Raw genomic sequence first — 144,179 nt, 5'->3', positions numbered from 1 at the left:
TTCCGTGTGGATGGGTTTATTGTATTTTCTGTGTAGACCGCATCATTTGCCTAATTTATTATGTACTAGATGTTTGTTCTTATTTATGATGTTTCCCCCCTACAATAATGCGCCAATGAGGGCTCTGTAGGTACTGTGTATAAATAAAAAAATAAAAAAATAATATCGTTAGCAAACAAGACGCTAGGTTTCCTCAAGCGCCATCTTCACCATGCTCCAAAACATGTCAAGTTGTTAGCTTACAAATCATTCGTCAGGTCCAAACTAGAATTTGCATCGCCCATTTGGAATCCTCATCAAGCTTACCTCATCAATGCCCTCGAATCTGTTCAAAATCGCGCTGCTCGCTTCATTCATTCATCGTACTCTTATGACATCAGCGTTTCCTCCTTAAAAACAGCATCCGGATCATCACCCTTATCGCTCCGCCGTCGCATTGCCAGCCTGTCTTTATTTCACAAATTCTTCCACAGCCCTATGCACGTCGCACCTTATATTCTTCCCCCAACACGCATATCTCATCGCACCAGCCATCACCTACAAGTTGCCCGTCCACGCTCACGCACCGTCACTTTTTCTAATTCCTTCTTTCCTCGTGCAGCCGCAGACTGGAACGGCCTTCCAAACAACGTTGCCATCATCACTTGCCCAAGTCTTTTCGTTGAAAATGTAAAAACTTTCCTGTTATTGTGAATCTGTGCTTTTAATTGTTGCCACCCCTTATGTAACACCCCTCTTTTGGGGCCTTTAAGGTAATAAAATGAAATGAAATGAAATCTTCTACATCCAATGTGATCAGTATGTCCCACAGATCCTCTTTAATAACGTTGTCGTAGGCTCCCCTAATATCCAGAAATGCTAGCCATAGTGGCCTGTGTTACTTTTCAGCAATCTATATGCACTGCGTCAATGAAAACAGATTGTCCTCCAACCTCCTTTGTTTCCGGAACCCATGTTGTAGCTCCCCTAGCACCCCCTCGTTCTCCACCAAAGCCTGCAGTCTCTCCTTTATAATCTGCATCACCACCCTGTAAACCGCAGATGTCACTGTTATGGAACGGTTGTTACTTACGTCAGCTTTGCCCCCTTTCCCTTATATATCATGTTCATTCTACTTAATCGCCATTCATCGGAGCCTTTGCCATCCACTATAATTTTGTTCACTACCTGTATTAATGTTTGCTTGGATTTTGGTCCTAGCTTCTTTATTAACATAATCGGAATAACATCTGGTCCTGTCGACGTGCCACTAGGAAGCTTCTTCTCTGCCCTTTCCCACTCTATTTGTATTTGCTCAAGTGAAGCAATTGCAGTAACAGGTCTATCCGCCTTCAATAAATTAAGTGCAACATTTCATTCTTTAAATTTTTCTGTCATCCTTGTTCCTATGTGTTTCATTGCTTCATATCCTTCTAGTCGAATGTCCTGATCTGCAACAATAAACTTTTGCTTTAACCTAGTCTTATTACTAATTGTATTTAGATGTTTCCAGAATTGCTGTGCTGCTTTCCGATACTTTTTATTTACTTTTGACATCCATTGGGCACCCTTTCTTCTAATTTTCTCATTAATCAAATAGGATGCTGCTCTTCTACACTTGATGAAGGTATCTCATTTTCTGTCTACTTCAGCTTCTGGTTCCCCGTCTTTTTGGAATATCTGTGTTCCCTGGACACTTCCTGACGTTTCTCTATCGCCCTCTTGACCTCGTCATCCCACCAACTCTTGGGTTTGCGTCTTTTCGCTTTTGGCTTGACTCGCACCTTAGCTAGCTCTAGCTGAAGTAATTGAGTTAATTCGGTATAAGTCCATTATGTTTCATTATCCTCAAAAAATACTTTCTCAATTTGTTATGCTGCTGCTTCCAATTGATTTTCTGAGTAAAAATTCCCCACTGATTTTTCACCTCGCTTCAGTCCCACATTGGTTTCTCTTCTGAAACTCAACTTGATACGTTTGTGGTCACTACCTACACTTCTGGAACCATGTTCATCTATGCTCATTACCCCTAATCTATTATACATCCTATGTGACATTAGTGCATAATCTATCGTCGAGTGCAGACTCCCTGCCACCCATGTTAAGAGCCCTTCACTCTTCTCGGTACTGTTGCATACAACTAAATCACGCCTGTCACACATATCCAGCAGCATGCTTCCTGTCGAATCTGTGTACCCATCCAGGTCTTCTATGTGTGCATTCATGTCGCCTAATATAATTATCTCGCCCTGTCCTCCTACCTCATCAATGTCGCTTGCCATACATTCTACCATTTTCCTGTTTTCCTCTTTGGCATTAGCTGCTGTCTTCAGGTATACAAAGCCAAGGAGTGTTTGCTCCCCTGCCACTTTTCATTTTAGCCATAAATGTTCCTTGCGTCTCATTTTAACCCTTTGAGAATTCATACTTTTATGAATGAATGCCCCAATTTCATCCCCCATTTCTGCTGCCCTCTGTTCTATTTCAATATTCCCATACGTAGTGTGGGTTACAGGGTGGTTGCTTCATGTCTCTAAGTTGTGTCTCCACTAAATCATATACCATTCATTCCTTTTGCCTTAACTGTTTTTCTATTTCCTCCCATTTCAGCCTATTCCTGCCACCTTGCATGTTAATGTAACCTATATCTGAATTAACTGGGCCCTTGCGCTTGTTTGCATTTCTTCTCCTATGGTTCCATCGTCTCTTTGACCTTGGTTCTTCCTTGTCTACACTGGTTCCCTCAGAGCTCTGGGTGCCCCCGAGCAGTCTCTCTGGCACCCTCCCTTGTTAGTTACAGTAACTAATCGGAGAATGCGCCCCTCCCTTGAGGCGATGCTGTCGCTGCAGGGTGCATCGCGGGAAAACCTACAAAGGGGACTGCAGGGCAGGTCTCCACAAACACTATGGTTGGGAAGAAGGGACCTTGGAAAACATGTGTGTAAATTTTTTCTTGATTCTGTCCACAAAAAAGAGCAGCAATCGCTTCTCAAATACCCGCCGTCGACACGCCCTCGTCGCTTCCGGAAGCGCCATGTGGGGGGGGGGGGGGGGGGGGGGCAGCAAAAAGGGAGAATTGGCGGAAGTGACGCTATTCATGGGGAGTCGGCGGCCGTCCTATTTTGCTTGCTGCGGTGAACAACGCTGTCTACTGCCAGTGCCGTTTGTTTTGTCTAGTTCGAGCGTTCTCTGTAATGCTTGAAGCCTGTATATAAACCAGTTTTGGCATGGTACTGCTTTCGAACAGCGCTCAGCACACAGCTTGGTAGAATCCGTCGCTTGTTCACCTCCAGCCTCTTCCACGTTTACCAGGCCAACTGGCAGTACATACACAGCATACCGAAACTGCCTGCACAAAATATGTTTATTGGATCAATATTTCTTTTCGTTATATTACTTTCTTACGTATTTGTAAACTTTTTGCCTTTTCCAGCTGGTTCACATCCATGCTGAGCTAAAGCCACTTCCAGCACTGCCTTACTGAGGCCCACAGTCCTCAACTCTTCTGAGCTCGTTACGCAGTGTGCGCCTTCTTGCTTTTTCCTGATTTCTTCCACCTCCTGGCACCACATGCAATCCTCTTAATCTTTCGTTAGCGCGTAGCACATGCAGCTGCACATAAGTCAACAAAAAACTGATTATATCAACCTAGTGTACTTGAGCAATGCAAACATTTGCATTCACGAACGCCTGGTCATGGTTGACGATCGTCAATGGCGTCAAAATTCATGCAAATTTGTCCTTGAGTCAAAACGGCAAAGTCGCCAAGCCGCGGTGCGCATATATCTGCCACAAGTAATTCTGCTGGTTATCTCGGTACGCAACAGCAGCAACTATTTATATTTACCAGCGCACTAATTTTGATGAACAGCACTGCGAGCTCCGAAACGCAGCCATGATTATTGTTCAAAAGCGTGTTCAGCATGCAAAAAAAAAACACACACGGAAGTGGGGGGGGGGGGGGGGGTAAGTGCAGAAGTTTCGTGGTTGAACCGTAGCCCGAACATGCGACAAAAGGAATAGAGCACACGATACCTTCCTCCGCCGTCTGATCTCTTCGCGCTGCAGTACAGCAGTGAACCCACTCCACCTCATCCAGTCTGGCATTCTTTTGTCGTTCTAAAAGACCTTCAGGTGCCATTAGGCACGCCATTATAAATGAACAAACATATGCTTTACCTCACGCGACTTGTGTAACCATGCCGGTGATTTGAATTCGATCATGTTTACAGGCGTTACAAAAAGTTGGTTGTCCGGCTTTTATGCAGCAGCGAGTACACAACAACGTTTTGACGCGATTTCCTTTGTTTTTATTGCCACTTGTACATGCACCTACGCAAAAGATATGCACGCGCATGCATCTACGCAAAACATACGTATCAGTCGAGATTTCCAGCACGTGAAAATGCCGCGCCTTGACTTTCGCTGCCGGCGCACTCCGCGGCGTCGTCGGCTCCGTCGTTTCTCAAGCTGCTGATCGATGGCTGGAACATATATGGTGAGAGTCCAAACTGTACAACACTGCTTGATTTATCCATAGTTTCCAAAACGCACTTCTTAAGCCAGCCGAAGCAACGCGCTACGCAGCAACGCCGTCGGCGCTGGACGGAGATTCCCGTAGATGACGTCACAATGAACCCGGCCAATCGCGGGCAACAGCTGCGTTCGCTCGGCGCCCTGAAACCTGTTTCACATGCAAGCGAAAATGCTAGCGAATCCTGCCGCCGCGGCGAAAAAACCTGTTTCGAGTCGTCGCTGCAATGAGCGGCGAGGTTCCAAGTTGGAAATTTTCACTGCGAAGCGCCGCTCAATCGCTCAGTCGCTTGCATGTGAACCAGCCTTGAGGCGATGGGGCACGTTTCCTGCTAAAAAATAGCATTTTGCGTTTATTTGCACCCTTTTTGAATGAGATATTATTTTTCAGCGGAATAAAATTGCGAAATGCCGCAGGAAACTGATTTTTTTTTTCGAAAAGTGCTTCAACTTCCCTTTAAGTGGCTATTTTGACAGGGACGTGTCACCAGAAGTTTTTCGGCAGGATTACGTTTGAACGAAACGAAATATAATGGTGTCTTCGACTGGTCGCCCCCGCGATCTGGTTAGTGTCCGGCAGAGTGCGGAGCCACTCTTGCTCTGAGCGCATAGCGAGACTAGTCAAGCCGAATAGCCAGCGAGTTTTCAAAGCGGAAGCGCAGGAGGCAGAAGGAGAACGTAACTTCCGGAACCATGACGCGGCATCGCTGCTGATACGTCAGCAGTAGCCGCACGTAAGGTACCTTGATTACCTTTAGCCGCACGTGGCCGCACACAGTTTGCATCGCGGTCACCGCTTAGCCTGTATCGACCGCTACCCCGGCTTTCCGTTTCACGGGACGCTCATTTTTCGAACATCGCCTTGTGGATAGCACTGTCGTCCCCGTCTGAGCTGCTGCTGGAATCGCTGTTGTCATGCGACAGCAACACAGACCGCGTTCCTAGCGTATATGCTTATCCGGCGTTTCTTTAACATTTTGCCTCACACAGCGCGGCACCCGCAAAACACCACGCAGCAAGCGTGGCTGCGTCAAAAGCCTACACTTGCTTCTGTCTACGCGCAGGAGACGCCGAGGCCTCGCACCGCTTTCGCAAAATGGCGGAAGTGGCTCTGTCACGTGGACTCATCTCGGAGCCGCTCCTACTTTTTCTCGAGCATTCCGCAGGACTGCCGAGAAAATCTAATCATTCCCCCACTCCCCCGTAACATGCATCCCATATTCCACACTGAGAGGAGGGAGAAGATACCAGAAGCATTAATCAGACGCTTCGATCCGATGGACAGCAAGTCAGTTGCGTACGCGGACGCGGCAAGTGGCAAGTCGGGTGCGGCGGTCGCCTCAGTGGTCAACGGCCGCGGTGTCCCCGTATCGGCAGCCACCATTCGAAGCCGCAACACGGAAGCAGCTGAAGAATTTGCGATAGCGCTCGCTTGCGTTGGAAAGGAAGCCAATTTTATAATTAGCGATAGCAAAACGGCCATCTATAATATTGGAAAGGGTAGGATCTCGCTGAAAGAGTCAGGGATTCTGGCCAGTAGACGGCTAAACAGAAAAATTGGCCTAATTTGGGCTCCCGCGCACGCGTCCATTCCTGGCAACGGCGCGGCCCACGAGTTCTCTGCTTCCGGGTAACTGTGGAGTCGCCCGACTGCCGGCCGGAACATGGACGAGCGTCTGCAAAATTACACGGAGATTGTCGAAAATTATAGGTTACAGAGGCGACTGGTGCCACAACCGGATAAAAATCTAAAAACAATAGGGAGGCAATCACATGGCGGCGCCTCCAAGCTGGGAACTTCGTAAACCCGGTCTGGGCATATCATCATTCAGGAAGATGAGAAACAAAGCGATAAGTGCAAGCACTGTGGGGCGAGAGGGACCCTAGACCACATAATTTGGGAATGCGCTGGCTCCCCAGGGGCTAAAGCCAATATAAAGTGTAGAGAAACCTGGGAAGCCCAGCTGCAGAGCGATTAAGTCCCTGCCCCACAGCAACAAGCCATCCGCCTGGAGGAAGAAGCCGCGAGGAGTCAAGATCTTTTTGCCTGCTTCTAAACGCGAAGGTCCCGGCCCCCGTCACCCAGGCCTGCGTGCCGGGGACGGGGAGTAGGGGGCTTCCATATCTATAGTCGGATACAACTTCAATCTGCTGTGAAGCTCCGCCAAAATTCAGGACCTGCGCACAGAATTCCTCCACGACAAAAATCTAGTCCGTTGTTAAAACTTCTCTTGTCACTGTTGCAAATGGGTTTCAAGCCCCAAGGGTAGCGTTGGCCTGGCGGCCTGGGGCACAACTGGAAACATCCGAAGGTCCTGGCAAAGGATGAGTCGACTGGCAACAGAACAACTTGTTTATTCTGGCATCTCAAAAGAGCAGCCGGTCAGGGCGACCACGTTACTCGAAGGAAGAAAATCGAAGTCTCTCTTTGGCGTCCGGGGCAGCTGCTTTTATACCCACGGAGTCGAGGGCAAGAAGGAACGCCTCGGGATGAGTCGCACTAGACGGCGACGCGCGGACATGTTGAGACGTGAAGTGACGCGTCCGCCGGGCCGGCGCCGGTCAGACCTCCTCGCCTCCCAGTTGGGGAGCTCCTCTCCCCGGCTGCCGCGCTTTGACAAGCGTGGGCACCAACATGCACATACACACACACGCACACACGACGACACGTGGCATTGAAACCTGCCTGGACGCGCTTGGCGGGAGGCGTTACGGCAGCACTGAACGGGCCCAAAATGACCGCCACTTTGAGCGAAGCCCCGGCGTCCGTTGCATCCGCGCCGGCTATACCGCGCGTCGTAGGCGAAACGTAACATCACCTAAACAAGAAGCTAATAACGAGAAAAAATTTATGAGCTCTAGAATTTCGATACCTGGCTTGTTTAATAAAGTGAAACATTAAAAAGCTTATTTCGTTTACTTTTGTGACTGACTAGCGGAGTGCTACAGTACGCCGCGGACCGTGGCCCAGTGTTAACAACTGCTGTTTTTTTAAGTTGTATCCTTGGAAAATAAAGTTGCTATCACCATCATCATCATTATCATCATCATCATCATCATCACCTGTGATGGAACTCGCGTTGCGCACTAGGAGCAGATGTCCAAGACGGGCTAAATCGCTCCGGCTAGCGTAATGTAGCTTTCGCTACAAAAGCGAGAACCGCAGGTCAAGCAAGACGGCTGGAAACCAACACATAGATCCAAAGTATGCGAGCTAAGGCATACGAAACGCTTTTATTCCAGAACAGTTCTTATTGGGAGCGGAGATATAATGCACTATTTTAACTTTGCATCCTCATTATTACTCAAATTTTAGCAGCCGTCAAAGGCGACTTCTCGCACTTGGTTTCATGGCGAACGAAAAGCTGTCTGAGTAGCAGTCTTTGGCAAATATGCAGATGCAGCTCGGAATAAGTAATTGGGATTGTTGGATACGGGGATCTTGGTATTCGAATTAACAAACTGCACTCGATTATGCCACTCCCGTTGTATGAATGTAACGGCTGTTCACAAGGCGGCGAGCTCCTCGGCAGATTAGCTGCTAAAGATGATACACTTTAGCGTAATTAACGCAGATTCACTGTTTAAACAATCTCCGGCACCACCCTGTCTTGGCAAGGCACTAAATTTGTGGAATTCCATGCGGTAGCGGCAGTTTTGTCTTCGAAACGGGCCGCCCCCCCATTGCGCTCAATGCAGCCGAACGGGACAGTGGGACCCAACATGTCCCCGTCGAGAGCGGTGTCCTCACCCTGAAAGCGGCGCTGGCCATCGAGGCACCCTAGCTCGTCATCACGGTGTGCTCGTTATCGAAACGTCCTTGAAACTTTGTGCTAGATGGGGCTCCTTTCGTTATGTGACTCCAGGTGCATGGGCGTTGCCACGAAATCCAGCATGAGTTCGCAATGTTCGCACCGAAATGTCTTTTCGGGCGTGAAAAAGACATTCTAGGCAAAATCCATCATGGTTTCTGGTGCAGGTGGTTGTTTTGTTCGGCGGAGTATATGACAGTACGATTTTTTTTTAGGGGAGGGGGGGGGGGTGATTGGAGCCCCATACGCCACCCCTTGGCTACGCCCCTGCCCCTTCCCCAGTGCGGAGTAGCAGGCCAGGGACACCTTACTGCTACTTAATGCCGGCCGACCTCTCCGCATATCCTTTCATTAAATTACTTTCTCGCTCTCTCACTGCCACACGCGCTCGAGTTATGTTCACATCAAGTCGCTTGCACAATTCTCCTCGTTGAGCATCAGCCCTTATTTCTGATCTTTATTAATATCGAATCAGTGGACCGCAAGCAGCGTAAAATTTCCTTCCTCCATGAGTACACCGCACGAAAACCGGCCTGCATGGCCTCCGAGATAACAGTCGTCACCTTAACCATAGAGCTACTACTACCAACACTACAGCGAAAGCGTCGGAAGCACTCCCATGTAAACCCTCTCCACTTGTTTTATAACCGTGGACGACAGCCATCTTGTTACTCAGCTCATGGTTCCCTGCATGGTCCAGGTGACATAGACCAGGTTTAACGGCAGTTTGCAGCGTACTAACCTGGCAACCTCACAACTTCCCCCAGCATAGCCGCACGCGTCGTAGTGCGAGTCAAAAAGTTGTACGAGTAATGGTGCTGCGGCTTGCTTAAGTGCTGTGTTGAACTCCTTTCTAGCTCATGCGCAAAATGTTCGCGATGGTGCGCGCACGAAGATACTTCCAGGTGGTGGCGAATCTTGTGCCGCTCATTACGTAATAATAATAATAATTGGTTTTTGGGGAAAGGAAATGGCGCAGTATCTGTCTCATATATATCGTTGGACACCTGAACCGCGCCGTAAGGGAAGGGATAAAGGAGGGAGTGAAAGAAGAAAGGAAGAAAGGGGCGCCGTAGTGGAGGGCTCCGGAATAATTTCGACCACCTGGGGATCTTTAACGTGCACTGACATCGCACAGCACACGGGCGCCTTAGCGTTTTTCCTCCATAAAAACGCCGCCGCCGCGGTCGGGTTCGAACCCGGGAACTCCGGATCAGTAGTCGAGCGCCCTAACCACTGAGTATGAGTTGTGTTTGTGTGAGCCGAGATCAACGAGGATTGTTGGCGAGGTTCAGCAAGGTTTTTTTTTATGTACGGGGTATTATAAAACATGCATGCCTCATGCCTTTTGGCGTAACCTGGAGTCTCTTTAGTAAAGTGTGCACTGTCGCCACCTCCTGTCTTCTCCGGCGGTCATATCTCGTTGGTGTTCCATACAGGAGACGAGGCAGAAGGGAGACGACACTCGCGTAGAGTGCAGCGCATGCCTTCTGTACCGCTGCCTGTTAAGATGCGAATTCTGTTTGAATACAAAGCAAGATATGTAACAGACTCCGTTCCGAAAGGTTTAATCTGCTTGCAACAGAGCACCAAAGCGTACATACGTGGAAGAACTTTGTGCAAGAGACATGTGGGATAAGTCGCACTCGGAGAGTACTAACAGAGTATTGTGCAAGGTGACGATAATAAAGAGAAACGTTGGAATGCGGTTTGCTTGCGTATAGCTTTGGAAATATTAAACATTCAGGCCATATTCTGTAAAACAAAAAATTGACAATCAGTGTATCGGCACAATTACAAGCATGTGAGATTATTATACAACCTGCCACTGCGAAGTTACAGCTGGTTTCATAGTTTACAGTAATTTAACTTGAGCAGTTATGTTTGTGAATGCCTGCTTTTTATTTTTGCCATAAATTCACTGATGTTACTGTTGTACACACTAGACAAGTATCAAAGCTTGTAAATAATGTCTCAGTTATGCACAATGTAGCATTCAATACTTTGCACATCTTTTCACACACTCAAAGAATACACATGAAAAAAAAGAAACAGTACCAAGACCTCTGCTCTCATTTGTTGAACACCTAATAGGGCAGCCTTGATGCAGTACTAAGAGGAACTTGGAAAAAAAAACACATGTACAACGTAGTAACAGTGCAGTGATTTTGCATGAACAATGTTCGAATAAATGTTCGATGTAACTCTTCATCATAATTGTTATCTATAGCAGGACTGTGCATTTGGTGCAGATCCCTTCAGAAATAGCATCCCTCATAGCCTGTGCCACTCTGGGACGTTAAACTCCACAAAACCAAAAAAAAAATAGAAACTTCAGAAATGCACATGAGCGTCTGTGTAAAAGCTGAAATCTGCAACTGCTTTGCATTTAGATTTCCTTAACGCGAATAAATGTTTGAGTACTTGCTGAACACTTCAGTGATCTTAGCTTCGGAAACATTTTCTGCGCTGAACATTGCACTGGTGAAGAGTTGTTGCATTACACATATAAGGTGTGTTTTAAGGAACTTCAACAAAAGGATTCTTATTTCTTCTACTACAATCAACAGACATATTTACCTTGCGTGTCATGCATCAATGCCATTTATCTGACATAAGGCACGACACGAGATCTTTGCAAGGTAATGGAACGCAGTCCAGAATTTTGCACTGCGATACTATTTTATAAACATGCACATTGGCCAGGTTCATTCCTACAATGCACTGGTGAAGCTACCCCACTACTGTTACTGTATCAACAGTTGTTGAACGCAAACTTTTGATAATGTAAAATCAGGAGTATTTAAGAGAATATTGACACAGGTGATAGAAGAGGAGGACGAAGGGAACTCAGGCGATAGAAGCAGAGGACGAAGAAAATCTTCTTCCTGCTCGTGCTCGCTCTACCGGCTGTGTAGCTCCTTGGTCCCCGAGTGCTTTTGGTGTACTATTCGTTACAAATCTGGTGGAGGCAGTGCTGGGTACACTTCCAGACACGCGCAGCCCACCTGTGATCACGGATCTCACCCCGGTCCACCAGCGCCGCGGCCGCCGCCTGCGAGGAGAGTCCCCAGAGTTCGGACCCCTTCCGGCAGCCACCAGGACGACACAGCCTCGGACGTCGGAGGAGCCAGCTGCCATGTCAACTGAGAGTAGGCTCCCAGCTCACATCCTGTGCCAGCAGCCACGAACATCCCCGTCTTTTCATGGCGACGTGTTCGAGGACGCCGAGGACTGGCTCGAGACATTCGAGCGTGTCGCCCGTTACAACGGGTGGAGCGATGAGCGGAAGCTCCACAACGTGTATTTCGCTCTCGAAGAGTCGGCGCGGACATGGTTCGAAAACCATGAGGCTTCGTTTCCATCCTGGGAGGCCTTCTGCCGCAACCTGCTCGCCACTTTTCCAAACGCCGACCGCCGGGAGCGAGCTGAAGCTGCGCTACACTTGCGCAACCAGCGCCCGAACGAGAGTGTCCGCATGTTCTTTGAGGACATGACCCGCCTTTTCAAGCGCGCGGACCCCTCTATGTCGGAAGACAAGAAGCTTCGCCATTTAATGCGTGGTGTCAAGCAGGAGCTATTCGCGGGACTCGTGCGCAGCCCACCGCGCACTGTGGCCGAGTTTCTCAGCGAGGCGGCCACCATGGAGAAGACTCTACAGCAACGAGCCCGCCAATACAATCGTGACGTCAACGCCTTCGGGCCAGACACCTGTTCTATGCATCTCGGAAGCGCCCCGGACGACTTACGCGAACTCATCCGTTCCGTCATCCGGGAGGAACTCCAAGCCCTTCGGACGCCTTCTAACATGCCATCCTTCGCGTCGCTGACTGACGTCGTCCGCGACGAGGTGCGCCTCGCAGCCCAACAACAAGCATCTGAGGTACCCCTCCAGCTTGACGCAAGACCCACGTACGCGTCTGTACTCCGTCAAGCTCCGACGTCGGGCTACACCATCAATGCCGCGGCTCCATCAGTGCGGCCACCGGGTCCCCCTCGTGACCCCGCTCTGCCAGCCTACGAGCGGACGCGTAAGAGTCAAGTGTGGCGGGCCCCAGACCGTCGGCCCCTCTGTTATCATTGTGGCGAGGCGGGTCACCTCTATAGGGCGTGCCCGTACCGCCGCGTGGGCCTGCGGGGTTTCGCCCCGGACGACCCCTGCCCTCGCAATGGCGAAAGGCCACTTGAGATAGCCTCTCACCTATTGGAGCGGCAGAATCTCGTCACATCCGGTCGCCGCGGGTCTCGATCACCGTCCCCAATGCGCTACCGTTCTTCAAGTCCCCGCGGAGCGCAAAGCTATTCCGGACGCCGTTCGCCCAGCCCACGCCGGGAAAACTAATGCCGGCGGCCTCCGGAGGCAAGGCCGCTGCTGTAGGGAAATGTGAAGATCCTCCGCCACCATCACGCCGATACGCCATTTCGCCGGGGGCAGGTAGCGACAGCATCCGACACGCTACCTCCAATTTGTACGTAACAATTGATGGAGTCGACGTCTCCGCCTTACTCGACACCGGTGCCGATTACTCCGTAATGAGCCGTGCCCTCGCCCAAGAATTAAAGAAAGTTTTGATGCGATGGTCTGGGCCGAGCATTCGTACTGCTGGGAGTCACCTGATTACCCCTGCTGGCAAGTGTACTGCAAGGGTCGGCATCCGTGGTTTTCTGTACGTCTGTGAATTCGTGGTACTGTCCGAGTGTTCGAGGGACTTGATCCTGGGCCTCGACTTTCTGCAGACGAACGGCGCTGTCATTGATCTGAACGAAGCCCGGATCACGTTCTCGACGAAACAGGCCGTGGCGCATACCGACAGAGATCCGGGAATCAACGCTCTGCGTATAGTCGACGATGACGTGATGGTGCCACCACGGTCTAGCGTCCTGGTTCTCGTGAGACATGACTTGTTCCACGATTACGAGGGTATCGCGGATAGCCACCTCCCGCTGCTGCTCGCGAAGGGAATAGCCGTCGCTCGAGGCCTCGTCCAGTTGCATAACGGTTGTACTAGTGTCCTACTCACGAACTTCGCCAACGAGGTTCAGCACCTCGCCAGGGACACGGCTGTTGCCTTACTTCACGAAGTTACTGTGTTGCCTCATTTATGCGCCGTCGGGGCCAGCCCTCAAAACGAGGCCGCATCATGCCACGCCCTGCAGACCGTGAAAATCAACCCGGACTTGGCACCTGAGCAGAAGAATCTTCTGTCTGCTCTTCTAGCAGATTTTGCAGATTGCTTCGCCACCAGCTCCAGGGTCGGTCGTACACCTGTCGCCAAGCATCGCATCATCACAGACGAGGCCACGCCGCCTGTATGCCAGCGCCCATACCGTGTTTCTCCTAAGGAACGCGAAGCCATTAAAACGCAAGTCGATGAAATGCTTGCAGACGATGTTATTCAGCCGTCAACAAGCCCATGGGCGTCGCCCGTGGTCCTCGTCAAAAAGAAAGACGGCACCTTGAGATTCTGTGTTGATTACCGGAAACTAAACAACGTGACCAAAAAGGACGTTTATCCGCTTCCCAGGATTGACGATGCCCTCGACCGATTACGTGACGCCAGGTTCTTCTCCTCATTAGATCTCAAAAGCGGATACTGGCAGATAGAGGTGGACCAGAGAGACCGAGAGAAGACGGCTTTCGTGACTCCAGACGGTTTATACGAGTTCAAGGTGCTCCCGTTTGGTCTTTGCTCGGCGCCGGCCACGTTCCAGCATATGATGGACACCGTTTTATCCGGTCTGAAGTGGCAGTCTTGCTTGGTGTACTTGGACGACGTCGTCATTTTCTCGCCTACCTTCGATCAACACTTGGACCGGCTGCGCATCGTGCTTCGAGCCCTGAAATGCGCGCAACTAACGATCAAGCCCGAGAAATGTCATTTTGGTTTCAAGGAACTTCGCTTCCTTGGCCATGTTGTCAGCGCACAAGGCGTTCTCCCGGACCCTGACAAGACTGCTGCCGTCTCCAGTTTTCCGCGCCCAACCGACAAGAAGGCACTTCGACGTTTTCTGGGCCTCTGTTCTTACTACCGACGCTTTGTGCCCGATTTCTCCAGAATAGCTGACCCGTTGACAGCACTGACTATAGAGACGAAATACCCTTTCTGTGGGGAAGCGACCAAGAAGAAGCTTTTCAGGAGCTCCGCAACCGCCTACACAGCCCCCCGATACTCGCCGATTTCGATGAAGACGCCGCCACCGACATACACACCGATGCCAGCAATGTTGGCCTTGGGGCGGTACTTATCCAGTGGCAGGACGGCGTGGAACGCGTTGTCGCTTACGCGAGCCGAACACTTTCGCGATCGGAGGCGAACTATTCGACGACAGAGAAAGAATGCCTTGCGGTGATCTGGGCCATCAGCAAGTTTCGTCCATACCTGTACGGACGACCCTTCCGTGTTGTCAGCGACCATCACTCGTTATGCTGGCTGGCAAGCCTTAAAGATCCGTCCGGCCGGTTGGCTAGGTGGAGCCTCCGTTTGCAAGAGTACGACGTGACTGTCGTTTACAAGTCGGGCCGGCAGCACCAAGATGCGGATTGCTTATCACGCGCGCCCGTGGACCACGCTCCGCAAGAAATCACCGAAGATCTTCCTTTCATTTGTGCTCTTAGCCCATCCCATGTGGCTCAGCTTCAACGAACGGACCCGGAGCTAGCGCCGCTCATCGAGCACCTGGAAGGTCACAGTGGTCGGGTTCCGCTTGTTTTTCGTCGTGGCCTGCAATCCTTCACCATGCGAAATGGCGTTCTCTACAAGCGCAACTTTGGAAAGTCCACCGAAACATTTTTACTCGTGGTGCCCACCCAGTTACGACCTGACATCTTGAGCGCTTGTCACGACGAGCCGTCCGCCGGCCACTTGGGAGTCAGTCGCACACTATCAAGGATTCGGGAGAAGTACTATTGGCCCAAATTACTTCCATCAGTGCAGACCTACGTGCGAACCTGCCGCGACTGCCAACGCCGGAAGTCTCCACCCATGAAACCAGCCGGATTTCTTCAGCCAATAGCGCCACCGAAGATCCCTTTTCAACAAGTTGGAATGGATCTCCTTGGCCCCTTCACGAAGTCATCCACTGGAAAACGGTGGATCGCTGTTGCGACGGACTACTTGACACGTTATGCTGAGACCACGTCGCTTGCGAGCGGAACTGCTGCCGAAGTAGCCGAGTTTTTTGTCCACAGCATCGTTCTGCGTCATGGCGCCCCTGTGGTCATTATTACTGACCGTGGGGCAGCTTTCACAGCCCGCCTAACCCAGGCTGTGCTGAAACTGACGCACACCAGCCATAGACGTGCGACGGCGTACCACCCGCAGACCAATGGCTTGGTGGAACGGCTCAACAGAACTCTGGCCGACATGCTTTCCATGTACGTGGATATAGAGCATAAAACCTGGGACCAAATTCTGCCATACGCTACATTCGCTTACAATACGGCACTGCAGGAGACAACGCGGCTCACTCCCTTCCAGCTTGTCTTCGGCCGTCGAGTTACTACTACGCTGGATGCTATGCTGCCTGTTGACCCCCACTGCGAGAGTGACCCTGACCTCGACATCGCCACTTTTGTGCAGCGTGCCGAAGAAGCGCGGCAACTGGCAAGGCAGCGCATACACCGTCAACGGCAACTAGACGCTGGCCGCTACAACCAGGGACGGCGCTTCGTTGCCTACGAGCCAGGCGACTATGTGTGGATTTGGACGCCCGTTCGTCACCGCGGGCTGTCTGAAAAATTACTCCGTCGATACTTCGGCCCATACCGTGTCCTCCGCCGCATTAGCGACGTCACCTACGAAGTTCTACCCGCCACCCAAGCCAGCTCATCCCACAGACGCAAGCTTACCGACGTTGTGCACGTCGTTCGTATGAAGCCGTACCACGACCGACCACCCGATTGAACTTGAGGCTGACCGCTGTGCCCTGTTCTATGTTGTGATCCTCGTGCCTCACCCTAGCACGCTCACTTTCTGCTCGTCACCCTAGCGCACGATGGCCGCATCGGGGCGATGCTGCAGCGGAGGGAGCAATGACACAGGTGATAGAAGAGGAGGACGAAGGGAACTCACGCGATAGAAGCAGAGGACGAAGAAAATCTTCTTCCTGCTCGTGCTCGCTCTACCGGCTGTGTAGCTCCTTGGTCCCCGAGTGGTTTTGGTGTACTATTCGTTACAATATGTAATACGGCTAGTTGGAACAGCTGGTACTCTGTATTTTGTAATAAATTTTCGGCGTGTGTAGTAAGACCCCAATGTATCAAAATTATTGAAGAATCCTCTTCTGCAGCGTGCTCTCTGTTGCATGACTTGGCATGGCATGGCTGCATACGATGGTGTTTGAGCGGTATACCGTAAACTGAATATCCTCAATTTTATAATTCTTGCTTTTATTTACGGATTATTTGTGTACAGCAAATAAAAGTAACAAATTAGTACATTTATGATTTGCAAACAGCCGCACGCATCTCAAAACTATTTGAAGCGGCGATTAACAACGCAGAGAGATTAGTAGCGGCAACTATGGAAGAAACGAACTTCCGGCTCGAGAAGCGAAGCAACTTCCTTTTCTTTCCTGACGCCATCGCGGCAGAAGTGCATCGTTCTCCCTCGGGAGCTAAGGCTAATCGAGCAGCGTGCACTAGAAATATTTGCCATCAATTCCATTTAACAAGTTCACGAAGTCATCATGCCTTCCAACGACGAGCTGGCTTGCGTTTATGGCGCTCTCATCCTCCAGGACGACGAGATTGCAGTCACCGTACGTAGTTGTGTGCTGCGGCCGCACCACGTGATTTTTTCCATGTTTTCAGCAGCTGTCCTATTTTGATTCATTTATTTAATCCAGGCTGAGAAGATCAGCACCATCCTGAAGGCTGCCGGCGTCGAGGTCGAGCCGTACTGGCCAGGTGAGCCAGCGTGCTGTTGGCGACATTCGCCGTGTTGAATAGTGCGTGCATCGTGAACGTAAAATTCGGCCAATTGCTGTTACCATTTCTGAGGGGTGTTGCCGCTGAATACGGCTGGAATAATGGCCCAGGGTAGCCTTTATGATCTAGATGAGGAAGTAGCGGCTTGCGTAGGTTTCATCTCGCTGGTGCAAGCTCCGTTTCTATGCTCAGCTAAGTCAGATTCGGACGCACAAGCTTAGCAGTGTTCCGTGTCTTTTCTCTATCGGGTACATTCTGCTTGCTTCGCTCGCTCTATTTAAAAGATGCCATACTGTTTAACCCGAGAGTGGGTTAAAACTCGTCTCCAGTCTCTCGGTTCGTTACCAGCGGCTTGTTTGCTGTCTAACGGCGAGCTAGTTGCGTTCTCTGTTCGCCGAGGAGGAGCTGTTGCAAGGGGAGCACGTTGTGTGCATGCGAGGCACGTGTTCGAGAAGGCTGGCTGACCAGAGCGAACGCCATAGGAATTTTCCGATTACAGCCGCTGAAGTCTGCTGGTTCGATTGGGCTTTGATAATTTCTCCGTAACGGTGTTGCGCTACAGCAGGTGATGCCGCGAATTTAAACGGTTCGATGATCTAGCTCCTCTAGCCATTGTGTCGTGCAAGAAATGTGCCTGTGCACGCATGCCACTTCCGTGCCCCATGTCTTCCAAGTTAGCCACGCCAGAGCGCCCCCTCTCGTGGGCCTAGCTGGTGCCAGCGGGAGACTACATTAACTGGTTGCTAGGAAGCAGGCGGCGGTCATATTGCTCGCCTGTGCCGAAAAGCACCCAACAACCATATGTGGCATACAGCGGGCTGTAATAGTCTGCAGCGCACTCTGATGTCTGCACCTTGTTTAGATCATGCCAAGAGAACTCTTGAGGCAGTAATTTGCAATGCCCACGGCCTAAAGGTGGCGCAACAAAATCGAAAATGGCTGCCCGGAAGAGGTTAATCTTGTTTGGTCTGTGTGTGCCGTAGCAAATTTTGGTGTTGTACGTGCGCTGAGCTTATTAAGTAGCAACATGTCACTGTCGTTCACTGACTTGCTCCTCTTAGAAAATATGATGGAGCACATTGTATCAGGCCAGGCATCAGAACATTTGCTGCGTCACTAAAGCTTTCATTGCGCTGGATTGTTTATTTGCAGACTTGACAGCTACGCATAAACCTATTTGCGCTTGTGCAGTTGTGGAAATAAGCATGTCTGCCAAGTTCGCAGTGTACGGGATGTGGCACGTGACGATAGGATTCAAAATGTGCTTCTCACGGGTGTGTGCAGATGTTTTCTGAACTTGTAAACTGCTAAAAAGCTTATCTCTTGGTGGTCTAAACATGTAGCTCTGAAGTAAATGGTGCATTCTACCCTTCCCGGGGCAGCCTGCGCAATGCCTCTATCGGTACAGTCCACAACTCCAGGCGGAAGGAAACTTCAGCTTCTCCGCTTCCATGTTTTGAGAACTGCTGTGAGAACCTACACATTTAGTGCGGGTTGCATTCTGGTTTATTCTTTCATCTGGCACAATAGCACTAGTTGAATGAATCAACCGAAATACAACGGACATAAAAATGAGCTTGGTTGTGCAAGGGTCAGCTGAATTAGAAAGTAGATTTTGAGCAGTGTGATGCTGGCACCATTTAGCAACTAAACGGGTTTACTTGCATAATGCCTTATCCCCAGTGCATGCAAGAATTGCCGAGTTTGAGGTAGATATCACACCACACTAGGTCGTAATAATTATGACTTGTAATACAGCCACCATGTCAGTCATTGCCTTTGGTACCACCAAGCTTCAAAGTAAGTGTTGCAAAGAAGCGTCGTTCATTTATGAATCACCCGGCTTTTGTAATTCTAGGGCTATTGCTTTTTGTGAGATGGACAGTTTCCGGCGGAAACATCTTGCAGCAAAATGCATCGCGTTTTTTCTAAGCAGTCCAAGCAGTGGAGTTTTATTTCATTAGCTGTGGTACTCAAGAAAAAATCTCTAGTGGTGAAATGTGCACAGCAAACTTTCACTGGTGGTGACGCATGTATACCAAGCTACTGCTTCATCGCCCACTCTTACTTCTGCTGAGTATCTGTCAGCTAATAAAGGGAGAATTTGGTTGTAGACGGCTTAATTGGCACACTGGGGCACCAACACATTCATCTTCATCTCTTTAGGAAGAAAGAAGGGCGAGCATATTCTCGTCCTTTGCCAAGTGAGAAGCGCACTTATGCTGCCGTCCGGTTGCCCGCAGTACCCTCTTTCTGGCGCTTCTTGCTCTCGCTGCCAGGTGGCAATATGGTCTACGGACATTGCGAATTGTGTAGCTGTTAGGTAGAGCAAAATAGCACAGCAGTGGAAGTCTGCATGTAGACTCGGTGGCTGTTTGGTTAGTTGGTGAAATGTCTGTTAACTGGTGCTTCCTGGCTGTGTTCTGATATCTCTAGGGACAAAGGGATAGATTGCGGAGGGTAAGGGGCAGACACAGTGTTGCAGAACCTTAGTAAGTTGGCTACAGCCAAAGCCTCTGTCCATGTGCAGGCCTCTTTGCCAAGGCACTGGAAGGGCTGGACCTGAAGAGTCTCATCTCCAACGTCGGCTCAGGAGTTGGTGCAGGACCAGCTGCTGCAGCTGCTCCGGCAGCAGCTGCGGCTGGAGCCCCAGCTGCTGGAGGCGGCAAGCCAGGTGAGTGCCGTGGGCCAGGGGAAGTGTTGCATCATTATGTTTAGAAGCGTAGATGAGATTGCAGCTAGTCTGCTGGCCAAGTCATCAGGTTACTGTGCATCCGTGAGTTTTTCCCACATCTTATTTTGCACCAGTCATGTTGGCCTGAAATGTACTTTTCAGGAGGGTCACGTATGCACAACCAAATAAACACGTCAATCGCATTCTGTGAACCAAAAGACGAGAATTTTGGCTTGCAAAATTAGTCTCGAATTAAACCTGCACTCAGCTTGACGGTCGTGCACAAATGTAAAACCCGGTTGTCAATTCAGATAGCTGGTCAGTCTAAGTGAACCCGTGCAGAGAGACAGCATACTGACCCGTATTTAAAATGAAACTGTGTGAAATAGACCAGCAGACATACCGCATGAAATCGGGGCAGTCTTACAAGGGAACCAAGAGATTATGCTGCTCATCAAGCTGGCACCAATGGAAGCTGGCGTATCCAATCCGCCCACAGCAGGATTGTGATGGACACTCAGTGGTGCCCACTTATGGAGTGACGTTTCTGTTGCATGGTAGACATCCTGTGCTGTCAAGCCCAAATCACAGCGTCGTGTGAATACATCTAAATCAGTGTCTGGGATTGGTGTTTATCGCCTGCAACTTTTTGTAGCGAGAGCTACATTACTGTAGCCACTTCACCTCTTCAGCATGGTCGCACCTCGGCCGTGGTCGCACCGCCCCGCGTGCCATCTGGCACGACGTCACTCTGCCGTTGTGCTCGTCGTGGAGCAGACTCCGCTCGCCTCGCCAGTTGTGCGCAGTAGAGGGAGAGGGGCGGTCGGAGTGTGTGTATACATACGGCTCGGCGTAGCGGCAGGCGAGCCGCAGCGTTTGTTCGACGTTGCGTCGGCATCTGGTCTACTGGCATCGTCGCTTTGAGCCCGCAGGAGAGGGCAACCAAACACATGAGTGCATACGAACTGGTGTCTCCAGACGGGTGGGGAGACATCATCGGTAAAGCCCCTCAATTATCCCTCGTTCGTAGCTAATCGTCCCATTCAGCAGCGACGGGAACCTTATGCAGGGGCAAGGGGGACAATAGCAAGGGGCTCTGCTGCTTTTGCAGAAACGGGCCGCAGCTTTTGGCCCCACCAATCCCCACCTACGGACGCTGAGATCTGCGTCTCCCTGCGTCGCCTCGCTCCAAGCGCCGAATTTTCGCCTCTGGCGACGACAGAGAAACGCTGCCTTGTGCTTCGGCCGTTGTGGAGAACGATGAGTCGATTAGGTTGAAAGAAGCCACACTTAGGCGTCGGAATGAAACAAGGAGGAGACCGGAGAAGAGCGTGTCAAATGTCTCGAACGTCGTAATGACAACACGGCTAGATGAGCTCGCTTACTTAGGCCACAACAGGGAATACCCGACAGTAGAAGACGACATGCCGAGTTTGGCGTCTCTGAAGGAAGCCAGACTTAGCGTTGGAACGAAACGAGCATAGACGGATATTAGCCAAGTAAATCATCAGTAGCATTACATCGCTTAGCCACAGCGAAGCCTAAGTGTAGTTATGGCCTGTAGCTCTCGCTACCTACTAGGTTTAACCAGAGCTAAACCACAGCCAATTTTTTTACTACTATTGTGTTTGTGTAGTGCAAGCTCAATAGGCTGGTTGAAAAAGAGCTTTGTACTGGAAGCTGCAAGTTGCTGAGGCACCAGCTACTGCTAAATTCTGATACAGTTGAGCCTGGATATTCCGAATTAATTCACGAATCGAACACTTGGAAATCCTATGGAAAAGTATAGGAAGGTCGCACTATATACCGAACTCCAGTTTCACCGGTGGTTTATCAACCTGTGCACCATGCCCCCGCAAGTGGCACTTCTAAAGGCGCTCTGATCACACACACAGAGACTGGTCACCTGTGCAGCCTTGGTTACTTGAAGCAGCACTGGGGCTGTGAAACCATTGCTGTCATGCGAAGAAGCCAACCTACCTAACTAAAGCTTTTCGGTTGCTCTCGTGTGTCATGCATCGCTGCAGGAGGGGTTGAGCAAGGAACTGTGCCCTAATTTTAAAACCATTTATCTATTTTTATTGTACTGGCAACAGGATTATACATTTTATGATAGGAAATGAGTAGTTCTAATGAACCAGTCGCTGCAGTTTCACTGCTAAGCATGTTATACATAGCGAGCGATGGGCAGCCAGCACGCCATGGGTGGTCCTCTATAATTTGTGCAGTGGCATTGCACTACAGCAGGTAATGCTGCAAATTTCACAGGCTCGGTGATCTGCCTCCACCAGCCATTGTGTGCAAGAGCGGTGCCTGTGCACGCATGCCACTTCTGGCTGTGCCCCATGTCTTCCAAGTTAGCCACGCCAGAGCGCCCCCTCTCGTGGGCCTAGCTGGTGCCAGCGGGAGACTACATTAACTGGTTGCTAGGAAGCAGGTGGTGCTCGTATTGCTCAAGCCTGTGCCGAAAAGCACCCTACAGCCATATGTGGCATACGACGGGCTGTAATGGAGTCTGCAGCGCACTCTGTTGTATGCACCTTGTTCAGATCACTCTTCAGTGCAGCTGCTCTCTTGTTATTGCGATATCGTTGTTTTTTTTTTAGTTCCTTCATGGGTAGGGTTGCTCCTTTGCAGTGTTGTATGCAAGGTGAAGCTGAAATTTTCTCGTTTGCTATGCGTATGCAGTAGACCCCCCTTGTTGGCACATTTGTGCGTCTCTGTGGTACAGAGCTGTTTGTGTGTTTGCATGGGTCTTGTGATGTGCTGACCATTGCTGCTGCGGTTTTCCTCTGCAGAGGCCAAGAAGGAAGAGAAGAAGGAGGAGTCGGAAGAGGAGGATGACGACATGGGCTTCGGTGAGTGCTGAGGACAAGGGCACAGACTGCAGCCTTGACCATTGCTTACTTTCTGGTTAATCTGGCGCAATGCCAAAGAACTGCTTCGTGCAGACAATGCCTGCATGTGTGTGTACACTGACATGTAACGGGCATAAGGAAGGCAAATGCAGTAGAGTGTCAATGATACGTTCCCATTTGATGCGAATCGGCAAAATTTCCTGTCCACAGTGCTTTGTGCACAATGGAGAATTTCCGATGTTCTGCATCCACCAAGTTATACCTGAAAATCAAAACCAGAATTTTTATTCGTTATATTGATGTTAATCTCTTGAAATTGACTTCGTTGCCTTGGACAAGCTGTGGTAGCATTCATGTGCTTTTGAGGAAGCAGGTGTTGGTTATAAAATGATACTGCTCTGATTTTATTCCCGAGCACGTTGCTGCAAGCGCTCCACAACCGAAAGTGCACTCGGCCGCCATTGAAAAGCTTGCGAAATCGCACTAGAGTTGCACACTGGTTCCACACTGCTCCATTGACTCGATAGACTTGACATAATGGCCATTGGAGCTGCCCTTGTAGCAGCACTCAGTTGACCTTGGATTCGATAGACTTGGTTCGAAGGCCTTGATGACTGTGTCACCCCCACACTAAGGTCTTGCAAACAGCTGGCATTTGACCAGGGTGTGTTAACAGGAAGAGATTTTTGTGTGTGTGGGTTTACAGGTTTTTAGGGTTCAGTTGTTACCGTGCATTTACCTTTTCTTCCTCAAGGAGCAGTTTTCACATTCTTCGTTTTTTTAACTATGGTTGTGTCTCTCACATGATGGTGCTTATGCATGCATGCATGTCACTTCCGGCCGTTCCCCATGTCTCCCAAGTTTCGCCACGCCAGAGCGCCCCTTCCCGGGGCCTAGCTGGTGCCATCGGGAGACTACAGTAACAGGATGCTAGGAAGCGGGCAGTGCTCGTATTGCTCGCCTGTGCTGAAAAGCACCCAACAACCATATGTGGCATCTCACGATGGGCTGTAATGGAGTCCGCAGCGCACTCTGTTGTTCAGATCATAATGAGTGTTCCTTTATGGGTGATCATTCCCATCAAGTTGAGCAGCTCTTTAATGTTTGGTTTTGCACAAATCACTTGTCTATTTTTTATTCCCCAAAAAGGTCCTTATGCAGGACATACATGATTTACACTTGATAGATGCTTTGCAAGTTTTAGTTAGCCTGTGCTTACTATCTGGCCCTCTGGGAAGCACAGTTGTTGGTGTGCCCACCTTTTGGACAAGCTTGTCTCCCTAGTTCCGCCATGCTAGAGTGCCCCCTCCTTGGGACCAGCTGTTGCCAGCAGGAGACTGCAGTAAACTGGTTGCAAGGAAGCAGGCAGTGCTCGTGCTTTGGTCATCTGTGCCAACCACTCTTGTCGCCAGCTGTTTGCAAATAAGGTCTTGGTGTGGGGGTTACAAAACCAGAGTTTGACTTGGAGAATTGTTTGGCAAAAGCTTGTGAGGCCAGTGCAAGGCATTTTTCAGTTACTATGCAAGTCTACTTTCGACTAGCCTTTTTAAGTTAAATCATCTCAAACCTGTACAGGATGATGCCATGGATTGTGCAGTGCATCAAAGAATAGTCTCCCTCAGCTTGGGTAATTTTTATGTGCAGCACTGCATTTGTGACGCCACAGAAATCATCCACACGTGGATGGTCTGCTTCCCGTGCATTTAACCAGCAATTTTTAAGCCTGCATTCAGTCATTTATGACATTCACTGAGCACATTCGTCATTTCCAATTCCTCAGTTGCATTTTGAGCCATACAGTGTTGCAAAAAGCAACTGCAAATGATTGATGGACGCGGGCGGTACCATAATCAATGACTGATTCTTCATCATCATCAGCCTGACTAGTTCCATTGCAGGGAAAAGGTCCTCTTCCATATCTCCAATCTCGTCTTGTGCTAGCTGCAGCCACCCTATCCCAACAAATGACTTCAATTTTGCCACACACCTAACTTTTTCTTAACGACCATCGGTTAACTTACCTTCGTATTACGTGCCCTGCCAAAGCCCATTTCTTCGATTTCGACTAGGATGCTGACTGACTACAGGCCTAAAATTGCTGGTTCAGTGTCACTCCACCAGAAATGTTGTTCATGAAGCTCTGCCCACAGCCAGCCGCTCAGTCTAGTTTTGGATTAGCTTTGTCGTTTTTCTGCTTGGTACAGTCCAGCATGGGATCCTGCAGCATTACTTTGCAATCCTCACTTCGTTTCGTACATCATGTGCAACGTTGTCAAAAGCTAGCACTCGTGTGCTGCAGCCACTGCGGTGGCTTAGTGGTTATGGTGCTCGGCTGCCGACCCGAAAGATTCGCTTTCTTGCGCCCTAGACCACTCGGCCACAAAACAAATGTGGAATAGCATGCTGCCCTTTATTTTTTTTTCATGCGGACTAGTTCCATGCCTTTCACCGCATTGCACCTGGTGTAACCATGTGCACGAGGTGCCAGACAGAGCATTGACCCTGCTTCTCTTTGTGCAGGTCTCTTCGATTGAGGACCCCATGGAGCCATCTCGATGCCTGTGAATAAAAGCTGCGCAACTTTTAGCAGTGCTTGTGGTGACTCCTTTTGTTGGCACTGCAGCCTGTTTCCACAGCTGGTGTCATGGGGAGGGTGTTTCTTGAGGCTTGAAGCACAATGAATTGTGACAACGGATGCCGTACAAGCACTCCCCAGCAAAGAAAAGTGGTGCTGGAGGCAGCGTAATATACAAATGAACCTTCGCTAATTTTTGGTTACTACTAGAGGCTCTGTGCAGCACATTATATTTAATCTTGCTACCCTAACTCACTCTGGTGTGAAGTTTCTGACTGATGGGTATGAGCTTGCTTCAAAATGCAGCTGCTGCAGGCATGTAGACATTTTTTTCTAGAGGGGCCCAAGGTAACTTCTAGCTGGTGGGGGACCTCCTATGATCATGCCAGTATGGCTGCCAAATTTTTTTTTCCTTTAATAAATTGTTCAGTAGGGGCAGACCAATTAATGAATCATGATCCAGGCATGCACAAGCCCAACTGCAAACAAGAAAAAGACGAATAGTACTAGTTGGTGATCCATTCTTTTGTTGACAGCACTTAAAAAAACACGGGCAGAAGGCTGTGCTGAACGTTGTCTTCTGGCCACCTCCCAGTCTTCAAATGCAGCAGTTGCTGCCACCATAAAGATTTCCTGTGTCCTTTTTCAGGAGATCTCCATACACGTCTACTGTAAGCCAATATGAAGACTCCAGCCATGCCATGCTGGAACAGTGCATTGCAGAAGCACTTCTACCCACCCCGAGCAAGAATCTCGTGCTCGGAGCTTACCAGAGTTCCTCTAGTTCAGAGGAGCGCTGCACAAGGTGCAGCCAATGGGAGGAAGCTTGTGTAAGTTCGGAGGAGCATTGTGCCAGCTGTAGCCAATGGATGGCAGGCCGCGAGAGGTTGCTCGAAAAGAGCAACATGGATTTATAGTTGCTACCGGTGGCTGTGATGGAAACAACCTCCTGCCAGTGCAGTGGCACATTGCTGAATTACTGCACTGGAAGTGGTATGGAGACTCTACGATCTATTTAAATGTGAAGTAGAGAATGACCAATTCTGCATATATGGGCTTTAACCCACTAAAGCTGTCGCGCATCGTATTCTTGAGGAGCTGCAAGAATGAACACCTGCTCTGGTATGTATACTTTGTTTCATTACATTAAACCCCTACCATATTTGGTTGACCTGTCCAACGCCAACTTTTCCCTGTTCCCAAAGTTGAAGCATTGGTGTACAAGCAATGTTTGTTCATTCATTCAAGTTGCCCCTAAAGGCCTTCGCTGGGAGTGTAATACGGGGGGGGGGGGGGGGGGGGGGCAGTTTTAATGTGTTGCATTTTAAGGATACATGAAATGGTAATAATTAAAACACGTAATGCGAAGGGGAAAACAAAAAATTGACACATTTCTGTCGCAGTGAATGCGTTCTTGGAATTTTTGTCTCTGTGGTGCTGTCCAATGAGGAACGAACGAGTTCTCACAAGACAATGCCACTGTATGATCGGAAGAAATTGTGTTGTGGAAAGGTGACAAACAGTCTCGAAGGGATGGAAAAGCGTTATACGAGCAAGTTTACGGCAATGTAGTGAGTATTGCACTTCTGCACGTATCTTGAATGCCGAGACGCTTGTGAAAGGTGAGTAGCCTGAAAATGTGAAACGAACCACACAGCTCTGCAAGGACGTAAGCTTGATCAGGGTCCCAGATGGACGCGGCATATTCAATTTTAGCGACGTATTAAGGTGGCAACTTTCTTGACTGGATAGGGGTGTGTTTGAGGAGACCAAGTGAACAGTTGGCAGACGCTAGGGTGAGATCAATATGGTAATGCCATGTTAAGTCAAAGTGAAGGTGCACCCCCTAGGTAACTTATAGGTTGTCATTTCTACACTATCGTCATTAAGAATGTAAGTGGTTGGAATATGTCCTGACCGAGGAGTGAAAGACATGTTTCGTTTTAGAAACGCTTAAGGTCATTAGCCAGGATGAGCACCATGAGCTGACTGTCCCGGTGAGATTGTAAGGACTGGCAGTCGGGCAAATTAAGCAATTGTCAGCAAAGAGTTGAACTTCTAAATGTTAAACAGGCAGATAGATTGTTAATATAGATAAGAAAAAGCAACGGACTTAGTACGCTCTCTTGGATTACATCAGATGCGACATGAGCAGAAGTCAGAATTATTGACTGAGGAGAACAGAGTTATAGACTAGAGAAAGTCCTTAATTCACAAGAGCACATTGGGGTGTATGTTAAGATGTGCAAGTTTCAGTAGAAGTCTGTGGCAAGGAACCCGGTCAAAATAGTTCGAGAAGTCAAGAAATACTGGATCAGCCTGAAAGCCCGCGTCGAGAGATGAATTCAAGTCATCAGTAAAGTCAGCGAGTCGAGCGATATGAAAAACCTTTGTAGAAGCCGTGCTGGTATTTGAAAATAATTCGATCTTTGAGGTAGTTAATGATTTGGCTGTGAATGATATGCTCCAGGGTTTGCAAAAAGTGCTGATTAATGAAATTCGGCAATAGCTATGTAGGGAGAAATGCTCACCTTTGAAAATTGGGTAAATTAATTTTTCTCTTAATCTCCTGCAAAACGCACCCCATGCGACTTCAAATTGTGGCATTGGCTGTGCAAACCTTTCTTCCTGTGCATAGGCACCCATGTACACACCAATTTCGGAAAGCTCTTTTTTCCCTCTCGAAGAAATTCAGCTGGAAATTCACCTTTTCATGAGTGCACAGGGAACGCATTGCGTAGACTTGCCTTGGGTGGCTGCGCTACCAAAAAGGTGCCAGTTGAATGTCATCTGTGCCGTTGCAGAATGATCTGTGCAGCATTGTCCTCCACTGCCTGTCTTTATCTGCCATATTTCTCCATATGTGGGGCTTCAACACAACAGGGGCCCCACCCCGAAGGTTAGTCTCGGCAACGGGTACAGAGACGTCTACATCCTACCAACGCCAAAAAACATGAGTCCAATTCACCACAAGGAAAGAAGGCAAAACAGAGCCAAGGGCATAGCAAAAGATATGGACTCGAAACCACCGGAAACAGTAGCATACACGGACGCAGCCACCGGAAAATCTGGGGCCACGGTTGCCGCGGTGGTAGACGGGGCAGGCATCCCCTTAACTACAGCGTCGGTTAAAGCGAGAAACGCTGACATCGCAGAGGAAGTTGCTATTGCACTCGCGTGTGTTGGGATGCAAGCCAGCACCATAATTGGTGACAACAAGACTGCCATCTGGAACCTCGCCAAGGGAAGGGTGGCAGCAGAAACGAAGAAATTTCTCGATTCTAGGGAGATTTCCCGCAAGATCAAAGTTATTTGGACCGCTGCCCACGAATAAGCACCAGGGAATGAAGCCGCACACACGCTCACTCAAGACGTCTACTACCAGGCGGGTGCAGAGCGGCTCGACGACCCGGTACCCGAGGAGCGGCTGAACACCTTCAGAGATATTTGAGACTACTACAAACTCGGTAGACAATCCTATGCCACACCGCACAAACAAATTGACAACGAACAAGCCAGGAGCCTGAGAAAACTCCAGGCGGGCAACCATCGAAACCCACATTGGCTATACCTCCTTAGCACAGATGGCAGAGACCACGACAGATGTAAGCAATGCGCCCAGAGAGGGACACTAAACCACATAATCTGGCAATGCCCCTACTCACCTGGGGCTGCCATAAACATTGATAATGAGGAAGCTTGGGAGTCTCTCCCTCGAAACTCGAAGACCAACTCGAAGCCATCCACCTGGCGACCGAGGCCTCGAAGAACCAAGCGGTTCGCCACACAGGCCTCTAGACGCGGAGCCCCCTACTCCCTCCCGGGTCTGCATACCTGAGTTGGAAAGGTAGGGGTGCTCGTATATGGTTAACATTTTCTCTCTCTCTCTCTCTCTCCATATTGTTTAAACATTGAACTCAATCTTGGCTGTCTTGGGCCCACATGAGGCAAGCACTTGCAATCACTCCTAGAGAACGCCTTGCCCCTTCATCCACTGCACGGTACACGATTTTGCACGTGTGTTCAAACCGGGTGTTCCTGTGCACAAGCTGCAGGAACACTAGCTGGAGCAAGTGGGACGTTGATAGGACATTCACCGTCACATTTCATGCTCGCCCAGAAACTTAAGGTGACTTGCATGTGTACAGAGCACAAAAAACGGTGGCGGACGTTGCCTGCTCTGTGCACAGTCTTGCGCGCCAGACGCACCAAAGCCGAAGCTTGATAAAACATGGTCATGGACACTTGCATATGAAATGACTGCTCACGAGTGTACCTGACAGCTCTGATCCATTATACTATATTCTAATGGCGGCTTGAATTATCCCTCCTGAACCCTTTCGTTCTGCTGTGGCGGGATTTTCTACGAAATTGTGTCAAACAGAGCGACCACAATAAACCTGCTACAAAAGGGAGTTTGATGGCTTGTGCCTTGGTGAGCATGCCATTACTGAAACCAGTGTTACCCAAAATCAACATGATTCCACAAAAAAAAAACCATGGTGCCATACCACTATTCCTTTCGTTTAATGCCTTATAAAACATTGCCTTAGCTTACCAGTAGTAAGTGCACATAGTACAACAAATGGTTGCGGCACCACAAAGTAAAATTATAATAAGCAATATTCGTAGCTGTACCACTGCATCAGTGGTTCTGCACTTCTAGTCGATTGTCCTTTTTGTCTGTCTTCATCAGTTAAAGGGACCCTGAAATGATATTGACAGTCATATTCTAGTGTAACAGGTCTGTAGAGGTGGTCCTTGTAGGTATATCCGAGTCAAATTTAACTCTGCATGAATCTTATTTCTTAATTTTTAAAAATCGTTGCTCATGGTAGCCTGCTACCAATTAGGGCTACACCTCGCCGCGCATCCCCTACCCCGATGACGTTACTGTGCACTGTGGGAGAGCCTTCTCGTTGGGCATGCCCAGGAAACAAGGGCAGGATGGGGCTAGGGGTGCAGTCCCAACCTGTTTTTTTTTTTTCTGGCGCGATGGCGTGTATGAGTTGAGCAGGGCGATGAGAAGCATCATTTTTAATCGCCAATACCTTTGGTGCTAATGAAGCTAGCTTAAAAAATTTTGTGGTGCGGTGATGGAATACTGATCATTTGCGTGCTCTTCGTGGCCTCAGTATATAGCATTTCATGGTCCCTTTAAGCGCACTTTTCTCAGATGAACATGAACCATCAAGCCCTTGAAAAGGTCATGTGGTTCTCCTACGGCCTCTTTCTTCCTTCCTTCTTTCATTCCCTTACCTGAGACAGTTACTGCGCCACATACGTTCCTCAAAAATCATTTTTCAATTTTCTGCATATGCTGGCTGGTCTAGGCCCAAAGAATACTGTACTGTAACAACACAGAAAGGGACGAGGATAAACATGCCAAACAAGTAACAAGGTCGACGCTGTTGTCTATGGGCCCCATTTGTCCCTGCACCATGACACCAGTCCTCCCTTTTGAGTGCTTTGGCATCCATGACCTTCTTGCACCGTTGGCATCTTTCAAGCATATTCTTTTGCTTGAAAAGAATGCACACAGCTGATGCTGCTCCAAAGTGCTCCAAAATTGGTTTTTGGGTGCTCTTAACATCCCATCAGGGTTCTTCAAAGTGCTGAAAGCTTAATTTCTGGCGGCTCTTACCGCTTGAATATGCGAATTCTAATGCTCAGAAATACAATAACCAATAGCATTGCAACCCCACAAACTTGAATGTCCATAGCGCTATCAAAGGTGTGAAAGACTAACGAGTGTTTTTCAAATTTATTCTCCTGCTTGATTTTCAGAAGGAAAACTGCACACTGCTAATCATTCAGCAGAGGTCTGTCTGGTTGGAAAAGCGAATTTAAGTCGGAAAAGAACGCCAACCAAATTAAGATAACATGACATTTTGGTACCTGCATTTCAGAGCCCACGTTTCGGAAACCAAGCTCCAACTCGCCCATAATCACACCCGATGAGGAATTGAATAAGTTCCAAAAAGTTGTGTTACCGTAATTTGGTTGGCATTCTTTTCTGAAAAGCTCCCATGCTAGCACTTTGGGAAAATTTCCATGCCTGTGAAAATAAACAGCACGTGCATGTCTTTTTGTCGGGCACAGCAAATGCTTTAATGCCTAGTTGTCGGCAGCCTTTGGCTGAAACAGCACGCCATGTGCATTCACCACTGCACATGGCAGTGTGAAGATGAAATGCCAAGCACACTGGCACATCTGGGTGGCAGTGCGCCACTGATCCTTTCTGCCACAGCAGGAGGGCCCATGGCCTCGTCAGTAGGGAGGGCACCACACCGGTCGTTAGGCTCCCATAAGAGGCTCACTGGGTTGTAAAAGTTCTGCACTTGGCAATAAGCGGGGCACTTCTTTCACATGTTGCCTTTCATCTGCCACCGCTCTTTGGCTTCAAACCTGCATGGAAGAAGTGGCGCCCAGTCTCACAAAAACATTACAGAAATCTGGCACACCGGCAGTGTACACTGGGAAAGAACAACTTACAAAAGGTATTGGTACAAAGGAAACAGTCACGGCCTTCTGCTATCGAGCTCAAGGTCACGAGTTTGACCCCGGCAGCATTGGCCAAGTTTTTACGGAGGTGAAACGAAAAAGTACTTGTGTACCGAAGTTTCGGTAGTTGAAATCAATCCTGAGAGAGTGCTCCAAAGGCCACATTCGAACTGTGGCACGTATTCATTAATAATCGGCAGGTTAGAGGCCAGCACGTCACAGGCACTCTGACAGAGATGACCCCCTGTTTCAAGATCTGCTGAGACAACCATGTAAAGTTAACGCTGAAATTGTCAGGTATGAGGTGCTGTGCAAGACACACGAGTTAAGCCTTTTCACCTCAGTAATTTACACTAGGCAAACCACTCTTTGGCAGTAACTCATATACTTAATTGTGCACCGAACGCATTTTTTGTAAGGAAAAAAATTGCACCAATCTGGGAGGTGCGTTTAGTATTATGCAGAGGGAAATATGCACTCCAACCGATTCAAACTTGACTAAATTTTGATGACCGATGTAGGAGCTGCATTTATTATGCAAATTTGTTTGTTACACAAGTAAATTTAATAGTTATTGACAGCATGCTGCTGGTAACCAGCTGCTTTCGTACGGAACTTAATATAGCTGTAACTCACTCCTATTCATGCCTGGTGACTTGAAGACAATGCGAGAGGTAGAAATGGAAGGATCGAATTAATGAGGCTCACAGTAAGGTTACTTCCTGAATATAAATTGCAGCAGTTACTTTTTTATAGAAACTATTATGCTATTGCAGCGTTGATATTTCTTTTTCAGAGCGCGCTTTATTCATGCACTGGTTTGCCATTGCATAAACTGCAAACAGATCTGAAAAGTGCCTTCTTGATGCAAAATACCGGTGCAGACTCTGTCATAACATGGCGAACATGACTGGTTGTCTTCTTCACCAAGACAGGAAACAACCCCTCGTACATTCAAAAGCAACTTGTCTTAGCTAGCTGAGAGAAAAGTTCACACAAATGGCAAAACCAATGCCTGCAGAAACGTGATAGGATAAGTGTCCCCCCTCTTATTGCACGGTACTTGCTGTAATGTTGATTCCAATGCGTTGAGAACCCCACCTCCTAAGGTGCGCTAAATTTCAAATAAGGGAAGTAACTAAGACTGTTTTTGATAGGGGTGTGGAATCGAATATGTTTGACATTGATATTCGAGAATTTCCGAATATTCGAAAATTGCCGAATACTCATCAGCGATCGTATACAGTGCAGACTTACATAAATTCGACCGTGAAAAAACCACAATATCTGGGCAAATTAGCCGATGATCGAGTTAAAAATTCCAGGAAAACAATACAGTGGCCCTATTCCCTTTCCTTCTACGTCATTCATCACGCGGACCGATCGCATTCCGACGCCGATAGGCTTGACCCCCGTCAGAAATTCCGCAAGTGGGCTTTTCCACGTATCACACGTGCTGCAAACAAGACGGCCGACAGCCCGCTTCGAACAATCGCATTGCGAAATCGCGCTTTTTTTAATCCTTCCGTAATACGTTACACATTTAATGCCCACATCCGAAAAATGCGTCCTGTCGCCTTCATAACTCTCCGAGCGTTACTTCCGCCATCCCGTTTTGTAAACTACGCTATGCGGGAAAGCCTACTTGCGGAATGTCACGGGAGCCTCCTGAAGGGGCGCGTCGAGTAGTCACAATAGGGCAAGCGATCCTGTTAAAATCCCGCCTATTGCATGGTGCATTGTAACCTGCACACCTCTTTAGCGAGCGTAACGGCAGGCGTGACAACGATTGGAAGGCCCGTGTCGCTAGGTCAAAAAATAGCCTGGCCGCGTAGTTTCGGTTTCTGAGCTTCGCCGCTGCCCCGCGGCAACTGCAACTGTCGGCCCGCGCGTTCGCCGGTCGTCCAATCCCAGCTCCGCGCGGCTTTCGGACGCCGACTGGCGCGTCGCAGGTTATTTATTTTTTCCTTTTTGGAAACAGTCTCGCGGTTCCGACGCCAGTGTGTGTTCCTCGGCCCCTTGATTGCATTTGTGTTCTCCAAAACGGGCGGCTCGTCACGGGCAAACCGGTGTTAGCGCGATCGAGCCGCCTCATAAGGCCTTACTGCATCTTCGCATTTTCGGCAGGATTTTTTCTTTTTTTCGGAAACCGAGGCATTCGGATGAACCGGGCATTTCTTACGGTCCCTTGAACTCCGAATGAATAAGGTTTTACTAGTCATCATGATTTTTTCCTTGCCAGTCTCGTCATTTTATGGATTTTGCTTTGCATGACCTCATTATAGTTTGGATACTGTTATGCTGTCAAATCAAGTAGTATACATTTCTGTGCACATCATGTTTCTTCATATGATACTGAGGTATAGAAGAACTTTTTGTTGGGCTAGATGGTACATACTGTAACAAAAGAACTGTAGCGCGACCAAGACGAACACAAGAATAGAGGCACACAGGACTAGCGCTAAACTTCATCTAACTTTATTCACTGGCAGCGCAGCAAATATAAGGAAAAAACTCCGATCACGTGCAGACACCAGATCACATACACCACTATCAACAGAACCGTTCAAGATATGCCATCTCCGATTTGTATAAATTCACAGACGTATCGCTAACACAATATACGCCTCTCTTCCTTATATGAAATGCCTCCAGTAGTTCCCTTGCCCTAGTATCTTTGCTTTTGCCCAAAATCTTTATCTCATGAAACCGTGGTTGACAGTCAGAACACTCAGTGCAGTGCTGAGGAAGATGCGCACCACTTAGGTCTTTCAGTGAGCGCGCGTGCTCACCTGCCCTTTCATTTATGCACCGCCCTGTTTGGCCCACATAGACCTTCCCGCATGACAGCGGTATCTGATATACCACCCCGATGTAAGTTCATGCACATCTCACGTAAACGTTCGATTCTTCATTTTTCGTACTCCCTGAACTCCATAGCGCTGTCTCAAACAAATTCATACCGGTACCTCGGCATCGAGATAACAACCAACCTAACCTGGGCTAATCACATCACGAAACTATGTGCTAGTGCCTCCAGATCACTCGGATTCATCAGGCGATCACTTTCCATGTCCACAGCAGCCACCAGACAACTAGCATATGAAACGTACATTCGAACTAAACTAGAATACGCCTCAACAATATGGAATCCTCACCAAGCCTACTTGATAGATTCACTCGAAGCCATCCAGAATCGGGCAGCACGCTTCATCACCTCACAGTATAAATCTCAGCTCAGCATCACAGCGTTGAAATCATCTCTCGGCATCAAGTCATTAGCCTTTCGCAGGAAAACTTCAATTCTTTGCCTTTTTCACAAACTGTATTTTAATTTTCCAGCACTTCGAGAAAACCTTCTACGAGCTCCGGTACGATCATCTCGTCGTTTATTTAACTCCTTAAGCATACAGCGTTTGCACGGCTCCACCAATTATTTCAATAAACCTTTCCTTCCCAGTGCTATAGAAAGCTGGAATAACCTCCCCGAACACATTATCATTGAGACTAATCCTTCCAGATTCAGACAGCTCCTAATCGACCATCTCAACGACAAATAATTTTTTCCTGCACCCTATGCCAGCTTCCAAGCCCTGCTAACTGACCATCCTGTGCTACTTCCAATGTTGCAATTTGTTTTTGTTTATATTTCTGCTACACTCTGTCATGACGTGATGATTTGAATTTGTTACTTCTGTCTTTTTTCGTCTTGTTCTACTTTTTTATATTTTCTATATTTTTCTGTATTTTTATATTCCTTCTATATTTATATTCATTCTATTTATATTCATGTATGACGGCTGAACACCCCCGTACCACCCCCCCCTTATGTAATGTCCCTGACGGGACCCTTAAGGGTTAATAAATGATGATGATGATGATGCAGCAATCCTTAAACTTCTTTGCATGCCTGACGCGGCAACCACTCTTGTCTTTGCTCGCAATTCGCGCGCAGAGCTGTGCCATCTTGCGTGGGGCCGAGAAGGCAACGGACACGCCATGTTTGTTAGCCACTTTTTTCAAGTGGTGGGCTACCTTGTGCACATAGGGCACAACCTCCGGTTTGACAGCCGTTTCTCTGCTGACACATGGCTGCTGCAACTTGATGGTTTCATGAGATAAAGATTTTGGGCAAAAGCAAAGATACTAGGGCAAGGGAACTACTGGAGGCATTTCATATAAGGAAGAGAGGCGTATATTGTGTTAGCGATACGTCTGTGAATCTATACAAATCGGAAATGGCATATCTTGAACGGTTCTGTTGATAGTGGTGTGTGTGATCTGGTGTCTGCACGTGATCGGAGTTTTTTCCTTATATTTGCTGCGCTACCAGTGAATAAAGTTAGATGAAGTTTAGCGCTAGTCCTGTGTGCCTCTATTCTTGTGTTCGTCTTGGTCGCGCTACAGTTCTTTCGTTACGATACTGAGGTAGTCTAGTTTTGTTCACTCTAGTTGCAAAGACCATACACTATTTTGAAAGAAATAAGGGCAACAACATTTGCTTATTTATCATTTTCTGAAATTTTTTTTGCATTGAACAGATGTTCGATATTTGATTCGATATTAGAAGCCATTTTTTCTGCATATTCGCATTCGAAAAATTCAATATTCGCACACCCCTAGTTTTTGGTGATGCTTCACTTGTTTTGCCCGAACGATTCAGATCTCTGCATGTCATCTTTTGGCAACACCAAATATAGTGGAATAGCGATGGTACAAGAATAATGAACATCTGCCCACTACAAGTGTGGTATAGGTATCGCAAATTATTCTAATACAGTATTTGCAGCTTCTGTTATATACAGCAATAACTGCACTTTAACGAGTAAATGCATGACACTGATCACCATGATCTAGGCTGTGCGTTTGTTTTGTTCTGTGCTGATCTGTGCATCAGAGATCAAGTGCTAAAGCAGTGGAGACCCCACTGAAGCCTATCCACAAGTTCTGTTTATGCCCCTAAATGTGACTGAGGTATTAATAAACAGTTCATATGATTAGCATATAACTTAACAGGGGCCAATTCCTGATTACAATTTACACTGAAACCATTTTTGTAATACAACTGCACTGTTTTCTCTATAGTCCTGTCTCAGTGTTTTCATGCGCTGCGGTGAATTCAAGCCTGTGGAACCGACTGTAGTTGGACACAACTCACGAACACGACGACAAATAACCCTCCGAGGAGGCCCTCCAGCCAATAGCGTCAAACGATTACCATGATGTCATGGTTAATCCCATTTCACAAAGGCACCTTTCATTAGTCTGCGACTGCACACTAGGCGAATAATCACGGCGTTATGAGAACCACTCACACTGGCTAAAGGGCTTCCTTTGGTGGGAAATTGGCCGCTCTATTCTTGAGCTGTAACCGACTATAACCCATACATTCACTTTGAGAAAGTAACATTCCATTATCTTCATTGTCGCCATAACTGTAACCACAATACTTCTCTAGTCCATCTACCTTAAACCTGAAATGCCCAGGCATTGAAAACATCGGAGTAAAATAATGAACTTCCAGCATTTGTCACTAATAGTCCTTTTATCGCAGAAATATGACGAAAGCTGTGAGATTTATAAGTAAAAAAATTATTATAGCACGAGTTAGCTAATTTATATAATTTGTGGATTTCTAAGGATGATAAAATTTCCCACAAATACATAGGCAGGTACATTAAATCAAGAGCAAATTTTAAATTTACTGTCACCTGCCAATGCAGCATCACAGCAACAGAAATTTTAGGCATGTTTGGCTATTACGGTTACCTTCTCAATGAGTTTGCCATTACAAAAGCTTCCCGTGTCTCTGGCAACTGACGGTTTGACCCTCCTTTGATAACTACGTTGGGAAAGGCCACTGCTGCAATTAAGTTAGCAATTTTCATAGTTTTGCGGGCAGAAATAAAAAATATTCACATTCTTACATGTTGTGTCACAGATGATAATTAGCTATAAGCATTACAGTTGCTTACATCCTTTTTATCAGTAATGCAGTGACTGGTTATAACTGAAACTGGTGCACACATTTAGCACATTTTCTTAGCAGCTGTAGCGAGAAGTGTGCTCACCCCCAGGGGAGCTTGGTCTGCCTCTTGACATAGTCCCTCCTCCGCTTGGCCTGCAGTTCCTCGGCGCAGCGCTTGGCAGCAAACGCATCCGCAATCTTCACTGCAAACTGATGAGGGGGGTACACACAGTTTAGGAACGAGCATGTAAGTCACACCACAGCACTTCCCCAGCACCAACGTGGCAAATGTTTAAAAAACTTGGGGGCCTCTTTAACCACATTCTTAAAGAAAATGCAATAGCATTTAGGTTGCCTGCTGTGCTGTCTACAATGAATGTCTAATGTTCTTTCTGTAATTTTCCTGCCAAAACTCCGGTTGGAACCGGTTCCATTAACCTTATATGATGCATGAGTCATCACCATCTAGAATGTTCCGAGTACCTGGTGGGCAGGTTCTGATGACGTCACAAAATGATGTGACCTCTCTCAACATGGCAGTGATTCATAAAATTACACATCATCACGAAGACGCACATGCCAAGCAGCATTTGACCCGCTCAAACCCCCAAGACAGCTCATGCTTTGGCAGGTTCTCTATACGTACGACTAAGGCCAGCAGTCTGCAAATTCAGTGATTAATTTCTCTAGCAAAAATCAAAGCTTGCATTAAACACTGCCTACTAACCTGATAATGAAGTGCCCTGCTTAGGCTCAAAATGCATCAGGCACCTTAGCACACAATATCAGTGACATTTTTCTGCCACAAATGCCAGCAACACTTTTCTCATAGGCATAGTACCTGACATGTCACATTTTTAAGGGAATTTTCTTATTTTTCTACGGTTCAATACAATTCCTAGCAGCCAGTAAAAACTTGCATCATCTCATTGTTTCAGTAATGTGCTATGCTTCACTTGTGATGCTTCTAAGCAAAACCAACACACAATGTATTTCCAACAATAAACACAGCAAAGATCAGTTGGCAGAACACGAGGAATGCTGTGGCATGTTCACTGCACAATGTAAAGATGCCCTGCTTGCTTACCACTTGCTACACTCTGGTCTCAACCCATATATGCCAATTGTGCAAAAGCTTGCGCCCACTAGGAAAGGTTGAAGAGGCTCTGTATTATTCCTGTGCAAAGGTTGAGTTTCATGCTTTCAGTTTAGTGCATTGTGAGTGTTTTTGCAAACTGTCACAAGAAAACCACCGCACGTGATGAGAAATGTGATGTTAAAGTCGCGTATCTGCCTAGTGTCCTACACTGTAGGACAGCTCAAAACTTGGTGCTCAAAAAATATTTCCAACAACAAACTACTGATTATGGATTCTGAAATGAAAAGAGCATTATATAAAAAATATTTAAATTTTTTTCACACAACTGAATTTTCGGCACATAGGCGTTAATTCTGTATTCCACTGTGATGCAAAGCAACCAGCCTACATGACCATCTGATTTCAATAGTGCATTGCTTCTGACACCAGTTGACAATCTGCACCAAAAGCATGCTCCTTACACATGTGGCCATGCCAGCTCCTTTTTGCGCTGCACTTTCAGCACAACGCAACCGCACTGCTGCCTGTTTAGTTGGCACAACCTACAATGCTGGCTTTGTGCCTATTGTTGCTCACCTGTCTGTTGGCCAAGTGGTCACTCAGCATCTCCGCCTTCTCAAAGTCCCCCTCAGCGATGGCAGCATCGACCAAGGACTCGAGCTCCGTCTGCAATGACCACACTGTTCAAAGCAACACAATCGTGGGCAAAAAAACATCCAAAGTGTGCACCTCGTTGAGATAATATCCCTTGACCCCATATTCATGCACATCTCCCATTATTTATTTATTTATTTAGACCTCAAATGCCCCTTGGACAGGGGTTTTACATGAGGGGTGGGCGGCTTCACAAAAGAAAATTTTCAATGGCTGTCCTGAAATTTGTCACACCGGACCGGCGAACCTCTTCTCTTCAGGCAGATCATTCCAGTCTTTCGCTGTTTGTGGAAAAAACAAGTGAAGGTGCGGTGATGTGCGAGCGTGCGGCGGGTATACAGACTTGGAATGATCGGTCCGGGATGAATGGTGGTGAGGGGGAGATATAACGCCGTTATCAATTGGAAAATGATAGAACTTGTGGTAGAGAATGAGCCTGGCTAGTTTACGTCGAGTTTCTAGATTGAAAAAATTTGCATTAAATTTTAGAGCTGTGACAGTAGTATAGGAAGAATAGTCATGAAAAATAAATCGAGCTGCATGGTTTTGGATAGATTCAATGGAGTTAGAAAGATTAATCTCAAGAGGGTCCCAAACTGAGCATGCATATTCTAACTTGGGCCTTATAAGCAAGGGTTTTTATGGAATGGGAGGAGAATTTAAAATTTCGCCTGAGAAAGCCGAGAATGCGGTTAGCCTCGTTAGATATTTTCGCTATGTGAGAGGACCATGAAAGATTCTGTGTTAAAATAAGTCCTAGATATTTATAAGATGTCACAGAGAATATTGCTGCGCTACCAAAAAAATACATGGGCACTATGTGAGAATGGCGGTAGTGCAAAGTAATTAATGACGTTTTGCTGACATTTAAAGACATTAACCAAGTTTTACACCATTTTTCTACAGTTTGTAAGTCGCATTGAAGAATGAGAGCATCTGAACAATCGTTAATTGGTCGGTATATAACACAATCATCAGCAAACAAACGGACGTTAAAAGATATATCATTAGGGAGGTCATTGATGTATATTAAGAAAAGCAGTGGGCCCAGAACAGAACCCTGAAGCACACCAGAAATCACAGGAGACAGCGGAGAGGAATTTTGCAAAAACGAACTGATGGCGGCTGATCAAAAACCTACGTAACTAGTTATAGACTAAGGGATGAAGATTTAGGCGTGAAAGTTTCAAGAAAAGTCGATTATGAGGAACCATGTCAAAAGCTTTCTCAAAGTCTAAAAACAGTGAATCTACAGGTATGTTAAGGTCTAGGTGGGAGTTGATGTCGTTTGAGAAAAGTGCAAGTTGTGTATCGCAAGATAAATTCTTAAGGAATCCATGCTGACTAGAATGAAAAAGTTGTTACAAATAAGAAAATGCATGATTTGGCTAAAAATGATATGCTCCATCAACTTAGAAGAAACGCTAGTAATGGAAATTGGCCGGTAGCCAAGACATGATGATGACAATCCTTTTTTCGGAACTGGAATAACCTTACCTGTTTTCCAATTCAGCGGCACCTTTTCAGACGAAAGTGACAGTTGAAAAATGTATGACAGGATGACACTGGTAATTCTTTTGGTGCTTTTGAGTACTTTGGCGTTGATGTCGTCAATTCCAGCAGATGAGGCTCATTTCAGTGATTCGATTAATTTGCAAATGCCGCAAGGTTCAAAAGTGATGTCTGGCACGTTGGGATGTCGAAGGTTAGGAAAGCAAGGAAGATTGCCTTCGGGTTCTTTGGTGAAAACTGAACAAAACGCACAGTTTAGAGTGGTTGCAACTTCAGTATCAGGAATAGGAATGTCGTTTTGGTCAAGTATTGTTATGGATTTCTTCGGGCATGGATTTATAACCTTCCAGAATTGACGGGGGTTAGTACGCAACATATCAGGAAGTGAGGTAGAAAAGAAAGATCACTTAGTTTTTGCAGCTAGAGACTGAAACATTATATCAGTGCCACGGTACTTTTCCCATGTGCGTGAAGTGTTACTTTGTTTGGCGATGCGGTAGAGTTGTTTCTTTTTATTGTTGAGGCGCTTTAAGGTGTTATTGAACCAGGGGGAAGACGGCTGTTCAGTTACAGTAATTGTGGGAATATGGGCTTTGATTAATTCCTGCATTTGTTATTTAAAAATTAGCCAGTTATCTTCAACTTAACAACAGGAGAATGTATCAAGAAAAGAGAAACTAAACTGAGTTAACTTTTCATTGAAAGCGATGTAATCACTGACTCTGTCGTAGAGGGTTATTTCCTTCTTTACTTTTTCCGGGTATGCTATACGAGATTGATAAGTAGCATGAATTATGGAATGATCGCCGAGCTCGGGCAAAAAAAGTTAGCGCAGAAAGGTTATCAGGATGTGTGGTGAACAAAAGATCGAGCAGACTGGAAGACTGAATATTATGCCTTGTTGGGGTGGAGATAAGCTGTGGCAAGCCAAACGTAAGGCACGTGTTAAGAAATTCACTTTCGGTGTTGTTCGTCGACATTGTTAGTGCTATGTCCAACCACGCTACTGCTGCAAAGTTGAAATCCCCGAACAAAAGGATTGGTGTGCTAGGAAAGAGATGTGTCAGAGTGCAAGGTGCCTCGTGGAAATATGCGACAAAGCTTTAATCGGCGTCTGGGGGTCGGTAGCATGCTCCTAGTATTAAATGTGGTTGGGAAATTTTAGTGCAAACGAACAGTATTTCCAACAGAGAGGAGATATCAGTTTTAAAGCAGTGTAGACTACGGTTAGTTGCTGTTAACACCTCCCCACTGCGCCTCTCATCGCAATCGCAGCGGAAGATATCAAAGTTAGGTAAAGCAATCTGAAGTTCAGGATTGGTGATGGAAGAATTTAGCCAGGTTTCAGTAAGAATTGTATCGTTGCGTGCGGCAGACGAGACACGACCAGAGGCTCCGAGCAAAGGGAGCAGAAGAACCGCCCCTTTATTGAACGGCCATGTATATATACACAGAAGTGGGGGAGGAGGGTGTGTTCCCTCACCAACATGTTACGAGCATGACTGTTATCGCGTACGTCACACGGGTCGCAGATACGAGGCCCGTGCTGCACCAGATATGATACAAGAATGACAACGTTGCTAGCTGTAGTGGAAACAAGGTTAGCAACTGTGTCAAGCTTTGGGAGAATGCTTCTAATGTTAGTATATAAAACGGAAAAAGGACATTTTGGTGGTTGCTCTTCAGACCTAACTCCTAGCTATGAAGGACGTTCAACTACTTTCTCTGTTGAGTGATCATAAACATAGGTAATGTGTTCCATAGTCAACCTGTCATGTTGAAGTTTACAATATTTACCTTTCGATTTTGCAAATTCAACAAGCTTTTTGCAGGCGAGCCGAGTGTTCGGTGAATAATCCGATGACACATTGAAATTGGTATTTTTATTTCCGTGGGCCTAATTTGTCGCTATGCTGTCTGCGAGTGAAACCACTCTCCATGGAAACTGCCACCCCACATTTCATGTTCTCTGGCAGCCAGCCTCACAAGCTTGACCCACTAGCTTGAAGGCAGAAGTGAATGTCATCATTCTTCAGTGCTGCAGTCCTCATAGATGACGTGAGCTTCCAAGAAGTTCTTGCTAGGGCAGCCCGCAGATGACAGCCTACATTCTTCCATTCTTACTGCCATACATCGTGAGTTTAAAGGTGCACTAAAGAGGAATCTGAACTCATTTTTTTACTGCGGGAACTCTACGTACACGTCCCGATCATTGTTAGAAACTTCGAATTATTGCCCTATACGGCCGATTTCCCTCATTCAAACCACGTTAAACGTCCCTGCTCCTGTCTTTTTTTGAACTCCAAGCTGAAGGTAGGAGGAGTCAACAAACGCGGGGAGTGCCTATCAGCCAGTCCCGTGACAGCTTGCCACTCTGCCATCAGCGTAGTGATACGTAAATCAAAGAGTCCACGCGTATTGTTATCTCTGTGGGCCTAATTTGCGGCTATGTTGTCTGCGAGTGAAACTATTTATTCACAGAAACCTAAAAAACAACATAAAAGTGAGAGCAAAGCCACCACGGGACTGGCTGAAAGGCACTCCACGCGTTGGTTGACTACTCCTACCTTCAGCACCGAGTTCAAAAAAACGCGGAAGCCAGGTAATCCTATCTAAATTACAGAAATCGGCCACATAGGACAACAATTCCAAGTATCTAACAATGCTCAGAACGTGTACATCGAGTTCCCACAGTAAAGACAAAGTTCAGATTCCTCTATAGTGCACCTTCAAGAGGCACGAGGCTTTCAGGAATAATTTTTTTGTTTCTTGATGCATCTACATAAATTTTTTTAAAGATATCAAAATAATTTTGCAACTATACTAACAAAATTTCATTGTTGTAGCATCTCCACAAATTATTTCCTAATATATATTTTCCTCTCAATCTTGTGAAAAATTGTAGAGCTCCACAAAAATGTGGCAAAAGGTTGGCTCAACATTCATTGTGTTCCTACTAGCGCGACAGGTCAAGACATTCTTAGAATTTTTTTTTACAAAATTTTTGCAATGTAGTGTCCATTGACACATCTACAGTGAGAAGAAAATTTCATACAATAAATTGAATTTAAAATTCATAAAGTTGAAAAACAAAAAAACACCTCAACCTGCACTGCGGTCCTAGGAGTGCAACAAAACAAACGAGGTCAAAATACATAAAACAGTTGGAAGAAATAAGCTCCACAAGGTGAGCATCTAGGCAGAAAACAGTAACAAAGGCATTAAAACGAATGCTTGGGCAAGTTTGTGTGCATTTTCCTGAAGAATAGCGTCTGTACGTCTTCCTTCAGTCCTCAGCCAAGTTCTTGCTGTTGTTCAGGAAAATGTAACAAAGAAAAATACCCATTGTTCAAGCGTCTCTCCGCAATGCAGAGCCACCACGGTTCACAAAAGAGCATTTTTACAGTACTTCACAGTCTATTTCAGCGAGAAAAATTCGGACAGCATCAAAAGTGAGGCATACAAGTGTATATTAAAGAAGAAATATACCAGCCAAAAAGACGAACACACAAGGAGAGAACAACACCGGACAACGGCTGGACTGACGTACGCGTTGGCACAATTACTCAGAGGTTGACATAAAAGGAAAGAGCACACGGTAGAAGAAAAGTACTGAAGCAGGGCTGAATGGTAGGCCTGTTGGTGTGGAATGTTAAAGATGAAATATGTTTGCATGTTTGTGTATTTCTTTTTATGCCAACCTCTGAGTAATCATGCCAACGCGTGCGTCAGTCCAGTCACAATCTAGTCACACTTTATTATAAAAGGTCTAGTGTTGTTAACAGTTTACTACCACACAATAATCTCACATTAAAATGGAACGTGTGACTGATTTCGGCAACGCCTTCGACAGTGAAGAGCACGGGAAAGCAGACCAGGCAAATGCCACCTCATATTGGAGGCCGCGGGTCGTACGCAAGGCGCGCCGCTCCAAACCGTTGGTCAGTCGAGCGCTAGGTATTCGGAGGATCTTGATCTCAACTTAGAATCACATGACATTTGCCAGTAAACAGATCTAGCAATCTGCTTTACTTTTGCGGTTATTTCGTGCCCGTCGTCAGGCGCACGTCCTATCATCCATTTGAAGGATTTGCCAGGACTGCACGAATTCATCATAAAAGTGTATGTCGCAGCATAAAAAAAGGATGCATAATCGAGGCTCTACTTTAGTAAAAAATTTAACGGAAAAATGCCAGCCCCGTGTAAGGGCTGCACCCTGTCAAAACCGCGGAAAAAAGCGCACTTACATGAGTATACGCGGTATAAAGAGAAATGTAGTGGATGCTGCGAGAACTATATACATCATGTGTAAAAAAAGAGAAAGGCAACCGGCAGTTTTGAGTATAAGCAATGAAAGTTGGTGTACCTTTGGTCCACAGCTGCCATGGGGCACAGGACCGGAAAGGTGGTCATTGACCGTCAGGAAAGGGCGCACTCGCTCCCACTTCTGCTGGTCCTCTTTGGGGGGTTTCTCTCTACAAGCAGTAGTGGAAGTTCAAAGAAGCATGGTAAGTGCTCACAAGCCTCCAGGGAATACACAATGCTTGGAAATTACACAGCATAAATGGAGAATTTCATCAGCGATTTATGGTATATTTCCAAAAATCCACAGTCTGTGCAACACTGGAAAAAGTGCATAACTTGTGGCAGGCTCCATATCTGAATGCCAGGACCACTGAGTGGGCCGGGTTCGAACCCCCAGACTAGGACCAATTTTTCCTTAACTATGAAGTTCCTGTGGAAGCTGTATAGCTTGCAGGTGTATTGTTGCACTTGGGTGGATGCCAGTGAGCAATTACTCCTTTATTACCGCTATAAAAACACCACCGCACAGTTAAGTGATTGTTCCCGTCAGACATGAAGTGGTTTGCAAGTCTATGGAAAACACCACACCTTATCAACGGTCTGGCACAGGGCCTTTGTAATTTTAGTAGATGTTACGGTAAGTTGTATTACGTTATGTAGGGTTTAACGTCCCAAACCACAAATGGGCTACGATGGATGCCGTAGTAGGGCTCTTGATGAATTCAGATCACCTAGGGTTCTTTTATGTGTGCTGACAGCACAGTACAAGGACCCTTTCGCAACTCATCTCCATCAAAATGCAGCCGCTGCGGTCAGGATTCAATTCTGCAACCTTGCGCAATTTTAGTTGATTCCGAAGCATATCATTTGACCTAACCAAGAATCTAGTATGCAAGAGTGGGAGCACAGAAAAGCAAATGCTCGGCATCACAAGTGGTAAAGCACAAAAGGGACGGGGAAGAATTAAGCGCAGAAGTGAGCACAGCCCAAGCAGAAGAAAGGAGGAAGAACATGTGACATGGCCTCTGTGGGGACTCGTCCCTTTTGGTTTGCTTCCCTGCAATGCATCGTCCCTAACAGGTGCCTTAACTAAGAAGGGAGGGTACTAGCGTCGCAACGACACGAGTGCCATGGACGGCACAATTGCTGCGCGCGCGTGGGAGAGCTCTCTCTTCGGTTCGGGAACTCAAAGCGCGCTGACGTGCCAGAGCGGTGCGAACGCTCTCCACCAGCAAGGTGAGGCTTAGTGGGGATATTTTCCCTCTGGCTCGTACCGTCTGGCCTAGGAGCTTCTCCCCGCCTTAAAATGGATGAACGTTTGCTCGTAACCTTGCTGGTGAGTCAGACGACCTCGATTCCTTAACGTATTTTGTTGCTAGCTGGCGTTGTTGTAGCAATACATGCCTTGTTTGTGTCAGCCAATTAAAGTGTCGTTCCTTTGTTCCCCCTCAGAGCAAGGCTTGCTGTGGTCGGCGTGCGCTCGGTAGCACATGCGATCACAGGGTAGGGTCCGAGCAGTTTTGAACTGTGTGAGCCGAGGTGAAGCGGGGAGAACATATTCATCCCCCCTATTTACAACCACACACCTTCATCAAGCAAAGACCTGCACACGCTAAGGGCATAGAAAGCACAGATACTGAGCACGGCCTTGGTATCTGGAGTCAAGAATAAAGGGAACTACTCATAGTACACTGCGGTCTCCGCCCACAGTTCCTGCCATCACTTCCACCCCCATCTTGTTTTATGCAGAATAACTCAAGAATACCTTAAAAGAAAAACGCAAAGATAAAGCTCAACCACAAGAGCAGAACAAACAAAATACAAGTGCCATCTTGCGACTCTTCTGTTCTTGCGGTCTCTCTTTTTTAAACATTTCTCGCAAGGTGCACCCAAACAATCTACCCCAAGTCACTGTGTTGACTCAATACCTCAATATGTTGCCACCTGCATGGCCTCATTTCGAGTCACACCACCTACATAACATCTGACAAGCATCACTGACCCATGCGTTTAAAATTAGCAAGGTGGAGCTTTGGGCTTGCTGGTATTGCATTTTCATCATTTTTATCATCATCATCATCAGCCTGACTACGCCCACTGCAGGGCAAAGGCCTCTTTCATGTCTCTCCAATTAACCCTGTCCTTTGCCAGCTGCGTCCACCGTATGCCCGCAAACTTCTTAACCTCATCCGTTCATCTAACCTTCTCCCGTCCCCTGCTACGCTTCCCTTCTCTTGGAATCCACTCAGTTACCCTTAAGAAGATAACGGAGTGCATTTTACCAAAAACAAAAAAGACAACGCCGAAAGGATGGGATTAACAAAGACAAGACAGAACGTTCGCTAACTGACAACAGATGGTTTTATTCCAAAACCACACTCGAAGAAAAGCAATGAGCAATAATGCGCATGCCCAGCCACACAGCAAAACAGGTACATGTAGAGATTGTGGTTACGAAGGCCTGACCATGGAAACACCATGACCAACAAAAAATACGCAGGCACTCAGACGGACGTAAAGATAAAACCCTTGAGTGCCTTACCCCTAGCACAAAGAAAGACAAACAAATTTTATCTAGGATTAAGCAACTGGAGTTCTTTTTTCAGCAGAGCAAGTGACGTATCACTAACGCAGGTGTCCCTTCCAAACTTGTGAATAAGTGGCGCCTCAAGAATTTCTCTTGCCAACTCGTCTTTTGATCGGCCAACAACTTTGGTATTCCACAATAGATTTTGGAATAAAACAAGCTATCTGTTGTGAGTAAATGCTCATCCTGTGTTGTCTTTCTTCGTCCCATCCTTCTGTGCTATGTCTTTCTGTAAAATGCATTTAACAGTCAAGACCTTTGACCCAAACAGACACATGCACATTTTTCAACCACTCCATTCAAGCCGATAGCAAAGAGCACGAACTCCAGAGTGCCACATTTTTAATGGAAAAGTAATCCAGGACTACACTTTAAGACGAGGAGAGAGGAAGAACTTGGCAGGATGGGCGCTGCACTCAAACAACTTTTACTGAAGCAGACACGTTACATTTATAAAGAATGAAGATGCTGAGCGCATGTGCATTCATGACTGCAGGGAAAAAAAAAAAATGCCAGCAGGTTACCGACAGCCGACTGCATTTAATAGATATTCAACAATCTGAATTCACTGGCTCACAGGTGCTGACACACGTGTCGCCTCTTTCTTAGATAAAAAAAAATGCTTATGACAATTCGCGAGCTAATCTCTCCTTCGACTTATAATTTTGATTCCCTCAAGTCGTGGCTCAGTTATGATCGTTTTCATCTTTGCAAGAGCGGCAATGGGCAGGTAGATTCTGCAATGATTCAGAAACGTTATCTAAAGATCGCTCAAGTTCCCTGGCATGTTCGTTGACATGCGGCGAGTTAGTCCGACATATGCTTTGCTACACGAAAGGGGGATCTCATGCACCACACCCGTGGCATACCGCACCTACAGCTTCGTGTGCTTCCTTCCACAGCCGAAACTTGCAGGGCCGCGACTGCTGACCTTGGGGCGTATCATGGCCAATTTATCTGGCATGTTTTGTTAATCCAGAGCAATTCATCAATAATTTCTTGAACTGCAAGCTTGACCCTCAGTTGAATATTTGCTGCAGGTTCAATAATAAACAAGTGTTAACTGATGATACCTGTGTCCCCCTATGTCCCTAGTGCAACGGATTCAGCAATAAACACAAGAATGACTCAGACAACAAACCTGAAAACAGAAAGCTGCCCAACATCAACTCAGGCCATCTGCATTTAAATGCACCTTACAGATGCCACAAAGGAGCTGCTGGTTGGAAAAAAAGACTGCCGTCATGTGATGGCACAAGAAATGACAAAACTTGAGGGGACACTTCAGCTCTGTCTTAAGGGTGGTACACAGTAGCATTAATGGCTGCCTCAAGCGGCCAGCAGTTCTCTTTGCATATCACTCCGCCTAGGTTCTTCTTACATGGCCATATATGCGAAATTGGCCATTCTTGACCTCACATTCATAGATCCCTGGGTGTCCTCATACCACTCCTGGCGCAGTGGTGCAGCAGTTAAGCGACGCACCACTGCCCGGGCAGGCAGCTGTTACAAACACAGCAACCGAAGAGGCTTGTGAGATCCAGGTTGCTCTTCCCGAGCAACCTCTCACAAACAATCATTAACTGTACTGCCACGTGCCAATGTGGGCCGGTTGTGATGACATCACAGGGTCACGTGACCTTAACGTAAGAGCGTTAAGGCTTCCGTTTTGCAGAAAATCCGGCACCGGCGTTGTGATCGAAAAAGCAGGTGGCTGTCTTACCATTGCGGTCTTGTGACCTTGTGATGTCATCACAATATGCACACAGCAGCAGGTGCCAATCTGCCCACCGTGTTGTTGAGTAACATGCCAGAAAGAAACCAAAAATAAAAAAAATAAAGTATAGAACAACCAATACTGCATATATAGGCGTGTAAGCAGAACCTAGGCAAAAGAAAAAGAGTGCTTGCACAAGAGGTATCTTAGCATTGTACTCTTAAGGATAGGTTAAGCGTTGTTCAAGTTTTTTTTTTTTTTCTGACTCACATTCGCACTTGCACTACACCCACGTCACAAATCTGGCTGCTGTCATCCATCTCGCACAATAGCGCAAGTGCCTCATGACTCTTTTGACAACTGCTGCAGGTCAGGTTTACCATTCCCGTAAATATATTAGTGTAAGGGCCACACTTTTTTTCCATGATTTTGACGGGTTGCAGCTCTTACACGAGTTAGGCCTGTAGAAACGTTGCATTGTTGCTGTGACTGTTCTCGATAATATTGTAAACACTGCTAAATGACCACACATACTTTATTCAAGGAGATTCCTCATCGCTTTCGCTCTGGCAGCTACTTGAAGAGCTTGTCTCATGGACGCCTTCCCAGAGGTAGCCGTCTGGTATGATATTCCAGTCACCTTGAAGCTTTTCACAACAGTGTCGCATTGCACTGAACGTCATGTCCTTAAAATCCACAAAGAAATTTGCTGCAGTGAAGCTCTCTTCTACCGTAGAGTAGGAGCCTCCTCGTGAACGTCCCCTGCCATCCACTCGGAGTAACAGTGCGGGAATTCAGCTTTAAATGGCCAATTGACAGAAACATCCAGCAGCTGCAGGATGCTTGTCATTCCTCCAGGAATGACAGCTAAATTTGTTCCGAGTTTTGGCGAGCCGGGCCTTGACATGGTCTGTGAGACGGGCTCGAAAACTGTCGAGGACGAGCAAAGCCCTCTGTTGCGGCAGGCCGCCCGGTCGCTTCGCCCACACCATTTTTACCTAGTCCAAAATGAGTTCATCACACATCCAACCTTTTTCATGGAAAAGAACGATAATGCCATCTGGAAATTTTTCTTTTGGCAGCGTCTTCCTCGTGAAAACTACATATGATGGCAGTTTTCTGCCATCTGAAGTGATGCACAGCACCACCATGCACCGTTGCCATTCTGCACCAAATGTACGCACGGAGATGCTATTTGCACCTTTAAAATCAATTGTTACGCGACAACGTATAGAACTCGTTCAGTCAAAAAGCCGCTGGTATAGTAGTAGCCGGCATCGTGTGTCGGAAATAATCGGCGGCTGCGTAAAAAAAAGTATCATTGTAATTTGTTTTTCTAGTGATTCACTCCTGATTGGTGTGTGATAGCCAATGACGAGTTAATGAAATCACTGGAATTAATTTTTTAATTAAAGAAATTAGAAATGGAAAAATTGGAAAAAGGGGGTTCAAAGGTGTAAAAATGCTCAGAATGAAAAGCCAATGCTTGATGATGCTAATTAAGAAAATTTAGAGCATGTAATTGATCAATTAATTAACTGGAGTAATTGAGAAAATGAAAACTGCATTCGAAGGTGTAAAACTGCTCAGAATGGAAAGCTTAACCCACTACGCTCTCGCGTCATGCTCTTAAGGCAGAGCTTAAGTGTCCTCTCCAATTTTTTTTTCTGGTGTATCGATCCAGAAAGGCGTCTGATCTGCGTTCCCTATCTGAGACAGGTCATAGCCGTGCTCCCTTCGAAGGCTGTTAACGAAACAGTGGAGCTTACACAGTTCGTCCTGATACTCATAGTGCATGTTAAAGAACCCCAGATGGTCAAGATTTCCAGAGCCTTTTACTACGGCATCCCTCATAGCCTGAGTCGCTTTGGGACGTTAAACCCCGACAAACCAAACCACCATTGGGCAGCTTTTGGTACAATGTCGTTCTGCCCTGAATAGAGAGCGCGTTCCGGTACATAAAGCATTGAAGCCATCCCCTACTTGCTTTAAAATTTGCAAGCAGAATACCGAGGTGGCAAGCGATGGCAACGGCTTTCAAGCGGATCATATCCGTCAACACTGCGTGGCCGTTTTTTTCTTTTCGTTGTGACATACTCCAAAAGTTCCTTTTCAAGCTCCGGAAACTTGTACTGCTTCCTGCGGAATGCTTTCCGGTTGTCGTTCATACCAGCGAGCTGTTCTTTCTGGTTGCACCACCGACGCACACACTTCATGCTGACGTTAAGCTTGCGTCCAGCCACCCGCTTGCTGTGTTCTTCGGTGCAAGCGAGGACTCTCAGCTTGAAGGTCGCGGTGTACAAAATCAAATCTCTGCCTATCGTCACCAAGTGGTAAACATAGATTGCAATCCAGTGAACAACTCTGCACATAGCAACCGCAACCGCACCAACACACTGCCTAAGACCGCAGCACCACATAAAGCAAAAATGGTCCCTGGAGCGCAACGGTTGCAAAAACAAGAACGCGTCCCCACATGATCTCAAAGCACTGATGATGATAGGGGGTTGAAAGCAGCTAGAGCAATCTAGTTGCCACTTGTGAAACTTAACTTTTGCTGGTGCACGAATTTTCGCATTTGGCTAGGAAAATATTTTTTTTTTCAAACTTTCGGCTCCAAAGTTGGGGGTGCGGCCCTTACATAAGTATATACAGTAGGCCCAACTCACTTTGTGCTGCCCTCCTCAGCTGCTGAGCCTGAAGCTTGCTGCCGCCGCTTCAAGCGCGCCCTGTAGCGCTGCTCGTTACGGCGTCTCGCACCTGCTTTCCTCTTGCACAGACTCCCCGCTTCCAGGCTAGCCACAGCCAGCCTCTGCATCAGGTCAACAGGAGTGTTGTAGTCACATACTTGCAGTCTTCCCCAAGTCAGCACGGTAAAACACCATGTACACAGTCGGGCCCACTTACGATAAACCACTGAGCTTGAAAAGTCGCACTTAACAAATGTGCAGTGGTTTAGTTAGTTCAGACTTTTACCAACATTTTCAACATTTGTTGCATGCTGGTTCAACTGCTTTCTTAAAAAAGAACATTTGCTAGTTTAAAAAACATGCTCATGAACATACTCGCAAGTCACGCAACAATGCTAGTGAAAAACACTAGAAAAAGTCCTGCAAGCAGCTATCACTATAAACAACTTTTAAGTCATCAATGGGCAACTGCAGATAACATCTGGGTGTCTACCTAACTCAGTTGCCTCGACAGCTATATGCCATTACAGTAAAAACAACCACTTATAACGCACTCTTTATTCTAAAGCTGAGCATGTGACGTTGACTGAATGAAGCAAATCCTGGCAGAACAAGGCAGTTTGCTAGATTCTGTCATTACATGACAGGCATGATAGCGTGACAGACAAAAAATGAACCAAACCAGACAAACCAAAATGAGTGAACAAACAAACAAAAGTTACGTAATGACACAAAGAAGAACCTGGGTGATCGATGTCATGTTCAGGAAATTTTTTTTTAGATTATATGACACTCAACGCCACACCATGCAACTTTGTACTGCTAGTACCATTCGTATAGCTGTCATGTCCCTTAGCTGTCATGTCCATGCATCCTGCCGAGCTACTTAAGCAATCGTTTCTGAGTTACAAGTGTGTCAGTGATGTCTGTCACTGCTGGTATCGAGGAATACTGAGGAAAGCCATCTTCTATCAACCAAACAAATGTGCAAATATTACTTAAAGAAAACAATCTTATTTACGATAATTGAAATCAAGGAAAGCAAACATTTTCCAGGGCAAGTTTGCTACAGGCCTCTAACTGTATAAACGATAAACTGCAGCCTTTAGCCAATATATGAAAAAGGCTGAGCAAAGTTGAGGAAATAGCAGGTAGATTAGTTATACAGGAGCTCTCATAAGAGATTTTGATGACATAAAATATGATCCTTGTCAGAACAGCTCTCTGACAGACAAAAGAAGATAGCTTTAAACTAAAGAAATATTTTAAAGGTAGCCAATAATAACATGGTGTCTTTGATAGAGTACAAAAAGAGGCAATTAATATTTCTAGAAGGATGAATAGGCTGCAAACAAACATTGGGTTAACGGGCACATATACTGTGCTAATGAGAGTTATCCTAAGCAAGAAAAGGGTGACAGCCGAGAAAGTTTTTTTTTTTTTATCAAACCGCAACTGAAGGCACTGATTATAAAAAAGAACAAGGACATGAAGGATTGAAGGAGCAAAACTACTCTGCTCTTATACTAGCCTTGGGTAACTCAACTCCACTTTTTTTTTTCAAGCTTTAAGGTCATTATGCGAGTGCTGAAAGTGCACGAAATAAATGAGATGCCCTAGAATGTTTCATTCTACAGTACAAACACAACACTGAGGTTGTGACTAAGATGTGGCTACATCATCATCATCAGCCTGGCTATGCCCATGGCAGGGCAAAGGCCTCTCCCATGTCTCTCCAATTAATCCTGTCCTTTGCCAGCTATGGCCATCGTGTCCCCACAAACTTACTAATCTCATCCGCCCACCTAACTTTCTGCCGCCCCCTGCCACGCTTGCCTTCTCTTGGAATCCACTCCGTTACCCTTAAGGGCCAGTGGTTATCTTGCCTTCACATTAAATGCCCTGCCCAGGCCCATTTCTTCCCCTAGATTTCGACTAGGATGTCATTAACCAGCGTTTGTTCCCTCACCCACTCTGCCCTCTTCCGGTCTCTAAACGTTACACCTGTCATTTTCTTTACATAGCTCACTGCATTGTCCTTAACTTAAGCTTAACAATTTTAGCTAGCCTCAATGTTTCCGCCCCATAGGTGAGTACTGATACAGCAGTTGTATACTTTTCTCTTGAGGGATATTGGTAAACTGCCATTCATGATCTGGAAGAATCTGCCATATGCACTCCACCCAAGTGTTATTCTTCTTTTGGCCTTTTGTTAGAAATGAACACACTGAAAGACAGTATATGGTACGTGGGTTTTAATGTCCCAGGGAGGCATGGGCTATGAGAGACACTGTGGTGGATGGCTTTGGATTAATTTCAACCACCTGGGGCTCTTCACTGCGCACTGACATCGCCAATACGTGGGCACATTGCGATTCCCCTCCACTGAAATGCAGCCGCCAGGGCCAGGCTCGAACCCACGTCCCCACGCTCAGCAACCGAACACCCCAACCACTGTGCCACCGTGGCAGGAACAAACTGGAGAGGTGGCACTGGAGTTAGATTTTTGATTAAGAACGACTTTACAGGGAACACACAGCTTGGATTAAAGGTACTTTATACTTTTCTTTCACCAGCAGTCACCATATACTTCAAGAGCTAGCTAATCAAAAGTAGTAACAGACAACATACCAATGAACTAAAACCATGGCCTCGGCAAGAACCCATAGTATTAGTGCCGAGTACCTTGAAACCATTTTTAAATGTCTTTGAAATCGAAGGTATGCTGTTTAGTGATGAAAATAATTCCCATGACCTTCAGTACACTGGCAAAAATTTTTGAGGGTGTCTCCCAGTAAACTTTCCAGCTGTAATGCGCAGCCAACAATGCAGTTGTTGTGTATCACCTGGAGCAAATTCATTCAATGACTAATTGCCATTTTTTATTTCAGAGAAAATCATTTTGAAAGCTTCTAAAACTGTTTTTTTGCTGTTATTTTCAGATGCATTAAAAAATTTGCACCTAAATGTTATGAACTATAAGATTTCAATAGCTGGATCTTCCTTGTGCTGCCACTGCACATTTTATTATTTATTTTTTCAATTCCACTGAAGCGCATCCTTTAACATGTTTTACTTCAGCCCATCACTGTGGCTGTGCATTTTCGTTCACCTAGTGAATCTGTATGTCGCATGGTGCTTTTTGTTTCTCTTTCTAGGCCTCATTATTTGCATGCAATCATGTTTATTCTTTAGAACTTTGGAAACCTGCACACATCTCGTCCTTTTTCAAGCAATGAGCCCCACCTGCTTGGTCTAGTAGCAAGCCGCAGTACTGACTACAAATAACTAGGATATTAAAACTTTCAACAGCTTAACAGCTGGCACAATCAGTGATGCATTGCGCAAGGCTTATTCATTATCTCGTGAACAGTGACAGACCGTGACAGTGCATCTAGACAAAAAGCTGCGAGAGCTTGGACAAAACCATTTTAGCTCTGCCCTTAGCCATTTCATATGTTCAACAAGACTATCCGTCAATGATGTGCTCTATCGACATATTGCTTGAAGGCATACAGTTCTGCTATACATATACAATGAGGGTGCACCCCCCCGCCAAAAGTATACCACAAAGGGATTTGCTTAATTCTGAGGCCTGCAGCATGTCTCGTGCATCCTCAGCGACCGTAACCGCTTGAAAGAGGAATGGCTTCGCGTCCTCTCCTCAGTATACTCCTCAGCTTTGAACTGCTAGATGCGCTAGGCAGCCCCACTAAACAACTTAGGAGCAAATTCCCCTTGGGCTGCATACTTTTGATGGGGACTGCACCACCAAATGTTCAGCTGCAATGTCCAAATCAGGTTAGAGTCATGCAGCGTTTGTGGAACTATTTGATGCTCCCTCTGGCAGCAGCCCACTACACCTGGCACGAGAGTGCACTTATTTCTGCCAGCTGTCTTTCAGTTACCTTTTTTCTACATGTATAAAGCAAAAAATTTTTACACGTGTGCACAATGCGAGGCACGATGGAGACTGCCTTACGGTTCGAAAATGCGCTGTAGGTGGTGATGACTAGTCCGATGCAGCAAACTTTCCAATTCGTACTCGCTCATCTCTTCGTTTATTGAAGCGACGCTTGTTCCTGTCAGGAAGTTCTACAGAACTCTCCATTTTCCGCGAACAAACTTGCAAGCCCCTTCCGTGTTCGATTTATTGAGGGTCGTTAGCATTTGGCCCTCCCATGACCTATTTCCTTCACTCCAGCCCTGTCGTCGGTGGGTAGTGCCTTTGGCGGCGCTGGCTGAAAACAACATCGAGTGCGCCGACTAAATTTCGGTTCCCTGACGCCGGCAAGCTGGAAATCCTTCGATGCCCTGCACGCATGGCAAATCAACCTTGTTCGGAAATGATGGCTACACGAGATAAAAGTGAACGCGGCTGTTACCTCTTGGAACTCGCTGCGAAGAGCGGTTGGAGTGGCCTTCTCGGCGATGCTTCCACAGTCCGCCCAACACAAAGACAGAGGTTTATGCTCGCTTCTAACGCTTTTTCGTGGTTTTGATGAAAATATGTCCATCTCGCTCAGGTCAAGCTCTTCATCACTGTTTTCTGCAGAGCTCATCCTCGGCAATTTCTGACGATTATATGCACCTGGCGCAGTGACAACGTTCAAGCGAAATGCTGCACATTCAATTGAACGAGCCTTCGCCGTACGTAAAGATACTGCAGAACTGCAACATTTTGTTTCTTTCAGCCAACCAATTTGAAGCTCACAGTACGTGAAACGAAAATAACAAAATGCGTGCAACCGAGCACTTGAGACAGTAGAGCCTATGCTTCAGACCACAACCGCAAGGCTGCAGGCGTAAGCTTAGTGGTTTAGTTTCGGCTAGTTTTGGCCTTGGTTTCGGTCTTGGATGCGGTTTTGTGGCAACTGAAAATAAACCAAAATCTTGAAAAAAAAAAAGGAAAAGTCGTTTTTTTCTTAAACTTATGAAGAAAGCAAACAAACACAGCTTTAAAAAAACCTTAGAACTATTCTAGCTGGACAGGTGATCGACACGAACGTGCTTTTTGAAACGGGGAGGCAGCTGATGCTTGATATTGATGCTTGATGTCGTCGTGTTTTGTGTTCCGTCTGTGTATATAAGCGCTTTTCACCAATATGATATGCAACACTAACTAGCCCGGCTGACAAGCTTATGCTTGGCTACAGTGAACTATTCTGTAGCTTGGCTGCATTCATAGTTTCTCACTATTTAGAAACTCTATGGCCTGAAACCGTCAAGGCCACCCTTTATCGAATGAGCGCTCGTATGTGCGTGTTTCTCCCTCCCGTCCTGTGTTATTCTGCGCAATGTTTTTAATTATGTCGCTACACCAACTGGCCCAACGCTCTACCCTATTAAGCGGCAAGCTCTAACGAAGCAAGGAAGGAAAACCCAGCGCTCATTTCGTCACCGTTTTTGAGCAGACGACACTCGGCACACAGCAGACAACACCGCGGACAAAACCAAAGCCTGCTATCCACGTCGTTACTTTCTATAGTCGCCGACAAAGTGCAATACCTTTATTTCCCAGCAACGTTTAAACACGCTGCAGGATCACAGAATAGCGTGAATGCGCACATGCAGTTGCATGTATGACCTCCAGATGCCACGAAATGCTACTGCCCCGTGCCCTGTACGGCGGCGCTGGCATCAAGGCAAATTAAACAACGGGGAGTAGGGAGGTTAGCATTGGGAGCACATGGCAATACACCAAATCAGGGGGTACAGGGTGATATGGGATGGGCGTCTTTCGAGAGCAGAGAGGCTAGCAGTAAGATAGCATTTGAGGAACGATTGAGAAAGATGGATAAAAAGCAGTGGGCTGGGAAAGGTTTCAGATACCTGTATATAAAGAATGTTGACACGAAATGGAGAAAGCGAACTAGAAAATTGACAAGCAAATAACAGCAGTATAAGGGTGCAAATCAGCAATTATTGCATGGTTAAGAAAAAGGTTAAAGAAACAGAGAGAGCTCTGTGGAAAACAGGGATGCTAACGAAATCGGCACTGGGAACATACCGGACCTTTAAACAGGAAATTGTCAAAGAAAATATGATAATTGTAGGGGAAGCTCTTTGTTGTTTGAGGCCAGGACTGGAGTTTTGCGGACTAAGACGTATAGAGTCAGGTACCATGAGATAGACACTTTGTGCATTGCGTGCGGAGAGGAGGAGGAAACGGCTGAACACTTGATACTTTTCTGTAAAGGGCTTCACCCTACAGTGGAAAGCAGCGAGGCTGACTTACCCAAGGCATTGGGGTTTAGGGATAGTGAAGGGAAAGTGGATTTTAAGAGGTTAGAAGTAACCAAGAGAAGGTTAATCTGATTAGTGGCTAAAAGCAAGACAAGAGCAAAATTTCACAAGACATGGCTAGGTGGTTTGAGCCACCGCCCGATTTAAAGGGTTCAGCCGTATCCATCCATCCATCCATCCATGAGGCACCCTACTGCCCTGTACTACACTTCACTACCCTGGTATTAACTCTATACTGCCCTGTAGAGTTACTTAGCCCTTGAGCGCTCGTGATTCGCGACCACATGTATTCTCCACCAACGCGCGCGGTCGCATCGCCTGTACCCCATGTTCATCTTTCTTCAAGCATGCGTAGCCCTAAGTGGGCACGTGAGAAGCTGCAAAGACAGCGAAGGACAGGTGTACGTCACTCAGTGGAAGAACTGGTTTCCAGAGCAACCTGCAGTATCGCATTACACACAATGGTGCATCTGTTGAATCAGCTGCTATCTGGTTCATAGCACGATGGTTTCGTCGAGTTCGGCACATGTTCGAGGCGCCCACACTATGTTGCATATAAGCGCGCCCGAGGAAAGCCCAGTTTCAATCGAGTGATATCAGTTCAGATGGGGTGTTGAGCACACTGCATGTGCGACCTATGCTCTTCGACGGCCTCCTCAGCGTCGCCATAGGTCGTCACTACCATGATCACAACCACCTTTATGGTCGCAACGTCATCTCGAAGTTCAACTAGCTAGGATATTTTTATACTCTCTCTTCGATAATACACGTACCCTACTGTCTATCTGTTAGACAGTTTGAATTTTTTTTTAATAGTAAAAAGACAGGCTGAAGCATACACTGATGCGTATGTGTTTGCATCGCATGACCTCAACTGTCGTCTCGCTCGTACCAAAACGAAGAATATTGCTCTCTTTCTGTCCGCTGTCATCGTGAGCGTTTTCGCAAGGCCCAGGGTTTGGGCCACGCTCAAGGCGTCGGCTTTTTGAGGTCATCGGTAGCTACTGTTTACTTGAGAAAGCCTTTCAGAAAATATGAGCTCTCCGTGGTGACTGGCTACGCCGAATGAAGGCATTTTCTGTCCGCAGGCCTGCAATGACAGGTGGCTCCATCTAGCAGTCGCCATCGGCGCTCATCTCAACTCTTGTTTCGTTTCGAGTGCAGTCACTTTCCGTTTGCTTGGAGCCACGCTCGGAGCGTTCAGCTGCTTCAGCCAAGCGTTGCCTTGGGCCGAACCGCCGTCCCGTTGTTTCCGCATCGTCCGTTGACTCGATGTCCTACGACTTGCTCGATGTCCCGCTCTAAAGATCGCCCGTACGAGGAGCTTTCCGAGAAGGTGAGCGTTTCCGCTTCTTGCCGGTGGTTTCGAAAGCGTCGGGCATCTTTCTCCCTCCTATCTCTCGCCACCGAGGCACTGTTTTTTCCGAAGCGTAACAACAGGTCGTACTTGCTGTGGTGGCGACTTCGTCGCCTATCGGGGACACGGTGGTCAGGAAGAGCTGTTTTGGTATTGAATTGCCAGAGTGGTCGCTTTCCCACGTACAATATGCTCAGTTGCGGGCCAGTGTCTCTCCGCCCTTGTGGTTCGCTTTTTTCGCCGGGGCCTGCTCCACTTTTTGCTTTTTGCCTCGCGATCATTCTTCTCGGTTGGCCTCGGTCTGAGGGGGCCTCGCGTGCGTGCCCGGGTTTTTCTTTTGTCTTTTTCCCCCTCTTGACGACGGATCGCGCGGCGATCCGCGCCCCGGTTCTTTCATTCATTATGCGTATATATACGCGTTGTGTGCTGCGTAGCCACCTCTAAACGCCAGTAGTCTTTCTTAACGTGTGAGAGAACACGTTGATCGTTTTTGGCGCACATCTGCACATGTTCCGCGTTTTGTTTCGGAAGGAGTGCCAGTCTATTCTTAAGCATGGTCGACGTGCCCTACGTTTTCGGTGACCCAGATATGTCAGCCGCACGGGAAGTCATTTTAACTTGATCTTTGGCCCGGGATGAAAGCTTGTGCGACGACTGGAAATTGTATATACCTCAGCGCACATATATTTTGCGAGCGACGTCGGTTTTTGTGCCGTTGCGCGCAATTGCCACTCACTCGTTGTTCAGAATTCGATCCATTGGCGCATGTAGTGGTGCATTGCACTTGCGAGGGCGGCGTGCGCGGGTCCGCGTCTGTGGTTATGTTAATTGCTTCAGCCGCATTGAGTAAATGCAGCTGCGCGCGTCATCCGGTTTCACGTACTTACATTGGGCGCGTGTTGTGGACGCGCACGGCTGAACGTTATTTATTTAGTCAAATACCCGAAAGGTCCTCCAGAAGTATTACGTATGGGGGCACAAGAATTTGTAAGAATTTTAAATGCAGCAAGAAATATATTAAAAGCATCATACGCTGCAAGCTGTGCACCGATATTTGAAGTAGGATCAAAGTTATATAACAAGAACAAAATAGAACATAAATGGGAAAAAAGCAGGAAAAATCAAACCCTGCTGGGACTCAGAATACTAAAAGCAAGAGAAAAATTGAAGGGAGCACAAAACAAAATAACCCCAAAAAGTACATTTTAACGATGCACAGAGATGCCAGATTCTGATTGTACGCAGCATTTGGTGAAATTTATCGGCGTGAACTTCAGTAGCAATATGTGATGGTAGGATTACAGTCAACTACACAACCTTGGTCCGTAAAGTTCCGAGACTGTGTCCATTAAAAAAAAAAGTGTTTAACGTTGAAATCATTTGTGCAGCACCCCTTCAAAATAGTCTCCCTTTTGCAGTCTATACACAGCTTCCAACGCTTCTTGAGGTCTTGGAAACAGTTGAAAAACGCTTCTTTTGGCAGGGCTGCCAGCTCCTTTGTCGTGGCGTCTTTAATGGCCTCCACGCTCCCCATCCAGTGACATTTTAGGGCTCTCTTCACACAAGGAAACAGGAAAAAATCGCATGGGGAGAGGTCAGGCGAGTATGCATGGTGGATGGGGAAGTACAGTAATGCTGTGCTTGGCGAGAAATTTTGTAACGCTGAGAGCGTTATCGTAGGGAAGGCTGCATCGTCCAGACGCCCACAAGTCAAGGCGATGGCGTCGCAGTGCGTCGCGCATGTGTTGGAGCACGCGGATATAAAACTCCTGATTCATCGTCTGCCCTTGTGGGACAAACTCGTGGTGTACGACATCTCTGGCATCGAAAAAACTATCAGCATCGTCTTTGTTTTGGTCTTCTGTCGCCGCACCTTTCTCGACGCCGGAGAGCTTGTGGATCACCATTCGGCGCTCTGCTTCTTTGTTTAAGGATCGTATTGAAAACACCGTGTTTCGTTTTCAGCAATGATGCTGTCGACGAATGCAGCATCCTTCTCTGACTCGGAGATCAAATCAGCACTCACTGATGCCGGCGTGTCCTTCTCGTCCTGTGTGAGGAAGTGCGGCACAAGTCTGGCATTCAGCTTTCGTTTCCCCTAGTTGTCACACAAAATTTGGTGGCATGTTGTCTTACTAATGTTGAGAGTATCTGATAGCATGTGGACTGTAATGGTGCGGTCTTGCTCTACGATTTCTTTGATCAGAGCCATGTTGTTCTCATTCCGTGAGGTTGAAGGGCGCCCCTGCCTTGTGTCGTCTTCCGCCAACATTCTCCCCAAAAACGAACCTCTTATGCCACTTGAAAACTCGCACCCGCGATAATGTCTCTTTGCCATAAGCATCACGAAGGAGCTCATATGTCTGTGTGGTTGCCTTGCCAAGCTTCACACAGAATTTTATGTTTACACGCTGTTCGAGGTGGACGTCCATCTTTCCGCAATCACTCACAGTAGAATGCGCAGACGACTAGTGACAACGTATGGATGGATGGATGGATACGGCTGAACCTTTTAAATTGGGCGGTGGCTCAAGCCACCTAGCCATGACTTATAAAATTTTACTCTTCTCTTGATTTTAGCCACCAATCAGATAACCTTCGCTTGGTTACTTCTACCCGCTTAAAACCTACTTTCCCTTCACTGTCCCTAAACCCCAATGCCTTGGATAAATCAGCCCCGCTGCTTTCCACTGTAGAGTGAAGCCCTTTACAGAAAAGTATCAAGTGTTCAGCCGTTTCCTCCTCCTCTCCGCACGCAACGCACAACGTGTCTATCTCGTGGTACCTGACTCTATATGTCTTATTCCGCAAAACTCCCATCCTGGCCTCAAACAACAAAGAGCTTCCCCTACAGTTATCATAGATATTTTCTTTGGCAATTTCCTGCTTTAAAATTTATTTATTTTTGTATTTGTATTTTTCTACATGTAGTGCCATCTAGTGGCTGCCAGAGCAATTAACATAAATAGCTCGGGTTAGCCCGAAAAGATAACGCTACATATACGCACTAACATTTGTTTTGGGGAATCATTTCTTGAGAAGAAAATAAATCAGTCTCAAAACTTTATGGAAAAAGGTTGTATATATGGTTCTGGCTATAAATGATTGCACATAAAGAGCTGAGTAACAGCACTTCGTAAGGGTGATATCAGTGAGAGAAAATGCGATAGAGGGTGACTGAAAGAAGTCATGCAAACAATTGTGATAATAAAGTTTATGAAAGAGTGATAGGCAAGTATGTTTCCGTCATAGTGACGGGGAACCAATTCAGCATGATTTTTTAAAGAAGTAATACTGGAGTACGGGGAACAGATTGAAAAAATGAAACGAGCAGCTAGGGTTTTACGTATGATGTTGTCTGGGCTTGGGTCCCAGATGGCAGATGCATATTGAATTTTGGGTCTGATTAGTGTGGTGTATGCAGTTTTAAGTGCCTGTTTGATGATTCCGAATGAGCGGTTAGCAATTGCTACTTGCTCTGTGTATTGATGTTGGCAACTAGGTCAATGCCATGCATATTCTTAGATTTTTCTGAAGCTTCTGACTGCGTCCGTCACATCAGACTACCACAAATACATCTTAACATTCACGCGCAATTCATTGCATGGATTTATAACTAGTTAACATTAATTACATGCTTTCTGATGTCTGCCAATGCAGGTATTATTGTGCCACAGAAGCTGCCTTCATGCCTGAAAAGGCCATTTTAAAAAAACTTAGACTGATTATTTCTTAATTACTTGAGCACTTGTATACATCCTTTTGGTAGATGAAAGCATACTGCAATTTTATAGACATGATGAAGTATTAAACATATGGAGATATGCTTCTCAAGCTTGAGATGCTTCTCAAACAAAACAGGATATATATATCAGCTTTTATCACTCTTATTGTGAACTTATAAAGCTGCTTTTTAGCATGACAACTTTGCATAATTTATGGTGCACCAGCACCCTTGTTTTTAGGCAGATTTATTTTTTTCTAAAAGCACCAGAACTGATGAAGTGGGCTCAGCTCAGTGAAGTGAGTTTGCAAAATCTCGCTTCTAGGTGAGTGTATTGTGTGGCGAGTGTCACTAAAGTACTCCTCATCACACTGCATGAATGTCACTTCTTGGAAAGACAAGGGAAAGGAAAGGAGAGGCTCGTTATGTGTGTCATGTATACTCCTTGAAAATGATGCATGCTGTGTGACAGGGTACCACTTTGACGCTAAATATGCAACAGCTAGCCACGCGTAGGATCAGACAGTAATTGCAGCAAGCTACCATGTGCTTACCTCCAAGTGTCACTTTGTAGTCATTGTTGTCTAGGGTAATAGAAATCACCGCAGTCTCTTCTGTCGTCTGTGTCTTTGGTTTGTACAAAATGTATTGCTAAGATAAAGGGTTACAGTGGTACGAATCTATACAAAATTTAGGCTGTTTCAGACCTGACATTGTTTTAACACTGTTATTTTGTTTTAAGCATTTGTCCTAAAGAGTATACACGCTTCCTAATATGTTTTAGTTTTTAATATAGTGCTCACAGAGTCGGTCACATCATTTACCTCGGAACAGTCTGGTGCTTCACTGTAATTAATTTTTAATTAAGGTTTTTTATGTAACATGGTTTCAGTTTCTGAACCTGTTGAACCTATCTCAACCAAGGCCAGCGCTGTGTCACAAAGCTCATGTGCTATGTAATGTCAGAGCTCATTAGAGAACCCCAGGTGATTGAAGCCAGATGGACACTGGGGACAAGTTCATGCTGTTAAATTGTTCTGAGTAAATATTGATTCTCTGGCTATGATAACATTTGTCCGGCAGCAAAAGACGCAATAATCGGTGAGAAAATTGGATGTAAAAATCTTCCTGCCAGTATATTCAAACTTGTGAGGACCAGTCTTTGTCGAAAAGGACGAGTTGCCACTATTTTGAAGTGAATGGCAGCGTAGCCTAGCCTCTGGGACCCGTGCCCCAAAAATCAGTGTCAATGCACACATTTTACTTGTGAAATCGACTAACGATGGCGACACCCATATTAAATTTTTTGAAAAATCTTAAAAAGCTCTGTTAAGGCTGAGAATGTTAAGGCCGATCTTGTGCAATGGATGCAACACAACCTCAATCATGTCTTTGACGACGGGTTAGTGTAAAGTATGGAACTGTATAGAGAATTTTGCTGAGGTCTAATGCGTGGACTACCTGCCTGATTGACCCTAGCGTAGCTCGGCATATTTATTGACAATACAGTGGATTCGATGCATAACATGATAGCAAACTTAACGGTTATAGCAACATTCACTCGATTAGATGACTAATGGATATGAAGTCCAAAAATCTGGCAGGACAGTACGTGAGGTTTGGTGTGACCCGTTATTGTGAGAGTGATGAGATGGGTTGTGCTGGCATTGATAACAGGTTTTTAGTAGTAATTTGGATCTGTCAGGTGGTGAAAGATAGGCTTACTGTGTCAAGATAACTAATATGACCGCATTGATGCCTGGCTGCAAGGTATGCTCCACTGTCCCAGGAGAACCAGACGTGTACCAAAGAGTAAGATCAGCTTCATAAATATGTACATTTGAGTTTTGGGATAGATGCCAGAATATGGGATAGCGGAGCCATTCCGGGGTTAAAAAGAAGTGGGTGATATAATAACGCCCTGTGGATTGTGATGGGGAAATGATCAGAGACCGAATTGGGAGTAGTCTCTTTGTGATCAGAAATCACTACCTTGTCGATACAGGTCAACTTTAATTTATCCTAAATGTCTCTTTAATGTGGAACCCCCCCCCACTATGAAGTCTCTCGTAGCCTATACGCAACTTTGGGACATTAAACCCCACTTAATATACATAACAAATCCTGCAAGGTATTCTCTGCCAGGTAGTTACGCGCAGTGACCAAACGCTCTGCGAGTGCTACCTTAATTGGACGATTAACAACTGGATGCCTCACTCAAATTGTAGTCAACACAGTGCTGTGCGCACGTTTTTATTGCTTCATCATGAACTAATCACACGCTCAACCTGTACACATTTCTTACTGTGTAAATAGTTTGTGTATATTACCTCTCCCCCTATCCTCTTCTCCTGTCCCCTCACATTCTTTCATTTCCTTTCTCCATTCTGCCTGCTACTTTTTATTTCCGCTGCCCCAGCTCAGGTGCTTCAGTATCCATATGGCAGATGCCGGGAGTAAATTCAAAGATGGTTCTTTGCGTTTCTTCGGAGGGGCACAAGACCTCTCCAAACGTGAATTCGACGGTGTTGAAGGAGCAGACGATGATTGATGCCAGATGATGAAGACAAAGAGAAAATATATTTACAGGATGTACAAGGGCAAACTGCGTTACAAGTTGAGTCACACAGACAGTCAAAATGTAAGTTAAAAGAAAAGATCTCACACAAAGAAACACTCTCTACAAGCCCTTACTCATCGACGCGAGGTTAGAGTCTAGGGTTGCAGAATTACATGCCACTGCACGGAGCTTCTAGCTCAACTAGACAGGACTGCCCTCCAATGATTTTACATGCAGTTTTAAAGCTTTTGCAAACAGAAATTAGGGCGGTCATATATCGAGGCCCGCCCTAAGCTTCGGTAACCAATGGAGGTAGCCACAGCCTCTGAAGGTTGGACCCAACTTCGAGCCCGGGGCTTGGCTATAAAGAAAAAGAAACACATACAGAAAACATTTTGAAAACCCTCTCCCCGAGGGGAGTTCTCGGCCTTAGCACTTGATGCTTTCCATTTCCCTGCTGCACCGGCGCGTCGCCTCTCAAAGGATGAAGCGTTTTTTTTTTTTAGCTAATTGGTGGGACCACTGACCCACTGGCTCGCCGCAGGAATGTCAGACGGCGGAGAACCGCGACGCTTCGGTGCCATCGAGAATGCTCAAAAAAAAGAAGAAAAAAAAAAGAGGCCCATCGCGGAATGCGAGGTGGTCCGCATTCTGCCGCAGTGGGAATGCTGCCTAAGACCAAGCGGCACCACGTGTTCGTTGGGTGCGCCTCGCATGCTTTCCTGGTGCGCTTAACAAAGCCAGGTGTCTTCGGCCGTCACAGCGGTCAAGCAGCCAGTGCCTTCTGCGCCTTTGCCACTGCTTGCAGGGGTAGGGAAAGGGGGGGGGGGGGGGGGGGGGAAGGAAGGCACGTGGGTAGGGGGGGAGCGTAGACCGGAAGCCCGCAGTGACCGCAAGCTAAGGGAATAAAAAAAAATGTGCGCGTTGATGAAGCGCGGCTTTACACCGGGGCTAGCAAAAATCTTATCCTTCCTTTTTATTATTGTTTTAATAAAAAAACCACTTACTACTACTACTACTAACAATATCAGATTTTGGGAGAATTTCAAAAATGCATGAGTCATGGCGATGAGTCTGAATCATCCAGTGAGGCCCTGCTGTGCTAAAAAGAACTTAATAAAAAACAAAACTGCGTAAAGGTATTTCATATTCCATCTTTTGCACTGGTTTTTGTTGTCTCCTAATACACACCTGGTAGGTCTCCTTTGCCTTGTGATGTCATGCTGTGCACCACTTAAAGGGAAGCTGATATTGAAACTGCTGAGAAATATGAGGCTAGAAATAAAAAAGAGTTTGTTTGGGAATTGGACATTCTGTCTTGCAATTAGCAGTGGCATTTCTCTTGTTCTAAGCAAGAAAAAAAAATAAAGCTGCACTGTTGGCTTGAGTGCCCATTCAGACAGCTTCCATCTGATGTGAGTTATATTTATTTTAATGCCACAAGGAGAATTTAATCAAATTCATTGGCTTTATTTGAAGGCACTCTTGGTGCAAAATGTACAACTATGCGTGTGGGTACCCAGGTGATCCTGCGCATATAAAACAAGGAAGGATTTTGTCTTGATGTTATAGAAGTATACAAGCAGCAGATTGAGTGCCATGACAGGTCACTGTTGAGTGTGTCATATGGCACCTTGTAGTATAGTCATGACAAGTTGGACACACTGTGGCATTTTAACTTCTTTTGAGACTGTTCCAGCTGAAATTGTCGGTCCTGAGTTGTTTTCATGTGACCACAAGAGTAATACCATACCTTCAGATTTCTGCTAGCCAATACTTGAGTGGAACTGTAAAGCGTTGCACATGGGTGTGTGCATGGCACTGGTGCCAAAAGCATGCATGCATGGTACCTCCATGGCAACCTCTCAGATGCTTTTTACATGCAGTATAAAGTAAAAGAACTGCTACAAACAACAACACATTGCCTCCAGTCATTGTTGCATTTGGATCTCATTTCACAATAGATGTGTGCCTCTAATGGCTGTACATAGCACAATGCACAACTGGGTTTTCGTTTCTTTTTCACTGCAATGATGTTTTTCACCAGAAGTCGGTCATCTCCAGAGAAGCTGCTGAGGTCGTCTCATTCCTGTGTGTGCGCCAGTCTCATTTATGGTTTATTTCAATTGGCGATCTGGAGCAAGTTCTCTTGCTTCGTGAAACCAAAGAGCATGTTTCAGTGGGCGATTTGGATTCAGATCCTGAGTTCTGACTGGACCGTTACGGATATCTTGCTTCTTCATGGGTTTGGAAAGCTGCTCCGGATCACAGATTGGAATACGCCATTAGAGAGAGAGCGCCTTGACTTAATACTTTGTGGACCCCATTTAACTGCCACAACTTCACCATAGCTGCCACGCTTCTTCTCAGGCCACGTTTATAAAAATGACAATGAAAGTGCTGATGTATGGGCTGCACATATGCTCATGCTGCTCACTCAAGAAAGAAAGTATTTACATGCCCTATAAAGGTAATGCTAGGGGAAATCAACCCTTCAGCAACCAACCCTAAGCTGTACTTGTCATGGTAGATTGTGCCAATATTACTCACCCGCGTCTGGCCCGATGTTGCATTGCTCCCGCCAGGGACGCCGGAAGTATATTTTCAGTGGGGGGGGGGGGGGGGGGGGGCTGGAACAAGTTTCTTTTTACTTGTTGTTTTTTTGTTTATGTACCTAGGTTTTTCAGATATTACAATCCAAGTTTGGCTTCGAGAGGGAACAATTAACGGCGTGAAAAAAAATTGTTTTCGTTATGCAGTGTTTCTTTGATTGCTAGATAATGCATATTACACAAGCCCTAACAAGAAAAAAATTACAAAATGAATTTTCAGTGCACACATATTTGTTGACATTTGACAACTACATATTCGGGAATTCATGCATGAACAAAGCCATAACATAAAATAGTTTAAATACCACAATACAAGCAAACACGCTACAGTACGTGTATACAGTTACCATTAATGCACGCAAGCAGCAGAAATTTCGGACAGTGATGCTTTTTCTAGGGGCTTAGGCGGCACCAAAGGTTGCTGCTCGCTCCGCTGTTCTGCTCACAAACTCCCTGATGACGTTATCTAAACTTAGGAGTGCTGTTCTTTCTTTGTGTATATGCAAAATCAAAAGATACGATAACCTCTTTTGAGTCGTTCGGTTGCGCAAATACGTTTTGATTCTGCGCAGAGCACTAAAAGAGTGTTCCCCAGAAGCGACAGACGCTGGTATGGAAAACAGAAGTCGAACATACCTCACGACCTGATCCATCAACTCGCGAATGTTTTGCGAATCCCTTTGTAGGATCTCCAAAATGCCAGAGTTGTGGTAGAATCAGCATCGTTTAGAAGGGTTGATAATAGCATAAACTGCACCGAGATACTGCAGAAGTCAAAATCAACTGCATGCACTCCCAAAGCCGCCCCTAGTTCATCTGCTGTATACGGACTACCTCCAGCGGCGCTGGTTAAGATGTCTTCTAGTTTTACGAGCTGTTCCATGCCCGGCTGCTCAAAACGCTGTTTTGTTGTGCTTATGATGCAGTTGGCAGTAGCAAAATACTCCTTGTGCAGCGCGGCCTTCACGTCAAGTGCAACTGGCTGGACAGGTCTATCAGTCGTCTCATACCTCACAGGAGGTTTTGTCGGCCTTGACATACGAGCTTCCTTCAGGCCTAGGGGTGCTGCTGTTGTGCTCGTGTGCTACCACAGCTTCTCAAACGCAGTTTCAGAGCCCAACTGGGAGGTCGCCTTGCAGAGAGCCTCTGCTGCCTTTTTTTTGCACTTGCGGCGCAAGATGTTGAGCTCTGGAGAGCCTTTGCTGATTCTTCACAAGGCCCAAAGAAGGCTATGGAAATGTGGGGTACCTAGCAAGGTTTCAAATTTCTGCAAAAGCCGATCTTAGCCTCTAAAAATAGCCTTGCTGCTTTCGGTCACTGAACCTGGTGTCTGCACAAGCTCTTTGAGTGTCTCTTGAACTCTGGCGTAATTCTCAACAAATCTTTGCATCGACTTGACTCTAATGGTCCATCGCGTTGGGCAAAGCCGCAGTAAGTTATTTGGCCTTGATCCACTCTCCACAGTTGACTCATGTCCCGTAGGAAGTACTTTGTTAGCATAAACACTTTTGCGCTTCTTGGAGTCGAGGGCTGCGTTGGAAACGTCCTTAACAGTGGTAAGAGCGTCTCCAATTATGTCACAACTCCTGCTAGCCTCTTGCAGTACCAGATCTAAACAGTGAATACTGCAATGGATATACAATGACCGTGGCTCACAATCACTAAGTCTTTTTTGCACACCCAAAAAACGACCAGACATATTCGCCGCCCCATCAAAGCAGTGGCCTCATACACAGTGAAAGTCCAGGCTGAGGCACAAAATCATGTCCTTGATGGCCGAGTATAGGGTCTCAGATCTACTGTCAGGCGCGTTGTACAGGCCGAGATACTCTTCCCGAACTTCGAGATTCTCGCTCTGCACCCACCGCACGCAAAAGGTGAACTGCTTGTCACCATTTACATCGGTTGTTCCATCAGCAATGATACCAAAAAATGGACTAGACTTCTCGTCCTGTATAATTTCTCATTGAACACTATGGGCCATAATCTCTATAAGCTCATTCTGCATGTCACCGCTCACCCATTTATTTCTCTTAGTCATCCACATCTTAAGGACCAGGACATCCTCCGACCTTTCGTCGAGCAAATGGAGCAAATTTCCATCACATTTACCTCGTTCTCGAAGAGCTTGGCCCGTGCGGCGGAGGTAGCGCACAGAGCTAACTATGACATGGAAGTGCTACCCTGGCCTCCTCCCGCTGTTTTTTGTATTGCTGCGAAAGGAGACGCAAAACAGGAATGGCCTGGCGTGACAAGCTTCGGCTCACGGAGGCCAAGTGAAATTTGCTCTTTTCATGTGACTGGAACTTCTCGATAGCTTTATTCCAATTGTTAAAACCAACCTTTCCCCTCTTTCATCGAAATGTCGACGGCTCTCGTGACACAAGACTACGTCGCTCTTGCTTTCATAAAAAGCCAAGGAAATCACAAAAAACCAATCACATTGGCACGATCTACCGCCTCAGTTTCTGGGGAACCTGTAGGTTTCGGCTGGAAGTGACCGATAGTCGTACAGCGCTGACTCGTCCTCCCTCGATCTGTTTCTTGAATTCGTGAAGGCAAGCGAATGCACATTGCTTGTTTCATCAAAGTTGGTTCCTCCTGCTGTTTGACGTGAAGGCCCCGGTGTTGGAGCTTCTACAAATGAAATCAAAGACGTATGGTCACATTTTGCTTTTCACATCGGGCTCCTTCTCCAATCTTCAGTGAATGGTTTTTAAAACATACGAAATCAAGGTTCCTTAGCATTTTCCCGAATCAATGTATAACAAGGTATTATCATTAGCATAGCAGATAGGCGACTTTTCTTTTGTTTGGAAACACTGAAAATGCTTACTCACGAACCAGTCTGTGGATGGTAGGGACCTCGTAATGATGGGTAGAGCCATCGCCGATTGGGTGAACATCGACGGTGTTCGTGCTGTCGGGACGGGCTGGACTGATTTCTGCAGAACAAGCGCCATCTGGTAGCGACCAGGAAAAGCGAAGAAGCAAAAAGTGTTTGAACGGATGCATTGACACAAATGGAAGTCGGGATGAAGTACTAAGAATTGTAAGATATCTTACCTTGAGATTCTCCTCTTCGTGGGCATGTACGCTTTGGAGCGGGTATGAAGAAACTTTATCTTTTTCTGGGAGACAGACATTACGTGTAAGGCTGGAATTAATACACTATAGCAAGTACAAGTGACATGGAAACACCGCTTCAATGCACTCTGCATACAATGCAAACACAAACACAGTCATAGATCAAAAGTGAACTTCTCTACGAAGAGAGGATCTTAAGGTAAGTTCATAATGGAGGATGCAGATGCAGGATATTGCAAAAGGAGCATCCCAAAAAGAGCATGATTCACTGCACATCGCCGTCCAGTTTTATACTGTTCTCCGTCCCTACATTCCCCAGGTTGAGGATGTCTCCGCCAGGGTGGGAGTGGCCTAAAACTTGCATTCTCGTGCACAAACTTGCACGCGCCAACAGACACCTCCGCTCACATGGAAGTTGAGCACGAGGGAGAAGGGGATGCGATCGGGACACCGCTGGGCTGGTAGGTAACGTCAGCTGGGTGTCAACTCTCCCACGGTCGACGAACCCTATTCTTCCTTCGAAGAAGCTGACGCGCTAAGCCGGGCCGCCCCATTGGGAGATAATCCAAAGTAGTTGTGCCATTAGCAAGGCCGACGACTGCTGTGGACGAGCGGCACCGAAGACGTCCGAAAGGGTTGATTTCCACGCTTGAGCTCTTGCTCGTTCAGATCCCGGGAAGCCATAATTGGTTGTGCCATTAGCGAGCACGGGGAAGGCATGAAGACAGCCGCGGCCGCTGGCCGGTGGTGGCGGCGTCTGGTCTCCTGAAAGGCGATTTTCGCTGAATCTTGTTCCCCGTTTTGGTCCGAATTAAGCCCCCAAAAAGGCTGGAACTGTCCACGGAGGTTGACAAATGGCTCTGGCCTTCCTTGATCGCAGTAAAAGCTTCCGCCAAGCTCCCTAAAGGTCGACACCCCGGCCCTTTCCAGGCGCTTCTTTATATATAGCCACTGGAATGGACCACTTTTTTCAGTAACGTCCTGTGCATGCGCAAAGCCTCCTCGTCCGCCAGTTTTGACGACTGAATTTTTGAACAGGAGAGGAGTTCGCTGAACGTGCTTTTCCACGACGTCCCCTCGATGCGACAAACTACTGCACACTAATGGACCACTTGGAAAAATCTGTAAGTCAGGTTTCCGCAAGGCTTGTGTTCCAACCAAAAGTTCTCGTTCCGAGACGACACTCGCGCATTCTTTGTGCAGTTGGGGCCCCCCTTCTGAGTAACTTCTGGAATATCGCCATTCGACTTCAAGATGGCCCCGAGAGAGGGGGGACTGATGTAAACCTCCTGTTGCACTGCAGTAGAGGTTAGGCAGGAAATGCAAGGAAACGGGCTTTGTTTCCGTGACGGCAGGAGGGGGCTCATACTAAACTTTCTTAGAATTTTGTGCTGAACAAATTAGACTGACCCCGCACTGTCGCGCCAACTTCTTCCCTTCACCCCTCCGTACCCCTAGCCCGAACACTGAACAGCCCACCAGCCACTTCGCGACGACAAAGATCGGTCTCCCCTCTTTTTGTGCGCCACGCTGAGCGATGACACATCCGACTCTGGGGACTCCCGGAAAACTTCCCTTCGCATAAGTTAATGGACATCGCCAGTTTTTAACAGAGGAAAATTGCGAAGCCAGCTCCCTGCTTCTGCAGTTACTGCGAATTAATTGATACCTGCGCCAGAGTGTTTTTATTGTTAAAATTGCCGTTCTACGAAAACCAAAATGCGGGTTAGCACTCTAATTCATGCCTGTTCCAGATACTTGGGGGTGTCTTCAACGTGTAGTTTCCTACTGGGACGTCATGGTAACGCAGAGGTCGTAAGTTAGGTTACAGCAAAAAAATGTAAACAAGGCAGGAATTCAGGTGGGGGAGGGGCTGAGCCTCCTCTTGAGAATACTTGGAAAGGCCCTGCCCCCCCCCCCCCTAATAAGCATATGGCAGACTAAATTAGATTTTGAGGTTCATCCCAGCCGAATGAAAGTCATTTCAAATAGAAACCAAGGACAACTATTGAAGTGCGTTTATGCTATTGGACATGTACACGTTATACACAGGTTCGTGCTGACAAGCAAGAAAAACATGATCAGGGTCGCTATTTAGTTGAGTGTTACTCATGACGACGCTTGTAGCAATTTGAAGCACAAGTGAAATAAAAACTGGATTTATACATTGCACGTACAGATTTTTGTACACTGATGTTTCTGGTTTTGAAATTGCAGTCAGGGCTTGGCTGCTCACTTCCTGGCATGCATCACTCATTCCACAAAATGAATTAAGTCACTCAGAAATAAATCAAAAGAGGCGTTTGCTTACAGTATAACCTTTCTGTTATAACCTTACTACTAATGTTTTCCTGCAGCCTAGAATACTAAGTTAACACCTTTTAAACAGAGCACATGGCTAGAATAAAAGGAAAACGCAGCTGGGTTGCACATCATCCATCATTTTTATGCAGAAAGGTTTTACCACCAGTAATAACATCGTTTGCTTTTGCTGAGCGTCGAGCATACTGAGCACTTTCAAAACATAAAGTGATTCCACAATCCCTTGGGCGCTGAGGTGACAAATCCGGGCATTTATATGTTACTGTTTCTTAGCAGCCTGACACTTAGTGTGGAATTTTGCACATCCTTGTAAAAACTTACCCGCATGGGCTTTTGCGGTAAAAAACTAACAAACTGCAAATTTTTGGTGCCTCAATATACTGTTTATGCGGAGAAATCATCGTTTTCGAACAAAAAAAAAAGGTGCCTATGGAAGTTCGAGAATGCCAAAACAAGAACGCTGGTGCAGCTGACTCAGAAAGCGCTGCTGAACAACTGCACGTGACCAATAAAGACAATTTCGCAAGCAGCTTGATGACAGCAGCATTGCAAAAGCTACAACAAATATGGGATCCGACACTGATTCAGTTTGCACAGTTCCGTAGTTAGATGAGCGCAAAGCCTCTATCATGCGTGTCATGTCTCATGAGGTGCTTCAAGATCACGGCGTTTTGTTTATGATATTCACAATCTGGTTTTAATCGCAAGGATTTTCTCAGTATTCTTATTTTTCATCATGATTTACTACTAACAACTATCTCTATGGACAATTTTCATCGGAGGCCAAAATGTCCATATTAACGAAGCATGACTGTATGCCTGCTAAGATATGCACCTTGTGGGTGCTCAGGCAAAGCCACCCTTTTGATGTCGAGTGGTTATTATGCGAAGCATATTAACGTAGGTTTCGGGCCTTCGCGCGACGCCCGGCGGTGGCCACCATTGACCCTGAAGTGGGGTCACGTGACATGACGTCACGTGATGACGTCACACAGGCTGCAGATGGGGCCTCATATCGCGCCGTCGGTCGCCTCCCGGCGGTGGCCACCATTGACCCTGAAGTGAGATCACATGATGTGACGTCACGTGATGACGTCACACCGGCTGCAGATGGGGCCTCATATCGCGCCGTCGGACGTCGCCCGGCGGAGGCCTCCACGCTTCGGTTCGCGCCGTCGCGCGCGACGCGGCGGCGGCGTTACCATTGCTGCATCACGTGATATGTGACGTCACGCCAGGGATGAAGCGGCGCGCGCACGCCGTAGCGTCAGTCTCTGTGCCCGCAACCGCGCCAGCGTCTTTGCGCCGGGCGTGTATGTGGTCAAGATGCCTCCAAACGCTAAGGACATTGAAGACTCAGTGGGGAAACAGTTTAGACTTGGTGTTGTGTAGAAATGCTCAAAGACAATACAGAATAAGTGACGTGCAAACCAAGAGTCATGCATTTACGGACCATAAGAGTGTGTTTGTCGGGCTGCAAAGAATAAAGTACGACGATTAACCTAAAACCACGTCTCCGTTACTTAGCCCCATCCACACTGAGGCAGCTGCTTAACATGCTTCGCATCCACTGGGCTTAACCTTGATAAGCCTCCAATTTTTATTCCCACCGTGACTGGTTACATGCTCCGTGTACAGCTGTCAGCGGCTGGCTGCCCGATGGAGGGTGACAGCCGCAGCCGCATCCCAAGCCTGCTGAGGCGCAGCGCCTCAGTACGTGTCCGAGGAGAGCGCCACCCAGCAGCTGCAACCTCCTGCTGCAGCCACCCAGCGGCCGATGCGGACTCTATGGGAGGCAGTACAGCCAGCCTAGCCTCCTGCGGATCAGCCTCTCACCGGCCGTCCACGCAGCCTGGTGAGCTTGCCCTGTTCTGTATCAGGTGGTTGAAGGAGATCTTGGGTGTAGCTGTAATCATTCCTGTTACAAAATTCCGTATCAAAAGTCGGGTGTGTCGTACAGAGCTTCTGGAGGTTTGGTTAATCCAGGTGAGCAGTTGGTGTGTGTTTTCAGTGATTTCTATTTAGAATTCGATACCTACTGACATCAAATATTGTCGTGCACCTCACATTCATTTCATCAATCCTTGAAGAAGCACTTACTGTTTGCCTTGTCACAGAAAATATTTCCATTTTCTAGACTTGACTGCGTTGCATTGTTCTTGCAAAATCAAGCCCTATGCCATTTATTTTTAATATTACTTTTCCTTCTTGTCGCCCTTAGATATAGTGATAGCTTTCTTTCCTGCTTTTGTCATTCTGAGCCTGTGTTGATGTTTCTGTGATCATTGTTTGCACTGTTTTGTTTAATTTCTATTTATTAACAAATTGGTTCATAAATTTGTTACACCTGTGTACCCTTTTCATTTTACAGTTATGATTTTGCCACGCACCAAGTTTATTTCTGTTGCCTTCTTTCCAAACTCTTTAATGACACATTAACAAACAGGGGGCCGCCCTGACGGGTCTTAACTTGGGACCTCCTTCTGTAATATTCGCCACGTGTTTTGCGTGTACCGCATCGAGAAAAAAATAATTAAATGGAAGTGAAATGAAATCAAAGATGCGTGGATACTTATTTGTCACCCTGCAGCTTTTGTTTTCTGTGTTTGGAGCAGGCTTAAGCTGTTTGTCTGGACACCATTAGTGGCGTGACATTCATCCAACTCCCACGCTATCCACCATTCAGAATGTCAGTGTCAGAATGCTCAGATGACTACTGAGAGTGGTGGAAGGACTTGTGAAAGTATTCTCAGCACTTGGGCGAAAAAAATTGGAGGGGGCACTCAAGCTCCGCCTTGAGGGTATGACGCAATAGCGTATAATGGGTTAATTCCCATATATGCAGAAGGTCATTCTCTACATTCATAGATCCCTGAGAGTCATCATAGCGCCGAAACGCGCGGGACTCAAGTTGCAGTCGTAGTTCGTTGGCACATTGTTCTCGACAAACTTGATGCCACGAAGGCCAGAATAGCTTCCGCGCCGAACGAATGGGCAGCAAGCCGCAAGCTTCGTGGTGAACGCGCTTTGGATGTACTCTGCGTTGTTCGCCGCTCATCGCGTGATTCCTGCATGCCCGCACGGTCCCACTGCGCCCGAACGAGACAAGCGGGAGGCGCTGCCGTCGCGCACTATCTGCTGGGGCAGTGGCGTACATTGCAGTAGGCGCCGCCTGATGGCGCTACGTGCACGCCAAGCGAAGAGGAAAAGTAGCGGAAACATACTTTGCTACTTGCTTAACTGCGACTTCTGTAATTTCCATGCTCATAATTACTAATATACACCACCGTACATGTCTCTAAAGCACCCTTCTATGATATCCCCATATTCACTAGATGCGCCTTTGTTCATTCCAAACCATCGAGCTGGAATGGCGGAGTGGTTAGCGTGCTCATCTCGCACTCCGGAAGCCCTGACTCGATTCCCCAACTCGACCAATTTCCTGCTCTGTTTTATTTATTACAGCTTCTTGGAATTTTCGCTCATGGCCAATGCCGCCGACGACACCGGCTTTTCTGCGACACGGGGCCCTTAACGCTCTCGCGTTAAGTGGTTCTGGAGAGAGTGAGGAATGCAGACTACATTAACACCTCTTTTTGGGCTAGTTGGTGCATACTTGAATTAGAGAAAACCTAGGCGAAAAACATGCAACCACAAAGACAGAACAGACGAGACACAAGCGCTAACTCACAACTGGCTTTTTATTGAAGCAGGATGCAGTTTATATACGGAGAAGCTTCAAGGGAAGAGAAGGGTGACAAGGAGGAGAAGGGGAACAAAGGGAACATCGCTTCGCAAGAAACAGGCAGGCAGCCAAAAAATTATACAAGAAAAAGAAAAGTTACATGATAACTGAATCTAAAAATTGATACTCTGAATCAAAAAGAGATAAAGAAGGGGTACTGATGCACCTACTGCCATATTTCTTGATGTAGAAAGCCTCCAGACTAACACACGCCGTCTTATCAGTGCTCTTGCCAAGAATCTTCGTCTCATTCAAAATCGCCTCGCACCCGTCGCAGCTCATTACGTGCGCAACCAAATGTGCGTACTTGTCTTTTAAGTCTGACAAATTTCGGGCATGGTCCCCCAAGCGCTCATTGATGCAGCGGCCAGTTTGACCAACATAAAACTTCCCACATGTTAAGGGGATAGCGTAGACCACTCCTACGGAACGCTTGATAAACGGAGTGTCGTGCTTTATCTGGCAACCCCGCTTCCAAGAGCTGGCGATTCGGGGGCACAACTTTCCCAGCTTGTTGGGAGCCGAAAAAACGACACTCACGCCATACCTGTTGGCCACTTTCCTCAAGTTGTGCGAGGTCTTGTGTAAATAAGGCACAACTAGCGGCTTTTGTGTCCTGGCACGATCTTCTCCGGACTTTCTTCGGGTTCCGTGTTTTAGTTTTTGGAGGTGGGTCTCGCAAACAGCAACCAACACAGAGCAGGGGAACGCAGCCGCCGAAAGTCGGCCCATCTGATTGTGAAAGCTGTCTTGCAACTGATGTGGGCACGATTTCTTGAGAGAAGACTCCGGGCAATGCGACGCTATAGCCCTTTTAACAATCTTGGAGTGCCTAGAGTCATAAGGCAAAAGATCTTTTTTTGCACACGGGTAATAGCCCCAGCAAACGTGTCTTTCAAGGAATGTTAGTTTCAAATCTAAAAACTGTAAAACATTAGTGTCGGGTAGTTCATGCGTAAAAGTTAGCCCAAGTCCATGTTTGTCAAAAGCATCTAAAACTTCACCTACTGTAGAGGGGTAGGTGAAGGGCGTCTGCTTTTTTAAAAGTACTAAAAAATCATCAACATATCTAAAAACCTTTAAAACCACCCCTCCCGTATAAAAGAGTTTATCTAAAGATTGATCAACCTTTGCTAAAAATATATCGCAAAGGATAGGGGCTACACAGGACCCTATGCACACACCGTTGCGCTGCAAAAAATGCAGGTTGTCAAAATGTATAAAAGTAGCACTTAGGTAAAGCTGCAAAAGAGCGATAAAAAATTATCAACCGACAGTCCTGAAGAATTCTGGAAAGACATTTCTGGAAAGATAATTTTATCGCTCTTTTGCAGTTTTACCTAAGTGCTACTTTTATACATTTTGACAACCTGCCTTTTTTGCAGCGCAATGGTGTGTGCATAGGGTCCTGCGTAGCCCCTATCCTTTGCGATATATTTTTAGCAAAGGTTGATCAATATTTAGATAAACATTTTTATACGGGAGGGGTGGTTTTAAAGGTTTTTAGATATGTTGATGATTTTTTAGTACTTTTAAAAAAGCAGACGCCCTTCACCTACCCCTCTACAGTAGGTGAAGTTTTAGATGCTTTTGACAAACATGGACTTGGGCTAACTTTTACGCATGAACTACCCGACACTAATGTTTTACAGTTTTTAGATTTGAAACTAACATTCCTTGAAAGACACGTTTGCTGGGGCTATTACCCGTGTGCAAAAAATGATCTTTTGCCTTATGACTCTAGGCACTCCAAGATTGTTAAAAGGGCTATAGCGTCGCATTGCCTGGAGTCTTCTCTCAAGAAATCGTGCCCACATCAGTTGCAAGACAGCTTTCACAATCAGATGGGCCGACTTTCGGCGGCTGCGTTCCCCTGCTCTGTGTTGGTTGCTGTTTGCGAGACACACCTCCAAAAACTAAAACACGGAACCCGAAGAAAGTCCGGAGAAGATCGTGCCAGGACACAAAAGCCGCTAGTTGTGCCTTATTTACACAAGACCTCGCACAACTTGAGGAAAGTGGCCAACAGGTATGGCGTGAGTGTCGTTTTTTTCGGCTCCCAACAAGCTGGGAAAGTTGTGCCCCCGAATCGCCAGCTCTCGGAAGCGGGGTTGCCAGATAAAGCACAACACTCCGTTTATCAAGCGTTCCATAGGAGTGGTCTACGCTATCCCCTTAACATGTGGGAAGTTTTATGTTGGTCAAACTGGCTGCTGCATCAATGAGCGCTTGGGGGACCATGCCCGAAATTTGTCAGACTTAAAAGACAAGTACGCACATTTGGTTGCGCACGTAATGAGCTGCGACGGGTGCGAGGCGATTTTGAATGAGACGAAGATTCTTGGCAAGAGCACTGATAAGACGGCGTGTGTTAGTCTGGAGGCTTTCTACATCAAGAAATATGGCAGTAGGTGCATCAGTACCCCTTCTTTATCTCTTTTTGATTCAGAGTATCAATTTTTAGATTCAGTTATCATGTAACTTTTTCTTTTTCTTGTATGATTTTTTGGCTGCCTGCCTGTTTCTTGCGAAGCGATGTTCCCTTTGTTCACCTTCTCCTCCTTGTCACCCTTCTCTCCCCTTGAAGCTTCTCCGTATATAAACTGCATCCTGCTTCAATAAAAAGCCAGTTGTGAGTTAGCGCTTGTGTCTCGTCTGTTCTGTCTTTGTGGTTGCATGTTTTTGCGCTAGGTTTTCTCTAATTCAAGAATGCAGACTACACAAGATGAACAATTGTGTGGTGAAAAGTTGCCGATCAAAAAACGAGTATGCCTGTTAAGAGCACTGCTGATTGTATACGAGGTAATGACCATGCCTTAGTCATCATATCATTATAACTGTCCCTCGGACTGAGTCCTCTGCTCTGACTAACAAGTTGCCTCTCTCACATTGATCCATTGATCTCCAATGAGCCTTGCCCTGCACCACCTGCCTGCATCCCACCTCAGCAAACTTCTTATTTCATCTGCTTGCTGGACTCTCTGCAGCCTCTTCTCTTACCTGAGAACTCATTTTGTCTTTTTAGCCGGTGGTAAATAAATAGAGGTGTCATAATGCCAGAGAATGCATGTAGAGAATGTAAAGGATGTTCTCATAGAAAAACTTTCAAGTTGCTAAACTTTCTTCTATTAAGGGGACAACAAGTTGGAGGTTGGCCTGTATCGATAGATTTCTATGTATTTTAATGAGACAGACAATATATGGATGCTACTTTAACTGGAAATAGAAATTTCGTAAACTAGAAAAATACGAGAAATGTAAGTATTGCCGCCACCAGATTTTTCTTGCAAGCATACCACAATGATGCAAAACGAAATAGCAGACAGTTCAGCATGTAGCATGTGGTAACATTAGTTAGTGTGTGCACTTAAGGTTGTTGCATGCTAAAGGCCTTTACCATAAAAGCCTTTACCCGGGAAGAATTTACCATGAAGGCCTTTGCCTTAAGGTTTTTACCCTGGAGGTCTTTGGGTAAAGACCTGGATAAAGGCCTGTCAGGTGTACACACCTGGCAGGTTGCCCACAACCCGATGGGCAGGTTGGCCGCTTGCCACAAAGCAGGCTTCAAGGATGTACGTACGTACATGTGCCTGAAATCAGAAAATACGCTTGTACCACACCAAGTGAACTTTCTTGTGCGTGGATTCCTGAGGCTAGGTTACGCTGCCATTGGCTCCCAAACTGTGATCACAAAGTCCTTTTGCTTTCGGCATCACAAGTTTGAACAGAGTAGTGATAAAAAAATTGTCCATTCTGAATTCCAATGTTCTTAGCAGTAAATGCGTCTTTTTCTGTAAAACAAACATCAGCATATATAGCCAGAAAGAGCCGCGCATCTGATTTTTCACTCAGAATGAATTGGATGGACATGTCCTTAGTGTGTCTTTAAGGGACACCGAGGAGAATGCCCTCCGGTTATTGTTCTCATGTGAAAATTGATTCTCGGGCTTTCTCTCTCTGGCTATGTTAATGTCTGTCTGGCAGCAAAAGATGCATTTATTGGCTAGAAAATTTGATTTAACTCTTTCCTTACTGTTAAAAAAGGACCGATTTTGGGTGTTTTAAAATAAAAACTGTTTTTTTCAAGAAGCTCTAAATGCACTGCGCATTGTAATGCATCAAACTGTAGCTTGTTGATTATACTTCCGAATGAAAAAAAGGAGTTGTGTGCAAAAAACATTTTGAAAATATTTTGGTTAAATCATGGAAAAACCAGCAGAAAAGGATGTGTTCACTAGATGACGGAGTAGATAAGACGACGCTGGAAACACAACTGCATCCAGTGTCGTCCTGTGTTGTGAATGTATCCTTTTCTGCTGGTTTTTTCCATGATCATGCGCCAACTGGCCCATCAAGCTACGGTTCTTGAATCATCGGTTAAACAGTGCTGGTAGTACAAAAGAAAGAACACAAGCCAAACAAAAATAAGCCGATGCACTGAGCCAGAAACTGATTTAAAAAAATTAAAATATATAAAACGTTTCACATGTTCTCAGCTACCATTCTTGTGATTTTCAGCTATGTACATAATACTTTGCACTTTCCATGGCCTTTCAAGTTAGGCAGTATGGCTGTTGTGGCAAAGCAGTCACATGAGGACATGAAGGGGGGGTAGATATGGATGTGGTGCACATTACACTTGTTCCGAGTCCTTTTCTTGTTTCTTTATATAGCAGAGCTTGCAATTCCTTGAAAAGGTTCTATGGGTGAAAAGGGGTGTGGCCGTCCTTGACATCGTCATAATCAAAAATCTGCTGGCACATTTGGTAAAATATCTTGACAGTATGTTGCAAAGTTCATAAGCACTAAATAAAACCATTCTCATTATTTACAAATAAAGCACACTGCATAATATATAATGTAAGTGGCAAAACGAAACACCCCAGCACGCATTGATATCACGGGCCTCTAAGATGAAGTCTTCCAATCGGAACTGAAATCCGACCATTCCATGTGGTCTAACGCACCACTGCTGTTTAAAAAAAAAAGAAAAGACAGCATAAGGACCAACAAAAGGGCTCAGTGTAGCTCTTCGCCTTTGAGGAGCGCGCAGCAAAACGGACGCCATGATCAGCGACCAGCTGACTACGTCCGGTCAAAGTTTCACTTTGCACGTTGCTTCTTCGCATTATAAAAAGTTAAAAAACAGAACTGAAGGCAAAGAAATGGGGCTATAGAAGCAAACTGTAGATGGCGCAGCTTGTCCAGGATCGCCATTTTGAATTTTTGGCAGCAGGTTGAAACCGTCAGTCATATATAATGATCAATGGCCTATGGCGTTGTAAGGAGAGAGTTCTTCCTGCCAGTTGACTGAAACCAATGGTGTCCGTGTCAAAAAAGACAGTTTGCCATCTCTTTGAAGTGAGTGGTGACGTAACCTAGCCTAGACACAAACATTTTTACTCCTGAAGTCGGCCGGTCATGGCAACACCTGTATTTTGTTCTTGGTCTTTCATAGCCTGTAATGGCTCCATTCTTGGTGAGAGTGGTCTCTTCGTGATTAGAGTGCGGTACCCTGTCGATACAGGCCAACATTTACTTGTGCCTAATGTCTCCTTAAAAGTAATAATGAAGTATTAGCTTTGTGTGAAAAGTGTGAATCTCTGTGGAAAAAAATGATTTGTAAAAAAGAACGGGATTTGCATGTTCTTGCTCACTAAAGGCATAAGCAGAATGCCATTTCAAGTGAATTTCATGGCAGGCAGTTGGCTCACTACCAGCTTTATTGAGCAGAGTATCATTTTGCTAAGGTTATGCAGAAGCATATGGCTGCATGAAGATGACACTTTCTTGGTTCCTATTCATGGTGAAATTTTGTCACACGGATTTTTATTAATCCTGGGTGGTCTGTGTTTCTCACTGTGTGGCTTATTTTTCTATTTGTTGATGGCATACCCATAAGCACTTTTCCTCCTTAGCAGTAGAGGTGGTTGGTATGGAAGAAAAACGAGCTTATTAATGGCATTGGCAGTGTCAAACTCGACATTCACATGCTTTGAACTGAACTGAACTGAACTTGAACTGAACAAGATTTTTGTTCTTCATTCTCACAGGCAAACTACATGTGCCTTGGAAGGGTACTAAAGCTGGTCTTCATTGAATGATTTGCGCAGTTGTGGGCTGTACCTTCGTCTGCACACGCACACAGCGGTAAAGGCAGACATGCTGAGGCATAGCCCTAGTAGTTGATCACAATGCATCCAGTTTTGAGCTGTCTGCCAGGCATCACTTTCTATACTGTTGGTGGAGAGAGACAAATACAGTTTTTTCTCACATTAAGTCCCTTTCCCGAAGCCGTAATGAGAGCTCAATAGTGGAAGCTGGTATTTGTTACTTTTGAAGCGATATACCTTGAGAAAAGAAGGAACTGGCGGAAATTTCTAATGTGACAAAAGAGCAATGGAAACCTGAGAGAGGGCAAAAGAGAAAGGAAGGGTGCAATTGCAAGCTATCTCACTTTGGCAAGCAAGGCAGCTGTGAAATCCAAGTGGTGGGAGCAGGTTCGGGCGGGGAGATGGAAGAGGTGAGGAATATACTAGCGGCCAGAGCTGTTTGAACACATCAGTTGCACAACTATCATAGAGCCCATGTATTAAAAAAATTCAAGAGATGCTGAGCACCTGCACCACCACAGAATGCAATTTATAGAATGTTTAGTAATGGTAATTTAATTTGTTGGTTCAGATCTCCCACCATTTCGTGTCATTTGCTGCGTGCTTGCGAGGTGGTGCTTCCAAACAATTTTTTTTTTTTTGTCAGTAAAGCCGCCATGTGGTCAAATTTTCGGCTTTTAGACTTTTCGGCTTGCTCTTTTTGGACCGACTTGCGCATAGGTGGAAGATGGTAAAGATGATGACATCCAAAGCATAGCGTGGGAGACTGGCAGTTTAACACGCAAGATGGTAGGCTGTGGCGATGGCGTGGGTCTAATGCAGCGGCCAGCGAATCCGGTCTGTTTGCAACGCCGCAGGTTCAAATTCCACTCACACCCAATTCTGTTTGCTTTTATTTCACACCCAACCAAGTGTGACATTGGACACTGCCAATGAAGCCAGTGAGCTCCTTACGCTTTCACATATAATCCGACGGTCTGACTGGGACAAAACTTGCAGGCCAGCAGACTGTTGCAATGCCCGTGGCCAGTAATGTAAACTGCATTTCATGTTGCAAACTCCTAGATGGTTGAAACCCTCTTGTGACCAGCAGTGAAATTAGTGGGACAGATGCAGCAGCTAAAATGTATAGATATTATAGCCTGAGATATAAATCAGAGATAAAATAAGCAAAATGTTTGTGCATTCATGAAGTTAACGGTGATGCTCGGCTGCAGTATTTTTTTCTGCTCCTTGCTTTTGCCTCCATCAGTAAAATGGCCACAGGTCGGGAAGCATTGTTTTGCAATTGGTGTAATCACGCCAGGAGTTTTGATAGCAGCAGAGTGCGTGTGCCTACTCTGCCGCAGCGGTTCCCCCTGTGGAGACGGCCGTGTCGTGCCACCGTCGGGGCAGCTGCCGTTCAGTACTGCACTGCCAGAGGCCCGTGGAGACGGACACCTATCTTACACCCACACAACGCAAAGACCGTGAGCTGCGCCAACTAAGGGCTGCCCTCGCCCGGGCCACCAGCGAGGCCCGGCTGCGCGACGAGCGCCTGCACCAACTCACTGTACAGCTGCAGGCCCTGCAGGCTGGATCCCCCCCACAGGCAAGGCACCCTCCCACTGGACACCAGGGGCAGGGTACGGGAGGGGGTTGTGCAATGGGAGACAGTCGCACAGCAGTCGGAGATAGGAATTAAGGTGATTTCACACTTGCTGCACCTTTAGCAGCGCTAGCGGTAATAGCCTGGTTTCCCCAGTTTCATTTTGTCGTCGATGTCTTCCATCCACGTGCCAGTATTCTACAACACAAGGATAGACTGCTATATGCACGAGTGAAAAACTGATTGTTTGCACAGCTTCCACCCTCCAGTGGCTTCACCTTCCAGTGAAGAACAACAGCACAAAGGCTAAACTTGCAACTACCAGCAGGTGCAAGTCCAGTCTTAGTCCCTTGCTCTTTTTTCACCTCTTGTAAACATTTTGTTGGCTGGGATTCAAGTTCAACCATGTAACGTCTACCCATGCAACCGTGGCCCGGATCTCTGCACTTCTACATCCTAAAGTGCATGTGAGTACCCTAAATTAGACCTGACTGTCCGATCCACCGTTTCTCCAGCAGCAAAGCACAGCTTATCAGGCTTGCGGTTCATCGTAAGAGATATTGCTGCACGGTGCAGCTGTCTCACAGTACGTTTTCAAACATTGTTCTTCCTCTGAGTTGCATATCATCTAACATGCAGAGAGTCTGGCACAAATGGTGTAGCTAAAGAAAGTGCCCTGAAATTGACATGGGTATGGAGAGTGCTGCCACCAGAGTCTCTTTCTTGTCATCCTGCTGAGCAGCAGTTATTGCTGATGCCTCGTGTGGACTCCTAGCAGCAGTGCATCCTTCATATTGCCACGTGCCTAGCCCCACACGACCTCCGTGCCATGCTGTAATGACAGCGAAGCAGACACGGGTGGGTGATGAGTGCTCAGGCTAAACCTGGTTCTGTAATTAAAAATCATTCTTGGCTTCACCTCTGCATCTGCCTGCATGGATAACATCCTTGAAGAATGCAGTTCCTGCTTTCCTACAGTTCTTTATGTGAGAGGCAGAGGTTTAGTCCGGCCATCTAAAGAAGCACAGCATTTAATTATACTGCTCATACTGATTGCATTTGTAGCCATCATTAGTATAACTGTGCCACTGTGTCTGGTGCATAATTTGTGGTTCCTTTTCCATCTTGTGCCTCTCGTCAAGTCGTCTATCTGAATGATAAATAATAGTAATACCAGTCCACTGTACTGGCCTTCATTTTCATGGCAAGCACTGACAGGCTTTATCATCTCTAACATATGTAGGATGTGGCTGACGTAGTTATTCACACTGTATTCAACCCGAGCTAGAGTGATGCTTGCTAGATGGAATGTGGCTGCATGAATTGTGCCACCATTTTTCATAAATTCACAAAACTTGCGGTTGCACAAATTTCAGCGACAGATGAATGACGTCATGAATAACATTGCTGTATTTGGACCAGCTAGCAATTGGCATTCTGGCCAATCGGCAATGTGGCGTGTTGTCACGCGTGACATCAATCCGCTCTGACGAATAACCATTGCATACTGTCTTGACGTTATGCATGACGTCACTCTTTTCTGGCCATTCAGTGTGGTGGGTTGTCATGATATCATTTCGTTTTCGCACCATTTTGACCAATCAGTGTGGCACATTGCACCTGGTGTGTTGTACCGACAACGATGATGCCGCATAAGCAGGAAACGTGACTTTAACAGCTATCACTGTAAAATTAAGGAGTCCAAGGAACTATTTCTCTCTTCGTGGAGGAAATGGTGAAACAAAAAAAGAAAATGGTTGGAGCATCTGTTGCAACCACAGTGGCTCTGGTGTACCATCTTCTATTGGCGTGTGTGCCGGCCGTCACTCTTTTCACCCTCTAAGTCACTTCACTGTGATAGCATGGAAATGCACGGCAGAAAGCAAGGGATCACTGAGTGAGCAGGCAATGCAGGGCCAGGACGGTGTTGCCAGCAGTGCAGACGACCGGGGAGCAGAGGCTGCCTCACTGGGCGACAGCGGCATCAGCAGTGACGTGCTGCCCTCGAGGACAGAGAGTGTCCCTGAGGAGCCCGAACCAGTTGAAGGGGAAGAGCACGATGGGCCGTGCTCAGCCGAGGCTGCTGGTGAGGGGCTACCCTTTGACCTGAGTGAGCCTAAGATCCAGCTTGTGGGCCAGTATCAAAGGGAGCTTGGGAGGGAGGAGGGGCCTAGAGAAAATGAGCTGGACTTGCGTATATTAATTAATTGATTATTGCTCCATAAGAACTTGCTTGGTACACATTCCCTCTTTATATCCCCATCTCTGGCACTGCTGCACAGTAAAGAATTGCAGCTACTATTCTGTAGTCGGATATAACTCAAGAACGAAGTGGCAGATGCCTCTGAAAAGAGACCCTCCATCCAGTGGTGTCGATCGGTTTTCATGACACCATGGTTAATCACCATTCGTCTACCACCTCTTGCAGTTTCACGCTAGAAGGTCCAAGGGGACCAGTCATGATTGGGGGCACTCGGTTGATGCCACTGGCTGAAGGTGCTCCTTTGAGGGGCATTTTCTGGGCATGTATGCGAAGGCAAGACAACCAGTGGTCCTTAAGGGTAACGGAGTGGATTCCAAGAGGAGGCATGCATAGTAGGGGGTGGCAGAAAGTTAAGTGGGCAGATGACATTAAGAAGCTTGCGGGGCTGTGGTGGCCGCAGCTGGCAAAGGACACAGCTAAAGACGTGAGAAAGGTTTCTGCCGTGCATTGGGCATAGTCAGGTTGCTCCTGCTGATGATGACAATGTTCACATGCTACCAGTGTGCATTTGAATGCCCTACTGCAAAGCCAAGTAGTGTTAGAAATTTTTCTCTGTGTTTTGTGCCCAGTGAGTGGTGTGCGTGCATTTTCTCGAATTAGGAAGGTGGTTTCACACATCAGCTTCGCTTAGCACATGACGTGGCACGTGCATATTACCTGCCTCAAAAGGCAACCAGAAGCTGTACTAATGGTAATGTGCTGCATATGTGCTGCCATATGTGTATGGTTGGATGGCGTGGCCTACCGTACACACGTTTGAAATGTACCATTCTCTGCTGGCCCTAGTAGTTAGCCAGCAGGCTAGCAGTCCTCTGGTTAGGTTGAACACCAATCTATTTCATCTGATAGCAAACAGGAATTCAAGTGTGCAGACATTTTATTGCACCCTGGAAGTTTGATTTCAATATCTGTCTTCTACTGCGTAGGCTATAGCTATTACGGTGACCCTTTGTAGGACAGCGGTACTCAAGTTGACCCACCTGCTTCAAGTGCCTGAAAATGGAAAACAGTGCACCTATGTATGCATGCTGAATACTACCCAACTATAAAAAAAACACCACTTTTCCCTTTCACTAATGGGCCTCCTTGGTTTTTTCTGTGTTTTTACATGTTTGCGTGTGCAATTTGCGAGCAAAAATGAAGACATACCAACTCGCCCAAATTTTTGCTTTACTAAATGTGTGCCCCTTTCTCCTAAATAATCAGAACAGCTTGAAAGTGATGTCATTCATTTTATAGAGTCATTCTGAGTTCAATTTGACCATTTTTAAGCATATGAAACAGGCATACAGCTTGCGCCTTATACAGGTTTAAGTGACAGGGGATGATATGACCACATGGCATGTCGCCGCTCCTTGCTAAGAACTGTGTTTTCTGGGCAATTTCACTCAAAGGTGCTGTTGATTGAAAGACACAGTGTGACCACTTCCAAACAGGACCTTTCAAAAAAATATTTCAAACTATAGTAGAGAACATACTGCCACCATTGTGTTTATAATTTGTTTTCAATGTGTACACATCACTGGCCAAATGCAATCCTTTGCTTGTACTGTAACCTGCAGGCCACCCTCAGTAACCTCTCGGAAAAAGGCTAAGCTCTCGTGCTCCTTGATAAGCTTGCCACACATACCTGACAGCCAAAACATTCAAACTAGAAAATAGTTAAGCACCACTCAATTACATGTAGAGGGCAGTCTACATTTGCTACAGGGCAGTGCATGCGGCAAACTTGACATTGACATGTGGGAAACTTGACATTGTGTCTGCACTCGTGGAGCCTGTTTGTAGTGTGCATGCACGCAGAAAAAGCAGGGGTTACAGGACATGGCCATGCTTAATGCTGCAGAGAGGTATCTAATTAAGCCACCCTGAAGGTTAACTTAATTCAGGTTGGAACACAGGGTTCAGTGCCCACATCGACTTCCTTTCAGGAATGAGCTTGCTGGCTGACATCTGGCTGCCAGTGGGCCCTCAAAGCCCAGTGCATGGAAGAAGCCTCTTGGCTCCAATGACTCCAATGATAGAGTTTGCTCCCAGTGAAAACAGTTTTTTTAGGTGCATAGTTTCCTACCTGACAGCCAGGATATTTCGTACTGCCGTTCCTTTGGGCTGCCAGTCCATTGGATGCATTCGCTGAGGCGGGCACGTTACCATTCCAGTGTGAATTCCAGAATGAGCGCCCTTGCAGATTAACTTGAATCCATGCTGGTGTGGTTGGGCATGGCTGCAGGGCTGCCCGAGGCGCACGAGCTGCCTGTGTCTGAGGAGTCTGATGACTCCACGGAGTCCTTTCCTGAGGAAGGAACCCGGCGGCGCTCATCGGGCAGCAGCTCGGAGATGCTGCGGCGCAAGTACCGCCAGCTGAAGCACCGCTACGAGCAACGCACCGAGAGCCTGCTGCAGATGCTGGGAGACCTCAACACCAAGTGAGCCTCACTGCCACCCCTGTAATACGGGAGGTTGGGCTAGAAAAAGAAAGATAATAGTGCCCTGCCAGCCAAAGTGCAGTGGGAAAGAAAGATTAAAGATGCGATGTCTCTGGTTCTTACTTTCCTTTAGTCCGCAAGCTCCACTAACTGCCCCGGAAAACTCTTGTACCAGTACCACAGTATGCGTAAATAAATATTAGAAAAAAGGCCTATGAAAAGCCTAAGCAATTTAATATAATATAACCCATTCTCACTGCAGGCTGGTTAATGATGCTGCCAAAGTAGAGTATACTTGACAGTCTTTTTATGGCAGTGGAGCAAAAGCTGCCAAGCTGGAACACGCCCCCCTCTTCCTGTGCAGCTCCCGTCTGCAGTTGTTGGTTTTCTCCTAAGGCATTGTCAACATTGGTTATTTAAGGCATATTTCTAGCACGACTGCCAACTTCCAACGTAAGAAACTTAAGGAAATAGTTTTCTTGGTTACAACAAATGTGCTAGGCACTTCTTGTCACATGAAGCTTCCATAGTTGGCACCAGCTACACCAGTGACGCATGAAGCTACCACAGAGAGAGCTGTGCGTCAAGCGGCCAGGTGCATCATTGTGCTTGAACTGTTTGGCGGAATGACACAGACGCTATGTCCCTGTAGCCTTTCCTTCATTGCCAAAAAGAGCTGTCTCCGAGTGTAGAGGCTTACGACATGTAGCATGATTGGGTGGTGATAAGTGGCTAATGGTATTGTTCAGTGATGGAGCTGTGTAGCGTTTTCAATGCAATAGTGTTAAGGAGCTTGTGTCGCAGAAAAGCCAGCATTGTTTTCGGCGTCTGCATCGTTGACGACGAGCGAAAAATCTACGAAAAATCATCAGAGAAACAAAATAGGGGGCAGATGGACCACCCAGGTCACGTGACCTTGTGGTGTCATCACAAACTGGCCACTGGAATGTGACCAAACTTACCACCGTGGCAGGTGGCGATTAAATTAATGATTGGGTGCGAGAGGTTGTTCAGGAAAAGCAGCCTGGGTGTCACACGCCCCACTGGTGGCAGCAGCTGCCATCGCAGGGCAGTGGCGCATCACTTAACCGCTGCGCCACTGTGCCAGGAGGTGCATGAGGACTTCCCGGGATCTATGAATATAAAGTAGAGAATGGCCAATTCCGCATTTATGGGTATTAAACCATTAAAACTATCATGTCATACCTTTACAGCGGAGCTTGCTTAAGCATCTCCTCCAATTTTTGAAAAGCCAAAAGATTTGCACAAAAGCCTATCAACATCTTTTGCTGAAGCTTCATTATGGTCTGCTGCGAGTCGTACTGAAGGCAAAGCTGGAGACAGTGGGAGAAGGTGAGGGGGATGCTGTTTCTGTGTTGCCCCATTTTTTTGCCCATGCACAGAACCTCCCAAGTTTATTCAGTGCTTGCTGGTCCCATTTTGTTTCTTTGGTTCTCCATATGATGAAGCAGCCATTTTTGTTTCGCATTGCTTTTGTTTACCCTTTATTGTGGCTAGTTCTTGTGTGTGTACATTCTGCATGCTGAGACGTCTGCTGCCCCTGTTGCATGGCGATGTTGAAGCAGCCCCATGTTGGAGAGGCCTCTGCCCTGCGACACACATGGCCCGCCCACATCCCGTCATGCAGATGCGTTGTGGCAGCACGTGTCCACTTGCCAGTCGACCCATGTCACCAGGTGCTTTTTTTTTTCCCCCACAACATTTGGGCTGTTTAAAGCATGAGTTTGTGTGTGCTAGCTGGTTTGTTACATACAAAGTAAGTGCAAAAAAAGCGGGCCAGTAGCACCTTCAGTTATCAGTGCCGTTCATGTTCTCTGTGTCTCGTTTCATTTTTTTCAGCCAATTTTATTTTTCCACTGTGTGGTGCACCTCCTGCATTGTGCAGCTAGTCGTGGTCCTGCTCTGCTCATACCAGCTCGCTCTCAGTTGAGAATTCAGTAGCAGAGCAATGTTTAAATTCTAGAAGTCTTGGCTTTTGTGCTTGCATAGTGCAGTCTAGCAGAGTGTGCCCAAAGCAGCGTAGAATCCTTACAAAGCAAATGGTGAGCAGTCATCATTGTCAGTTGGGCGCGCATGGCACTAGCTGCAGCGGGCAGCTCTCTTACCTTTCATCTTGTGCTCTCTCTACTCTCCCTTTTTTGTTTGCACAGGGAACTGATAGTGGCCAAATCGGTACTGTTAAACAGGCCTCCATCCATCCTTCAGGCACCTTGGAACATGTAAGCCATGCTGCTGTGGCTGCAAAAGCATGAAGGGGGCACTGTATCATTTGCAGTGGTAAAAATGGGCTCTGTCAGGACAGGATATGGTCTTTCTCCTTCTTGTGCTTCAACTCGCGGGAGTTTCTTTTTTTTTTAATTCCTTGCACGATGTACCCTTTCCAGGTACCTGGAGCTTCGGCCGGCGTACGAGAGCACCCAGGAGCGCCTGCGGCACCTGGAGCGTGAGCTGTCAGAGGCACGTGCCGAGATTGAAAAGCAGGAGCGCTGGCACAGCGAGATGTACCTCAAGATGTACAGGTGGGCCTGCTTCTCACCTCTTGTGAAGCTTATTCATGTTCATAATCAGGCCTTTGAGGTTGAGGCCGGTCTCTGGAAGGACTAGCCCCTAGACTTGCGAGGCTTCCATTGTAACATCGTTGCAGGTGACCCTGCCTGTGACTGACATTCACAGCGGAGCTCATGCAGACCTCTACCGGCATGTGTAGGCAGCCAGGTGCTGGCTAGGTCACCCTCATTTGACAGTGAAATCTAACTGTAGTGACATAGGCGCCTGGGACAGAAGACTGCGCAGAACCTTCTTTCTCTTCTAGGTTTTGTTGGAGTACCCTTGCAGTGAAGCTGCCAGCAATAGCTCCACTGTAGTGACATTGTATGCAAGTGCCAGCTGATGCCGACACCATCCTTGGCTGAGTTTCCTGCTCTAAGGGTGCCCTTTGACTGCTTGCACAAGCAGCGAGCATTGGCTGCAGCTGCCACCATTATCATTTGAGGTTGAGTTCAGTGTCATAAAGGAATACAGTACGCCTCCACAACAGCCAGTTCCTCCCATGGAAGGTGATGTACTCCATGCTCTCATGTGGCACCCCTGTCGTGCCAAAAATGTAAGCTGAGGGGCTGCTTCGTGGTGCATAATTTAGTGTGCTACTTCAAGCAGCATAGCAAAATATGCTGTCTGGCACCAATGTCGGATAGCTTTGCATCGCAAAGATGTCATGTGCCCCTGCTTGTAGTGATTTGGACCCAAGACTTGTCCAGCACTTTTCGTGCTTTATAAGTAGGTGTTTGTCCCAAGCTGCCAACAGAAGCGTTTTTTGTAAGCGAATAAAATTTCAGTAGTGCTGCAGTTTGGTCTAGTTGGTTGGCCATTTCTTAATGAATTACAGTGCACCAGAAAACATGGGAACACCAGACAGATAGGCACAGACAAATGCCTGTCTGTATCTGTATCTTTCTGTCTCGATTCCCTGTGTTTTTCAGTGCTCCTTATTTTATAAAAATTTCAGTGTGATCTCACGTGGTTGTTTTCAAGTGTGCTTTGCCAAGATGATGGTGGCTCATGTCAGCATTGGACTTTGTTCACAGGAAGGGCCAGGAAGCAGCACAGTTCGAGCGCAACGAGGAACTGCAGCACCGTGCGGAGGCTGCCAGCTCTACGCTGCCACCTGGGGGGGCGTTCCGTGGCAACCCCGGCACTGAGCGGCAGGCAGAGTACACGCTGCGCTTCCTCAAGGACGCCGTGTTCTACTTCCTGACGGACCGGTCTGACTGCCGAGGACACCTGAGCGCCATCCAGTCCATCCTGGGCTTCTCGGAAGCCGAGCGCGCTGCCGTCGCAAAGGCCTGGCGACACCGGGGGCGCCTTTGAAGCGCCTCACTCGAGCACCGGAAGGCTTGACTTTGTTCAACTTTGTTCATGGTCTTTTTTTCATTTTGTCGAGCCAGGGTATAGTCCAGATTTTTTTTTTTTGGCAACTGGGAAGAGAATGACTTAAGGTTAGCAGTGTTGGACAGCACTGAGGGTTGACCTCATGCTGTCAGGGGTTGTTCGGAATGGGCTAATTATCTTACTGTAGACTGTAAAGAAGGTTTTGGCTGGGAAGCATGGCTGCACAAAGTGGGCACCGTTGCCTCCCTGGCAGTCTTGAAGGAATCAAGGGTTCCTTCAAAAGGGCATATCAGAGAGTTGCTCCGTTGATATGCCATTCCTTCCAGCACTGTGATCGCTACTTCCTTCTTCTGCTGTGGTGAAGGACATCAACCTGTGATTCGAACCTGTGGTCCCCACGAGAGAGCAGCCATACTCCTATTGCGGAGGCTGCCAGAAAGAGTTGAGCACTGGTTCCGCCTGTTAGTTACTCACTCACAAGATTTATATATTGATGGCACTCATATTTCACTGAGAGGCAGCTCTTTTTCACAAGCTTTGGGAGTGGTGCATAATGCATGCTAAAATGCTTCTTGAGGCTCCATGCCTGATAGAATAAAGGCATGCCAGTGACAAATTCCACATGCAGGACATGCAGGACATGCAGAAAAATTTTTTTGCACAATCATGTGGGCCAGTTGTCTCAACTTCCTGCAGGTATGGGGGGACATGCATGGCCCATGCTCCGGTGTATTCACACCAGGCAAATGGGTCATGAGCCAGTAACGCTGTGAAAAGTTTTGTTTCCGTGAACCCCATCCTGAAAAGTTTTGGTGGCGAATGTACATAAATTGTCTCAATGCCCATGCATGGATCACTTCAAAGTTTTATTTACTCTGTACACCACACATGTGGTGGAAAGTACTTGTTGCTGTCCTTGCTTTCATTTGGAGACTTTGCACAAAGTGTGATTTATTGTTTATAATGTTGCTAGCAAAGTGCTCTGGGTACTTTGCAAAAACTTCAAGCTTTGCACCAATTGTAAAATGTCGGGATTTGTCTTGGGCAGTACTTTCTGCAGCTTATATACATCTGCCTTGATTTGTTAGCTGCACCTGTATAACCGTCTGCTTAAACGCAAGTTAAAGAGGTTCTTCAGGCCTTGCATAGTTGCATGCCTGGTGAGGCTGATTCTTGTGGCTTGCATTTTGTTCGCGGCAGTCACACAGAGCATTTTGTATTTTTCTTTTGCTCTGTGGTGCTTGACGAAGGATGTGACCGGCGGAATGACTTGGAAATGCTGATGGCTCAGAAAGGCCTTCCGACGCTAATTATGGCTGAGGTGGACCCTGAATGTCACATGGGCACAAATACACTGAGACAAAACTCGCACAGAAGGCAAAAAGTGCACTGATGGGGGCACAGAGACGTAGGGTAGTCAGTAGAAAGAACTCCCAGCACAAGCGAGTGTTGCTCCCAGTTTGACTTATGGAGGCTTCCCACTGCTTATTTCACTCTCCCAATGCTGCAACATGCCAAGGCAACGAATGACAGTTGTGTGTCTACGCATGTACAGCATTGTGCAGCTTTATCGTGCAGACATTAAAAAATTTTCCCGCCTCAACCACTGACTCGTTTACAGTGAAACTGCGCACAGAGCTCGTGTGTGGTAATAACTTTTGTCTCGTAGCGAGTTTGACAACGATATTTACAGCGTTCAGCTGCGCATGATGCAAACCCGTAAGCGTCTGCACCTAGATGGACAAAATGAAATCCGCCAGCACTGAGTTTGGTGGCGCCATCAGAGGACCCGTGCGCCACACCAGTGCTCTCCTCGGCTCCTTTTGTGCCATGATGCTTTCCTCTGCAGAAAGCAGATAGCGCCACCACCACACCGTTTCAAAGGGGACGCTCTTCCATCCATCTATCGAAAACTCGGCATTGGCAGCTTCCAGTTCCTCAGTCTCAGCGCAGATGATTATGGCTTTGCATCATAGGTGGCTGATCCGGGTAAATACCGTTCTCAAGCTTGGTGCACAGTTTCCCAGCAAACAAGCCAGCAGTTGAGGTGGGAAAATTTTTAAAGGTCTTCATGATAAAGATAGACAATACTTTATCAACAGATTGTGCTCTTTTCATAGTTTCATGTGTGCTGTTACTCATTTGTGCACAAGTAGAAAGGCATCCAGCATCCTTGCTGGCATCTCTTTGTGTTACTTGCCATATTTACTCGCATAATGCATGCACTTTTTTCCCGCAAAAAATCTCTGAAAATTTAAGGTGCGTTCCTCATGCAGGGTAAGGCATTCAGAAAAAAATTTGAAGCTGTAAAACCGGGACAAAAGTTGGTTGGCAGGATAAGTACTTCATACTCTCAAGCATGGTTTTTGTGGTAGTGAGCATAGTCAACAACTTTTATCTTAAAAGCACATGTATACTCTCGTAGCGACCTGTATGCTGTATAAAGAAAGAACGACTAGAGTTTACTCTAGCACAATCTCAGCTTTCAGGGCAAATCCCTATCACAAAAGTTTCCGCAAGATCTGCCAGGAAGAGCAGAAAAACGGTTTGCGGCAGTCATGAAATTTTACAAATGGTGCTTTATATTACTGTGTACCTGTTTCAGCGATCAAAAAAGGGTGCCTGCTAGCATTCACTGTCATCAGCAACAGACTGCGTGCCAAAAGAATGCACTGCATTCATTAGGCAAAGGGAAAAAAAATTGCTCTTTCTAGCATCCAAAGTAGGGGGTGCGTTCTCTATGCAAGCGCGTCCATTACACGAGTAAATACGGTATTTGCACAGTGCACATAGGAATTTAGTTGAGCTGAGCTAATGTTAAAGAATAATATAAAAATTAACAAATGCACATCAGTATACATTTTTTAATATTCCCACTACACTAAGCATGCATTTAGATGCCCGAAGAAAAATATACACATGTGACGTCCACTGCTGGAGACTTCTTCAGGGTGCTTGATTTCCACTGCCAGGATCTTGGCTTCTTGAGCAAAGTACTAAATGCCTGGCCTGGTTATTGGTGTTAGAAGCAGTGCTGAAAGCATTGTCATATCCTGTTTTGTGTTATCGGCAAACAAAGCAGACGTGCCGATTTGACGTTGGGGAGGCGGGAGGGCGCATCCTCATTTGTTAACTCAGTAGAACCCGAATGCAGTGGGCAGCATGTTTTCAGTCAGGCTCCACACAGTGATGGTGTAGCAGTGCGAGAGCTTGCCCAGGACATTCTTTGGAGATCCCCCATGCTTCCTCTTCATTTGAAGCCTCGTCAGACGCTTGCATTGGGTCATCAGCGGTGCTCTTTGTATATGTCAAATTTCACTGTTGTTATCAGGGGAACAGAGGTCCTATGCTGATCAATGCTGCGTAATTTGATCTTCACTGCAGAGGTGGTGCTGCTTTTGGCTCCATGCGCGCAGGCACAGCCAACGTTGCAATGGTTGTCTCCGGTGTGCCTGGACAGGTGTTCCCCTTTATGTGTAGCAGAGAGCAGCACTGCTTGGCTGGAGGAGCTGGTTTGCTTGCATTTCCTTGGTTTCTGTTGACCAGTGACAACAGACCTGTATCTGCATAAACCTGGCAAGGCAGGTTTATGAAGCTTGGCTTTCAGCCTTGCTGTCTGGTTGAATGCCCCGGGGCAATGCATGATTGAAACGGGTAATTTTTGTGACATAGCATTCCTCTCAGCTCCATGGGCAGCAGCTTGAGACTGAGCATGGGGTACTATGCAGTCTGCCTAGAGTTCTTCACTCTGCTTGATGTGTGACAGTTAGGTTTGGACATGCTCACTGTGATAGCATTGGCCACAGGGTGCTCTTTCTTTGCAGCTGTGCTTTTTATTCCCTTGAACCAAATGAATGGTAAAGAGACTGGCAGCTCTGTTGGGCAACTCATGACCTCTCTCTTCACTGCCATCTTCTTATTGTGTTTGGTGGTCGATATGTGCGAGTTGTGGGGGTGTAAATGCATGTGGTCTGTTTATCATTGTGCTCTGCATCTATGACCAGCTGGTGAGGTCCTTTTAGGTGAGCGTTTAGATGACCACCTCCAATTGCGAGGTTAGCGAGTTGAGTGACTATTGCCAGAACGCCATCATTGCTGCTACACCTGCATTTATGAGTTACGGTCCCTGGCACCTTGTAGTTAAGGTGATGTTTAGGTGAGATGCCACATTCAGGGCCACCTTTTCTTTTTTTGTGGAACATCACCTTCAGTTGAATGCATCAAATTTTTTTTTTCATTGTGCGTGGTGGTGTGTTTGTAGCTAGAGGGGTTGCTGGAGTGGAAATAAGGCTGATAAAGTCAGTTGATTACTTTACCACTGCAAAGCAGCAAGAAAATGTTAATCATGGTTAATCCAGTTCTACAGACCTTCAGTGTTCCTATATATATGCCTTGATGCCTCTGGGAGTGTGGTGACAGTGTGGTGTCTGCGGCCATGTAGTGCATTTACAAGTAGCCACCAACAAAAGCCACGTTTTTCTGTTTCATACAACACTCGAGCTCTTTCCCTGTTGAGCTTTGCTTGGGAAGTTCAAACTTGGAAATATGCTGAACTGAAGCTTAGTTAGGCCAGCTGCATGTTATATCAACACACTTTCATGGGGCACCAGCTGCTGTTAAAACTTTTTTGTGAGCTGCACCATGAGGAAGTTACACATAGGCTTTTTTCATGCTTGGGTGCTTCTTTGAGGCCTGTTCAGACTTCCCTACTGACATATCATATAGCCACAGTGGTGGAACTTCCTTTTTTAATGGTGCACTGCTGCAAGCCTGCTATTGGCCAGAACATGCAAGGGTTGTGCGGCAAAGGGTCGGCGGTTCATAGCTAGCAAAATGTGCTGAATTGGCCTTTAGATTTTGAAACAGTGCAAAAGAAAGAAATGGTAGTCATTGTTCTGGTGTGCAATACTGTTAAATATTTATTTCTTTTCCACTGCTTTAATGTGCGGTCCAGTCATCAGTACAGACTACCTCTTGTAATGCTGAAACTTGTGCTCTCAGTGTAGATGCTGTACTCAGAACTCGTGCATCATGCATGTTTTTCGGTGTAAGGAAGTAAGACTTGCATGTTTCTTTTTTCGACAAGCCTCGAGCTGCAAAGGTGAAATGTAACATATGCTGTGTACCGGTATGGTACATGCGCATTTTGTCAAGCTGCTTGCCGCATGATTTATTCACTACTTGGCTCCCCTTTGGTGCTTTCATGTTCAATGCCTACTGTGCCCTGCTTTGTGGTGCTTTCAGGGTGCACCCTGTCAATGGGCCACCATAATTTCGATACTATAAATGTCACATCCAGGTGCCTCGAGGCTGTGGAAAACCCCATGGAAAGGCTGTGTTGTACTAGACAGCATTTGGCATGACCTGCTCATGTTGACATTGTTCCTGCTTAGCATGTTTGCTCCGTTCTTCGTGTCAGTAGGCGTAGACAGCAGTGCTTGGCTATGCTGCAGACTGCTCAAGTGCAAAGTTATCAATGGCTGCAAAAGGTGGAGCAGGTGGGGACTAAAAAAACCAACGAGCAGAGCGGTAGGGTCCTCTGCACCTTTTATATTTCACTCTTTAGCTTCCGATGTGGATTTGGCGCATAAACTGTCTCAAATGGTCATGGTCCCACATTATGCAGTTGCCTTCCCACTTCTTAAAATGCTGGCCGGCATAGCAGGCCGTGAATGTGAATTGGTGTTGCTGCATTTGCAGGTCAGTGCTGTGCAACCAGTCTTGTATGCGAGCTACTGACTTTTTTTTAATCTTTTTTTTTTGTTTTTTATTGTCCCCCCCCTCCCCCCCCCCCCCTCCCCCGACTGACCCTGTGGTCTATGCTACAGGCTAGCATTTATGTGGGTGCAACCCACCGGTGTGCCTTGTGTTTCGCTCTTTCATGCAGTTCAGCAGCGAGTGTCTTGCAGGTGCGGCTTTGCACCTGCAGCTTTGCACCTGGCTTGGTGTCTTGATGACTGATTATGATCGTCCTTTGGACATTCACACTACCTGACGTCAGAGGGGGATGCCACGCATTCCATGTGGAGCAGCTGAGTGGCCTGCCCTCAGCTAAGCTACTGTGACATTTTCTTGTGCCTGTTGTCAGCACAGAAGACTTGTACGGTGGCAGAACACTTTTTCCTCGTTTAAATGCTGCGAGCAGGTCGCAGTGTATGCTCTTTCATCTGAGCTCCTCCTTGAGTGACATGTCAGTGCCTACAGGGTGCTAGAATATTGTAGCGACCCATCTAATCACATGCGGACGTAAAGTTTAAACTTTTAGGCATTGCTTGGCTGCAGCTTCTTGTGATTCTGGGCTGTCTGTGATGTAAAAATGGTCCGTTTCTGTATGTCTGCTGTGAAGGCTTGTGGCACACAGCATTGCTGCTAGCTGGCAGTTTTATCAAATTCTTTTTATTGAGTTGTTATCACAGTTTTATATGCCTCTGTTTGGGTTGCCTTGTGTTGTTGATTCAGTTCAGCTTCTTTGGGAGTCAGGCAGCACATTTTGAACAATCCGTGCTTCCTTTTCTGAAGTTGGTATCTAGTTAAACTGGTGTAGCAGCATAGTGTATACTTATAAATGCACACATATATATATATATAGATATATAGACAGCATTTGTAGTTTAGTGTTTGCTTTGGAGTGGGCTACATTCACTTGGTCAAAGACTGCATTGCAGTGGCCTGCCTTCATTATACACTGCTTTTTTTAAAGATGAAATAAGTGTTGCAATGTGAATAATGGCATGAACTGTGCAAGAGAGACATTCAGCTCACAAGGCACTAACTACCAACCACATAACCTCTCTTATAATGCTTCCGCAGCTGTATGATGTGACCTAGCTCACATGTGCCCATCCAACAGACCTGCTTCTTATGAAGGCAGGTCTAAGCTGTGCTTCACACTTTCCTCACAAAGCAGCCCCCTACGATGCTGTGCACCATTCCCTCATTGGTATGCTTATGGTGTCACTCATGGTAGAAGTGCAAACCAGTTGTAAAAAAAAAAAAAGGAGGCTATCGCAAATAAGCACAGTTCATATAGCTGGCGCCCTTTACATAGTCCATGCCGGTGTATGCTCTGCAACATTCATTTCATCAGCCAACGATTAGCCCGCATCGAGATTCTGCTCTTATATTTTGTGCAATGCTCTATTGTTCGCAATCGATGGTGCATGCCTGCACCTGCTACGAATCAAAGTGAATGTGATAAATAAGGGACAAGGATGTGCAGTTGACTTCTTTTAATCTGAGCCGTGCTGGGACATTCACGCCAGGCGTAATTTAAAGGGTGCATTAGGGTTTACATGTACTGCTATAGCACAGATGCCCTTGGAGTGCCAGAACACACTGTGAAGTTTGATTAGTATTGTTTTCTTGCACACACAAGCAGTCTCCTAAATTAAAGTGCAGTTCTCGCTTCAACTGCAGTGCTCCTGGGCATCCTCACCATAATTATCATTGCTGTTGTCTGAATAAAATCATACTGTATTGAGGGAGAGGCTAGAGCTTTACGAAACTGTTTGCATGCAAGGATGGGGCATGGAATTTTGGGGTCTGTGTGATGGCTGTCTGTCTTAATGCCGTCTTAATGTCCGCCTGATGCTGTGTACAGCTTTGGTGACACTTCAGTTAGAATACATCTACCCCTTTTACCTCCTTTGCAAAGTCGGTAGTGCTCACAGTCGGGAATTGACTCATTGGTGGTGGCCTCTAGTTGGAATCATCTGTAATGCTTCAAGTTCAAATTAACAGGCATTTTTTTTTTGTGGAAAATCAGGGGCACTTTTTAGCACTGTTGTGCAGTCAAATTGAAAGGCAAATTAACCAGCCTCAGATCAACAGAAGTCAACTGTCTGTGGTTACTGAGTGAACACCACAGTGGCAGTTGCTTGGATGACTTGGTTCTAAGCCTAGGTAATTCAAGTACTGGGCATGTCGCATATCCCTTCTGTGTCATGTCAGAGTTCTCCCCACGTTCCTTCTGTAGTCACATTATTTATTCTGTACTTTCGTTTATCATTTTATTTTTACCATGAGGTGGCTTGTGGAAGCGTGACTCACTTGAACACATATGGTTCTGCTGCGAGCGTTGTTATTGCAGTTGCATTATGGAAACTCATTTCTATTCAATGCAGCATTCAGGCTGTTTCGGTCTAATATGCACGTATAGCAGTAAGGAGATTACAGCTGCTTAATTGCACAGATGACAGCGTTTTCTACTGGACTGTGAATGTCACTTTTCCAGCTTCAAGTACTGACACCCTGCCATCCTTGGCCAGATGAGAAGACAGTTACTTCACTGTACTGCTAAGGAAATGGCAGCACAGTGAAGTAACTGTCTTCTCAAAGTGTCATAGTAGTCAACCACAGCCGTGGTAACACATACTTGCCTCATCCATAGCCTAGCAAAAAATTAAGATAGTGAGGCTTCAATTTCATAGGCACGGGGTAAAAAGTGTAATAAAGTTGGATACAACTTAACTCTGCAGTGAAGCTCCACCCACATTCAAGACGGCCACGCAGAATTCCTCCTTGACAAAAAAGTAATCTGTTAAAAGTTTTTCTTGTTACCTAAAAAAAAGAATCTATATATGAGCCAAATTATATACTCAAGAATTATGATGCCTCTTGCTTGTTTGATATAGTTACATGTTAAAAAGCTGACTTGGTTTACTGTTGTGATTGGTCAGCGGAGTAATAAGGACTCTACGGACCATGACCCATTGTTAAAAACTGCATTTTTTTTTAAGTTGTATCCTACTATACAAAAAAAGCATTTGAACATGCCTTAAGGGCCTGTAAACACCAAATTTTCATTTCCGTGTTTTCTTAAATCAATTGATGCATTAGGCATTATTATATGTGGATCACTCCATGATATTTGCCTATGACCGCTAAATAATTTATAATTGAATTTATTGTTGATGGTGTTTCGGTCCCCAAACCATGGACCAAACCATGGATGTGTAGTTGGTCTTTAGGTCACGTGAGGATCGAGAAAAACTGCAGTATAATGGCTGATACGTAATTGTTGTTATTCCAGCTCTCAAAGCAGGCTGGTTTAAGTGTTGTAGTGAATTAAAACTATATATCAGCTTTTATATTGCAGGTATTTTCGTGCCTCACATGACCTAAAGGCCAACTGCACATCACAGCCATCGTTCGGTTAATTCTTCTTCTCCTTTTTTTATATTGCAGGTATTTTCATGCCTCATGGGATCTAAAGGCAAACTACACATCACAGCCATTGTTCGCCTAATTAAACCAAAACCGAAACTGCATAAAAGAATAAATTAAATTATAAATTATTTAGCGCCTGTAGGCAAATGCCACATGATTATCCATATATTGTAATGTCTAACGCAAATGCATCGTTCGAAATAAAACACAGAACTAAAATTACGTGTCCATAGTTATTTAAAATTTACTAAGAAAGCACAGAAAGAGGTGGCTTACTATGACTATGCTTATATGTTTGAAATCTTGCACATCATTTGGTGGTGCTTCCATGTAATCATATTTTGACCCGTTTACCTCTTCCTGTGCATACCTTAGAGATTTCATGTTTTTCATTTTCTCTGCCGTGATTTTGAGCATTGACTGTTTGTGGCAGCCCACCTAGCCCAAGCACCAGCCCAGCTCTCAGCATCCAGCACACACCTACTCCACTAGTTGATTCCTTGCAACATCTAGTAGTCACATATTTTTCCTCTTTATAGATCGTGGTACGCTACATCTTTTGGCCTGCATTTTATGGGGCACGTGTGATATTTTTATCCGGTTATTGTAAATCTGTGGCAGGATTTGCCTCTGTTGATTCATTTTCATGTGTGTATTTTGCATCTGCACTTTATCCTTGATTTTGTATTCGAGTGTTCTCAGTTGCACTGCTGCTTATCACTCCAGATTGTGCATATTCTGTCTAAATTTAGCAGCTTTTTCAGTGGTGCACTGCTATAAGGATGGCACTGAAGTATGTACCATTACGTGTTCACATTAAAATAAATTACATCATACTTAAGACTTGAAACTGTATCTGGGATTTATTTGCTGTGATCCACACTGCCAGATTGACATGAAATAGTAGAAATGCAGAGAAGTGCGACCGTTACTTTTGGAGCAGCAAAATGGCTGTTCAGAGCAGGTTTGTGCGTGTGCATGCTTCTATGTACATATATAGTGTAAGACCTCCCCGGCACCCCAAATCGAAACCCTGGCTGACAAATTAAAGAAGTTGACTCGAAATTATACAAGTCAACGCATTATCCCTCGTTTCCACCCTCCGCAGGCTGTCATTGCAGCACACGCAGCTCGAAGCAAAAAAAAAAAACTTAACGATCCCAGCAAACACTAAACCTCCTCAAAATTGTGCCTGTGCATGCTTCTATGTATATATATAGTGTAAGACCCCCCCCCGGCACCCCAAATTTCCAAAAATAGCCCATCGGGATACTTGGAATCTTCCCCAGGAGGTGTTCATTTTCCCCAAAGACATCCAAAAAACGTCCCACAACTATCACGGTCCGAAAAGTTGTGCGTGACCAATTAAAGGATTGCTCAAAAAGGTTGCTTCATGATTTCTCGGCTGTGGTGTGAGGCGCACACGTTTTTTTTTTTGCTTACTTGTACAGCTAGTATATGTCGTCATCGTATCGGTCACATTGCAATATTATGCACCGCTAGTTTCTGTTCTTGATGTGTGTTCTTAGCTGCTCTTCGAGTCGTACAATGAATGCCACAAGCTGCACCGCTGCGAACGCCGCCTGGAACATGATGACGAATCGACATATATTAAGCCCGAAATAAATTGGTGGTGCACGCAGGCACCAGACGGGGTGGTTCCCTAGTTACGGGACCCAAATGTTTCCAGCAGCTCCTGGCCCCTGTCCGTCAGTGTGAGCTGAATTGGTAGGGCAGGGCTGGATAACAAGGCCTCCCATCGCGCAAGGGGTTGGGGATTAGAGCAGCGCTCAATCTGGGGTGAGTTGTGTGGCACCATAGAGAGAGAGAACTATGTGGCACCAGTTCCGGTGGGAATTGTGTGGGTGGCTCCGGTTCTAGTGAGAAAGAAAGGCGGCGCACTTCGATTCTGCATTAATTACTGCCGCTTGAACAACTTAACATCCCGCATCGACGACACACTGGACCGGCTCTGCAACGCCAAATATTTCTCAACGATGGACCTTAAGAGCGGCTACTGGCAAATTGAGGTCGATGAAAGAGATCGTGAGAAGACCGCATTCATCACTCCGGATGGCCTCTTCGAGTTCAAGGGGATGTCATTTGGTCTGTGTTCCACACCAGCGACATTTCAGCGAGCAATGGATACAGTGCTGGCAGGCCTGAAGTGGCCAACTTGTCTGGTATATTTAGATGACGTCGTTGTCTTTGCCTCGAACTTTGAAGAGCACCTCAAAAGACTTCGAACAGTACTAGACGCCATCAAGTCGTCTGGCCTAACCTTGAAAGCAGAGAAATGCCACTTTGCCTACGAAGAGCTGCTGTTTCTAGGCCACATCGTTAGCAAGGAAGGAGAACGCCCAGACCCGCAGAAAACAGCTGCTGTCGCACTGTTTCCAACGCCGGCCGATAAGAAAGCAGTGCGCAGATTCTTCGAACTGTGCGCATATTTCTCAAGAACAGAGCCGGATTAAGAAAAATGGGGGCCCTGGGCTAATGCGCATGCAGGCCCCTTTCCCTATACTGACCCCCCTCCCCTTCCCCTGTCGCCTGCTACGCTACTGGAAATATGCCATGCTTCATTTTAATTGCACCCAATTAAAAAGAACAAAGTGTGATCAACGGGATTGTTATTGTTATTATTATTATTCGGAAAACAACAAAACTTGCTTGAAACTCGTGCTGTTGTAAACACCAACACATGTGTTCACTTTGTGATTAGTCTGCATTCTGTTTCCAGCAAAAGCTAGGCTTTAAGGAAACGTTTAGTGCACTCAAGACGAACAAGAACGTAGAAAAGACAACACTGCTCCGATATCGACCCTTCTGTAGCTAGGCTTTGTTTGCATCACTAAGTTTAATCCCGTGAAAAGACACATGGTTGTATCCAAAACATTGCTTATTAAAATTCAGGCATCAGACTGCGGTAATCGTTATACACGTTACTCTATAAATATGCAATAGTTATATACAATACTTAAGGCAATAAAACACCATAACAGTGCACTAGAATACAGATGAAAATTACCAACTGTAATTACAAAACATTATTTGAAAATATTTTCGTTAAAGGTAAGACAAGCAAGGACGACACCAAATAAACATGACACTGTCAAAAACAACAAAAATACAGTTCTTAATTAGCACGCTAAATGTCACAAGAACAACAAACAAGAGACGAACAACGAAGATTTGCATATCTTGAATTACACTGCTCAGCGTTTCATTGGCAACGTGGAGGCTGGGAGGCGACACAACGAACTTATTGGAACTATTCATGTATAGCGCGAACAGTCCTCTTTTAAAATGGCATCTTTCGCGCCTTCTCTTTGGCGAAATCAGATATAGTCTGTCCGAAGGATAGATCGCGGAGGAGGTCACTTTCAGTGGACATGATAGCAAGCGAGTTCACCTTGTTGTGAAGGAGGCTCAAACGAAGGCAATTCTTTTATCAGCGCACCAACTTGGAAAATGATTGTTCGGTCTCACAGTTTGCCACGGGTATGCTTAAGTACATTCGCAAAGCAATAGAAAGGTTCAGAAACACATCATTAAGTTTTCTTTCACGCAGCAACTTCATTATTCCCAGGGGACTCGTGTCCTGGCACACAGAGTTGTGCAGGAAGTTCGCAAACTGAACGATTTCAGCGGAAAATGCTGGCTCCAAATCATTTTTGTAGGTTTTCGCCAACTTCTCAGCCTGCTGGGCCAGAGAGGCCTCACTCCCAACTTCTGTCAGCAATTTTAAGAATCCGAACCTTTCGCAGAGTTCAGTGTAGGCAGCCTTTCGAACTTGCAAAGCAGAGCCTAGACTGTCAAGTACAACATTGTAGGTCTCTGTCACATCTAATATGGAGTCTGAAGTAAAAGTATGAAAGTAAGAGGTTTGAAGAAGACTAAGAGGATGGCGATAAGGATGACATGGATTAAACGAAGACTAAAGAAGATGAAGCATTCGGTGAGGTGGAGAGAGATGATTGGTGGAGAAAAGAAGGAGAAGACGACGACAAGGCTTACGTGGACTAATGCCAAGGCTTTAAAAGGGCGAGGGAGAGCGAGGCACGGGGGGGGGGGGGGGGGGGGAGAACAGAGAAGCGGAGGCTCCCGGCGGGTCAGGGACGCTTCGGCTGGACGAGAGCGACACCGGCTACTGCTCCGGTGACCTCGCGTTCTGCGGCTTCCCATCGTGGACTTCCTGCCGTTCCTGAGCCCATCCCGGGGAGTCAACAGAGGACGCTACCACCTGCTACGGCCAGGGGTGTCTCCAGCGCTGTTGCCACCCATCCGGGTGGTGCCCCCAACGCCAACAACACCGGCATCACCTCCACGGGCGCTTGGACCGGGAGCTTGTACGACGCAGCCAGCGACGCCAGCCCGAGCACGTCGAATGCCACCTCGACGCTGGCTACTGGACCCATACAACGCCGCAGCCGCATCGAAACAACCGTGAGCACGCAACGCCGACCGCTAATGGTAGAACGCTAGTAGTAGACGCTGGTAGCAGTGTTCCCTGGTTCCCAGCGCTCGTGTCGTCGGTCTCTCGCCGTGTGTTTGTCTTTTTTTAGCGCTGACCTGTTTCAAAGTCTTTGTGTTTTGTGTTAGTTTATTAAGTTTGGTGTGCTAGTGTGTGTGTCACGTAGGGTGTATTAAATGTGCATCTGTGTGGGTACACCTGTCGCCTATAGTCTATTCTTTCGATCCGAGTGTTCTCCGGGGAGATCCGTGACAAAGTTAAGTAGGGCCCCCTCTCTCAAGAGGTTTTCTGTGAAAAACTGCTTACATCATCCTCATCTTCAAGCCTTCCAGCCAGCCGACTATATGTCTTCTGTGGTGATTCTGGACCCAGCACACAACACACCGCAGATGTCCAGCACACACCAAAAGCACACCAAAAGCACACCACTAACACAGCACACCAAACTGCATTTTCGGAACATTAACACACCACCGCCGTTGTCCATACGGTGTCCTTAATAAACATCTTGATGTCCACAACACACTCCCTTGTATAATCACATAACAGCAACAACAACAAGATAAGTCCCAGAGATACATTAGCACAACAACGACAAGATACATCCCAGAGATACCTAGAGCTGTTCAGTTGGCTGTGCTCATGAAGTCCGCTCCAACGTTATCTCTGCCTTTAATATATTCCACCTGAAATGAGTATTCTTGCAAGGCCAAACTCCATCTCATGACTTTACTATTAATTGTTCATTTGGGCCTTGGTTAAAGCGGCTGATGATCCGTTTGAATTCTGAAATGTCTCCCATAAAGATAAATGTGGAATTTCTTTATACTGCCCACACCACCGCCAAACATTCCTTTTCAACAGTGGAGTAGTTGCGTTCACTAGCCGATAATCTCTTGCTTGCAAAAAATACCGGATGTAGCACGCGATTCTCTTCTTGCAAGAGTACGGCTAGCTGCTAAAGCTCGGTGTGATGCATCAGTGCGAAGCACAAACTTTTTATCCAGATTCGGAGCAAGCAGAACGGGCGGTTTTTCATATGCCATTTTAACATCACGAATGCATTTTCATGTTCAGCAGTCCAATTCAGCTTATTGCTTGCCCCCTTCTTAGTGAGTTCGACAAGCGGGTCGGCTATGTGGGCATAATCGGGAATAAAGTCCCTGTAGTATCCCGTCAGACCCAGGAACGACTGTACCTCTTTCTTGGTTGTCGGTGTCAGGGTCTGCTGTATTTTGACCAAGATGTCGCCTTTCGTCGCGATTCGGCCCATCCCCAGCTTGTGTCCGAGAAAAGAAATGGCTTCAAAGTCCACCTCACATTTTGCCGGTTTTATGGTCAACCTGGCTTGCTGAATTCTATCAAATAGTCTTTACAGCGTAATTACATGATATTCCCACGTTTCTGTTACCACAAAGATGTCATCAATATAGTGTTCAACATTTTGGAGCCCATCCAAAACCTTCCTCATCAGCTTCGTGAATATTGCAGATGCTCCCTTCAAACCAAAACGCATGAATTTAAACTGGAATGAACCCGCCGAGCACGAAAAGGCAGTCTTCTCTTTAGACGACCCTTCCATTGGTATTTGCCAATCCCCAATCTAGCTAAGTCAAATTTAGAAAAAACCTTTTCTGAACCACCTTAGCGAGCACCACGTCCGCTCTTGGTACAGTTCGGCATCGGGTACTATGATGTCATTTAGCCGACGAAAATCTACACACAGTCGGTTAGTAACATCGGGTTTTTTGACAACCACGAGAGGCGCATTGTATGCTGACCACGACCTCTCAATCACACCAAGCTCCAACATATCCCGCACCTCAATTTCAATTGATTCTTGAACTACTAAAGATAGTGGGTATTGCTTCACGCTGATTGGTCTATCTCTAGAGAGATCTAGTTTGCAACATATGACATCAGTTTTGCCCGGCACATCCGAAAACACATCCCCTTTGCTTTGGAGTAGGGCCTTTATCTGTGATCTTCGGTCTTCATTCCGATTGGGGTTTATTAGTACCTTATCCCATCCGACAGTTTTCTTCCCACTGCACGTGGGCACCTCGGCAACGTCATCAATCTCCTCGGCTACTACCGAGCATGCTACCTTGGGGCGCACTGTACTGGAACGCTCGCTTCGTACTTTTTCAACATGTTTGCATGGATAACCTTCTTGGTGTTATTTATCAATAACTCATCATCCATGCCATTTTTCTTCTGCGTCACAAGGTAAGGGCTCTTCCACTGCATCAGTAACTTATTATGATCCGTGGGCAGCAGGATATAAGAACCCTGTCGCCCGGATTCAGATTTCAATTAATGGCTTTCTTGTCATAGTATTCCTTATAGCGTTCGCGTCCCTTCCAGGCCTAGATGTGCCAGCCTACATGTTTCCTTAAACTTGGCCCGCAACTCAAGAACCTATGCGTATGTTGTCTTGAGATCTGATGCAATCTCCTTATTAGCCCACAGCTCCTTGAGTATTGTAAGTGGACCTCTAACGGTTCTCCCATACAACATCTCGAAGGGCGAGAAACCAAGACTCGTTTGCGGTACTTCGCGGTAAGCGAACAAAAAAGCTGGGAGATATCTATCCCAATCAATAGGTCTCTCCTGGCACATTTTATTCATTATAATTTTGAGGGTGCCGTTCAACCGCTCTACAAGCCCATTACACATGGGATGGTAAGGCGTTGTCAGTAACTGCCTTACTGACAAAAGGCGGTTAACCTCCTTCATTATAGTTCCGATGTGAAGTTCGAGCCCCGGTCACTCCAAACTTCCCTCGGGAACCTGTAACGCGAGAACATCTCCACAAGACCCTCCGCCACTTGGTACTGTCAATAGCCTTCAATGGATAGCATCAGGATAACGAATGGCCATGTCAAGCAGAGTAAGCCCATATCTATTGGAAACTGGGGAGATAGGCCCCACAATGTCAATAGCCACTCTTTGAAATGGTAGGTCGATGGCTGGCATCTTGCCCAAAGGAACGGGACCAGCTCTTCCCTTCGGAACTGTGCGCTGGCACATGTCACATGAGCGAACAAAGCGCCACTCTGGACACCTGGCCAGAAGAACTCCGGTGATCCTAGACACCGTTTTTTGAACACCCTGGTGTCGGGCCATAATGACGTCATGTCCTAAGCGTAGCACTGTCTCTCGCATATCCCTCGGTAACACCAGCTGTTGGACCCGCCGTCCTAAGCTAAATATGCATTCCCTGTGCGGAAAACCATTTACCAATTGATATTCGAATGATGTACGACTCTTATTTTTTTTCACTTTTTCCCCGACTCTTTCGAAGCAGGCTTTCAAGCTCGGGTCTTCTTTTTGCCTGATTGCAATTTCGCCCGGTGTTACGCTGAGTTTATGGAAAATATGAATAAGTGCGCAAAAAGGACGGGACAAGAGAGAAGAAGCACAGAAACACACGAGACAAGCGCAGACTAACAACTGGTTTATTGCATCAACGCCTCCTTCCTTCGACAACAAAGCGCATGCGCACCAACAGCAAAGACAAAAGCCATAATCATCACGCCAAACCAAGAAACTCCAACTCCTTGCGGTACAGGTGTATGGAAGCCTCGCTAACACATTTGTCAGGCCCTAATCTCGCGATTTCCAAGGCTTCAATAACTTCACGTTCTTTCTTATCCCTCGCGCGTTCGATAATCTTAGTGCTGCCGAAAAGTGGAGTGCAATCTTTATCGTCATGCTTGCAGATCTTGCAATGGCTAGGCAGATGCTGCCCTCTAGAATCAGCTAAGGAATTGGCATACTCTAATAATCTAATGTTGATGCATCGTCCAGTTCGCCCTACGTACACCTTACCACAGCTCAGCGGAATGTGATAGATTACATTCACTCTGCATTGCACAAACTTATTCCTGTGGTTGGTGCTACACTCACTCTTCTTTTGCCTATCTGGTATGACCAAATTGCACAAACGCGACAGCTTGCAAGGTGCCGAAAAAAGGCCTCTACGCCGAATTTACCGGCGACCCTCTTCAGGCCGTGCGAGACCCTGTGAACATAGGGAATTACTTCATACTTCCGCCTCTCTTGGGCATCCGCCCCACGAGGCTTTGAGTTTGGGCGGAAGGACTTCAACAGGGACTCGGCAGGTGTTGCCGAGTCCCTGTTATGATTGTGTCCGAGTCTCTGTTGAAGTCCGAGTCCCTGTTATGATGTGACTCGGAACACCCCTTCGGGGTGTTGCCGAGTCACATCATAACAGCTGCGACGCATCATTACAGCTGCGACACATCAAGAGACACATAATAACAGACACGTCATAACAGGAGTAGAGAGCGGACGCTGCATTGCTCGTGCTGTCGCTTGAGCTCTTGTCTCCACTGCCGACGAGAAACTGATTGCCTCATCACACGTCTGAGCTGTCGCGGGCCTTTTCCCCTTTCGGTGTTCTTCAACGTCGGGCATCCTCCACTCGGATCGAGGTCTTCGACACTTCTTGCACCCGTAATGTTTCCCAAGTTGAGATCGTAGATGGGTTGGGTCTACACATTTTGCCACTACCTGTCCAGTATAATATGGCGTGGACACTACAATCCTGGCTTCGGGAAGGTACCTTACTGTGCTATCTACAAGAGTGACGGTCGACGCTTCCCCTGTAAGATCCTCGTCCTTCACCAGGCTTCTCCGAACCAAAGCTGTGTTGGCTCCGCTGTCTCTAAGCACCAATATGGGACGGTTCCCCCTATTTGCCCAACCACCACCGGCATTGGCTGTTTAATTTCGACTTGTGTGTTCCACTCACCACCTCATTTCCCAGCGGCGTTTGCTCTCCTTTTAGCTGTGGAACTTAAGGTGGTATGACAAGTTACTGCCCGAGAGTCGACAACGCATGCAACTCGTTCCTGCGTTCTGTATCGGCACTCATCCAGAGTATGACCCCCTCCTCTTACAACCTTGACACGCAACCTGTGTCTTTTGGGCAACGCTACTAGTCCGACAGTCGACTGCACGCTGTCCCACCTTGCCACAGAGAAAACACCTTAATGGCGCCTTAGATGCACCGCCATATGCTCTTGGTTTTGTCGCACCTGTCTCTAGGACCTTTTGTGTTTCTGCCAGGCTTGCCTTATATTTCTCAGGCCTTGAGCCTCGAGGAATTGGTCTGCAGTGTCGGCGAAACTCTTCCAATGAACGTACACAACTTTCTTTCTTTCAGGAATAGCGCTAGCTTTGAGCTGCAAGACGCTAAAGATTGCTCTGTTACCAGTTTGTCACGCACCCCTTCAAAACTCTTTTCTGTGTTTGACATATCAAGCCACCTATTGAAATAATTTGTCAGCCTGCAGGAAAACTGCTTAGCGGTTTCGGAATTCTCAGGATTATAATATAATTATAATTGGTTTTTGGGAAAGGAAATGGCGCAGTATCTGTCTCATATATCGTTGGACACCTGAACCGCGCCGTAAGGGAAGGGATAAAGGAGGGAGTGAAAGAAGAAAGGAAGAAGTGCCGTAGTGGAGGGCTCCGGAAGCATTTCGACCACCTGGGGATCTTTAACGTGCACTGACATCGCACAGCACACGGGCGCCTTAGCGTTTTTCCTCCATAAAAACGCAGCCGCCGCGGTCGGGTTCGAACCCGGGAACTCCGGGTCAGTAGTCGAGCGCCCTAACCACTGAGCCACCGCGGCGGGTTCGCTGTGCGAAATCTCTCACGAAAACCCTCTGCCGTAAGCAGGGACTCCGGAACTTTTTTGGGAGTGGGGGGCAAGCCTGGTCGTGTTTCTATGTCGTATTTACTTATGTATTTATTTTTGTGTCAATATTTTATAATTATAATATTCTATTGTTATTTATTTATGTTACATTTCATTAATGATGATGTTAATATTATCATTAATTATTATTATTATTAATTTAATGAGTAATTTCAACAGTATTAAATTTTAGATATTTGCATTCTTGCTTATTCTGCATTATCATGCACTTTAAAAATGGTTTGAAATTTCTGAAGTTCCCAAACCATGCGCAGACTAAGCAAATGACGCGTTCGAAACGAAAAACGAACGGGTGCGAAAGCTGAAAAAAGTCTTTTATTTGTTTCTGCATTCGCTCCCACAGTAAGGTAAAGCTTAGGCACTAAGTACAAGAATATTCCCACGCATTGATGAGCTTCGTGGCTGGTATGACAAGGGGGTGTCGGGCAGGAGAGGATATCAAAAGAGGCCAAAAGTTGCTGTTCGTTCTGCCGTTCTGGACACGAACTCTTTCATAATGACATCCAGTTGCAGGTCCGCAGCTCTCCTCTTGTGCACGTGCAGCAGGAGAAGGTGCGTCAGCCTCCTCTGCGTCATTCGATTGCGCAAAAATGTTTTTACTCGCCTCAGGGCACTGAAAGAGCGCTCTCCTGAAGCAGCTGACGCAGATACAGAGAACACGAGTTGCAGGTACCGTACAACTTGATCCATCATTTCACGCATGTCTGCAGACTTCCCCTGTAGAATTTGCAAAATGCGTTCGCTTGCGGCCGGGCCCTGGTCACGCAGGAGCGTTGGGAGAAGCACGAGTTGCGCTGAAAGTCTACTGGTGTCAAAATCTGCAGCGTGTGCTCCTAAAAGCTCATTTAAGTCGTGTGCCGCGAAGTTTCGACCTCCAGCAGCGTCAGTCAGAATGCGCTCCAGACTAATCAGCTGCTCCATGCCAGGCTCTTCGAATCGCCTTCGGATCTCGCTGGTAATCCGATCGATAGCGGCAAAAAACTATTTTCTATGTAATGACTTGCAGTCAATCGCTGCAGGCTCCTGAGGCTTGTCTGTGAATTGAATCCTTCTCGGCGGCTGCGAGACTCGGGGCACTCGAGGCTCCTTTAGCCCTAACTGTGTTGCTCTTGAGTGCGTCCGCTGCCATAGGACGCCAAATGCGGCGTCAGACCGTAGCCTGTCCAAGCTGTCACAAAGAGCCTCTGCTGCCTCTTTTGCTCCTGCAGCGCGATAAACTGGGCGTTGAAGCATCCTCGCTAGCTCCTCGCATGGGCCAAATAGGGCTATAGAAAGGTTGATGCCCAATAAAGTTTCGAACTTCCCCAATACTTTCTCATATCCTTTCAGTGCTGTCTTGCTGGTGCCAATGAGAGAGCTTTGAACTTGTACCAGTTCCTGCAATGTCGCCTGCACCCTTTCATAGTTCTCGATAAACCTTTCCATTGATTTCACTCTTACTGTCCACCTTGTTGGACACAATGGTAGCAAAGTGTTCGGCCTGGAACAATCCTGCTCACTGGCATCATTACCCGGAGGAAGGACAACGTTCGAATAAACAGTCTTCCTGTTTTTAGTTTCGAGTATTGCATGGGAAACATCCTTTACAATGTTCAGAGCATCGCCGACAACCTCGCAGTTCCTTGCGACCTCCTGGAATGCCAAGTCTAGACAGTGGTTACTGCAGTGTACAAATATTGACCGCGGTTCAGAGTCCGTGATCCTTTTCTGCACGCCGGTAAATCTGCCTGCCATATTCGCGGCCCCATCAAAACAGTGCCCCCTTAGGTTATGGAAGTCCAGACCTAAACGCAAAATCATGTCCTTCACGGCTCTATACAAGGTCTCAGCTCTACTGTCTGGTGCATTGTACATGCCAAGAAATTCCTCACGAACTTCCAGTGTAATCCCATCTACCCACCGCACACAAAATGTGAATTGCTCATTCCCTGTTACATCGGTAGTGCCGTCAGCGATTATCCCATAGAAGGGAATACATCTGACGTCTCTTATGATGCCCCGCTGAACGCTGTGAGCCATAATTTCTATGAGCTCGTTCTGTATGTCGCTGCTCAGCCATCTATCTCGCTGCTCCATCCATCTCTTCAAAGCAGGCACGTCTTGTGATCGTTCATCTAGCAGATCAAGAAGGTTTCCGTCATCCTTTGTTTGCCCTTGCAAAGCTTGGCCTGTGCGGCATAAGTAGCGGACTGAGCTTACATAGCGCGCAGTGCCTGCCTGGCTTCCTCTTGCTGTCTGCTGCTGTGTTGAGATAATAGCTGCACTACGTGCATTCCTTTTTCTCTCGACAGTTGGCAACTTGCGGAGACGCAGTGAAATTGGCTCTTCTCGTGGCGCTGAAACTTTTCGATAGCCTTTTTCCAGTTATTGAAACCAGCGCGAATAAAACATGGTTCCACTCCTGCAACATTTCCTCTTTCTTTGAAGGCCATGAGGCACACAGTGCAAAAGACGACGTCGCGCTCATAGTCGTACGACAACCATGTGAATTTCTGGAACCATGCATATTTACAGGACCTTCCGGTTTGGTTGCTTGGAAATTTGTAGCCCTTGGGAGGCAGTGATGGGACATCCTGGGGCGAGTCGTCGCGTCTTGCGGTTTCCACCGGAGCGCAGGCGCCGGAATTCGATGTAGTCCGGTCCAAGTCTGTTGTGAAGGAGGGCTCTCCATCTAGTACAACCTCTGCTGGGTTCTCTGCAATAAGTGAGATAAAAGGAATCAGTAAACGGACCCTTTGGACTCCGAGTACATTAACCAGTGTCGCTCGTACGCCTCCCCATTTACAGTCTTTCGCACGAAAAGATGAGGTGACATATAGCATTTCTGAGTTTTGTATTGCCTTTCGGAAGACGGAAAATTTTCTGCCCGATCTTGAAAATACAATGGCCCTTTCTCAAAGTATACACTTCGAAAGCTGTCAGTAATAACGTCCGGCCACTTAGCAGAGTCACTTCGGAGAATCTCGCACGTACCTCTTGCTGCGGGGGTGTCTGTACTTCTCAGTTGCCGCAACAAGAAGCCGTCTCATTCGTCCTCTCGAGGCACACTTTGTGGGTGGGACAATGATTATTTGAAGCCAAACTAACACGAAACAAGTGAGTCGTTTCTTGGAGTGTTGTTTCCTGGCGCTCTCAGTAGAAGGAGGCTCATCGGGGAGTTTGGCACCTGTTGATCAGCAGTAGTAGAAATCGGGCTTGGCGGACCGGACACATGGAGCTCTGTGCCAGCGGCCCGGCCTAGTATCATAGATGTTGCTGACTCATGAACAGGACAGGGCTCGGTTAGCGTAAGTTGCTCAGAAATATGAACGACCGAGGTTGGCACCGTTTTCACAGGATCCAGACAACCAAGATGAGCCAACCTTGGTTCTTGCCACGAAACTGTGGTGATGGAGTCGGCAAATCCTCCACAGAAGCACAGTCGGTACTACTGGGAGTTTGACGCAGACTCTGGGTAGAGCGATCATACTGTTCCGCGGAAGCTGCATTCAGTAGGTACTTTGTCATCTTTGGTAGCTTCTTTTCATGCTCTTCTCTTTCTAACTTCGCCTTTCGTTTAGACGCACCACTTTGATGCTTCCGTCCTAGCATTTTCGCATGAATGGATGCTAATTGTTCACCGCACCGGGCACTTCGCCAGTCCTACGCGACCGCAGGTGTCCAGCGCTGGCCGTCCCGATGACTGGCGCACGCTGCCTGGATGGTCCGCGGCTGGCCGAGAGTGGTGCGTCCCCCGGGAGCTCCTCAGCGGGCGGGCTTATGCAAGCTTAACCGGCGGCTCTGGGCTGAATCGCAGCCCGCGATCAACTTCCTTTTATAGACGCGCGCCGCGTCTGTCTGTTAGTAGCGCCAAAGCAGGCGTTCACATACGCATAGAGTTCCTTGTACAAATTCCCTCCTTCTCCGTACAAACTCACTCCTTCTCCCGTTTCAGTCTCTTCTTCCTATTGGCTAGGAGCAATCGTATGTTCTGGGAGGTTCTCGATATTTCTTTCGCCCCGTCGATGCCGAGCGCGAGAACGAAGGGTCGTGGGCGACTCCTATCGCGGGCGAAGTTACGCGCCCTCCGTCGCCTCTGAGTCATCTTTTTCTACCTCCTTCAGGAAAGATCGGCGGCCAGTGTGACCTACTTTTTCCGTCGAGCGCTTGCGAGGGTTCGCAGCCACTAGGCAGGAATGAGCCCTGGAGACAGGCCTTTGTTTCCAGCTCTCCAACTTCCCCCTTCACTCTTCCACAACCCTGTCCCTAACCGTGAACATTCGATGCTCCACGGCAGGCGGACCAAAGCACGTGTGACGTCTTCTTTCCTTTCTTGCCTAGACTCTGCCATCAGACTCATCATCATCTGCTATCGGACTCATCCTACTCCGCCCAAAATAACCATCACGGTAAAGAAAAGTCGAATCGGAGGCACTGTTGGGTGCTGCAGCACATCCTTTCTATGAGAAGGACAGCGGCGTAACTATTTGAGAGGTGGAGGGGGCGTGGTGGTGACGAGGGGCAAGGGAGATTTAGGTCCTCGTCTCACATTACATGTTTTAGGTGTTTCCCCTTTGCCTCTCCTCTCCAGACAGCACTGGACAGACGGACTGACAGGAAACCACGAAAACTCTTCCAAGCAAACGCACCTCGCTTCGTACGGAAGAGGGCTCCGCCGGGGTGGCGGGGGATTCCTGTTTTTAAAGCTCGACATGCACTCCCCAAATGATCAGGCTAAATGAATGCTGCTGCATTAGGCGGGGGGCCCCGTCTGCTCGTTCTGGTTTTTTCGCTTCATACATGTCGCTCGAAGTTCCGTTGCCCATGGTTCCATATACTAAGCAGGTTAGAATAAATGGGCCCGGCCCCTTCTACTGTCCGAGGTGAGGCCCTGAGATGCAGCCCGCTTAGCCCCCCCCCCCCCCCCCCCCTTAATCCAGCGCTGCTCAAGAACTTAATTTTCGCGCATCGCTGAGCCTCTGACCCAAATGACAAAGGCAGGCTTGTCATTTTTATGGGAAGCGCCGCATGCAGAAGCCTTCAAGCAACATCAACGTCGTTTACAGTCCCCACCGATCCTCGTGCACTTTGATGAAAACGCCGAGACTGAAGTTCATACCGACGCAAGCAGCTGTGGTCCTAGGCGCCGTCCTCGTTGAAAAAAGCGACGAGCTGGAGAAAGTCATCGCATACGCTAGCCGTTCCCTTTCCAAGGCCGAGGTTAACTATTCGACTACTCAGAAGGAGTGCCTTGCCATCATCTGGGCTTCGTCGGAATTCCGCCCCCAGCTGTACGGACGACCGTTAAAGGTGGTCAGCGATCACCACGCGCTGTGCTGGCTTGCGAATTTGAAGGACCCCTCTGGCCGCCTCACTCGATGGAGTCTGCGTCTCCAGGAGTTTGACGTCACCGTCGTTTACAAGTCTGAACACAAGCACTTTGACGCCGACTGTCTGTCACGATCCCCTGTAGATGCACCGCCGCCGGACGACGATGAGGACGCCTTCCTAGGACCGATCAGCTCCAGCTCTTTTGACCAGCAACAACGCTCGGACCCCGACCTGAAACGCCTCATCGAGTACATAGAATGCAAGGTTTCTTCACCACCCGCCTCATTCAAGCGAGGACTTTCTTCATTCTGTGTAAAAAATGAGGTCCTTGTGAAGAAGAACTTCGCAGCGAAGAAAACAGCCTACCTCCTTGTTGCACCTGCATGCTTGTCTCCGCGAAGAAGTTCCACAGGCTTCACACGACGAGCCGACAGCTGGACATCTCGGGTTTACTTGCACCCTCCGGCGCATTCAAGACAAGTATTACTGGCCCCGACTGTCTACCCATGTCGCACATTATGTGAAAACCTGCCGCAATTGTCAGCAACGAAAGACCCCTCCCACCCGACCAGCAGGATTTCTGAACCCCATTGAACCTCCCTCAAGGCCCTTTCAGCAGATCGGCATGGACGTGCTTGGTCCCTTTCCAAAGTCAGCGTCTGGAAATAAGTGAATCATCATAGCGACCGACTACCTGACCCGCTACGCCGAGGCGAAAGCCCTACCGAACGGAACGACAGCAGAAGTCGCCAAATTTTTCGTGGAGTGCATTCTTATTCGACACGGCTCCCGCGATGTGCTCATCACGGACAGAGGAACAGCATTTACGGCGGAACTAACGCAAGCCATCCTGCGTTACAGCCAAACCAGCCACCGGAGGACAACTGCATACCATCCGCAGACCAACGGACTGACCGAGCGCCTGAACAAAACCATCGCCGATATGCTCGCCATGTATGTCGATGCCGAACACAAAACCTGGGATGCCATCCTGCCTTACGTCGTCTTCGCCTACAACACCGCAGTGCAGGAGACCACCTATGTGACGCCTTTTAGGCTCGTCCATATCAGAGAGGTCATGACCACGCTAAACGCCATGCTGCCCAACGTTACAGAAGAAGAGAACGTCGACGTTGCCGCCTACCTTCAACGCGAAGAAGAAGACCGAAGACTTGCCCGATTAAGGATCAAAGACCAGCAGGGGACCGACGCCAGATGCTACAACCTACGAAGACGCAACACGGAATACAAGCCAGGAGCCGAGGTCTGGGTTTGGATGTCCATTAGCCGCCGTGGATTCAGTGAAAAGCTTTTGCACCGCTATTTGGCCCGTACAAGGTTCTTCGTTGGCTGGGTGAACTGGATTATGAAGTCATCCCTGAGGCAATGACTGCACCTAAGCGATGCCGCGTACGCCCAGAAGTTCTCCATGTCGTCCGTCTAAAGCCCTATTATGCGCGCTAAAGGACACTGTGTTTCCACACTATGTGTTTATTTTGGCACGATCAGTTTTATTTGTTGCTAGCCGCCTTATTTGTTTTAATGCATAGGGTCGATGCTTCTTATAGAGGGTATAGTAATGCCACGAATCTTTGCAGTGTTTGTTCATTCTTCAAAGCTGCCAGCACGCGCTTTATCGCTTTGTTTGCGATGCAAGACGCGACCAGATTTATCTCGATTGGTCGCATCCAGGCAGAGCTGATTCTACGTTGTTCCAGAATGTTCTAGTAACTTTGCACGCTTTATCTCGAAAGTTCGCTATCAGCTTCAAATTGAGCACGGCCGACAGCGGCAGGCATTCTGTTCGACGACCGCCGAGCACGCTTGTTGCTACGCCGCCGCCGAGTAATTCTGTCCATTGTGGGCGCAAGTCAGCCCAAATAAACAGTGTTGTTGAAACACCATTTTCGCAGCCTTTATGCTCTCCGGACTGCAGACACCACTTCGAGGTAATACACTTACATTGAAATGTTGCTCCTTCCGAGGAAACAAGAATACTTGGATCGTAAATATCTATAACGGGGAGGAGGATACAAGGAGGTTCAAGAAAATTATTAGAAAAGATAAAATTGCAGCTAATGGAGGTCCACTGCTAAATGTAGGGGACTTCAACGCCGCAAGGTACTTTTGAGGCTACTCGTATGAGATTGCGGAGAGAAAACACTTAGCAGATTGAATACGAAATGGACAGCTAATGATCCTAACGGACCTAAGCAAGCCTACTAGAGTGGGCAGAAAGGAATTAATATCGGCCTGAGTGGGCAATAGTGTCTGTAACGAAACTAATCCGGATTTTACCCCAGGCAAAAATCTAAGACATGCGCAGCCTGGCATAATTTGAAAGAGAACTTGGGAAGCGATGATTTTATCCTGCAAACCACAGTGGAGTTCAACAAGAGCAGCAGGAAGCGGGGTGCAGCAAGAATTAGAAATTGCGATAAATTAAGGAAGTGCATGAGCTAAAAGGAGGAGCACAGTATTGAAGATTGAGGCATGGGCGAAAACGCCTTTGGAGGGCGTGGAAACTCACACCAAAAAAATTAAGACGTCGGAGGACTTTCCGGCCATTGGCCCGTATTTATTGCATGTATGGGAAGCGAGGAGAGGCCTCACATAGACGTTGAGGAGGCAGAAAGTGAACAGGAAACTAAAGGAAAGAATAGCAGAGCTTATGGAGCACGCGGAGCAGTATGCCTCGGATTTGGCGAAGGCTAACTGGCACAACCTCTGCGGCTCTTTCAGTGGCAGACTTAACCTCAAGATAACCTCGTCCATATTGAGATGTCTGATGGCACCAGGAAAGAGCAAAACAAAGCACTGAGCAAATATGTTGAAGGCCATACACAACTTCGAGGGGAGCGAAAGGGAGCTCATCTCATTGCAGAACTTTAAAGGAGATACATACAGCCGGAGGATGTCGGTCTGGACATGGCAGAATACACGGGCACAAAGAATGAGGAAATGGACAAGAAGAGCTCAACCTGGGGGGTGCGTGCCGCACTCATGGACATAAGGAGGGACGCCTGCCTTGACTGGCGGAGATCGGGTGACCACAAGAATGCTAGCTAACTTGGACGACAAGTCGTTGGAGGTTATCAAGGAATTCTTTAAGAAATGCTGGTGGGAAGGAAAAATTTCTGAGGAATGGAAGACGGCATAAGTTCTGTTTATTCCGAAACCCGGTAAAGAGATCTGTATTGAGAATTTGAGGCCAATATCGCTAACGCCATGCACCGGCGAGTTGATGGAAAAAGTAATATATCAAGGAATTTGCAGACATTTATATACAAGTGGCCTCTTCCCAAACAACATGTTCGGGTTCAGACCAAATCATTCGGCTAAAACTCTACTTTTACAGTTAGAAGAAGAAATCATCGACAAACCTATGAAGGCTATCAGACAAGGACAATTCTAGCATTAGAGCTTAAAGGGGTCATTCATAATGTCAAATATATACTCAGAAATTTACAGGACTGCAATTGTGGTTTAAGGACGTACATTTATATCAAAATTTCTCTCGAACCGAAGAGTTAGGCTCACTGTCGGAGAAGTAAAGTCGGAGCACACGCCCCTGGAAAGTATGGGAACACTGCAAGGGCACTGATGTCTCCTTTGCTCTTCAGTACCGAGTAGGCTGGACAGCATACAAGGTGTCAAGCACGCGCTGTATGTTGACGACATTGAGATTTGAACCTCTGGAGGGTCAACTGGGAGCATGCAGGAAAGACTACAATGTGCGGCGGATACCGGGCAACAATACGCTAATAGCTGTGGACTCCAATGCGCACCCAACGAATCAGAGTTCCTAATATTTAGAAAGAAGGAGACTCTTACACTGTTACAGTATTTGTGTGCGAAGCGCAAATTCAAGAGGTGCCACTTAAAATCTTAGGTTTGTTAACAGAAGCCAAGGACAACAACGCGGAAGTACTTAGGCGATTGCAGGCAACACCTGAGCAAGTGGCGAGAATGGTTCGTAAGGTATAAAACCACAAGCATGGACTTAAAGAAAAAGAAAGCATAAAGTTAATACAGGCTTTTTTGTGAGCAGGACCGCTTACGCAGCAGTGTATCGGAAATGGAAGAACAGTGAGAACAAGTTGGACGTCATAATACGCCAAGTATATAAAAGAGCACTTGGTATTCCGGTCAACGCAGGGACAGAAAGATTACTAGATATGATCATTCACAATACTGTAGACGAATTTATTGAATGCCATTCGATATCGCAGAGGATAGGCTATCAGGAAGCAGGACAGGAACGGATGTACTCTATAGACTAGAGTTCCCATGCATTTGGTCTACGGAGGACTGGGAGGACTTGGAAGACCAGCTTAGAAGCAGGATCGACGTGCAGCCCCTTCCGAGAAATATGCACCCCGAATTTCATAAGAAAAGAAGAAAGGCTAAGGCGGATGTCATCAGGAGAACATGGGGTGGGCTGAAAGAGGAAATTTACGTGAATGCGGCAGGACCAGTCAACGGGATATCAACGATAGCATGCACGGATGCGTAAAGGAAATTAGTTAATGGGGCATCAATTCGATGCCAGGGAATCCCTCAGGCTGAGGAAGCAGGGGTTGCTAAGGCCATGGTTTCCCGGCAGGTCTCGTGTGTAATTACGGACTCCTAGACTGCACGTCGCAACTACACCACAGAAAGGATTGGTAAACACGGAAACAGAATACTAAGAACTGAAGTAGATACAGACTTTAAATCCACAGTCATATGGACTCCAGGACACTCTGCGGATGTTATAAACAAAGGCGCTCACGCCGCTGCCCGCGCGCTTTTACCTCGGGTCCCCCAGCATTCGCTGGAATATAATTATACAGAACTGCTATTAAGCTAAAGGGATTTACTCCAACATTTGAGTTTAACGAGGACAGTATACGCCGAACCACACCTAAATCTAAACAGGGAGCAAGGGGTCATTTTAAGGAAGTTGCAATCGAATACTTACGTAAATCCCGTCAAATTCACCTATATGTTTCCAAATTCGTATATCCACATTGCGGCTTCTGCGCTGAAGTGGCTGACTTGTACCATATGGTATAGGCATGCAAGAAAAACCCAGCTATACCAAGAATCAATAACCCATCAAGTGAGGACTGGGAGGCGGCGCTGTCCAGCTCACATTCGGAAGACCAGCTTTCGCTTCATGGTGAACCGGGCAAGAGCGGCGGTAAAAGCCAATGGGATCCTGGAATAAGGGCCCTCCCAAACATCCAGTACATTAAACGTTTCTCTCTATCTCTCTCTCTAGAGCATACCGGAAGGATTGATATGGGCCTAAAGTTGGTGGCTTGCTGCCTAGCACTTTTTCTATGCACCAGGATGACACGTGCTACTTGCATTTCTGATAGAAATATACGTGACAATATGCTGAGATTTTAAATATGAGCATGCACGGGGTTATTTTATCCGTAACACAATTAAAAGGCCTTTATAACATTTTGATCACAGGCGTGAGAATTTTGGAGGCTTAACAATTTAGACTGTACCTCCTTCCTGTCCTTGGGTTTTAAGAACGAACTTGTATTTGCCTTACCTAGCGCACTATAAGCAACGTGTCATGTAACATTAAAACTTTTATGAACAAGTAATCATTAAATGTGCCAACCATAGCCAATGCCTCCTAGACAGCCATATCTTGCCCACTTATTGCTTGGTCCTCGTGAATAATTTAACTGTTTCCACTACTGAAGTCCGTCCCATTAGCGATTGTATTTTATTTCGTAGTACATCCATACGTCCTGAACAAGACGAGAAGAATCGCAGGTAGTACATATTCCTCGACCTCTTTGGGTGTTTTCTTAACGAGTTGCAAAAAGTTCAAAAGCACGAAAGTCCGCTTAACTTATGAGCCATATGAACTTCTAAAAAAGTAATCTTTTTCTACAATTTTTAAAGATGTGCTCAAGTAATCCATGACTTAATTGCGACTATCCTTGACTTTCGAACTATGCTTCTGGACAAACCGATTTTTATAGAGGTTGCACAGGGGGTCTCATAAGCGAGTACTGGGCCCATTTCACTGAGGACAGTGTTCCAACTTATCTTGCAAATGTCTACTCGAAAAGCATCCAGGGTGGCTTGCGAGAAAAGTTGACATGTAGACCTCGTAATGTTCTGAGAAGTGAATTGGGCACTACAAAACACGGTCATCTGGTCATTCAGCTACCGATCCAGAGCACCCGGGATCGAACCCGACCGCGGCGGCCACTTTCCGATGGAGGCGAAACTCAAATGCGCCCGTGCGCTGTGCGATGTCAGTGCACGTTAAAGATCCCCAGATGGACGAAATTATTCCGGGCCCCTCCCTAACGGCACCTCTTTCTTCCTTTATCCTTTCCACTACAGCGCGGTTCAGGTGTCGGCCAAGATGTGAGACAGATTCTGCGCCATTTCCTTCCCTCAAAACCGATTTTTTTCCCTCACAGTATAAGAACAGAACAAGCTTCATAACTGCTTAGAAAAAAAATGATTATGGTTTCCGAAGAGTGAGTCACACGGATGGGTGACTCGATGTAGATAGTGCAGTACGGAGCGGATTCCAAGAGAAGGCAAGCGTAGCAGAGGGCGGCAGAAAGTTAGGTGTGTGGATGAGATTAAGACTTTTGGGGGGATAGGGTGGCCGTAGCTGGCACAGAACGGGGTTAACGAGAGAGATGGGAGAGACCTATGCCCTGCAGTGGGGGTAGTCAGGCTGGTGATGGAAAATAGAAAATTGGTTTTTGGGGAAAGGAAACGGCGCAGTATCTGCCTCACATCTCGGCGGACACCTGAACCTCGCGGTTAGGGAAGGGATATTGCTGACAATTTTGGTCTGAGTGCAGTCAGGATTGGATTGGAAAACATTTAATTCGTCAGAAAAGGCAGAATGCAGACGATCCGTGTTAGGTGGCTATCAGTCCACGGCTGACAGCGACCTGGGTAGCCCATTCAAAGACCCGGGTTTGAACTCCCAAGTCTGAGCTGACCAACACGGCCTCCCACTGCTCGAGAGTAGGAACCTGTATTAGAGATTTCGGGGGCGGCTCCTCTTTACAATTCCACAATAGGTGATCATAAGTGGCTAAATCACCACGTAATGTACATGCAGGGTCGTATTCACCGGGGTAGAATTTTGACAACAGGTAAGGCGTCATGAAGGATCGCGTCTGGAGTCTCCTCCAAGTGGTCTCCTGCTCCTTATTAAAGGCTTTGTCTGGAGGAGGGAATATCCTTCTTTCAAGTTTAAAATGATTAGTAATATCGTGAAAAGATGATAGGCCGTCCGTCGAAAAACTCTCAGCAACGACAGCGTCCCCTGCTCGGCTGACGAATCCTCGAGCTGTTATGTGTGCCGCTTCGTTACCAGGGTTCCCCGAGTGAGCCGGGACCCATATCAATTCAATAATTCTGTCTAAGTCTTTGGTTTGACCCAATATGCTCATTGCTGCCTGAGAAATTCTGCCCCCCGCACAATTGCGTATGGCAAATTTAGAGTCGCTGAGTATGGTAGTAGCTTCTGTGTTAATTATAGCAAGGGCGATTGTCGCCTCTTCTGCCGTTTCCGAGGATTTCGTTATGGTAGTGCCGGAGACTATCAGTCTACCTTGCGTATCCACCGCCGTTAGTGCGAACGCTTGTTTCTGGGGATATTCTGCGGCATCTACATATACTGCATGTTCATCTTGGTTGTATATGTTGTGTAGAGCTTTTGCCCTAGCCCTTCTTCTCCCCTCGTGGTGAGCAGGATGCATATTCTTAGCTAGTGGCTTAACTCTTATTACCTTAGCGATGCGTTTAGGTATCTGTGTTTTGGTTATCTTGGGGTGGCAACTGTATGCCTAGTCCTAAACGATCAAGTATGGTTCTTCCTGCTTTGGTGCGGGAAAGCCGGCCTCTCTGCATTGTTAAGTGTGCCTCTGTAAGCTCGTCTAAGGTGTTGTGTACTCCCAAGCCCAGAAACCTTTCGGTGGAGGTACAGTTCGGTAGCCCTAATGCTACCTTGTATGCTTTTCTAATCATAGACTCTACTTTGGCTTTTTCACTACTGTCTAATTTTAAGTATGGGAGTGCGTAGACAAGCCTGCTTATTACAAATGCTTGTACTATTTTGCAAAGTTCTTTCTCCTTCACTCCCTTCCTTTTGCTTGCAATTCGTCTAATTAGTCTTACCGTCATATTGACGGTTGTCTGGAGTTTTTCTAGTGTTTCCTTGTTCTTCCGGTTCGACTGAAGGAAGAGTCCTAGGATTTTATAGTTTGAACTTCCTTTACGGGGAGCCCTTCCACTCAGATTTTCAGTGGAGGCGGAGGTTTGTAATTTTTTGCTCGAGGGCCCCTTGGTTTGTATCTGATTAGAAATAATCCGGACTTGGAGGGCGAGCAGGTTAGCCCTGCTTTACCCACCAGGTCTTGTATTATGTCTACAGCTTGTTGCAGGGTATCCTCTATCTGACCATCGCTGCCAGTCGTGGTCCATAAAGTGATATCATCTGCGTAGAATGTGTGTTGCAGCCCCGGGATGGCTGCTAATTTAGAAGGAATTTTAATTAGTGAGAGATTAAAAAGGACGGGTGACAGGACCGAGCCCTGTGGCGTTCCTTTACCTCCAAGTGAGGTAGAGCCTGATTTAATCTCTCCCACTGCTATCTCTGCCGTTCTGTTACTGAGAAATGACTTGATGTACTGGAAAGTTCTTTCCCCTGGGTTGATGTCCGAGAGATTCCTTAAGATAGCATCGTGCGTGACATTATCAAACGCCTTGTTCAAATCCAAGCCTAATGTGGCTTTAGTTCCTCTGCTGCGTTCCATGTCTATGATGTCTGCCTTGAGTTGCAGCATAACATCTTGGGTTGAAAGATTAGCCCTAAAACCTAGCATGGAGTTAGGGAGTAAGTTATTGTCCTCAGCGTATTCTTGTAGCCGATTGAGAATTATATGTTCCATTAACTTTCCTAAGCAGGATGTTAAAGAGATTGGGCGTAGATTCTCTATACACAATTTCTTGCCTGGCTTTGGAATGAATGTAATCTTTGCATGTTTCCATTCTTGTGGAATGTTTCCGTCTGTCCAGTATTTGTTCATGAGATCAGTGAGTGCTGTCACTGACCCTGCGTCCAAGTTTCTAAGTGCTTTGTTAGTAACACCGTCAGGCCCGGCGGCAGACGTGGTGCGTAGTTGCCCCATGGCAAGCCACACTTCCGACTCCGTAATCTCAGCGTCCAAGTCCTCGTTTGGTGTTCCCTGATCGTTTGGCAGCGGTCCATCTGGGGTTGTGTTTAAGTATCGATCTCGTAGTTCCGTTAAGAGCTCCTCTGTGGTGCCTTGATACTGATGCACTAATCTCATAAGTTGACCTCATTTAGTTGATTTAGCCTCTGTGGGGTCAAGAAGGTGCCTTAGCAGATGCCAAGTTTTCGTGCACTCGAGCTTGCCATTCATGCGGTCGCAAATTTGCTCCCATTGTTTGTGTTGAAGCTCTAGAGTATATTTTTCAATTAGTCTCTGCAACTGTGCAATTCTCTTTTTAAGATTTTTGTTGTGTTTGTTCCTCTTCCAGCGGATTTGCAAGCTGAAATGAGCTTCCCACATATGCAATAACCTAGAGTCAGTGACTTGTCCTTCTTCCATGCCGATTTCGGTTGTGGTAGCCTTAATGTCCATTTTTAGTGATTCCACCCACTCCCCGAGATGTTCAATTACTGGGTCTGTGCTTTCATCTTTTTGTCTTTGTTCTCTTATTACCCTGAACTTGTCCCAGTCCGTAATTTTTACTTTGTTGAAGACTGATTTATGCTTTGCTGTCTCAAAGGTGGTAGATATAATGTAATGGTCACTGCCTAGCGTGTGTCCTGTGTTAGTCCATGTTAGGTTTTGTATGTTCTTTGCCAGGGTTAGGTCTGGCGACGTGTCTTTACATATACTGTTGCCTAGTCTCGTGATTTCTTGGGGGTTGTTCAGGACAGTTAGGCCTAGATTTTGGACCACTTGCCATACCCTGCTGCCTTTGGGACCGGCTCTAGTGTATCCCCATTCCGGGTGTGGTGCGTTAAAGTCCCCTACTATTAATAGCTGGGCTTTAGTCGCTAGTTTCAGAGTCTTGATAAGTAATTCCGGTATACCGGTACCCTTATCTTTGGGTGGGCTATATACATTAAGCAGAAACAAATTTGTATCTCCTCGTTTCTTGGGTAAAATCTCAAGAAGGACGTAGTCTTCCTTTGAACTTTCTATGGAGTGCTGTAGAGCAGTAATATTGCGTTGCAATAATACGGCGGTGGACACGCCCGTAATTGAGCCGGCATCATATCCTGGCGAAAGAAACGCCTTATAGCCCGGTAATTTGACCGCGCCACTAGCTTCTTGTAGAGCAATAATGTCTGGTGGACGTTGTTGTGCTTGAATGTGAAACTGCAGATTCCCCCGTTTGCGCCGGAAGCCTCTGCAATTCCACTGCCATACATCAATTTGTTGCGACGGGGCCATATTGGTGATCCACTCTTTGCTGTAATGATGTTAAGCTGTTCTCCAATGCGGTCAGCTTCTCCATCACTTGTTGGAACACAGACATTACTTGAGTTTCGAACGGTCTGAATTCCACTGCTAAGACCTTAGCCTCTAAGTTTCCTACTCTAACCTCTAGGCTGTCTACCTTGTTCTGAATGCTATCCACTCTTGTAGTGATTGCATTAGGGTCAGCTCTGAATGGAGCGGGCGTAGCCGGCTGCGGTACATCGCCTGCAGAGGCTTCGGCAGCTCGTTTGGTTTGGGTATTCTCCGCGGGGGGAGGGGGTCTTTTAACTGCGGTGCGTGTGTCTGTTTCCATAGCCTCGCATGCGGGAATGGGTGCTTTAAGAGGGGCTTGCACAGGTGTTTGCTGTGACTGTGCTCTTTGCTCTCTCGAGGCCATGACAAGTCGACGAAGCTCCGCCATTTCTTTCTTAAGTCTGGCGTTTTCCTCGTCACGCGCCTTAAGCTCTTTGTGGAATTCTATAAGTTCCTTCTCCCGAGCGCTCATCTGTTGGGAGGCCGGATTTGGCCAGCTCACCTTTTTGTTGGTTCGGCTGCTGCTTCTGCCTCGGTCTGAACTTGTGCTCTTCTCTCCATCAGCCGCCCCACTCAGCGGGGGGAAGGAACTGGATCTATCTCTGCCCTGGTTCCATGTTTGGTTCCTCGCCCGGCTCGAAGATCGGTGCCTGGATCTCGGGTGATGCTCCACGTGATGTTGGGCCGCACCTTCCACGTGATGCTGGGCCGCACCCTCGTTAAGCCTATGTGATTGTTGTCTCCGGACCACGAGGCGGTGCTTGCAATTCCGGTTCCCGGTGTGGTGTGCCCCATGGCACACGATGCATGCAGTCGGGTTTACATGTGAGTGGCTCCCCATCAGGAGGTGCAGGATGGTTCTCGCCACATCGGTGGCACAGGTTGGCTTTGGGTCTGTAGCAGACGTCGGCTCTATGTCCGACTCTCTTGCAGTTGTAGCAGGTTTCGACTTGTTCCCGGTAAGGGTGCACATGGAATACGGATCCCCAATAGTAGATCTGGCTCAGAACTTTGTTCCCTTGGAATGTTATCTGGATCGTTTTTGAACGACCCAGCTGACGAGCGTCAAGGATCACGACACCCGGGTTGCGATTAATGAAGCCTTGTCGGACTTCCTCCGGCGAGTTGTTATTAGAATTAACACGCATGGTGTCTTCAGTTAGTGCGGCCTGAAGAGGAACTTTGGCTGCCGCGCACATGGCGAGTTCGAGTTGGCGTGGCGCAAAGTCGTTTAAGTTCCAGCCTCGCGGACGGCAGACTATTTTGTAGTCGCTCTTTGGGAGTTGCGGTAGCGGCACTCGCCTTTTGATAGCGGGCAGCTTCCGTTTCTTCTTGGCAGGAACGCCGGAGTCATCGTTGGCGGCGTCTTGCTGCAGGCGCCGAGCGCGGTCTTGTAGGCGAAGAACGGTTTCCCATTCTCCGGACGCCAGCTCCGCGGGCGAAATGTCATCCCCCACGACGGTGTAGTTCATAGTTGAGGTCGTGTGAGCGGCCGGCTGGCTCGAACAAGCGAGCGCAGGGCCCAGGGCCCTGAGGGCACGGCAGCGTGTAGAGAAGTCCGTGAGGCACACAGAAAAGGGCGTTGACTTGCCAGAACTGCTGTTCGCGGGTACGGGGCAATGCTCCGAAGATTTCCCAAAAACGGCAGGTCAGAGAATGCAGTATTTCCGCCAAAAGTTGGCTGTGAAGCGAGAGCCCATGTAGAATACGTCCACACAGCTCGGTGTCTTCGTCTTCTTCTGCAGTCAGGAAAACTGGCGCCACATTGAGGTCAGCCAGCAGGGCTATATACAGACGAATGAAACGTATATGAGTGTCTAAAATGGCGGTGCTCGGCTTGCAGAGTGTGTTCTACGGCCGCTTGAAGACGTCACCCTATTTTTCTTACCGTCGCTGGCCGGAAACGGACCATCTCGTGCGGCCACAGGTGCTCCATAGAGCCCGTCATCATTGTTTGCACGATGTGCTCCATCAGTTTACCTACGCATGACGTATGGGAAATTGGCCTTAGGTTGTCTAGCTGGGGGGTTTGCCCGCCTTCGGTATGAGTATAATGTTGGCTGTCTTCCATTGCTCGGGTAGCTTGCCTTTGTTCCAAACTTCTCCGATATATTCGGCCAAGAGCCTAATTGATTCATCTTCTAAGTTCCTTAGTATCTGATTCGTGACCCCGTTAAGGCCCGGAGCCGATTTCGTCTTTAGTTTGAAAATTTCTGCCTGTATATCCGCCTCTGTCACGGGGGCGTCTAGAGCATCATTCAAAGCCCCAGCAGACTCCGGGAGGGGGGAATGTTGGGTGTCCCCAACGCACGTTTTTACCAATTTGTCCATAAACTCTGCGTCGTCTCCCTCGAACACGTGTCGGACCTTTGCTAATCTAATTTCGGGCTGTGTTGCTGAGCTAGTGGGGTCCAGCAGATGCCAGAGCACACTGCACGTCTTGGAGGGATTCAAGCCTCCCTCCATTTCGTCGCATCTGCTGCACCAATTCTGTTCGCATAATTTAAATGCGTAATCCTCAATTTCCTTGTTGTGTCTCGCAATCTTCATTCTGAGGGTGCGATTGCACCTTTGATTTTTAGCGCATTTCCATGCTATGCTTGGCTTCCCACATGTGGAGCCAATGACTCTCCACTTGTGCACGGCAGGACGTGATGCTCCGACTTACACACGACATCATAGACTAGCGCTCCAAAGACGCGAAAGTAATTTTGGGCGTAGACCTCAGCAAAGCGTTTGACAATGTTCAACATGAGGCGGAAAAGGAGGAGGAGGAATAACTTTATTAAAGTGAAGGGGAGTTGGGTGAGCTTATGGGTGGGGCCCTCATTCCATGGCTTCACTGGCTTGAGCTGCCCTGCGGACCTGTTGTACGAGGGCCCGTTGGTCCTCCAGGTCATCGCTGGTCAGCAGCGCTCGCACCGCTCAAAAGACGTTTTCCGTCTGTGGGGTGTTTGGTTTGGCCGCACATCACCAAGAAATGTGGAATAGTGTAGGGCGGGCCTGGCACCAGGGACAGGTGTCGGAGTATAATGTTGGGAGTATGAGATGTAGTCTATGGGGGTTTGGAAATGTGTTCGTCTGTATCTACCGCCAAGAGACGGCATCTGGGGTGTTAAATGTCCTGTTAGGTGGAGGGAAGTGTCGCCTCTGAAGACGCTGAAACTCGAGGCGTTCGTTATACCTAGAAGGTGGAGGGGTAAAAGTGGGCACGGTTTTTGGCCCCGCTCGGTTGATGATGCCTCGAGCTAGAGCGTGTGCCCTCTCATTTCCCTCCAGTCCCTCGTGGCCGGGGGTAGGCGACCTGGTGGTGGTTGGTGAGGGGTGTAGTGCCCATGAGCTGACTGACGTGCTTGGGAACTCGGCCTCTCAGGAAGTTTCGACACGCGTGTTGCGAGTCTGGGGTCACATGAGCGCTCTTACCTTGGGACTCGTAATGCCTAATGGCAATGGCCACGGCGGTGGTCTCCGCGGCCGCTGGTGTTTCGGCTCTTACAGAAGCAGTGAATAGAGTGGAGAAGCGGTGGTCTACTGCCGCCACTGCGTACTTGTCGTCCGGGTATGCTGCAGCGTAAACATAAACCACGTTCGGGGAATTGGCCAGGCGTCGGCGTAGGTAGGATACTCACGCTCGTTGTCTGCCTGTGTGAATGTCTTTAAGCATATGTCCCGGTATCGGGGCCACGCTGGTGTATTTCCTGTGCTGTTTTTCTAGAGAGGACTGAGCATCTAATGCGCGGATGTCTGCAACTGTGCCTAGGATAGCTCGTCCAGCTTGGGTGGTCTGGTCTTAGTGTTCGAGATGCACAGATGGCTTCTGTTAGTTCCGCAAAGGTGTTGAAGGTTCCTAGAGCGGTCAGACGCTCCGTCGAGGTGTTTTTAGGAAGGTTAAGGGCCGTCTTGTATACCCCCCCCCCCCCCCTATGATGGTGTCAACTTGCTGCTCCTCTTCCTTTGTTAGCGTGTGAAATTGTAGTCCGTATGTGATTCGGCTAAATACCAGTGCTTGCACCAGCCGAAGAGTGTCTTCTTCTCGCATTACTTGGCAATGTTTGGTAATGCGGCTGATCATGTGAGCTATCTGGCTTGCGGTGGTTTTGAGAGTCTGAGTGGTGTGGTTAACACGGAGGTTGCTCCGTATCCAGAGACCAAGAATGCGGATCAGGTTAACTTCCGTGATGGCATGACCCTCGATCGTGAGGTTGATGGGACCTGGAGAGACGTATCTCGGGCCATGTACTCGTATGACACCCGATTTCTTCGGGGCGCAGTGGAGGCCACTTTGCGATCCTCAACGGGCGGAGCGAGCTGGGAGTGGGAAGGAGAACTTACGGATATGTCAAGGACTTCCCACCGGGCATGAAAGCCAGTATGAGATTCCAAAGCTTAGAATCACCCCCGACTGAGCTGAGAAGCAGGGGCACGCCGCAGGGCTCGGTCTTGTCGCCGTTTCTCTTCAACGTGGCAATGAGATTCCTCCCGGGAAGATTAAATGAGCTAGAGGGGGTGAATTTCAGCATGTACGTGGGCGATATCAATCTCTGGGTCAACCGAGGAAGCGGTGCACACACGGAAGAGCGGTTACAGGCCGCAACAGACATCATTGTCCAGTATGCAGCCAAAAGGAGGCCTCCGTGTTCGCCGCAAGTCAGAACTTGTTGTATATAATCCAAAACACCTCCGATGTAAAGAATGCGGGGATATTAAAATTAAGGTGGTGGACATGCAGGTGCCAAAGGTGGATAAAATAAGCACCTTGGGTTTAATAATCTAATCCTACGGATACAACGGGGAGGCCCTTACCAAGCTGGAGCAATATGCAATGCAAACTCTAGGCTTCATAAGAAGAATCATGGTTAAGGGTAGGGGATTGAAAGAGAGGAACTTGCTGAGGCTAATGCAGGGTACATAATTAGCAGAATTAGTTACGCAACGCCCTACTTGGTTACAAAAGCCTGAGAAAGGGAGAAAATAGATGCCCTCATTCAGAAATGTATTTGAAAGGCACTAGGGCTACCCATGGGTACCTCGACGGAGCGACTGCTTGGGTTAGGGGTACATAATACATGGATAGAACTGGCGGAAGCGGTGCGCGCCTCTCAATTTGAGGGACTCAGCAGAACGGAAATAGGCAGTGTAATCCCATGAAAAGTTGGAATAAATCCCGAAAGAGGGCTCAAAATGAAAGCTGAAATCGACAGGGAACGAAGGAACGCATTGGTAGTCGCCCCCTTCCCGAAAAAAATGTACCCGGAGTTCAACGTAGAACGCAGGGCCAATAGAGCCAAGGCTTTAAGGCTGATGTTCGGTAATATGGAGAAAGCGGACGTAGCATATGTTGATGCGGCGGGTGGCTGACGGGAGCGGCTGTAGCTTCGGTCGTCAACGGCCGATGGCTCCATACTCCAACATAGAGACTGCGGAGAAAGTTGCTATAGCGCTCGCCTGTGTAGGGACAAATGCAAAATTCGTAGTAAGCGACAGTAAAACTTCCATTCAAAATTTTGGAAGAGGCAGGACCTCACCGCAAGCGACCGAAATCCTTAGCGAATAACAGCTGGATAGGAAAATTCATTTAATTTGGACACCCGCACACGCCGCCGTCCCCGGTAACGAGGCGGATCACGAGTTAGCCTGATTTCGCTATTTCCGTGTAGCTGTAGAGCCCCCGAGCACTGGGGGAAAGAAGAGCGCCGGCAAAATTATGGGGAAATTGTTGGCCATTGCAAATTGGGACGTAGGCTTGTACCCCCACCCAGATCCAAAATTAAATAATAGAGAACCTGTCGCGTGAAGGCGGCTACAAACCAATACATTTATGAACCCGGTATAGGCTTGCCACGTGTACCCAGAGCTGAGGTCGCACGATCCATGCACATACTGTGGGGCGAGAGGGACCCTCGACCACATAACTTTGCAATGCGCAAATACTCCCGGGGCGGGCAGAAATACAGTATAGAGAAGCCTGGGAGGCCCTGCTAAGAAGCCTGAACCCCGAGCGCCAGCGCACCACCATACATCTGGCGGAAGAGGCAGCTACCAGTCAAGGACTGCCAGCCGCCCTCTAACCGCGGGCGCGCAACTTCCTGTCTCCCAGGCCTGAGAGCCGGGGGAGGGCAGAAATGTCTTTTCTGATGGCAATGAAAGTTGCGCGATCAATAAAAAATTGCCGTCACTGGGATTTTCTGTGCCGTCTGCGAGTACACAAACACACGCCACCGGCTGTTCTTGTAAAAATAAGCCCAGGTGGTCAAAATTCAGAGCCATCCATCACGGCGCCTCTTTCCCTCTATGTCTTCTTTCATTCCCTTTTACCCCCTTTCTCCACGGCGCGGCTGATGTGTCCACCGACAAGAGAGACAGTTGCTGCTTCTTTCCTTTTCTCGAGAGTAGATGAATTCAGGATCTCGCTACACAACAGATATTCGGCTCTAATCGAGAAGGGCAAACTTAATGGTCAATAATCATCATGATCGTCATTAGCCTGACTGCGTCCACTGCAGGGCAAAGCCCATTTGTCTCTCTAATTGACCCTTTCCTTTGCGAGCTGCGCCCACCGTATCCCCGCAAACGTCTTTAATCTCATCCGCCCACCTAACTTTCTGCCGCCCCATGCTACGGTTGCTTTCTCTTCGAATCCACTCTGTTACCCTTGAGGACCAGCGGTTAGCTTGCCTTCGCATTACGTGTCCTGCCTAAGCCCATTTCTTCCTCTTGATTTCCACTAGGATGTCATTAACCCTCGTTTGTTCCCTCGCCCACTCTGCCCGATTCCGGTCTCTTACGTTACAGCTATCGTTCTTCTTTCCATACTTCGCTGCGTTGTCCTTATCTCAAGCTGAACCCTTTTCGTTAGCCTCCACTTGTCTGACCGGTAGGTGAGTACCGGTAAGATACAGCTGTTGTAGACTTTTCTCTCGAGGGATATAGGTAAACTACCATTCATGATTTGAGAGAACCTGCTATATGCGCTCCACCCTATTCTTATCCTTCTAGTTATTTCCCTCTCATGATCCGGATCAGCTGTCACTACCTAGCTGCCCGAAATAGACGTATTTCTTTACCGCTTCCAGCACCTCGCTGCCAAATGTGAACTGCAGTAACCTTGCTAGATTGTTGGGCATTACTTTGTTTTTCTGCATGTTAACATTTAGAACCACCGTTCTGCTCTGCCTGTCTAACTCAGTGATAATTCTTTGCGTTTCAACTCACGAGTGACTCAGCAAGGCAAAGTCATCAGCGAGTCCTGATTATTTATATATTCTCTAATAACTCTTATCCCCAGCTGTTCCCAATTCAGGCCTCGAAATACCTCCTGCAAATAGGCGGTGAATACATAGCATTGGTGAGATCGTGTCACCTTGCGTGACGCCCATCCGTATTGGAATTTTATTGCTGACTTTTTGGAGGACTATGTTAGCTGTGCAGTTGCTATTATATATATATATATATATATATATATATATATATATATATATATATATATATATATATATATATATATATATATATATATATATAATAGCAACTGCATGTATATGAAGGAAGTCAACTGCCACCGAAACCAAGGTGCATAAGGGAATGTTTCTATTTTTTTATTTTTTAAAATTTGTAGTACTGATCAGTGGGAGAATAATACTTCGATTAATCTGTCGGTTAAAGAAAACTACTTCAAAAGCAGCAAAAAAACAACCATGATGCCGGTGGGATCCGAACCCACGACCTCCGAATATCGCGTCCGGTGCTCTACCAACTGAGCTACGGCGACGGCTGCCCAATCTGCTGCTGTCGTGGGTATTTATGTTTACGCGTGTAATCGATCTTTGAGAGTGTTCACCAGCGCCTCCCTCATCCATGGCGGCGGACGTAGCACGTCCTGTATTACCGCGAATGTGACGTGAAACATCAACTAACGGCGAGGGCGGAAACTGTGCGAGAGTACTCTTTGCTACCTATGGCATCAAGACTGCCAGAACCGAGACCCTCGTTAAGCTATTAGCAGACAAGGTAAAGGAAATGAGGGGGCTCGTTTCACAAAAACATGAAAGAAACTAACAGTCACCGAAACCAACGCGCATAGAGGAATATTTTTATATTTTTATTTAAAAAATTTGTTGTGCTGACCAGGGGGAGAATAATACTTCGATTAATCTGTCGCTTAAAGAAAAGTACTTATAAAGCATTACAACAGGAGAAAAAACAACCACATATATATTGTCACCGACAAACGTAGGGCGACACAAAAGGGGCTTTTAATCGGATGGCCAAGAAAACCAGCAGCGCGCGTCCGAGCGGGAACGTCGTCTTCCTCGCTCTCACACGAGCCCAGACGTGCCGCTCGGCCGCATGACGGCGCTCGCAGAATGTGAGCAGTGTGGCATTGCCCCCCTCCTTTCAAGAGGCATCGCCTCGATGCCTCCGGCAAGGGGGAAGAGCAGTATGGAGGCACCGAAAGTGCGAAGGCGCGTGTGGCGTCGGCACTCAATGTGAATCCCTGCATTGGCTAACGGGCGTAATACGCTTTCATGCGGGACATGTGAAAGACTTCAGACTTGGGCGGTCGAGAAGAGCGGACAACTACTTGCGGGAACACTTCATAGTTCACATCGTTGATTTGACGTAGCACATCGTAGGGGCCGAAGTAGCGGCGCAGAAGCTTTTCAGATCACCCGCGAAAACGTATAGCGCTCCATACCCAGACGTGCTCGCCGGGTTTGTAAATCACCTCCCTGTGGCGGAGGTTGTAACGCCGGTGTTGTCAGTTGTCTTCTGGTGGCGAATCCGTTGTCTAGCAAGATGGCCAGCGGCTTCTGCATCACGAACGAATTGGTCAGTGCCTGTGACAGACGAGGGGCACAATCCGGGAGCAGCATGGCGTCCAGCATGGTGAGGGCGTCAGGGCCATACACCCAATGGAACGGAGTGAAGTGCGTCGTTTCTTGGAGGGTGGTGTTGTACGCAAACGTGATGTAAGGGAGTATTTCGTCCCAGCTGCGATGGTCAGCGTCGATATACATAGACATCATATCGCACAATGGTCTTGCTCAGCCTCTCAGTCAGTCCATTCGTTTGAGGATGGTAAGCAGTCGTTTTTCTATGACTGGTGGCACTGAGACGCAGGACCTCATGTGTAAGAGTCGACGTAAACGCGGTTCCCCGGTCAGTTAATACAACCGCGGGGGCACCGTGGCGATGCACAATGTGGTGAACAAAGAACTGTGCAATTTCAGCCGCGGTGCCACGGGGAAGAGCCTTGGTTTCACTGTAGCGGCTGAGGTAGTCCGTGGCAACAACAATATACCGGTTACCCATGGAGGACACTGGGAATGGGCCCAGTAAGTCCATGCCGACTTGCTGAAATGGGATTCGCGGTGGATCAATTGGCTCCAGAAGGCCAACCGGTTTTGTCGGCGGTATCTTCCGTCGTTTACACTCCGGACAGGTTCTAACGTAGCGTTGGACGACCGCAGGAAGCCGAGGCCAGTAATACTTGTGGCGGAGGCGTCCCAATGTTCTGGAAAAACCGAGGTGGCCAGAAGAAAGGTTGTCGTGGCATGCAGCGAGAACTTCCTGACGAAGCGCGGTTGGGACAACGAGGAGATGCGCAGTTTCGGTCAGGCCGTAGTTTTGCTTGTAGAGGACTCCATCTATTAAGCAAAACGACGAAAGTCCGCGCGAGAAGAGTCTGGGCGGAGACGGAGCTGTTCCATCGAGGTACTCGATTAGAGGTGGAGGTGGGCAAGGTCGGACGTGGTGACAGCGCCGAGGAAAGCAGAATCATCGTCGGCGTCATTGGTGGGCACGGAAGAGGAGCTCGGGAGAGACAGTCTGCATCGCTTTGATGCTGACCCGACTTATACACGATGGTGACGTCGAGCTCTTGCAACTGAAGGCTCCACCGTGCATGTCACCCCGATGTCGCCCCGAGTCTTTCAGGTTCGCAAGCCAACACAAGGAGTGATGATCGTTGACTACTCGTAAAGGGTGGCCGTACAGGTATACGGACGGAATTTTGTGATTGCCCACACAACAGCGAGACACCCCTTTCCGTGGTGGAATAATTCACTTCTGAACGCGACAGTTTGCGATCACGCGTTCCACACCGTCTTGCTACTGCACGGTCACCGCACCGAGGCCAACATTGCTGGCATCTGTGTGCAGTTCCGTGTCGGCCTCCTCGTCGAAGTGGCCAAGGATAGGCGTAGATTGGAGGTGGGCCTTAAGTTCTGTGAAGGCTTTTTCCTGATCCCGGCCCCAGAAGAAGGGTTCGGAGTCTTTTGTCAGGCGAGTCGGCGGCTCTGCGAGCTTGGAGAAGTTTTGAAAGAACCTCCGATAATAGGCGCAAAGCCCCAGAAAACGCCGCAAGCTTCGTTTATCTGTTGGCTGAGGAAATGGAGCAACGGCAGCCGTTTTTTCTGGCAGTGTGGCAATATATATATATATATATATATATATATATATATATATATATATATATATATATATATATATATATATATATATATATATATATAACGGGGGTCTCGGTTCTGGCAGTCTTGATGCCATAGGTAGCATAAGAGGGCTCTCGCACAGTTTCTGCCCTCGCCATTAGATGACGTTCTACGTCACACTTGCGGTATTACAGGACGTGCTACGTCCACCGCTATGGACGAGGGTGGCGCTGGTGAACACTCTCAAGGTTCGCTTACACCCAATAAACATAAATACCGACGACAGCAGCAGATTGGACAGCTGTCGCCGTAGCTCAGTTGGTAAGAGCACCGGACGCGATATTCGGAGGTCGTGGGTTCGGATCCCACCGGCGGCACGGTTGTTTTTTCTGCTGCTTTATAAGTAATTTTCTTTAAAGGCAATTGACTGGCACTTGAAATTAAAAAAAATAGAAAAAATTCTTCTATACACCTGGGTTTTCGGTGACTGTTGGTTTCCTTAATATGTTTGTCAAACGAGCCCCTCATTTCATTTGTTTGTCTGCTAATAGCTTAACGGGGGTCTCGGTTCTGGCAGCCTTGATGCCATAGGTAGCATAAGAGGGCTCTCGCACAGTTTCTGCCCTCGCCATTAGATGACGTTCTACGTCACACTTGCGGTATTATATGACGTGCTACGTCCACCGCTATGAACGAGGGTGGCGCTGGTGAACACTCTCAAGGTTCGCTTACACGCAAAAGCATAAATACCCACGAAAGCAGCAGATTGGACAGCCGTCGCCGTAGCTCAGTTGGTAAGAGCACCGGACGCGATATTCGGAGGTCGTGGGTTCGGATCCAACCGGCGGCATGGTTGTTTTTTGTGCTGGTTTATAAATAAGTTTCTTTAAAGGCAATTGGTTGGCACTAGAAATTAAAAAAATTCTCCTATGCACGTGGGTTTTCGGTGACTGTTGGTTTCCTTAATATGTTTGTCAAACGAGCCCCTCATTTCATTTCATTTATATATATATATATATATATATATATATATATATATATATATATATATATATATATATATATATATATATATATATATATATATATATATGAAACTTGAAGAAACATAACAGGATTTAATTCACGACGTTTCGGATGGAGGACCAGCCTTTTTCACACTCGAAAAAGGCTGGTCCTCCAGCCGAAACGTCGTCAAATAAATCCTGTTATGTTTCTTCAATTTTTGGTGATTTTATATTATATTGACCAAATCAGCTGCCAGAAATCACTTTTGATATATATATATATATATATATATATATATATATATATATATATATATATATATATATATATATTATATATATATATATATATATATATATATATATATATATATATATATATATATATATATATAAAGACTTCTTGGCACGGTCAGTTGTAGTGACTAAACAGAAACCAACGTTTGAAACAATGTATTTGGCGTTTCGGCCGTGGAACGGCCTTCATCAGAAGGACAAAATAGGAAAGGAGGGCACAGAACATAACGGCGGGTGCACAAAAAAACGTAGAAACATATAATGCACAGAAGATTAACAACGTAACACACACGTGACTAAAACGCGATATGTAGGTACACAAATGTGGGTCACAATGGCTGAACAAGAGGGGTACGTTGCGAAATTTAGTGTGTTGACAATCTTAGCCATAGAATGCGACGACAGATGATTAAACGTGTCATGCTTACAGTCCTAAGATGAAAATCCAGAATCACTGGACAGCAAAATTTAAGAAGCGAGAAGTTGTACGCTCTAAAAACAATAAAAACACACGGTCACAAAAAAAAAAGAACACGGTCACGATAAAGCAGCATAAACGGCAGCAGTATTATCGTTTATTACATCCTGAGAAAAAATTACTCATGAAGCTATATGCCTGTTCTGTCCGAACACAAACAAAAAGAAATAAGAAGCATACCCTTGCTGTGATGCAAAAAGATGAACGTCACGAAATTTTAGCTTTATGACGCAGCGGCAAGTTAAACGTACAGGTGCGAGAGGTTCACGTGTAATACTACCAGTGTTAAGATATTTCACACAAATCAAGACGCGAGAAATTGTACACAATCTTGGAAACACACGACCACAATGAGCAGCATAAACTGTATTATGCATATCTATTATTACCCAGTGAAAGAAACCCGTGGCTCTAGCTGCTTGTTTGGCCTAAACATAAAAAAATAGAGAAGAAGAAAAAAAGTTAAAAAAGCACACGCGTGGTGCAATCTACATGACGAAAGTGCACGAACAGAGTAGCACTAACATAGGTGGATATCAGGGTGTTTGAACTGGTAGGTTGCTCAATTTCCCCGTGATTTCGTTCAAACCAGAAGATACTGTATTAAACTTATAGATCAGAAATGACTCTGATTTCTCGGTCATGATTAGATTTAAATGCAGATTCCCGTATAGTAGCTGTAGTAAGATCAAATGAATGACCTGGGAGCTGAACATGTCTTGATAGGGGCAGGTTTGGGAGGGATTTGAACATGGGCTTTGTGGTTATTTAAGCGTAATCTAAAGGGGGTAACAGTCTGGCCTACATACTGAAGATTACATGTGGTACACTGGAGTAGGTAAATGACGTTCGCACTATTGCAGCTGAAGCCACCCTGAAATTTTAAATGAAAGTGAGAACCAGTACTGCTGATGCTCTGAGACGTATAGTCATATGCGGACAAACTTTACAGCGGCTCTTGTTGCAAGGGTGGAAGCCTGTGGGCTGCGGAGCAGTAGTTTTGGAAGAAGTTAGCATGTCCCGTAGATTTCTTGATCTTCTATAAACAGCCCTTGGTGGCTCTACGAATATTTTTTTCAGGCGAACACTTTGCATGAGAATATTATAGTGCTTTTTTAAGATTGCCGAAACTTTTGGTGCGGATGCAGAATGAGTGAGAATAAGGTTGGCATTCGAGTAGGTAGTATCTGATTTTTCTTTAGCTAGTGGAATCCTTCGGGATTGTGTATCAGCGCGCTTTATGGTGTCATCAATCAGCTGAGGGGGGTAATTTTGTTTAATGAGCGCGCTACGAAGAGGGGCGCAGTTGCTTTTAAAGTCAGATTGTTTCGAGCAGATACGTTTGAACCGAAGTGTTTGAATGTAGGTTATGCAGGTTTTAAAATGTTTGACATGCAAATATTGCTGGCGGTCAGTAGGTTTTCGGTACGCTGTAGTAAAATGGTACTAATGACCGGTTTTTCAAAAACTCAGTTTCCAACAAACCCATAAATATGTATGCATAATTAAGGCCAATGCGCGTGCCCATATAAGTCCCACTAATTTGTGCATAATGCTTTCCCTCAAATTCAAAGTTATTAAGTTCTAATATCAGTTTGAGTAATGTGGCTAAAGTCCAACGGTCAACTACCTTTTCAATGCGAGCTTCATTTTAGGCGGTCACGACTTCCAGGATACCATCTGCATGCGGAATGTTCTTATAGAGTGAAGTGACATCGAGAGAGACAAGCAAGGAGCCCTCAGGAATGACAAGATCAATGATATCGGACAGGAAGTTAGTAGTGTCCTTTATGTAGGACGGAAATGTGGGCGGAATTATATTAATTAACGTGTCGCAGTAAAGGGATATATAGATCTTCCGTAACAGTGCCGGCACCAGAAACGATGGGTCGACCCGGAATGTTCACTTAACAGATTTTTGGTAACAAGAATCTATTAGCAACCGGGCTGAGCGGAATGATTGAGCGAAAAGCGTTTTCTGTAATTTGGTTATCATTATACAAGTCTAGCAATGTGTTCTTGAGAATTTCTTTTTACTGATTTGTGGGGTCATAGTCTAGAAGTCGATAAAAAGAACTGCCTGCTAGCTGCCGGTGTGCCTCTGGGACATAGTCACTCTTGTTCATTACAACCACAGCTCCACCCTTGTAAGCAGGCGTAATGATGATTTCATTACGGGATGCTAACTGTTCTATTGCTTTAGTTTCGCGAACTAAAAGATTACGGTGGAAAGGTACCTTATTCTTGTACAGCGGTAAAATATCTTTTTGTACAGCACCAATATACAACTCTAGGCACTTGTCCCGCTGTGTTGGAGGAGCCCAGTGATTGTAAGACGGCAACAGATTGCGCGGAGCGCTAGAATTAGGTG

The 144,179-nt window shown here is 46.8% G+C and overlaps 3 protein-coding genes and 1 pseudogene across 6 annotated transcripts; 2 read left to right on the top strand and 2 right to left on the bottom strand.

The window, feature by feature from the left end:
* The first annotated feature begins 16,860 nt into the window (after positions 1-16,860).
* Positions 16,861-25,371, top strand: LOC144099568 (large ribosomal subunit protein P1-like). The gene is made up of 5 exons (XM_077632985.1): positions 16,861-17,084; positions 17,172-17,232; positions 19,784-19,927; positions 22,726-22,785; positions 25,306-25,371. Exons 1-5 carry the CDS (start codon positions 17,013-17,015, stop codon positions 25,317-25,319), a joined length of 351 nt encoding a protein of 116 aa, XP_077489111.1. The 5' UTR covers positions 16,861-17,012; the 3' UTR covers positions 25,320-25,371.
* Positions 25,372-31,446: 6,075 nt separating this feature from the next.
* LOC144099567 (uncharacterized) lies at positions 31,447-57,221 on the bottom strand. The gene is made up of 6 exons (XM_077632984.1): positions 56,782-57,221; positions 52,376-52,518; positions 45,464-45,572; positions 39,508-39,597; positions 37,936-38,042; positions 31,447-31,768 (listed from the first exon to the last, which is right to left on the bottom strand). The coding sequence occupies exons 1-6, from the start codon at positions 56,956-56,958 to the stop codon at positions 31,726-31,728; spliced, it is 669 nt and encodes a 222-aa protein (XP_077489110.1). The 5' UTR covers positions 56,959-57,221; the 3' UTR covers positions 31,447-31,725.
* A 2,541-nt stretch (positions 57,222-59,762) lies between these two features.
* qtc (GRIP domain-containing protein quick-to-court) lies at positions 59,763-94,985 on the top strand. Of its 4 annotated transcripts, none has more exons than XM_077632983.1 (8): positions 59,763-59,978; positions 75,943-76,159; positions 85,512-85,753; positions 87,665-87,836; positions 90,244-90,439; positions 92,023-92,136; positions 92,845-92,979; positions 94,045-94,985. In XM_077632983.1, exons 1-8 carry the CDS (start codon positions 59,934-59,936, stop codon positions 94,325-94,327), a joined length of 1,404 nt encoding a protein of 467 aa, XP_077489109.1. In that variant the 5' UTR covers positions 59,763-59,933; the 3' UTR covers positions 94,328-94,985. The 4 variants fall into 4 exon arrangements, with proteins under 4 accessions (XP_077489109.1, XP_077489106.1, XP_077489108.1 ...); XM_077632980.1 differs by having other exon boundaries at positions 59,797-59,978; positions 92,026-92,136; XM_077632982.1 differs by lacking the exon at positions 94,045-94,985 and adding an exon at positions 93,105-93,150 and having other exon boundaries at positions 59,797-59,978.
* On the bottom strand, positions 69,297-70,539 carry LOC144096852 (uncharacterized; annotated as a pseudogene).
* Positions 94,986-144,179: the final 49,194 nt, after the last annotated feature.

The sequence above is a fragment of the Amblyomma americanum genome, chromosome 7 (genome assembly GCF_052857255.1).
Source record: "Amblyomma americanum isolate KBUSLIRL-KWMA chromosome 7, ASM5285725v1, whole genome shotgun sequence".
Lineage (NCBI taxonomy): Eukaryota > Metazoa > Arthropoda > Arachnida > Ixodida > Ixodidae > Amblyomma > Amblyomma americanum.
The sequence above is the reverse complement of the archived record's forward strand: the minus strand, read 5'-3'. Positions and strand labels throughout refer to the sequence as shown.

Bases quoted from the DNA above. Each gene is read 5' to 3' on its own strand.
- LOC144099568 (XM_077632985.1), top strand. From the start codon at position 17,013: ATGCCTTCCAACGACGAGCTGGCTTGCGTTTATGGCGCTCTCATCCTC. The intron at 17,085-17,171 runs GTACGTAGTTGT...TATTTAATCCAG, and splicing joins ACGACGAGATTGCAGTCACC to GCTGAGAAGATCAGCACCAT. The intron at 17,233-19,783 runs GTGAGCCAGCGT...GTCCATGTGCAG, and splicing joins GGTCGAGCCGTACTGGCCAG to GCCTCTTTGCCAAGGCACTG.
- LOC144099567 (XM_077632984.1), bottom strand. From the start codon at position 56,958: ATGAGCTCTGCAGAAAACAGTGATGAAGAGCTTGACCTGAGCGAGATG. The intron at 45,573-52,375 runs GTGAGTTGGGCC...TACTGCTTGTAG, and splicing joins GCTGAGGAGGGCAGCACAAA to AGAGAAACCCCCCAAAGAGG. The intron at 39,598-45,463 runs GTACACCAACTT...TGGTCATTGCAG, and splicing joins ATGGCAGCTGTGGACCAAAG to ACGGAGCTCGAGTCCTTGGT.
- qtc (XM_077632983.1), top strand. From the start codon at position 59,934: ATGTCCCGCTCTAAAGATCGCCCGTACGAGGAGCTTTCCGAGAAG. The intron at 87,837-90,243 runs GTGAGGGGCTAC...GCATGGCTGCAG, and splicing joins GTGCTCAGCCGAGGCTGCTG to GGCTGCCCGAGGCGCACGAG. The intron at 90,440-92,022 runs GTGAGCCTCACT...GCGATGTTGAAG, and splicing joins CTGGGAGACCTCAACACCAA to CAGCCCCATGTTGGAGAGGC.